At 38.2% G+C, this 144179-nt stretch overlaps 7 protein-coding genes and 4 long non-coding RNA genes across 20 annotated transcripts; 7 read left to right on the top strand and 4 right to left on the bottom strand.

The window, feature by feature from the left end:
• Positions 1 to 12640: 12640 nt before the first annotated feature.
• Positions 12641 to 12970, bottom strand: LOC147543839 (uncharacterized). Its single transcript, XM_086635522.1, has one exon. It carries the CDS (start codon positions 12968 to 12970, stop codon positions 12641 to 12643), a length of 330 nt encoding a protein of 109 aa, XP_086491648.1.
• Positions 12971 to 57037: 44067 nt separating this feature from the next.
• On the bottom strand, positions 57038 to 60081 carry LOC147543838 (uncharacterized). The gene is made up of 4 exons (XM_086638021.1): positions 59653 to 60081; positions 58639 to 58749; positions 57566 to 58544; positions 57038 to 57473 (listed from the first exon to the last, which is right to left on the bottom strand). Exons 1-4 carry the CDS (start codon positions 59866 to 59868, stop codon positions 57244 to 57246), a joined length of 1536 nt encoding a protein of 511 aa, XP_086494147.1. The 5' UTR covers positions 59869 to 60081; the 3' UTR covers positions 57038 to 57243.
• Positions 60082 to 62010: 1929 nt separating this feature from the next.
• LOC147543837 (clavaminate synthase-like protein At3g21360) lies at positions 62011 to 66369 on the top strand. Its single transcript, XM_086635075.1, has 4 exons — positions 62011 to 62038; positions 62084 to 62519; positions 62993 to 63246; positions 65633 to 66369. The coding sequence occupies exons 2-4, from the start codon at positions 62148 to 62150 to the stop codon at positions 65991 to 65993; spliced, it is 987 nt and encodes a 328-aa protein (XP_086491201.1). The 5' UTR covers positions 62011 to 62038; positions 62084 to 62147; the 3' UTR covers positions 65994 to 66369.
• A 21077-nt stretch (positions 66370 to 87446) lies between these two features.
• LOC147543836 (uncharacterized) lies at positions 87447 to 88368 on the top strand. The gene is made up of 2 exons (XR_015223915.1): positions 87447 to 87531; positions 87958 to 88368. It is a non-coding gene; the product is annotated as an uncharacterized LOC147543836 (long non-coding RNA).
• A 2108-nt stretch (positions 88369 to 90476) lies between these two features.
• LOC147543835 (heme-binding-like protein At3g10130, chloroplastic) lies at positions 90477 to 91704 on the bottom strand. Its single transcript, XM_086635057.1, has 5 exons — positions 91677 to 91704; positions 91292 to 91399; positions 91044 to 91179; positions 90859 to 90968; positions 90477 to 90752 (listed from the first exon to the last, which is right to left on the bottom strand). Exons 2-5 carry the CDS (start codon positions 91379 to 91381, stop codon positions 90675 to 90677), a joined length of 414 nt encoding a protein of 137 aa, XP_086491183.1. The 5' UTR covers positions 91382 to 91399; positions 91677 to 91704; the 3' UTR covers positions 90477 to 90674.
• A 1233-nt stretch (positions 91705 to 92937) lies between these two features.
• Positions 92938 to 95209, bottom strand: LOC147543834 (uncharacterized). Its single transcript, XR_015223958.1, has 3 exons — positions 94736 to 95209; positions 93459 to 93605; positions 92938 to 93337 (listed from the first exon to the last, which is right to left on the bottom strand). It is a non-coding gene; the product is annotated as an uncharacterized LOC147543834 (long non-coding RNA).
• A 1484-nt stretch (positions 95210 to 96693) lies between these two features.
• On the top strand, positions 96694 to 120071 carry LOC147543831 (clavaminate synthase-like protein At3g21360). Of its 8 annotated transcripts, none has more exons than XM_086632829.1 (20): positions 101898 to 102434; positions 105890 to 106010; positions 106140 to 106267; positions 106353 to 106478; positions 107912 to 108011; positions 108321 to 108438; positions 108819 to 109028; positions 109845 to 110181; positions 110447 to 110540; positions 110755 to 110863; positions 111043 to 111314; positions 111396 to 111523; positions 111654 to 111888; positions 112559 to 112747; positions 112868 to 113160; positions 113303 to 113484; positions 113954 to 114196; positions 114320 to 114411; positions 114502 to 114663; positions 119336 to 120071. In XM_086632829.1, coding segments are annotated over exons 4-17 (2316 nt in total). In that variant the 5' UTR covers positions 101898 to 102434; positions 105890 to 106010; positions 106140 to 106267; positions 106353 to 106476; the 3' UTR covers positions 114001 to 114196; positions 114320 to 114411; positions 114502 to 114663; positions 119336 to 120071. The 8 variants fall into 8 exon arrangements, with proteins under 8 accessions (XP_086488961.1, XP_086488955.1, XP_086488954.1 ...); XM_086632828.1 differs by lacking the exon at positions 101898 to 102434 and adding exons at positions 103282 to 103383; positions 103438 to 103528 and having other exon boundaries at positions 105894 to 106267; XM_086632831.1 differs by lacking the exons at positions 101898 to 102434; positions 105890 to 106010; positions 106140 to 106267 and adding an exon at positions 116634 to 116887 and having other exon boundaries at positions 110755 to 110913.
• LOC147543833 (uncharacterized) lies at positions 97999 to 98903 on the top strand. The gene is made up of 2 exons (XR_015223146.1): positions 97999 to 98089; positions 98516 to 98903. It is a non-coding gene; the product is annotated as an uncharacterized LOC147543833 (long non-coding RNA).
• On the top strand, positions 103282 to 104540 carry LOC147543832 (uncharacterized). The gene is made up of 3 exons (XR_015223147.1): positions 103282 to 103437; positions 103619 to 103876; positions 104332 to 104540. It is a non-coding gene; the product is annotated as an uncharacterized LOC147543832 (long non-coding RNA).
• Positions 120072 to 124804: 4733 nt separating the features above from the next.
• CB5LP (cytochrome B5-like protein) lies at positions 124805 to 128685 on the top strand. 3 transcript variants are annotated; one of them, XR_015223224.1, is made up of 7 exons: positions 124805 to 125153; positions 125234 to 125347; positions 125438 to 125469; positions 127227 to 127304; positions 127410 to 127501; positions 128324 to 128462; positions 128601 to 128685. XR_015223224.1 is itself a non-coding variant. In XM_086633406.1 (6 exons), the coding sequence occupies exons 2-6, from the start codon at positions 125269 to 125271 to the stop codon at positions 128388 to 128390; spliced, it is 348 nt and encodes a 115-aa protein (XP_086489532.1). In that variant the 5' UTR covers positions 124805 to 125153; positions 125234 to 125268; the 3' UTR covers positions 128391 to 128581. The 3 variants fall into 3 exon arrangements, 2 of the variants coding, with proteins under 2 accessions (XP_086489532.1, XP_086489533.1); XM_086633406.1 differs by lacking the exon at positions 128601 to 128685 and having other exon boundaries at positions 128324 to 128581; XM_086633407.1 differs by lacking the exon at positions 128601 to 128685 and having other exon boundaries at positions 124891 to 125153; positions 125230 to 125347; positions 128324 to 128581.
• A 3784-nt stretch (positions 128686 to 132469) lies between these two features.
• On the top strand, positions 132470 to 135806 carry LOC147543829 (uncharacterized). Its single transcript, XM_086632873.1, has 6 exons — positions 132470 to 132924; positions 133019 to 133629; positions 133891 to 134174; positions 134445 to 134592; positions 135096 to 135161; positions 135509 to 135806. Exons 2-6 carry the CDS (start codon positions 133037 to 133039, stop codon positions 135540 to 135542), a joined length of 1125 nt encoding a protein of 374 aa, XP_086488999.1. The 5' UTR covers positions 132470 to 132924; positions 133019 to 133036; the 3' UTR covers positions 135543 to 135806.
• Positions 135807 to 144179: the final 8373 nt, after the last annotated feature.

Here is a 144179-nt window from a genome sequence, read left to right as displayed (position 1 = left end):
AAAGGAGTTTTACGGAAGAGGCTCAAATTTACAAACTCTCGTTATCGGAAATAAATTAGTTATTTCACCGTCGTCTAAATTTGGTTTAGTATTTAAACGACAGTCCACGGATAATAAAACATTCTGAATAGGTTTGTCAGATACGTGTTCTGATGAATGAAACCCTATTAAGTGTACTTGGAATATTTATTATCATCTCCCTGGTTCAGGTTGTTACATGGACAACAACAACCAATGAAGACTACCACGTAAGGTCGATGGGATAGCGCAGTTTCATGGGCTATAAGAATAGTGTATTCTATTTGACTACGTGGGTGTGTAATAGGGATTATACACTGGATAACCCTCAAATGAGAAGTACATCACTTGTGATGAACGTCAAACTCTTCTCATTAAGACAAGATTGGAGAGATTCCTCAAAACATGAATGCTCTACTCATCTTATTTAAGGAATTTCTGACTTCGGTTCCGTTAAACGCCGCGCTGTAAAAGGAGGTTATGAAGGCGGATACTGGGGAGGACAGGATAGACATGAAGTTAAGTGAGAGTACAAGAATGAATTGTGTCATCATAATCATATTAGGTACAAAGTGTCTCAGGGCAACTTGATGAGTAGCAATTGAAAAATGTGTGGCCACGCTCAAACGGATTGAAAGTTAATCGTTTGTATTTGACAGTTGGGCTCGGATATCAAGAAAGTCTGAATGACGTGACGTATCAGATGAGATACAAATTGACAAGGAAATCGAGCATTGCACTTGTTCTAAGTAGAAGTGGGAGTCTGAAGAAGATGTCCTTCGACCAAGATTGCAATGCGAGCAATTTGTCGGATATGACAATTGATGAAGAAGTTCATCAAGTACGATTGATTTAGGGGTCGTAATGTTTAGCTAGAAACTAACTACGATCGTCGAATTACGAAGTAATTCGCGGCTAACTTCGATCGATTCCTACAATGGGTTACACATAGGAATGGCTATTTTATCCGATGATATGACTAGTGGGAGTGATATATATATAATAATGGGAGTGTCCCATAAATATATCTCATAGGCCTAAAACAAGTTTAGGCAAAGATAGCAAAAAGGCCCGAAAAGGGGGTTTTGGGCCTAAATCGATTGGAGCACTTTTAGGGCTCGGATTGGGTTGATTTTTGGTAGGTCGGTTCCTCTAGTAAGGAACATAAAATATGCCAATTTTGGCTGGGTTTGGACGTCACCTCCTCAAGGAATTAAGAAAATATCAACTAGTTACTATTTTCGGCAATTTCCTTAATCTTATTCTAAAGGGTTTTTTAGGAAACCAAATTAGAGGTGAACTCTTATTAGGGTTCTATATAAAGAATCTTAGGGCAGAAAATAAGGTGTGAAATTTCTCATATAGCTTTCTTACTCTACCACATCAAGTATAGAGGAGAAAGTGAGCTAATTCCAAAAGTTATCAACTAGTCAAGAAGAAGTGTTCTTCGTATCAAACTACCAATAGGGTTCTAGCTGACCTTCAAGCTGGGAGATTAAGGAGTCCATTCGGTGTCCCAAGTAGAGGAGTAACAATTGGAGCTCTTGGTCTTCTAAAGCGATTGGAAAGGTTCAGGGAAAACTAGCGATAGGTAATCTTCTAAGTTTACTTAGTTAATTATTAGTTTATGCATGTGATCCTGGGAAACTAATGATAGACATGAGATGTCTGAGATTCCGCTATAAACATTAGTAGGGACTCAAACCGAACACGAACCATATCCATAATGTCTGCATTTACTATGTCCCAATTTGAATGAAAAAAGAAATGAGGGAAACCGCCAGGCCTTGGAGCCGCTTCTGATTTGAGACTCTTCCCGACGTTTTAATTTCTTCTCTAGAAGTTATAGTGCGGTAAGGGTTATGTTTTGGGAGTCAAAGATCGAAGGGTGAAATAATTGAATGATCTGTGCCGGAGTGGAAGCATTACTTAAGGTAGAGATACTCTGCAGATGAGAAGTGAAGACCTTGGGTAGTTCTCCTTCTGTCGAAATCCAGACTCAATCAATATTTTTGATAGAGTGACTTTTATTATTTTTATTCCTACTATAGGTCGTAGTGTGGAAGTATTTTATACTTCTGTCTCCTAGAGAGGTGAAATTATTTCTTGATTTTTCTTTCCAGATTTGTTCTTGTTGACGGTATAACTCCTTAAGTTTGTTACTAAGAGTACAGTACTAGGATCAGGTAATTGGAGTTTGGAGGAATTCAAATATCATAGCTATCTGATTGTCAATATTAATGAAGCTTGTTTTATTCCACATAGCTAGAATTTAGCCGAGCTTGTTAAGATTGTATTGAATTTGATGTCCCTTCAAAGTGGAATTACTAGCATTTGAATTATGGTAATAAATGGATGACAATCCGGGTGATGTTGGGTTTTGTATGTCTCTAAGACTATTAATCATCTAGTAAGTGTAATCTCAAACATCATATGTTTAACGCTAGCTAACCAGGATCATATGCATGAACTAATAATGAACTAGAAACTGAAAGAAGAATATCTGGATTCCCTTTCCTGAATAAGATTCCAATAACTTTATCTCGAAGAAGATGAGAGCTCCAAATGTAGTTCCTCTACTTGAGACACCCGAGTAAATAACTTGTTCTCCCTTCTTTGTTGTTTGCTAAAACTCCATTGAAGGTTCAAACGAGGAATCATTCTTCTTTTTGACTAAATAGATAAATTGGGAGCTTTTTCACTAAAACCCCTCTCTCTCCACTTAGCTGTATATTGTGAGAGAGAAGTTGTTTTCTCTTGAGAAAAATCTAACCCTTTTTATGAACTCTAATGACCCTTATATATATAAACCCTAATAGGAGCCTCACTCAAATTAGGTTTCAATAAGAGCCCAGAAAAGATAAACTCATCAGAACCCTGTCTGACTGGAAATTAGGGTTTCCCCTAATATTGGTGTGTCCGGACACTTAAGACCATTAATGGGCTTAGCTTGGCCGGCCCACTCCCACACTATGGCCGCTTCAGATCAACCCATTACTAGGCATGATCTGGTCGGCCCATAAGCGGGTTTTCCACTTTTTTGGGCTTCTTTTTCGAGCCCGATTTTTTTAACGTTTGGCACTATGAGACTGGATCATATCCATCTATAGGCAAGCTCCCACTAGTCAACTCTCTCTGATCAAGCCACCACTCTTTGGTGTAACCCTTTGTAGGATCCGGTCTATGTTAGCTGCATATCATTGAAGTGACCCGACGATCGTAAGTGGCTTCTAGCTAAGCATTACGGCCCCTAATTGGACCGGACTAGATGGTCTTCTGGATAAAGTAATCGTTATCCTAACTGACAAATTGAACGCATTGCCACCTTAGTCGAAGGACACTCCTGCGAAAGGACATATCCTTCAGACCGCAAGGATATATCCTTCAGTTTCCCACTTGTACTTAGAACGAGTGCAATGCTCGATTCCCATGTCTATTCGTATCTCATCTGATACCTCATACCTTTCAGACTTTCTTGATCTGGAGATCAACTGTCAAACCAAATGATTAACTATTTATCCATTTAAGTGCGGCCGCTTGTAAATGGTAAAATGTCTACGGGTCGGAAAGTCTGACAGTCAACGGGTCGACGGTCAAAAGTCCTGTCGGGTCGGGTCGGATGCGTCGGGGACCGGCTACGTGTCGAAAAGAACCTACACACAAAAAGAGAGAAGAGATCGTGAAGCCTCTGGGACACCGGGATGGTGCCGGCCTAAGGGGGCTCCGACGGTCAAGTCAGATACTCGATCAAATATAAATAAGAAAGTCAAAGTGGGCAATAGAAGGGTAACCGTCGTCGGAGTGCTTAGGTGTCGCGGCTCGTGAAGTTTTCGGAACAGATCTCCACGGTAGTGATTTACTTACGGTAATTAAGAGGGTGATGGTAATGAAGTATCGTCGTTAACTCGCTGGTCGTAAAGGAGGCTTGCAATAAGGTGCTGGTCGTAAAGGGATCCGCAATAGAGTGCTGATCGTAAAGGGATCCGCAATAGAGTGCTGGTCGTAAGTGGATCGGACGGTGAGGATGAATGAAGATGATACGCCTAGCGTCTTATCGCTAGATGAATGATGCGATAAGGAGGTGGTGGTATTAGGAGGGTGATACAGCCAGCTAGTTACTGCTGGATGGCAGTTACCGTCAGCTCCTTACCGTTGGGAGGGAGATATTTCAGACCAGAGGGCTCTTATGTAACAAGGTGGTGGTCGTATGGTGTTGATACGGTTAGCTAGTTGTCGTTTGATTTGTGACTATCAGACCCCTATCTCCCAATTTCTAAGACAATGAGTCAGAGACTTTGAGAGGATCAGAAGATCTTTGAGATGCTTATGAGAGAGCAAGTGAGTAGAGAGAATGGATTAGGTTACTCGAGTATTGTTGTCGAATATTGGATGCCTTGGTCTGGTTATAGCCTCTTGTATTTATAGCGGTAGAGGAGGGTCGTCTCGATGACGGTCAGCTCGTAACCGACGTTATTATTTTGTGACATTACTCATGGAAGTACGTTAAGAGATAGGGGATCTGACGTATCGACCGTGTCAGATACGCTTAGTGTTAAGCGGGTATGGGTCTGGTGATCATGCTAGCGTCTTGGGCTGTTACCGGGCCTCCCTCTCAAGCCTCGCGGATTTTATCCTTACGAAGCGGTTGTTCACAAATTCTACGGGCACCTCGTGGGGCGGATATTTGCCCATACAATTTGCCCCCCACTCTCTAAGTCCGGATGCGGAGTTAGAGAGTAGTGAGGTATGACCGTGTCAGCGGAGGAGTGCGCGTCTCGATCATATTTTACTAGTGGGAGTGCCACTTTGCATCGAAGCGATGGCTGTTTCGAGGTTAAGTGTCCTGCTCGTATTTCAGATACTTGGTCTGACAAAATCGCGGGAGGATTCGTTTGACGAAAAAGTGGTCGCGAAGAGGGGCGCCATGTGAAAGAATCGGATATATCAAGTGCCGGTAGCGGGTTTGTTGGGCGCAGGGCGCCGGGAGCGCTCGAGGCGCGCAGGGCGCTCGCGGCGCACGGAGCGCTCGGAGCGCACAGGGCGCTCGGAGCGCACAGGTCGCTCGGAGCGCACAGGGGCGCGCCACGTGGCGCGCGCTGGGCTTTGCAATACGCCCAGCGCGCTCCTGTGCGCTTGGCCAGGAGCACACCACATGGGTGCGCGCTGGCCGTTCAACGGCAAGCGATCTCCTGCATATGTACTGGCCGTCCGGACGGCCAGCTCCTTCTTGCGTGCTGGCCGTCCGGACGGCCAGCTCCTTCTTGCGTGCTGGCCGTCCGGACGGCCAGCCCCTTCTTGCGCGCTGCCCGTTTGGACGGCCAGTGGCCTATTGCACCTTGTTTGTACGATCGGATCTTATCGCTTCGTTTTATCCGGGTGTCACCCGCTTGGTTCCCGCGCATGACCCAGATATGTCGTGGGTCCTTGGGACGCCTATGGTCTTCGCGTATCAGTGTTAAAATGTATTTGCGCGAAAGGCCACTTCGCGGGAAGGAGGTGGGGGGTATCTCTTGGGTTGGACCCTATAAAAAGGGGTGTAAGGCCATTGTTTCACTTGCCATTTGGAGCTTGGAGAGAGATTCTTGGGATTCTTCACCTTGATAAGGTATTTTTCTCTTTCCTACTTGATTTTGGTGAGTTCTTTGATTGAATTTTAGTGTTCTTCGATTGTTCTTGATTCGTTCTTGAATGTTTATAGCATTAGATCTTCAAAGTTACTTTCCTTATTTGTTGGCATGTGTTTTTGAGATTCATACCTTGAGTTAGTTATTGCTAGATTAGATACCTTGACCGAGTTGTTGCTATGTTCGATACTTTGACTGAGTTAGTGCTAGGCTTGATACCTTGAGTGAGTTACTACTAGGTTTGATACCTTGAGTGTCTTACTGCTAGGTTTGATACCTTGAGTGGGTTATCACTAAGCTCGATTAACTGACTGCACACACCAAGCTAACTATTGCTCACTTCCTTAGCCTCACTTAGTCGTTGTAGGATCTGAAACCTTGTCCATTTTCCATACAGACTTTGCCTTCTGAGATGAGTCACCGTCAGCACGGTAGTTCCTCTGATCCGACTCATGCGCCAGAACCTTCTGAATTTAGACGGATGTTGGCGCAAAAACGCGCATCCTTGAAGCGCTTATCTGAAAACCCGGCCTCCACTATTACGGAGGAGGGACTTCAGAATGTAAGATTCATGTATAACATTCCCGACTCTATAGAGCTCAGGCTTCCTCAACCCGACGAGCTAATTGACGAAGATCATGGCGGCTGGACCGCGCTGTACACGACTCCTTTCTCCATGGGATTTAGATTCCCCATCCCCCGCTTGGTTCACGGGGTCTTAGATCATTACGAGATAGCTCCCTCGCAGCTCATGCCTGGCGCATGGAGGCTTTTGTTTTGTTTGGAAGTGTTGGCCTACCTACAAAGCGTAGATCTCTTAGCGAACAATGTCCTCCGCTTCTACCACTTGGCGAGTCACTCTAGGGACAAGGGTCGGTATGGCATCAAGCCGCGAAAACCTGGTGTTCTTTTGATCACTGGCTTGCCGGATACCGATCGAAAGTGGAAAACCAATTATTTTCTTGCACGTGGTGACTTGGTGTTCGGTGACCGGGGGATAGGTCAGATTCCTTCCCGTTGGCAAGACGCCCGTAAGTATGTTACCATTTATTTTGAGTACGCCATGTATGTTGTTGCCTAAGGTTGTATCATCTTCTTGACAGATTGTACGTTCAATAATCAGAACGTTGCGAAGCTTCGTGGCTGGAAAGAGAGGATCTCCCAACTGCTCGAACGTCGTGACCCAGAGAGAAGTAGCGCTTTCATCTGTCTCATTCTCTTATTTCAAGTACTCCTCTGTGGGATTTCGTTCCTGGTAGAACATTGATTGGTCAAGTTCCTCCTCCTGCGGCGGCTGTCGAGATACGGAGTGCGCTTCATCATCACCCAGAGGTATTTGGTGCGCCGATCTTATTCCCACCTCCTGCAGCGAGTACAGAGTCTTTTGCGTCGTCAGAAATGGTGGGTTCCGGCTACATCCCTAGTGCTTACGCGGACATCCGGAAGGGCGGCCAGAGGAAGAGGTCCAAGGCAGGCACCGGTTCGAGTTCTCTTCCGCATTCTTCTTCGTCTGCTCCTATTACCAAGGAGGTCCCAGCTACGGAGCTGGTTTACTCGGCGATACCCCTATCTGAGTCTTCTGGTGGGGTTTCTATGTGGAGGCATCATCCTTCTGCTTCTCCCTTTGATGGTTCCACTTTTTTGTCTACTGGAGGGGACCAGCTGCTCTCTTCTGAGGATCATCAGAAGTTCCTTGCTTATGGTCCTTGCGGGGGTGCAGACTGTGGTGTTTCGCACCAATACCAGGTATTTGCCTCTTATTCAAGTTGCAACTATTTTTTGTTATATTTACATGCTCATCTTTGTTTTGGGTCTTGGTAGACTCTCATGGCATCGATCTCCTCCCGTCGTCAGTTGAGCGAGAGCGTTGACCGAGTTGCAGAGTTGACGGGATCATTCTCCAGGTTGCAGACTCGTTACGACAGCCAGATGGTTTCTTTTCAGGAGCAGGGTGACAGGATGCGAGCCCGGGAGAGAGAGTTGGAGGATCTTCGGGGGCGGTACACTGTGCTGGAGCGAGAAGCGGCGTACAACCAACAACTAGTTGATGAATTTCCCCGTGAGAGGGATCAGATTGCGACTGACGCGGCGTTACGGACTCGTGCAGACTTGTTCGTCGAGTACCGCGAGTATGGGCCCGACAGATGGGATATGGATGATAACATAGAGGCCTGGCGGGTTCGTCACGAGGAGCTCTTGGCGGAGCAGCGGGCGGGAGAGATGACGATAGATATGGACGAGGTGATGAGGGGCGATGATGCAACTGGAGGCGGTTCGCCTCATTAGTGCTTTCCTTTGTCTTGACTTGTTTAGAATATTATGTGTGTTGTTGATTTCTTTTCCTTAGTGACGAACTATATGTAGTCGTCGTCGTGTGTCGTTAGGCGCTCAGCTCTTTTGTTCGGACGACACGCGTCGGATATATGTTGTTTGTAGAGTTGACTTCTGGTTTAACTAGACTTCTGGATTTGTATTTTAATGGTTCAAGTGAACCCACTGGATTTCTTTGAGACTCTTCCTTCAAGGATACATTTGCTATTGTTGTTTTTCTCCTTAACTGAGTGGTTATGCTTATGTAGGGAAGACGACTAGCGCCTTATTGCGTTTAGGCGTTGGCCAACAACTTATTGTCTCATCTTGGATGGATTACCAATCCTAATTTATTAAGTGACACGGTCAGCACCTTACTGTGTTCAGGTGACGGCTAGCAGCTTGTTGTCCCAATTTGACTGGATTATGAATCCTAAGTTATACACGGGATACGGCCAGCATCTTACTGTGTTCAGGTGACGACTAGCAGCTTGTCGTCCCCACTTGAATGGATTATAAGTCTTAAGTTATATACGGGATACGGCCATCACCTTACTATGTTCGGGTGTCGGCTAGCAGCTTGTCGTCCCCACTTGAATGGATTATGAATCCTAAATTATTCACGGGATACGGCCAGCACCTTACTGTGTTCAGGTGACGACCAGCTGCTTGTTGTCCCAACTTGAATGAATTATAAATCCTAATTTTCATATAGGATACGGCCAGCACCTTACTGTGTTCAAGTGACGGCTAGCTGCTTGTTGTCCTGTCTTGGATGGGTTACCAATCTTCACTTATAAAAGTGGTACGACCGACACTTTATTGTGTTTTGGGATCGTCTAGCGACCTACTGTTCCTCTCCAGACAAGTAATTAGATGCCCTTGTAGTGAAATGACATCGATATTGATAAAGTTTAAACACAAGTAATTACTGGATAAATACTTGAGATTTTATTTCTAGATTTTTGTTTACATTGGAAGCGATATCTTAGATTTAAAGAACATTACATTGAACTTGAGGAATAAGTGCGGGACTTTGTTCCTTCTAAATCAATTTTGATGAACAGTACGTTGAACTCGTTGTTGTCAAATGAATAGGTGTTCGTCATTCAACTTAGGTGCCTGGTGATTTTAGTTGCCTGTTGGACAGGTGAGGGTTGTTTAACCCGTATTGTTCTTGAGTTTCTTCATAGTCTTCTTATGGTATCCTCATGCCCCCCAGTCGAAGTGCGGAACTCTTCTGGTGGTTTGGACTTCGACTCTGACGTCCAGCCTCTTATTGTTTTTGCTACTTTGTTGTGTCTTGGAGACAGTTCCTGTCATCACACGTAGATAGTGAGGGGTGGTTGTTGGCGTAGCCAACAACCCTCCGACGCCCAAGTCAGTAGGTGATCTTTTGGAAAAAAGGCAAAATAGGAGAAGTTTCAAGGTTAGAAGTAGTACCTTCGTAAGTGAATGGCATTCCAGCTATTGCCAATGTTGAGGCCATCTTTTGATTGAAGTTTGTAAGCTCCTTGTCCCACTACCTTGGTAATGACGTATGGGCCCTCCCAAGTAGGGGCTAATTTGCCAGCTCCTGTTTCCTTAGTATTTTGAAATGTACGAACCCTGACGTTCTTGTTGTAATGTTTGGCTGCTTTTTGTTGGTATGCGGCATTCCTTATTGCCGCCATGTCCCTTACCTCGTCTACCGTATCCAGGTTATGGTTAAGTACTTCCCAATTGCTCTCTTCTGTGGTCCATTGGTATCGGACAGATGGAACTCCTGTTTCAGCTGGTATCACTGCCTCACAACCGTATGCAAGGGAAAATGGGGTTTCCCCAGTTGGGGTCTTTGAAGTGGTTTTGTATGACCACAACACTCCTGGTAGTTCATCTGCCCATGCCCCTTTAGCTTTCTTGAGTCGTTTTTTCAGTGAGTTCATTATCGTTTTGTTTGACGATTCTGCTTGCCCATTGGATTGAGGGTATCTAGGAGTCGAAAAACTTAGTTTGATTCCCCACTCCTTGCAGAAGTCTTGGAAATCAAAGCTGATAAACTGTGAACCATTGTCTGTGACAATCTCCTTGGGAACTCCAAACCTGCAAATGACATGTTTCCAAACAAAACTTTTTACCTCGCGGTCTCTGACTTGGTGGTAGGCTTCAGCTTCCACCCATTTGGTGAAGTAGTCTGTGACAGCAAGCATGTAGACTCTCTGGCCTGGGGTCGTTGGTAGTTTGCCTACTATATCCATCCCCCATTTCATGAAAGGCCATGGGGATAGAATTGAACTTAACTTCTCTGGAGGGAGGTGGGAAGTTTGGGCGAACCTCTGGCAGCTGTCGCAACGTCTAGCATAGTCAGTAGAGTCTGCTCTCATAGTCGGCCAGTAGTAACCTGCAGTCAGTGCTCTGTTGGCCAGGCTGCGACCGCCAGAGTGGTTACCGCATTCCCCCTCATGTAATTCCTTGAGGACATACTTGGATTCCTCTTGGGTGATGCATTTCAAGTAAGGCCCAGAGTATGATCTCTTAAGGAGCTGGCCGTCCACGATGCAAAACCTTGCAGCTTTGACTTTGAGTCTTCTAGCTTCATTTCGGTCCTGTGGCAACTCATCGTTAGTTAAGTACCTGATTATTGGTGTCATCCAGGTCTCTTCTGCATCTGTAACCGCTACCTTTGAAGGCTTTGTTTTCCATACTGCCGGCCACTGAAGTAGCGTTAGGGGGATTGTCTATGCATCCTTGGTTGGAATTGATGACCCTAAATTGGCCAAGGCATCAACGTGCCCATTCTCGAGTCTGGGTACCTGTTCAAAACTAACCTCGGTGAATTGACTTTGTAGTTCTTTTACATGCGACACATAGGCTGCCATCTTCACGTCTTTGGCCTGGTAGGTTCCTTGCAGCTGGTTAACTACGAGTTGGGAGTCTGATTTTATCACAAGTTTCTGGACTCCCATCTCCTTTGCCAGGTTCATTCCTGCGATTAGGGCCTCGTACTCTGTTTCATTGTTGGTGGCTTTGAACCCACACCTTATTGCTTGTTGGATTAGGTCACCTTCTGGGGAAGTGAGAACAACACCAAGTCCTACTCCATTCATGTTGCTGGAACCATCTACTGATAAGGTCCATTTGAGTTGGCTATGTTCCTGTAGATGGAGCAATTCTCCTTGTGCCTGCACTAAGGTGTTAGGTGTAAAATCAGCAATAAAATCAGCCAGTACCTGAGATTTGATCGCTGTCCTTGGCTGGTAGCTGATGTCATGTTCGCTTAACTCCACTGCCCATTTGGTCAATCTCCCAGACAGCTCTGGTTTGTGAAGAATATTCTTCATTGGGAAAGTTGTAACCACCACAATTGGGTGGCATTGAAAGTAAGGTCTCAGCTTTCTGACTGCAGTAACAAGGGCAAGGGCTAGCTTCTCTAGTTGACTGTATCGGGTTTCAGCATCTAGCAATGACTTGCTTGTGTAGTAAACGGGCAGCTGCTTACTGTCTTCTTCACGAACAAGTACTGCACTTACTGCTGTCTCTGCAACAGCAAGGTATATGAACAACTTTTCTCCGTCTTTTGGTTTGGAGAGCAGTGGTGGGGATGTAAGGTATCTCTTCAGCTGTTGTAGAGCTTCTTCACATGCGGGTGACCACTCGAAATTTTTCCCCTTTCGCAGAGTGGTGAAGAACAGATAGCATCTCTCGGAAGATTTAGAAATGAATCGGCTAAATGCCGCCACTCTACCTGCAAGCTTCTGGACGTCCTTGATGCATTTCGGGGAAGGAATACCCATCACCGAATTGATCTGATCTGGGTTAGCTTCGATCCCCCTTTGAGTCACCATATACCCTAAAAATTTTCCAAAGGAGACACCAAAAGAACACTTAGCAGGGTTTAGTTTCATATTATACCTCCTGAGTACCTCAAATGCTTGTTTGAGGTGTTCCAAGTGTTGTTCTGCTACTAAGGACTTGACCAACATATCATCGATGTAGACCTCCATAGTGTCGCCTAGCATGTTGGCGAACATCTTGTTTACGAGCCTCTGGTAAGTGGCACCTGCATTTTTTAGTCCAAAAGGCATGACTTTGTAACAGAATATACCTCTCTCCGTGACGAAGGCAGTTTTCTCCTGGTCGTTTGGATGCATAAGGATCTGATTGTAGCCCGAGAATGCATCCATGAAGCTCAAGAGTTCATGTCCGGCTGTGGCGTCTACTAGCATGTCGATGTGAGGTAGTGGGAAGGAATCCTTCGGGCATGCTTTGTTCAAGTCCGTAAAGTCAATACATACCCGCCACTTACCATTCTTCTTTTTAACGACCACCACATTAGCGAGCCAATCTGGATAGTGCACTTCCCTTACAGACCCGATGTCAAGTAGTTTCTGGATCTCCTCATTGATCACCTTGTTGCGTTCTGGTGCGAATTTCCTTCTTTTCTGTCTGACCGGGGCATGGGAAGGGTCTACTTGTAATTCATGAACTATTATAGAGGGGTCTATCCCTGTCATATCTGCATGAGACCAAGCAAAACAATCAGAATTAATGGTTAGGAATTCAATGAGCTTTTCTCTGAGAGTAGGAGGTAGTTGTGCTCCAATTTGGACTTTGTGCTCTGGGATGTTGGGGTTAATTTGGACTTCGTCTAACTCCTCCATGTTTGGTTGGTTGAGGTTTGAGTTGAGGGGCACTTTGTTCTGTAATTGCTACAAGGGCTTCTTGGGAGCCTTCATTGTGTTCTTGTAGCAGTTCCTGGAAGCTCCTTGGTCTCCTTTGATTTCCCGTACTCCCCAAGGTGTTGGAAACCTCAAAACTTGGTGGTATGTCGATGGTACTGCCCTCATCTCATGGATCCAAGGTCTTCCAAGGATCATGTTATAAGCTGATGGGCAGTCCAGTACCACAAAAGTGATGCTAAGGTTAATTCCTCCTGCATATACCGGCAATACGATTTCTCCCAAGGTATACTTCTGTTCTCCACTAAATCCTATAAGGACAGTAGAACGTCGGCAGATGCTCGATTCTTCTAGTCCCATTCCTAGCAAGGCATGAAGAAACAAGACATTAGTGGAGGATCCGTTATCAATAAGTATACGTTTAACTAACACATTCGCAATAGTGAGAGAGAGGACGAGAGCGTCATGATGAGGGTTGACGAGCCCTGAGACTTCGTTGTCAACGAAGTTGATGGTTTGGTTGGTGAAAGTTAGGGTTGACGCCTCTGTCGAATGGGCAGTTGGATTTGCTACTATTCGTGCACTTCTTTTGGCTGCTGAGTGGCTTACTCCACTCACTTCTGAGCCACCTGTGATCATGTTGCAAGTCAATGTTGGAATCGGCTCCTCTGGCTCTTTGGGTCGGGCATCTGCTTGGGACATGGTTTTCTTGCCTTTATCTGTCAGTAAGTCGGTGAGGTTGATGTGACACGAAAATGTCACATTTAAGGAGCCTAACATAGACTAATTAGTCCTTTTCGAGTGTTTTTTGTAATAGTTTATGTGTTTTTCTTGTTTAGGTACCATATTTGGAATAAAGAACTTAATTCGGAATAAAGGGAGCGGATTATCACTATCATTTCATGTGCCCAAAACGAGAGAAAAAGACTTTAAACAAATCAAATGAGAAGAGGAGTCAAAGACGAGTCCAACGGTGAAAACGGAAGTCAATTCCGAGTTCGGACAGGGAAGTTGTGAAAGAAAGAAGTCAAGGTTCGGTCTTAAAACAAGGATTCCATAAAGGCACTCCTTGGATTTCTAGTTGAGAAGCCCACAACCAAGCCCAAGAGCCCAAAGAAGAATGACAAGGAAATATTATATGTGCACCCTCTCTTTATGGACTCAAGTTTGAGTCAAAGTCAAGTCTTGACCTAGGGTTTGAGTCAAAAAGGAGGGGGTCATCACTATTCATCTTCTTCTTCATTCAAACAATACACAAGCTGAAGAAGAGGCAAGAGAGAGAAGGTGGCTAGGGTTTGAGAGTTCATCAACTTTCTAGGGTTTCAAGGTTTGAAAGGAGGTTTGAAGGCTAGAGAGAGAGTAAGAGAGAAGGACTTGGCCGGCACCACAAGAGCACGGGCTGGACAGCAAGGGAAGACGGACATGGCACCATGGCCGGCACGGGACAGCAGCTCGGGACAGCACACAACAGCAGCCCGAGCTGCATCCTAGAAGGTAGAGCACCGGAGCAGCTCTCGGCACGGGCAGAGACGTGCACAGCAGCAGCTCCGGCACGGCAGGGGCGTGCACAGCAGCAGCTGCGGGCATAGGTAGGGACGTGCACAGCAGCAGCTGCCGGCACAGGCTGAAGCCTTCACGGGACGCGTCCGCAACTTCACGGGACAGCAGCTCTTGGCTCGGGCAGGAACTATTTTGGCCGGATCTTCTTGGTGTTTGGCCGGATTTTTCTTATCTTGGCCGGACTTTTTATGAGTTTTCCGGCAACTTTCTTGAGTCAAAACCATAGGGCTTTTACTCCCCATGTCTTGATCTATCTTCCCATGTAGTTTGATTTGATTTTGGGTGAAAAATCTTTAGAAAGAGAAAGCTTGGTGAAGCTTTAATGGTGGATGTTCTTGAGATGGAGAAGATGATGATGGGTGCTATGGGGAAATCTGATTTTTACTCGGGGACACCCAAAGTTCACTGTTAAAGGGAAATCCAGAAAATTGCTACGGGGAGATCGACTATACTTAGAGACTCATTTTTCTCGACGAACCTAGCCTCGAGCCACATCGAAAAAGGGGGATTTCTCTTATCATCTTCTTTTCATTTATTACTTATTCACCATGTTAGCTAAATCAAGTGTGTCGATTATATGAGATGAAATGTGATGAATTTGTGATTATGTTTAATATGATTTGATGTTTTGATTATGAATTGATGTTCATTTGATTCGATTATCGTTTTGATCGTATTTTCATGTGTCTTGTCAAGCACTTCGCATAGTTAATAGACGAAACGAGGTATTCGATATCGATAGTAGTCTAAGTCACAATTTCATGTGTCTTGTCATGCACTTCACATAGTTAGGCGACTAGACGACACTTTCGATGACTCGGAATTAACCGATTTAGACGTTTGTTTGACTAAGTATGATCTCAGGATATACATAGTACTTAGAGACATCTACTTTAGGAGTCGAATATCGATTGTACCTCGACACATCAAATCGGACTACACATAGTCGTAGGTTTATCATCATGGATTCCCGGACTTTGACACCTCTCTCACTTATTTGTTGCCCGAATCGAGTCTTACCGTCTCCCGACTCTTGTTCCTCCGACTCTTCTCTCGAATCTCTCTTGCCCATTTACATTTATTATTTAGTTAGTTTTACTCGCTTTATTCTTTTTGTTATTCTTTCAATCAAAACCCCTTATTCATCTTTGTTTCCTTTCCTTTTTAGTCTAAGTTAGTTAGTGATACCTAGACCGAGGGACAAGACCCTTCGATATCCAAATCACCTTCCTATCCTTGGATCGACTCCGGTTTTACCGGTTACTACTTGATACCTCCGCTTGGGTGTGCAACCTTTTCGGGTGCATCAAGTTTTTGGCGCCGCTGCCGGGGATAGGTTTAGTAGTTAGGATAGCGTTTGTTGTTTTGTCCATTAGTCTTGTGTTAGTTGCTTTCTTAGACGTTTTCTCTTTATTTATTTTTGTAGTTTTTTTTATCTTCTTTTTAGGTACCGTTTTCGAGAAAAGAGCCAAAAGTGACATAAAGGCGAAGGAAAAGGAAGGAATCGAGAAGCCAAGGAAAAGGCGAACGAAAGGAGAGGAGCACTTGATAGTATCACATTCTATCTCTTCCTTTTTACTTGTGTGTGATTGTTAGTCTATAAGTGTTTGTTCCCATTTTGCGATTGTGTGTTAGTATCCTTGAACATTGTGAGATCATGGCAAGTTGGTCATTTGATGAGAATGACCTTATGCGAACCCTTTCCAACACTAGTCGACCATCTACAAGTCATCAGGACTACTCAAATTTACATAGGAATGTTCCGACTAGTGATAGAAATAGGCGAGTTGAGCCTGACCGACCTAGGATAACCATGGGTGAATATCGACGGATGTATGGAGTCGGTCAGACTTATCCTGAATATGGTTTTAGGGATTATGAGCATGAGGGTAATCAACCCCGTAAGAGTCTTCGAGACTATCGACAAGAATTTGGAATGACCACACCTTCATGTATGAATTTATCATTTGATGAGGACCGTCGTTCTATTAGTATTGATCGACCACGTCGAAGTCTTCGTGACTATCGACAAGCATATATGAACGGTTCACTTAGTGATGACAATTCCCGACTCGATGATTCCACTCAAAGAGTCGAGTCTAGGTATCTACATGAAGGTAGTGAAGAAAGGACCATAGAGACCATTAGCCCGGTGTGTGCTATTTGTGCGAGCTTAGACCATTTGACCGACTATTGTCCCATGACCCGTGTCCCGCGAGAGTCTTCGTCTAGTTATACTCATGTGCCTTATTACGAGGAGATGTCTGAAGACACTCTCCAAGCAATTTTAGAGTACCAAACTAGATTCAATCGAGAAATCAAAGAGATCACGGAATGGATTCTCAATATTGTTGATAGAATTGAGTCGGAGCCTATCATCGACGAGGAAGGGGTTTGCGCACCCCAAACTCAAGAGGAGACTATGAATGACGGTGAGGGTAATACACCTAACTCTAGTCTTAAGTTAAATGTCGATGAAGCTCCTGATAGACCATTTGAGATTGAACAGACCGATGACCCTTGTTGCTCACTCCCTCGACCATTGTCATCTCATCATGATCATACTACATTAGATTGTAATGTTCAGGATGATAGCTCTATGAGCAAGTTTGGGGATCACACGTTATTGAACTTTCCAACTTTTACCACTTGTGATTATTTGGATGGTTTATGTAGAATGGAAGGTGTTATGCCTAACTTTGAGGCTCCCGATGCCTTTAAGGACGTCGATGACGTAGTAGTTAGAGACGTAATGGATAGTTTATCGGACCATTTACCTAAGGAAATTACGGACCTTGACTTGGTCCCCGAGCCTATTGACTTACCCTTAGAGTCTAGTTCGACCTTCCATATGATCTCAGACTCGGTTGTTGACCCCTTATGGGACACTTCGGACGTCTTTCCTAGCATGTCTAGAGACTTAGTGGATGTTCTATCCACTAAGCTTGGGTTTGACTTTTTACCTTCGACCGACTTCCTGACCCTTCAATTGTATGTCGATCCTTTTGACGACTTCTTAGTCGTCGCCCCTAGCATTCATGCTAACTTAGTGGACCGTGTATCCACTAAGTTTGGGGATGGCCTCTTTTCGGTTTTCGTCTCACTTGCACGTTATAGCTTGTATATATTTGTGAGACGATTACCATGTGTATATAGCTTTCTTTGGGTTGATCCCCAAATCTTCCGGCTTTTACTATATGATCGTTAGCCGACTAAGATGGGCCTTGATGTTTGTGGGTAACATCTCTGGAAACCCTCCGCGAGACATGACTCGTGCTCTTGTGTGAAAACAAGAGAATCAAAGGCTAATTGCATAGCTCGATGCAATCGTCTATACCCGCGTTAGTGGTAGACTTTATATGGTCATGTCTTCTTTTGTGCTTCATTCTCATTATATTTTTGGATATTTTAGGAGCATTTATTATATGTTTTACTTCTAAGGCGTGGTTTGTTCCAAGTTTGGGGATGGCGTGAGCTTGGCATCAACTTGGAACCTCGTTATACATGAGTCTTGGTAGTATCATCCTTTATCTCCTTCAATTATGGTAATATCTCTCCACTCTTCTCTTTAAATTGATGTGCCTCTTTATCTTTTGGTGAGTTTATGCTTAGAACATTGAGGACAATGTTAGTTTTAAGTTTGGGGATGCGGGATATGACCATAACCAATGCATGACCATGGGTTTCAAAGACAAAAGGGTTCAAATTAGCCAAAATTTGAAAAATTTTGAACATTTTGAGTAGATTTGCATGTGATTATAGTGATAATTTTAAGAATGTTGATGCATATGTGTCGAGTTGATGAGTTTTGTGATTGCTAATGGTCTTTGCATGAAAGTCGAGTCCTTGAGTGTTTGTGTTATGCTATGGGAGTAACATCTTAGTGAAGAAGAAACAACTCTAAGAGACCTAGAGTAGTCATTAGTGGAGACTTAACCCATGTGAGAGCTCAAAGCCTAAAATGTCCTTCGAGTGTACTCTTCCGCGCTAACTCCGAGTAGAATGAAGAGCTACTCAACCTCGTAACTTATAAAAGAGCTCATTTGATCTTGTGTGCTCAACTTCCTTAGCCATTAGGAGTGACATTAGGATAGCGAATTAACCTTGCCCTTGTAGTCTATGAAACCCAATGAGAATGCTAACTAGAGGAAGGCGGATACTCCATCACCATCTATCATCTTATATCCCGAGAATGAAGACATGAGAAGAAAATAACGAAGAATTTCCAAAGCAAATACGAAAAGAAAGTTGATTGCAAGAATATGGTATTGTGTGAGTTGAAATTGTTTTGTTTTGTGTGATTTTATGTTATGAGAAAAAGAAAAGAAAAAAAAGGAATGAAGAAAAAGAATAAAGAAAAAACAAAGAAGTGAAAAAAAAAAGAAGGAAAAGAGAAAGAAAGAATGAATGAAATAAAGTTGTATATGAGTATGTTTGAGCATGTGTTAGCTCTTATGTGTTGTGATGTGAGTGTATATATGTGTTGGTGTTTGTTTTCATGAATAAGTATTCGAAGCAAGAAACAAATGTGAAGATGCTTGAGAGGTTCATCATGAAGAGGTCGACATTGTCGGGAATCCACCATCTCATCCATCTTTTGTATCCGTCAACCTTTGGAAGGCATCCTTAGAGGGTAGAATAGGTGAGAAGGGCGAGTGAGCTTCCCCACTCTATTTAGTGGTTAATTCCTTTTCGAAGATCATTCGTTCCAAAATGTTGTCCTCACCCCTTTTTATGTGTTGAGTCCATGTTAGTGATCACACTCACACATACGAGCGAACCATTCTTGAGTGATTTCATATTTGGAGTGTATGTCCGTGAGGCCAAAGTCGAGGCGAAATGTACTAAACTAGGGATCAAGGCTTTGTGACTTCGGAACATAGATGTTGCTTATTATGGTTTAACACTTGAACTTTAGGGTAAGATCATTAGTGAAGAGGTCTTTAGCTTTCGCATGAACTTGTTTACTTGATTCATTATGTTTTGACATGCTTAAACCCTTTACTATATGAACCATGCTTATATATGATGTGGTTGTTGGACCCTTGTGTATTTGAAACTCGATGTTTGTGGGTGTCATTTATGGAAACCCTCACGAGACAACACTCGTCCACTAGGGGTAACCTAGGGGTTTAACGGCTTGTTGCATATGCTAAATGCAACCGGGATTCCTCCGAAAGTGAGTTAGGCTTTTATTTTGTTTTGTTTGCTCGAGGACTAGCAAAGTTTAAGTTTGGGGATGTTGATGTGACACGAAAATGTCACATTTAAGGAGCCTAACATAGACTAATTAGCCCTTTTCGAGTGTTTTTTGTAATAGTTTATGTGTTTTTCTTGTTTAGGTACCATATTTGGAATAAAGAACTTAATTCGGAATAAAGGGAGCGGATTATCACTATCATTTCATGTGCCCAAAACGAGAGAAAAAGACTTTAAACAAATCAAATGAGAAGAGGAGTCAAAGACGAGTCCAACGGTGAAAACGGAAGTCAATTCCGAGTTCGGACAGGGAAGTTGTGAAAGAAAGAAGTCAAGGTTCGGTCTTAAAACAAGGATTCCATAAAGGCACTCCTTGGATTTCTAGTTGAGAAGCCCACAACCAAGCCCAAGAGCCCAAAGAAGAATGACAAGGAAATATTATATGTGCACCCTCTCTTTATGGACTCAAGTTTGAGTCAAAGTCAAGTCTTGACCTAGGGTTTGAGTCAAAAAGGAGGGGGTCATCACTATTCATCTTCTTCTTCATTCAAACAATACACAAGTTGAAGAAGAGGCAAGAGAGAGAAGGTGGCTAGGGTTTGAGAGTTCATCAACTTTCTAGGGTTTCAAGGTTTGAAAGGAGGTTTGAAGGCTAGAGAGAGAGCAAGAGAGAAGGACTTGGCCGGCACCACAAGAGCACGGGCTGGACAGCAAGGGAAGACGGACATGGCACCATGGCCGGCACGGGATAGCAGCTCGGGACAGCACACAACAGCAGCCCGAGCTGCATCCTAGAAGGTAGAGCACCGGAGCAGCTCTCGGCACGGGCAGAGACGTGCACAGCAGCAGCTCCGGCACGGCAGGGGCGTGCACAGCAGCAGCTGCGGGCATAGGTAGGGACGTGCACAGCAGCAGCTGCCGGCATAGGCTGAAGCCTTCACGGGACGCGTCCGCAACTTCACGGGACAGCAGCTCTTGGCTCGGGCAGGAACTATTTTGGCCGGATCTTCTTGGTGTTTGGCCGGATTTTTCTTATCTTGGCCGGACTTTTTATGAGTTTTCCGGCAACTTTCTTGAGTCAAAACCATGAGGCTTTTACTCCCCATGTCTTGATCTATCTTCCCATGTAGTTTGATTTGATTTTGGGTGAAAAATCTTTAGAAAGAGAAAGCTTGGTGAAGCTTTAATGGTGGATGTTCTTGAGATGGAGAAGATGATGATGGGTGCTATGGGGAAATCTGATTTTTACTCGGGGACACCCAAAGTTCACTGTTAAAGGGAAATCCAGAAAATTGCTACGGGGAGATCGACTATACTTAGAGACTCATTTTTCTCGACGAACCTAGCCTCGAGCCACATCGAAAAAGGGGGATTTCTCTTATCATCTTCTTTTCATTTATTACTTATTCACCATGTTAGCTAAATCAAGTGTGTCGATTATATGAGATGAAATGTGATGAATTTGTGATTATGTTTAATATGATTTGATGTTTTGATTATGAATTGATGTTCATTTGATTCGATTATCGTTTTGATCGTATTTTCATGTGTCTTGTCAAGCACTTCGCATAGTTAATAGACGAAACGAGGTATTCGATATCGATAGTAGTCTAAGTCACAATTTCATGTGTCTTGTCATGCACTTCACATAGTTAGGCGATTAGACGACACTTTCGATGACTCGGAATTAACCGATTTAGACGTTTGTTTGACTAAGTATGATCTCAGGATATACATAGTACTTAGAGACATCTACTTTAGGAGTCGAATATCGATTGTACCTCGACACATCAAATCGGACTACACATAGTCGTAGGTTTATCATCATGGATTCCCAGACTTTGATACCTCTCTCACTTATTTGTTGCCCGAATCGAGTCTTACAGTCTCCCGACTCTTGTTCCTCCGACTCTTCTCTCGAATCTCTCTTGCCCATTTACATTTATTATTTAGTTAGTTTTACTCGCTTTATTCTTTTTGTTATTCTTTCAATCAAAACCCCTTATTCATCTTTGTTTCCTTTCCTTTTTAGTCTAAGTTAGTTAGTGATACCTAGACCGAGGGACAAGACCCTTCGATATCCAAATCACCTTCCTATCCTTGGATCGACTCCGGTTTTACCGGTTACTACTTGATACCTCCGCTTGGGTGTGCAACCTTTTCGGGTGCATCAGAGGTGACCCCTCTTTAGGAGCTCAGCAACTTCAAGCCTGAGGGCAATGCAATCTGCAGTAGTGTGCCCATGGTCCGAGTGGAACTCACACCACTTGGAAGTATCCCTCTTGTCGCTTGGCGTCTTTATCTTCCCTGGCCACCTTACCGTGTTACCCATCCCCTTCATTACAGCAATCACCTCACTTGGTTCAATGTTGAGGTTGTATTCTGGAATCTTGGTACAGATGGGTCCTTGCGGTTTCTCGTTTTGACGATTAGGTGGAGGGTTGAATGGCCTCCTGTTCTCCCTTGGAATTGGTCGTCTGGTTGGGTACGGATCATTGCTCCTGGCTTCTGACCGTCGTTCGTATCTTCTGGAGTGACGGTCTCTTGACCTATCTTCTTGTGAATAGTATTTGTTCCTGTGGGCTTCGTCTTCTTCCCACCTAATTTCAACCCAAGCTCTGAAAAGGACATCCTCCATTGTTGTGCAATTGAACTTGGTGAGTTCTTTGTACAACTCCCATCTGGCAGTAAACCTTTCCTGAATGCATCAACTGCTGTCTCCTGGTTGCAGTAAGGAATTAACACCTTTTCCCGATTAAATCTTCCCACATACTCTCTGAGTGGTTCACCTCTTCGTTGTTGGATTCGGTAGAGATCACCAGAGAGTTTCTCCAGCTTCTTACTGCTTGCAAATTGCTCGACAAAGGTGTCTGTGAGCTGGGCAAATGAAGCGATTGAGTTATGGGGGAGGTTAGTGTACCATTGCAGAGCTGGGCCAATCAGACTAGACCCAAAACTCTTGCACATACACGCTTCCCGCAAGTCCCTTGGAATCGCAGCAGTAAACATTCTCTATTTGTAAGAGGCTATGTGATCGTCCGGGTCAGAGGTGCCGTCATACATCTTCATGTTGGGAAAAGTGAACTTTCTGGGCATCTCTACCAGAGCAATTGCATCGACGAACGGAGAATCGGCATAGCTTTGAGGAAGGCTCTTCTTGAAGGGGGTCGGGACTCCTGGAATTCTAGTGATCAGAGCCTTCATTTCAGCTAGCCTCTTTGCTAAAGCTTGCTCTAAAGGGGTACCTGTATGTGAAAACAATAAGGGATTAGAAGCCATGGTGGGTTGAGTAGGTATAGGGAAGATAGTAGGCATAGCAATAGTAGAAGATGAGTTAAGAGGAGCAGCCATGGTCTGCTGTGGAGTGAGAGTTTGTTGAAAGGTATGTGTTGGAGCTATGAATGGAGCACTTGCGGATCCTGTCCCTACTTGGCTGGTGGTGAAGCCTGCAGTAGTGTTGTGAGGGGGTGTTGGGCGATTAGATGGTCCTCCTACTTCAGAACCGTTAGGAGGTGGTCGATTGTCCCCTAAACTTTGTCTTCTTGGAACCACCAACTCGGTAATTCTTTCTTGCAGTAGCAAGTTCTCTGCCCGGACAGTAGAGTTCTCCTCCTCCAAAGCTCTCAATCTTTCGGCGTTTTCTTGCATCTGGGCAGTGAGTGCAGCAAGTTGTGATGAAAAATCCACAGAAGCGTTGGACATGTCTCCTTCCATGGTACTTGTCTTTTCGGTAGTTAGTGGCTGGCCCCCTCCTTCTAGCGCCAGATTGTAGACGGTAAAATGTCTACGGGTCGGAAAGTCTGACAGTCAACGGGTCGACGGTCAAAAGTCCTGTCGGGTCGGGTCGGATGCTTCGGGGATCGGCTACGTGTCGAAAAGAACCTGCACACAAAAAGAGAGAAGAGATCGTGAAGCCTCTGGGACACCGGGATGGTGCCGGCCTAAGGGGGCTCCGACGGTCAAGTCAGATACTCGATCAAATATAAATAAGAAAGTCAAAGTGGGCAATAGAAGGGTAACCGTCGTCGGAGTGCTTAGGTGTCGCGGCTCGTGAAATTGTCGGAACAGATCTCCACGGTAGTGATTTACTTACGGTAATTAAGAGGGTGATGGTAATGAAGTATCGTCGTTAACTCGCTGGTCGTAAAGGAGGCTTGCAATAAGGTGCTGGTCGTAAAGGGATCCGCAATAGAGTGCTGATCGTAAAGGGATCCGCAATAGAGTGCTGGTCGTAAGTGGATCGGACGGTGAGGATGAATGAAGATGATACGCCTAGCGTCTTATCGCTAGATGAATGATGCGATAAGGAGGTGGTGGTATTAGGATGGTGATACAGCCAGCTAGTTACTGCTGGATGGGTGTTACCGTCAGCTCCTTACCGTTGGGAAAGAGATATTTCAGACCAGAGGGCTCTTATGCAACAAGGTGGTGGTCGTATGGTGTTGATACGGTTAGCTAATTGTCGTTTGATTTGTGACTATCAGACCCCTATCTCCCAATTTCTAAGACAATGAGTCAGAGACTTTGAGAGGATCAGAAGATCTTTGAGATGCTTATGAGAGAGCAAGTGAGTAGAGAGAATGGATTAGGTTACTCGAGTATTTTTGTCGAATATTGGATGCCTTGGTCTAGTTATAGCCTCTTGTATTTATAATGGTAGAGGAGGGTCGTCTTGATGACGGTCAGCTCGTAACCGACGTTATTATTTTGTGACATTACTCATGGAAGTACGTTAAGAGATAGGGGATCTGACGTATCGACCGTCAGATGAGTATTCGAATCTCTTGGGGGACGGTCAGGATGTTACCGCGTGTGCGATAAGCTACTGGCCGGTAACGCCCGTCTTCAAGTGGAAGATACGGAATATTCACCATTAGTGTGGTTATGGATTGCGCAATAACCTTCTAGCCGTCAGATAGCTTAGTACTGCGAGGTGGTTATCGCGCGACACGTGTCAGATACGCTTAGTGTTAAGCGGGTATGGGTCTGGTGATCATGTTAGCGTCTTGGGCTGTTACCGGGCCTCCCTCTCAAGCCTCGCGGATTTTATCCTTACGAAGCGGTTGTTCACAAATTCTACGGGCACCTCGTGGGGCGGATATTTGCCCATACACCGCTCATTTCAGTTGCTTCTCCTCAAGTGGCCCGGATATACTAATTATAACCTAGTAAGGAGGACATAATCCAGTCTTGTACTCCCGTTTAACTTCATGTCTGTCGTGTCATTCCCGGTAATCCGCTTTTATAACCTCTTTTTAGGCACGACGTTTGGTGGTACCAAAGTTTGGCGGTACCAAAGTTTGGCATTCCTTACATAAGATGAGTGGAGCACTCATGTTTAAGGAACCTCTCAAATCTTGCCTATGAGAGTTCATGACGTTTTCCATCAATTTGAAGAACTTTCATGTTGGGTTATCTAGTGTATGCTCCCAACCATACACAGATGAAATTGACTCGAATTCCCAATTCGTATAGCCGATGAAACTGCGCTATCAGGCAATCTACCATGCTAGTCTTCATAAGTCATTGTTGTTCATGCAATGACCTGGACTAGGGACTAAATAATGAACCTATTCCAAATTCACTTAGTAGGGTTTTATTTATCAGATCACGTATCTGATAATCCTACTTGGAATGTGATGGGCCTAGAAGGTTACCCTAAATAGGTCTACACCCGCAAGTGCACGGGTGTCAAGTTGTAATATTTCCGGTAAGACCGGTTCGTTCCTCAGAGACTAAGTCAATCTATTCTAAGACTTGGAAGTATCACGGTTTTTTTTTGTTTTGGTGATAAAATATTAAAATAAAATAACATGAATGAAAATGAACTCAAATGGGGGAGAAAGCCTAGGGTTTTGGAATCCACACAATAAAATCACTTTTAGAATCAATATCTAATCAATTCTCTTATCCTATAACTCAGAATTTCGGATAATGAACTATCCTAATTCCGGGAGATGTCTTCGTTTAAAACCGATACTGTATAACAATGTTATTGTTTATTTCGAAAAATAAATCTCTAAACTATTGTCTATCAATCAATAAGCATATATCATCAAAGAATCTAACCTAAGCATGATATATCAAATTTAAAAGTATAAACAATGAAAAGAAAATCGATTTGACGAATTAAAACAAATCGAACTTTCAAGCACAATCGAGAGAATCAATCGATCAAAAGTATGTTTCTAAAAAGGTCAAATATGGTTTCATAGTAAAACCCTAGATAGAGAATCTTAGCTAATCATGATTAAAGAGATTAACAATAATAAATATGAAGTATAAGAGGAAAAAGAATTTAACTTTTCTTGCTGCTTTTCAACCAAACAGACCCTAAGGGAAGTGTTTCCTTCTTTTTTACTGTTTCACAGACAAACAGACCCTTAGGGAAATCGATTTTCTCATCTTCTCGGAAACGATTTCCCTGTGGGAAAATAATTTCCTCACCAGTTTTCTCGTCTTCCTCAACTGATTTCTCTCTTTCTCTCTCTACTGTTTTCTCACTTCTTCTTTCTTTTTCTTTTCAATCTCTCTATCTTTCTCAACAGGAACCATAACAACAAGAAGAAGAGGAAGAAAAGAAGATAGATAAATAAAACCGAAAATCAAATGTCTATTGTTTTCTGTTTCTTCTCTCTTTTTCACTTTACAAATCACTTTTTCTCAATTTATAATTTCTTTCTCTCACTAAAAGAATTACAGAATAAGAAGAAGAAGAAAAGAAGTAGATGAAGATAATGGTGTTTTTCTCTCTCTCTCTCTCTAATCTTTCTATTTGGTTGAGCTTAGAGAGAGGATGACTCCCCAAATCCTAGATCTCCCTCCTGTTCAACCTCTCTTTTATCGAAGTCTTCCCTCTTTTGATTCTGAAAATATATTCATCTCTATCTTTCTTTTGTTAGAGATACCCAAAATATCTTTCTCTCTCTAATCTTCTAAACCAGCCAAGAGCTTTCTCTATCCCTTTCCTTCTTTCTAAACTTCTCATCCATGATTTCCTTAATGGAATCATCAATCTCTCTCTCGATCTCTATCCGTCTTCCTCTCTCGGTTGAAAGAAATATACTCTTTCTCTCTCTACTGTATTATATTTCCAAAAGCATAGTTGAGGAGATAAGAGAGAAAGAGGAAGGACGTGAGCTGTTGTGAAGTATATTTGGTGCTTCGCGGCAATATGAGGAGAGATACAACACGTGTTCTCGACTAAGCCACGTTTATGGGTGAAATCTCGGTCGTTTGATTCGACCATATACCCTCCTACACACGGTAATAAATAGCGCTCTGATATACTGGATCTTGCGCTCTTGTAGAGTCACGTAACACACCCATGGTGACTGAAGGTATCCCATGAATGATCCGGGCCATCTAATCTACTTCCCTCTTGCGTGCCTCGTTTGCTTAAAGCTCCATGTTGACTTTTGGCCCAATAGTTTTGACTCCAACTTTGACTTGGACTATCTCCCTGATCCGGACTCCGATTCCAGTTCCGTTTTCGCCGATGGATTCGTATTGGACTCTACTTTCACATGAGCATTAATATTGACTAGAATACCCTTGTCATTAAAATGACCAAAATGCCCCTCAACTATGTCTTTATCACGATGTTTTCGCATCGAACTCCGTAAATGAGACCTGAGAAAGAAAATCAAACAAATCATCAGAGTAACCGCTTGAACTGGACTAACTAACCCGAGTTAAAAGATTCAGATGGGACATTTTCATGTCTCATCAGAATGCTTCACTATTTTTGGACCGTCGGTTAAATACTAAACCATGATTTAATCGACGAAACAAGTAACTTATTTTTGATAATAAGAAATTGTAAATTTGAGCCTTCCCGTGTAACTCCTTAAACCCTCAAGTTTACTAGTCTAATCTTTTCAGGAAAGCTTAATGTCTATGATCCTATTATGACTTTCATACTTAGTCTAAGGTGACAGTTTAGTTATTAGATCTAATCTATGTGGATTTTGCTAGTTATCATCCCGATGATAATATTTAGTTATTCCAATACTAAATTAAATCTTCTCAAGCATTTGACTACTTTCTTTTATTTGTACAGTTTGCAACAGTCTTCGTCTGAAACCCTTCCAGATTACTGTTCTTCCATAGGATTGTCATCTTATTCTGGAGGTTTGCAACATATGACTTTTCAACCGTTTTATTTTCTTACCTAGAATTTATCATAAGTTATTTTCAAAAACATTGTGCGATCCAGATCAGCTTATCTGGATTTAATTGGTGACGACCATAGCACCTCTAAGCGAATGCTAATCATGTCCAACATGACCGATCTTATGCCTTGAGCATAACCATCTTTCTCATGCGTGTTTGCTCATCACAATCCTTCAGATGCTGAATCTTGCTAGGCTGTGTGCCATGATACTTGGGTGGAAATACTCTACTTGAGTCTTTCACATTTAGATTTTTCAAGACCTTTTCTTGAACAATTCTTATCATCTTTCTGATCTATCTCCATAGATCTTTGAGGCCCAAAAGCATTTCACCTATGTGTGTCGTCCTTTTATTGAGACAGTTCTAAACTGTTTTCAACGTCAGAATGTTGTTCTCAGTCTCTAGTATGTCGTCTACATACCGGACCAAAGAAAACTGGGTCACTCCCACTAACCTTCTTGAACTTCCTGAATTCAAGATTTCTCTTCATTCCCAAAGAAACCCACTCTTGATTACTTTGCTGAATCGAAGATTCCTAGTCTTACTTGCCCACTTCAATCCACAGATGGATTTCTGAAACTTGCGATTTTCACCAGTTTTTGGAAGTGTTAACTTCCACCAGGATGTGTCTCGTACACATTCTTTTGCTAGTGATTGATTAGTATGGTCTTCAAGCCTCGTGACATGAGAGATGGTATTTTCGTTGTCTATACCATGAATTCTATGACCTTCTTTCTTAGTCTTGCTCTGCGAAACACCAATGTTTCCATCCTTGTCTGTTTTTCACTATGAAAAATATATTTTTACTTAACAGGAACGATTCCTTAAAGCAAAATAGATCAAGTTCCAAACTTGATTTCAGGCATGGGTTCCATTCTGATCTTATAGCTCTAAGCCATATTTCGGAGTGATTCTGTCATAGTTTCTGTGTAGATAGCTCACTTTCTTCTTCAGCAAGTTTCCAATCCTCTAAGACAGATTTATGAGTCTTCAAGGCCTTTAAGGGGTTTGAACAACTTTGAGACGCTCTCAATTTCTTGAGGGTTCTTCTGCGAATCTAATTCAATTATTAACATTCGTACAGCACTGTCAGTTTTTTACTCAGATCGAATTTCTTCGATATCTTAAAATTCTCCCACTTTTCTTTTTGGAATAACTTTTATTTCAAGCGAGACACCATCTTGAGCAACAGCTACGTTGTTATCTGATTGTTTGTGGAAGAATCCCCAGTATTTTTTGTCGCATAAAGAAATATTTTGTCTGATATGACAATTTGGTTCTTGGTAACCATTTACTTTAGTTTCATATCTCTAAACCTTGAGAAAAGACCTCTTTGCAACCATTCCAAACCCATACTCTTATGTTGTCTTTTCAGCTATTCACAGAATGTGGTTAGGTAGGAAGAACGACCGTATTTGAGAATATATCCCAGAAAGTGTTCGAAAGATGGCCTATACCCATCATTAATCGACTCATATCGAACATGTTCGATGACTCCCACTAGACTCATCACCCATATGATATGTTTGTGGAGCAAGGTGAGAAACTATTTCTCAAACCTTTTGATGGTCATCAAATTTCTAACTTAAATATTCACCATCTCGATCCAATCGAATGACTTATATTTTCTTCAAGTGGATTCTAGATAACTTTAGTTAATGTATTAATAGTTTTACATACATCCGCATGTATGATGACTATTAGTTCACTAGTCATGTCTTCCTTTCGAAAAAGGTGACGTTGTCAAATAGTCCTATTGAACAAATTCACAAGTGTCGTATGATTTTAAATCATTGGACTTAGAAGTCAATACCATCGAATCTTTCTCATGTGTCTATAGTATCATTGTTAACGTTTCAGTTTTCCTAGAACCGACTTTGCTAATTTAGCACTGGTTTAAAACATTTGTTGTTTCTAGAAGAACATAATAACACTTATTAAGTTTTATGCTAGATCAGTGTCTAAAAGAAGACTTTGATCCCTTTCAGCATCCTTAGCAATTACTTGCGTTTGCTCCCTCTTGGATATTTTCTCCTTTTAGTCAAGTATGTAGTTCCCTTGAACTCCCATTAAGTCGCACATCCGGTTTTAAACACCTGATGAAGGGAGTCTACAATACTTGCCAAATTAACTTTGTTAACAAAGATGCAAGAATCGTAATTCAATTTCGTTTCTTTTATCTTCCGGGTACTTAGGGTAGTTTACTTTAATGGCCTAGCCGTTACTTTAGAAACATTTATACAAACACTTTGCCCCATTGAATCATAAGAACTCTTCTTATATTCCCTTGGTTTCTGAATCTCAAGAACTTGTTTCTTAGATTCAAACGTTCTTCAATGTTCTTTTCAGTTATCTTCACAAACCGAAGGATAATCATATCCTGCTATTATCCTCAGTTGAGGTAGCAGCGAATATCAGGAATCGAATATTCTCGGACGTTTTCTTTGTTTCGAATTCAGGAGCGTTTCTCGGATTCCAATCCAATCAAGAAAATAACTTTCGTTTAATTCCTTCTGAAGGAATGAACGGAGGTTGGAAAACTATTTTCTAACAATCATATATCCAATACATTAAAAGAAAAAGCAAAATCCTAAAACTTATTATCATAGCAAAAACACAGTTTTTGCCGCATTATTCAATGAACCTTCCCCGGTTGAATAATGCGATTCCAAGACCCCATTTCTTTGAGGTTAAGCGTACTAGGGCACTACCCATAACCCCGCCGTCCTGGGTGACTAACTCTTTACTGGTCATGCTCCTATGACTCTTGGTTGATGAATAACACGTTTATGTGTTTAATTCATCCTTTGCCTCGAAATCCAAAACCCTTTTGCTAACTCGTTGAGAATAACCATTTAGACATTTAGAACTCTTCATAGGTCTACCCATACTGTTCCGAGGTAAAAGATGGCCCCCTGCGGAGGCAGACCCACCATCGATGAACAAGGGCTCAGTGGGTGTCTTATTCTGGATAGACTTTACTCAAAATTCTTTTTGGGGACTGTTACTTATTTTATAAAAGTATGCGTTACTGTGAACGGTAACATAACCATTCATGACTTAATACGTAAAGTATATGTGAGTTTGCTTAAGGAATTAATTATTTCCTAGTATAGCCCCTAAAAGATCTATTCTTTTAGTTTACTTCTTGTTCGCCTATGGTTCATTTGGACTCCTATCCTTGAACCTTCATTGACTACTCCCACTTAAATCATGATCTCATCATTTGGTTCATCAATGGATTCTATAATCCTATACTCTAAGTATTATTCAGGCACATACTCACTTGTGCTTAGCAACAAGAATCGATAACTTATCTAAAGGCAATACTATTCTACGCATTCACATATACATACATACAAAAATATGGCATTCACAAGATAAAGTATGTATCCTAGATTCGTTTCTAGGTTAGCTATCTTCCATATAGCTATCTTGTGGGGAATTTCGACATCTCTATGTCTAACGGGCTTATAAGTCTATTTTCGTAAAATACCGGACTAATGGCACGTTTCGGTTTTATCCTAAAAGATATCAAAAAATCGTTTTTGGAAAAACTCCGTTTGAGCCTTCAGATGGCCCGGATCAATGTCGGAAAAAATCTAGTCGAAACCGGAAGAAGGTTGGACAAAATCCCACTCGAGTCAACGCCCATGAAGAGCCCGAGTTAAAACCAAAAGACCAAGTCAAACTTGGTCAAATACCCATGGGCCAGACTCGGGTAAGCCTAATTGGGCCCATGGACAATGTTGGGTATCTTTCAGACTAAGGGGCAGCATGTTCCTAACGTGTTGTGACCCTCGGTCCTGACGTGTCTTGGTGTCACAGACGCATTTAGGACGCGTCTTTGTTCCACAGACGCGACCTAGACGCGTCTCGATACCACATACGCATCCCTGATGCGTCTCGATGACTCAGACGCGTCTGACCATCTCTCGAGTGAAAACCATATCAGATTTCAATGTTCGAGATGTTCGAGATGAGCCAGACGCGTCTGGACTCTCTGTCCAAGAACGAGACCAACTGGAACTCCAAAACGCGTCCTGGCCGGACAGAACGTGCAGTTTCCCCAATTTTTGGGAAACTACTATTTCGGGCTTCACCTTCTTCATCCGAGTTGCTATTTTGTGATCTCCATCATCAAAAACTGTTGTTTTGTGATATTCATCATCAAAAACTCATGATTTTGAAACTTGTTTTTCAAAATCATTAATCCATTAAATCCGTTTTCGAAAACCTTTTTCAAAAACTCAAAATCTAATGAGTTTACGCATTGAAACTCTTTCAAATACTAATTGATTAAGTTCAAATTCTATTTAACCTAATCAAGAACGTGTCCGAATCTCTATTCAAACTAATCTATCTAATAAATCAAGTATGAATCTAATTCGTTTCTAGTCAAAACTAGTTACATGAAACCGGCTCGTGATGCCACTGTTGGGTTTTGTACGTCTCAAAGACTACTAATCATCTAACTAACATTGTAAGTGGAATCTCAAACATCATATGTTTAACACTAGCTAACTATGATCATATGCATGAACTAATAATGAACTAGAAACTAAAAGAAGAATACCTGGATTTGCTTTCCCGAATAAGATTCCATTGACTTTATCCCGAAGAAGATGAGAGCTCCAATTGTCCCTCCTCTACTTGAGATGCCCGAGAAAATAACTTGATCTCCCTTCTTTGTTGTCTGCTAGAACTCTATTGAAGGTTGAGAAGAAGAACCATTCTTCTTTTTGACTAAATAGAAGAATGACCCTTATATAGAGAAACCCTAATAGGAGTCTCACTCAAATTAGGTTTCAATATGAGTCCCAGAAAAGATAAACTCATCAAAACCCTATCTGATTAGAAATTAGGGTTTCCCTTAATATTCGTGTGGCCGGCCACTTAAGCCCATTAATGGGCTTGGCCTGGCCGGCCCACTCCCACACTATGGCCGGTTCAGATCAACCCATTACTGGGCTTGATCTGGTCTTCCCATAAGTGGGTTTTCCACATTTTCGGGCTTCTCTTTCGAGTCTGATTCTTTCTATCTTTTGGCATTATTAGACTGGATCATATCTATCTATAGTCAAGCTCCCACTAGTCAACTCTCTTCGATCAAGCCACCACTTTTTGGTGTAACTCGTTGTAGGATCCAGTCTATGTTAGCTGCGAATCACCGAAGTGACCCGACGATCGTAAGCGGCTTCTAGCTAAGCATTACGACCCCTCATTGGACCGGACTAGATGATCTTCTGGATAAAGTCATTGTTATCCTAACTGACAAATTGAACGCATTGCTAGTTTGGTCGAAGGACACTCCTTCAAAAGGACATCTCCTTCAGACCGCAAGGATATATCCTTCAGGTGAGTCGTCAAACTTTGAAGGGTATTGGAGTGGTTGATAAATTTTGAGAAGCAGTAAGAAAAATTGGGACATGATCTGATCCCTCCCCTTCGAGGGAGTTATCTAAGAATTAGGGAATAAGGTGAGCCATTGATCATTAACAAGGCTCTGTCTAGTCTTTCCAGGATGAGGTCTCTCTGGAATTTTTTTTTTCGACTATGTTTATGATGAACCAGTATAGCCTAGGTCGGTAAGCTCCATTTTATTTGTAAAGGTCAGAATTTTGGAAGATAACGAGAGGAGGTCCTCTTTACCTCCCATATTTTCATTAGCATGAAAGATGCAGTTAAGGTTTCCCATTATGGTTCGTGGGTCTGTAATAGTGATGCTCAGCTTTTCTAATAATTTCCAGGGGTGAAGCTTGTGCTGGCTATACAGACAACCATAAAACTCAGTAAGCATGACCTGATGATTATTATGTCTGAAGTGCACTTGGATAGAATCATGTTAGTATCTGTCGATCTTGAGGTGTTTGGTCCCGTACAGAGCAACACCACTTGCTCTATTGATGAGGTCGATAGAATAAAGAGAATAATCTTCGTTGAAGGTATGAAGTTTTTGAAGAGTGTTATTGATACACTTTGTTTAGGAAAGACAAATCATATTCGGTTTTTGCGTGTTGATTAAAGTGAGGAGATGTTTGCGATCGATGTAGTTACCACATTAGCTATAAGTTTAGTTTAATATCTTTGGTAAATACTTTTAAGTGGATGGTATTTTAAAGAGAAATTGTATAATTTATAAGATTTTTTTTTATGGACATATTTAGGGGGGCGGGAGGTTCATGTCTTTTTTCTAATAGCAAACTTGGACTTTTTCTGTTATGAGAATAACCTATAAAAGCACACTTGTAGGCTCCAACACCTAATTTTGGTTTCTTACAATCTGGTTTCCTAACATATGCAAGCCAGCCCCAAATTTTTGAATCTATTAAAATTAGGTTTTCTTCTAAACCAGAGTTCAAAAGGAGTCGCATTTTTATTCTTTAAAGGAATCTTATTCAAAATATAACATGTAGACAATAAAGCTTCACCCTACAAAGAAAACGGTGATCGGAACTTATAAGCATTGCATTGACCATCTCAATCACAGTTCCATTTTTTCTCTCTGCAATTCTATTTTGTTTAGGATCCTAAGGTGCAGTAACTTGGTGAATAATGCCATGAGTCTGCCAGAATTTAATGAATTCATTCGGATAATATTCACCACCTCTGTCAGATCTTAAAATTTAAATTTTAAGACCAAATCGGTTTTCAACTTCAGCTTTAAATATTGTGAATTTTCAAAGACCCCATCTTTACTTTTCATTAGATACACGTAAGTATATAAAGAACAATCGTCAATGAATGTAACATAATATTTGTTGTGACCTTTAGTTATGTGATTTTTAAATTACCCACATCACTATGAATTTAGTCAAGCCAATTTGAATTCTAACAATATATTTATGGTATTCTCGATTAATTTAGCTTGAACACAAACATGGCATTTACTAGTTCAATTCAAATTGCAATTAGAAATTAGACCTAGTTTTTTCATATTTCTAAGAGAACGATAATTAACATGACCTAATATACCACGCCATAAATTAACATAATCAACAATGTAAATCGAAGAATTATTATTTCTTACATTCAATTAAATCATTCTGATACAAGAGTACCCCTGACCAACAAAGGTGACCCTTTTGGACAATACAAAATAATCAGACTCGGAGTAACTTAATAGAAGTCAGAAAGAACCACAACTTTTCTTGCCACCTTGTGAAATTATCTCCATTAAAACTTTCAAAACGTGTGTAGTCTTGATTCGTAACACGTAGAGATTGTGTTGGCATTGTTGATGTTTCCATTTCAAAAAAAGCGAGAAATTATTGTCTAAAAATTGTTGAAAATTATTGTGACTGTTAATTTGAAATGGAAAAAAAATCAGAAAATGATGTTGTACACGAAACTTCAAAGCTCGGTTAATATCGGTTCTTTTGGACTGCGATTCGCCCCCTGTTGGTATAAATTACGAGTACACAACAGGTATGAAATTATGCCTTCAGGATACGATGAAGTCTTTAACAACTATTTTGATTCAAGGTATGCATGCCTTGACCAAAATCGAGAACACTCCAAAGTACAAAAAACTGATAAGGCCAATAGAAATTGACTTCGAATTCGACAAACACAATACAAAAAAAATCAACTTTTCATACTTTAGTATAAAATAGGAAAGTAGAGAAAGACATGAAAAATTCGTTGGATTTTTTGTACCTTTTCAAATGGGTAAAGATGATGATTATTTGTAAGGATCCTATGGGTATCATGTGAACGGATACATCCACAAAATGGGATGTTCCCATTGATTCAAATGCATGACCCCATGTGAAACTCTCTTTTTTTTTTGTTGAAATAGGATGCTATATATAAATTAAATTAAAATATTCTTACAATAATTTTTAATAAGAAAATAAGGCACTTGCTTCCATATCTTTTCTTTTTTTCTTTCTTCTCGCCCACTTCGCCAGTAAATCTGCCTGAGAGTTCAGCGTTCTTTTTGTATATTGGAAGAAAATACACTCAAAGCTTCGTATCATATCCCTAATATTCTGGATATGTATCTTTGATTGCCACTTTATCAAATGCTTCCGATCTTTGATGTGCTTTATGAGGTTATAGCTATCACTTTCGATGATAATGTGCTTGTATTCTCTTTGTATTGCCCATTCCATACCTTTGCAAATAGCTATTGCTTCGCTTTCTTCGTTATTTCTAGCTTTAGTGCAAGCAGCCGCAGCTTCGATGAACGCTGCTTTGTAATCGTGTACAATTAAACCCGTGCCTATAATAGCATCAATCGTCGTAAAAGAGGCATCAACATTTATTTTAAAGTACGGTTCTTTTGGGGGGGACCATTTTTTAGTATCTGTGTTCTTTTCCATGATAATTTCATTACTATTGTCCGGGAAATTTTGTATAGCGTTGATAATGCTAAGTGTCTCGGCTTTGGTTCCTTGAAAACAGCTATTGCATCTTGTTTTCCATATAATCCACAGAATAGTAGCAAAATGTGTTCTTCTTGGATTGTTGCATCTATGAGTAGAGTTTTTCCACGAGAAAATCCAATCTTTAATCGATTCTATATTTCCTGATATGATATTAAAATGGAACCAAATATTTCTGGCAACCGGACAGTGAAGAAGTGCGTGCTCCATAGTCTCTATATCATTGCATATGTGGCAGTTCATATTATTTCCTATGTATTTTCCTATTCTGCCTTCGACCGGTAGCGCCCTCTTGCATATTTTCCAAAGAAAAATCTTGATTCTGGGGATTACGGGTTATGCCCTTTCACTTTTATTCTTAAATATTTGAAAATCTCCAAAACCTTCATGATGTTATGGATATATAGCTGCCCATATTAGGTGCCCATATTAGTTTACTTAATAACTGAGGCAAAGAGTTATTATGAGGTGTATCCCATGCATAATAGCTGGCTGAGTCATGAAGTTTTGCAGCATGAGGTGCCTACAGCATAAGTCATTTCCCCCTAAGTACTCCACCTCATTTGCCAACGTGGTAACTATTTCTTTTGGCTATAAATACATCTTGATTACTTAGTTGTTGTACAAGAATGAAAGTGAAGTGTATACAAAGATAATTAGAAAGAAGTTTTTACATCAAAATCTTGTTACTTAGTATCTCCCCAAGCTATATCATCATATGCAATAATAATAAATACTACACCTTGATCACTATTAATCGACGGCTAATAGCATATATTTGTAAAACTTTATCAGCACGATTGTTTTTACAAGCGGGTAAAGAGATTCAGTTATAGACGAAGGATTGTCTTAAAGGCTATCTGAAGATCAAAGTAAGTTGTGTTATTTACTTTTCAAATGTCAAATCTAACTAATATAAATTTTGCAGTTCTTGACCTAACAAGAAAGAACTATATTAATTAGGCTCTTGATGTTGAATCTCAATTACAGGAAAGAAATCTAAAGAAAACCATAGCAGAGGCTAATAATGAAACTTCTTAGAATCGTGCGGCTGCACTGAACTTTATCCGACACCATTTATGTGAAGATCTAAAGTCAGAATATTTAAATATGAGAAACCCTTTATTACTACGGATCGATTTAAAGAAACGTTTTGACCATTTAAAAAGAGTTATCCTTCCTAAGCCTTTAAATGATTTGTTGCATCTGAGACTGTAGGATTATAAAACTGTTTCTGAATAAAGTTCTATTCTGTCTAAAATAACGACAAAATTGGCACATTGTGGTTTTCCTGTTAATGAAGAACAAATGTTAGAGAAAACATTTTCTACTTTTCATGTATCTAACATGAGCCTGCAAGAACAGTACAGAAATATAAATTTTAAATTCCACTCTGATTTAATTTCTTGTCTACTTGTTGCGGAACAAATTCGGGAAGTCATTATGAAAAATCAAAAGGCTCGTCCATATACAGGTTATTCAGAAGTATCTGAAACCTATGTGACATCTTATGGATGAGGTGGTCGTGGCAACGATCACAACAGAAATAATAGAGGTGGTGGACTACTCTAGAGGGTGTGGTCGTGGTAACGATCACCAAATAGATACTGGAGACTGTGGCTACCACTCTGGAGGATGCGGACGTGGGAATAGTCAAAGTTGGAATAACGGAGATGGTGGCTACCACTCTGGTGGGCGTGGTCGTGGTCGTGGTTACGACCGTAGTCGTCGAGGACGTTATAATAACTCGAGTACTAGACCTCATCCAGTTGGTCGACAAGACAAAGGAAAAATGGCATTAAATGAACCATCCGAAATGCAAACAAAGTCATGTTATAGATGTGGCATGGCAGGTCATTGAAAAAGACATGTAAAACTGCAAAACATCTGGTAGATCTTTACCAAGCGTCGTTAATGAAATCAACAACCAATACAGAAATGAACCAAATGGAGATAGGTGGTTCCTCCCATAACACTGGATTAGATGTGTCTGATTTTTTAGTTGATGACGTGGAAGTTTATCATACTGAATCACAAACCGAATTATCTCTCGTTGACTACATCGGTAATCTTGAAACTCCAAAAGATTGTGTCCCAGCAGTTGAAGAATATATATACGGTGATAGATTGATCATCTATCTTCTGCTGAATTTGACAAACTACTTGACGAAGAATTTGACAAAGTTTTTTATCAAATTTGATGTTTTCCAGAATAGTGTTATATTTGTACATATTATTTTGTTTGTTAAATAATGAATGTAATATTATCATGTTCATATAATACAAATATGTTATAATTCTCTTATTTATTTATTTTGTGCACAAGGTATGGATTGCAGAAAGACAATAACGAAAGACGATGAGAATATATGTGTAGTTGATAGCGGAACTACTAACTCTATCTTCCGAAACAATAAGTATTTTGAGACTTTGAGGTTATACAAGGCTAATGCGATAAATATCGTTAGTTCATCTAGTCTCATTGAGGGCTCTAGTAGAGCTACTATATTATTACCGCATGGTACAAAATTAACCATTGATGACACATTGTTTTCAACCAAGTCTTTGAAAAATTTATTAAGTTTTAAATCCATTCGTCAAAAAGGTTACCACATTGAGACTAGAGATAAAAATAATGAAGAATATTTATATATCACTTCCAATGTTTCTGGCGAGAAGCATAATTTAGAAAGACTGCCGACTCTTTCTTATGAATTGTATCTTGTAAGGATTAAAATGATTGAATCATATATTGTCGTAAACCAGAAGCTTTACAAACCTAGTGTGGTGACACTTTGGCATGATCGTTTGGGACATCCTGGATCTACCATGATGAGTAGCATATTCCAAAATTCTCAAGGACAACCATTACAAAAGCAGAAGTTTCTGATAAGTAAGGATTTTACTTGTATACCCTACTCTCTGGGTAAATTTATTGTAAAACCATCTTTCACAAAAGTTCATATAGAATCTCCTAAATTTTTGGAAGGGATTCAAGGAGATATTTGTGTTCCTATTCACCCATCATTTGGACCATTTAGATATTTTATGGTACTAATTGATGCATCTACGAAATGGTCTCATGTTAATCTTTTATCTACTCGTACTAATGCATTTGCACGGTTACTAGCTCAAATTATTAGACTGCGTGCTCATTTTCCTCATTTTTCCTATCAAAATGATACGTCTTGATGGGGCAGATAAATTTACATCAAAGGCTTTTGATGCTTATTGTCAAGCAGGTGGTATTGATGTTGAACATCCTGTAGCCTATGTTCATATCTAGAATGGTCTAGCAGAATCATTCATAAAATATCTACACTAATTGCAAGACCAATGTTGATGAAAACTAAGTTGTCTGTTTTGGCATGGGGATCTGCAATATTACATGTTGCAGCTTTAATCCGCCTTCGGCCCAGAGCAAATGGTTATTAGCCGTTACAACATGTTTTGGGTCATCAACCAAATATTACACATTTACGTGTTTTTGGGCATGCGGTGCATATCCCCATTTCACCTCCAAAACGTATTAAATTTAGACCTCAACGACGGCTGGGTATATAAGTTGGTTTTGATTCATCATGTATTATAAGATATCTCGAACCTATGACAAGTGATACTTTTACTGCACGGTTTGTGGATTGTCATTTCAATGAGACAGTTTTTCCACCATTAGGGGGAAAATCCGTCTATGTCGGATAGTAAACAAAATTTACAAGACATCGCAAATAAACTACCAGTTGCATACACAAAGTTTGTCTCATCTAGATACTTGCACTAATCAGTCAAAACTAGATGTACAGAGCATAATACATTTGCAAGACATTGCAAATAAACTACCAGTTGCATTTAATGATAGAACAAGGGTAACAAAATCATATATACCTGTTTCTAGTGCTCATGCACGAATTAATATTCCTGAAGGATAGGGAGAAATTTCTATAGCAAATGAGTCGTCTAAGGCACGTACGAAACGTGGACGACCAATTAGTTCTAAAGATACTATCCCTAGAAAGAGGAAAAATTAGTAACAAAATAAAAGTTCTCTAGAAGAGTCTATTATTGATGCACCCACACTTTCTGAACAAATACCCCTTGAAGAGGGTGAAACCCTTGATGAGGCAGAAATACCTAACAATGAGGAAATCTCTATAAATTATGAATGTTTGAAAGAAGTGTAGGAGCGAAATGAAACAGTTGTCCATGAGGTATTCTCTACGATGGCAACCTCAATTCTAAGAGAGAATGATGATTATGAACCACGCTCTATTGAGGAATGTCGACAAAGATCTGACTGCTCGAAATGAAAAGACGCAATTCAGACATAACTAGATTCACTCAATAAGCATAGTGTTTTTGGACTAGTGGTCCTTACACCTAAGATTGTAAATCAAGTTGGATTCAAATGGGTTTTTGTGAGAAAACGCAATGAAAATAATGAAATTGTTCGCTACAAAGCACGACTTGTGGCACAGGGTTTTCTACAAAAACTTGGGATAGATTATGAGGAAACATATTCTCTTCTTATGGATAGCATTACATTTAGATATTTAATCAATTTGGCAGCTCAAGAAGAACTCGATATGCATCTACTAGATGTCGCTACTGCGTATCTATATATGGCAATCTACATACTGATATTTATATGAAAGTCCTTGAAGAGTTCAAATTGAAGGAGATGTCCTTCGACCAAAGATGCAATCCGAGCAATTTGTCGGATAGGACAATTGATGAAGAAGATCATCAAGTCCGGTTGATTTAGGGGGCATAGTGTTTAGCTAAAAACCAACTACGATCGTCGAATTACGAAGTAATTCGCGGCTCACTTCGTCTGGATCCTACAACGGGTTACACATAAGAATGGATATTTAATAGGATGATATGACTAGTGGGAGTGAGATATATAATCATGGGAGAGCCTCATAAATATGTCTGATAGGCCTAAAACAAGTTTAGGCAAAGATAGCACAAAAGGCCCAAAAGAGGGGTTTTGGGCCTAGAATCAAAAAGGAACTTTTTGGGCTCGGATTGGGATGAAAATTGGTGGGTCGGTTACCCTAATAGGGAAGGTAAGATCTGAAAATTTTGGCCTGGTTTGGACGTCCCCTCGTCAAGGAATTGAGAAAATATCAACTAGTTTCTATTTTCGACTATTTTCTTAATCTTATTCAAAAGGGTCTTTTAGGAAACTAAATTTGAGTAGGACTCTTATTAGGGTTCTATATAATGACCCTTAGGGCAGTGAATAAGGTGTGGAATTTCTCTAAGAGCTTTCTTACTCTACATCATCAAGTAGAGAGGAGAAAGTGAGCTAATTCCCAAAAGCTATCAACTAGTCAAATTAAGAAGAAGTAGTTCTTCTTATTATCAAACTACCATTGGAGTTCCAGCTAGCTTACAAGGAGGGAGATTAAGTAGACCATTCGGTGTCCCAAGTAGAGGAGTGACAATTGGAGCTCTTGGTCTTCTCAAAGCGATTGACAAGGTTCGAGGGAAAACTAGCAATTAAGGTAATCTCTAAACTCTTAGTGGATTATTAGTTTATGCATGTGATCCTGGATACTAATGTTAGATATGTGATGTCTGAGATTCCGCTAACGACATTAGTAGACACCACCAATTACCATCAATGGCGTCAGAGCGTCTTGCAAATAACTAATTTTTGCTAAGTTTCAGACTAATCTATGATTGATTAGTTTGATAGTCTTTCTAAAAGTGTTTTAGATATTCAATTTGAATGTGATTTAAAGATTTTCAAATTGATTTTCAAGATTGATGATTGAAAAGTGTTTTCAAAAGATTCGATTTTGATTGATTTCGGTATTGAAAAGTGTTTTCAAAACTTTGTTTTTCATTGATTTTGATTGATTGAATGATAATCAATTTTCTAAAAGTTGGAATTTGATGTTTGAGAAGCAAAAGAAAAAAAAACGAAGAGTTTTAGTTTTAGAAGTTTCCATAAGGTGCTGGCCAGGACGCATGCTGGACGCGTCTTGACCAGACGCGTCTGTCTGTCGTCAAGACGCGTCTGTCTGTCTCGGTCAGCAAATCGAGACAGAAGCTTCTCGGGTCAAGGGCGAGTCTGGGACGCGCCCCAAGGGCAGCCCAGAGCGTCACAGACACATCTCGAGTTAAGGGCGCGTCTAGGACGCGCCCCGGGTAACTCGAATGCGTCTCGGATTGTCCGAGACGCAAGGAAGCTTCCACCAGACGCGTCCTTGACGCGTCTGGAGTGCTACGGGCATCTCGAACTAGGTCCGAGATGGACCAGCAGCTGCGTCTGGGACGGCCTAGGGGTCTCGGACTTGGTCCGAGACAAACCCTAAGGTCCGGCCTTAGGCCAGACGCGTCTAGGATGCAGTTGGGCTTAAGCTGACACTCTGGCCTAGTGCCAGGACGTTTACTATACCTGGGCCGAGATCAGGGATGCGTCTGGCTCGGGCTAAGACGCACATAGTCTCGGCCCAAACCGTGCTTGGCACGGCACGAGCACTGGCCTTGGGCTGAATGGTGCATGGGCCGGACCTATGCACTTCCTAGGGCTCTTTAGCCCGGACCACCTTGTTGGGCCTTGACCAAGGGTTGTCCCGAGCCTTTTAGAATTTGACTCAGGTCCACGGGCTAAAATTTTACGAGTCTTGACCCGAGTAGGAGTTTTTCCGACAAAAGTCAAAATTTTCTCTCGATTCCACCCAAATTTTACCGAAATAGTCTGGGGCCACCCCAAGGCCCGAAACGGGTTTTTCTTAAAATTGATTTGGGAAATCATTAGGAATCAAACCAATTTTTTTCCGAAAATGACCAGGGCTTTCAACAACCCAAAATGAAGTTTTTCTTAAAATTGATTTTAATAATCATAAAAGGTAAACCCGGAACGCACCATTAGTCGAAGTCTTTGAATTTAGACTTAAGGTACGTAATGTGACATGGGATGTCAACAAAAGTATCTCTAGGATTATCATGCATATCTAATTCTTAGCCTTTAAATATTATATGAATGCATGTGATGTGAATGCGGGAAACAAGTATGGTCATAGAAATTATTTCTTTTATTCTTGTTTTAAGCACGGATGGGTGCAAATCTGTAATTAATTTTAATTTCAAGTTTATACAATCTGCGTATCGTTAGAGTCTTGTAATTAGAGTTCAGGTTCTATCAATCCATTGAAGAAGCTCGAGGATGAGATCCAAAGGCGAGTGGGAGAAATCAATGGAGGTTCAAAGATGGCGATCTAAGGCGAACCAAAGATGAAACAAGAAGAAACCAAAGGAGATTAGATCTTCTAGGTTATGGGCCATACTAGGATCCATGTCTGCTTGATTAACTTTCTTGCACGCATTTACTTACTTATATACGCTTTATGTCGTGGATGTTAGTTAGGCTAAGTAGTTCACTATGACACATGCTAAGACTAGCGTAAAAGTCCCTAAAAGTAATTTTGAGTGAAGTGCCTATCCATATTAAGACACTCGTTGCGCCCTTGTTCGTGATGGTGGGTCGGCCTTCGCAGAGTACCATCTTTACCTCGGGACAATACGGGTAGGCCTATGGCAAAGACCTACATGTCTAAATGGTTCCACTCAACGAGATCAGGAAAAGAGTTTTGGATACTCGAGGCAAAAGGATAGATTAGTCATTCATCAATGAAATCTATCAACCGAGAGTCATAAGGGTATGATCAGTGAAGTAGTTCGCTCACCTGGAACGACGGAGTCGAGGGAAGGGCCTTAGTCCGTTTTACTCCGAAGAACTGGGATCTTGGAATCACGTTATTCAATCGGGGACGGTTTTATATTGAATAATGTCGAAAACTGAATTTTCCAAAAACGATAACGAGTTTAAAACTTTGCAATTCTTTTATGTAGTTTTAAGATGACGAAAGAGAATTTTAACTTCCGCGTACTTCTCCACAAGGAGAAGCTGAATGAGCACAACTTCCTTGAATGGGAGAGGAATTTGGGAATAATTCTCAGGATGGAAGGCAAGTTGAATGTGTTAGAAACTCCAATTCCAATATTGGATGCTACTTCGACTCATGAAGAAAAGGAGCATGAAAAGAATGTTCAGAAGAGGGCAGAGCTAGTTACGTGCTTGATGTTGGCAACCATGGAACCTAATCTTCAAAAGCAGTTCATAGACATGGATGCTTACTCTATGATTCGACAACTTCGGGAAATGTTCTAGAAACAGTCGAGATTGGAGAGGTTTGAAACCTCTAGAGCACTTCTGGACATCCACCTTAAGAAAGGAAAACCAATTGGGCCTCATGTTCGTCAGATGATCAGGCTCATTGGCAAGCTGGCTCAACTGGGCTTTTCTTATAGCCAATAGGCGACTACCGACACTATCCTTCACTCCCTTCATAGTGGTTTCAATCAGTTTAAGATGAACTACAACATGAATGGATGGGATAAAACGTTGGAGGAACTTCATGCGATGCTTCATGCAGCCGTACAGGACGTAGCAATAGTGGAACATAAGAAGGATGTTCTTATGATACAAAAGGACAAAGGGTTTAAGAAAGGTAGAAAGCAGAAGAAGAAACATCCGTCAAAAGGAAAAGGAAAACGAGCTGCCAAACCCAAAGACAAAGGGACTCCTCCTCACACCAAGTGTTTCTACTGTAATGGGAAGGACCATTGGAAGAGAAACTGCCCTAAGCTCTTGGAGGACAAGAAAAACGGAATAGTAGTTTCTGGTTCAGGTATTAACAGTTAATTTAACAAATACTGAAAATTTCTAAATTTTGGTATAAGATACCTAAAATGCCCTATCATTGTGAATGTACAGGAGCAGTTGGGAACTGAATATTTGGCTAAAGGAGATAAGATCCAAGAGCGAGCAGAAGCCTAGACTGCTAAGGACGCTGAAAAGGATCGAGTCTTCTTTAGGCACTAATCTAGATTAAGTATTTTTCTAGTTTAACATCATCTTTGTTCTAAGTATTATGGAGAATTAATAAAGAAGTTCATTTCTATATTGAGATGTTATAAAAGTGCCAAATTAACAAATTATACCGAAAGATTCTAAACTTGGTAAAATCTGCAAAGAGACATGAGACTTTCATAACAGACTCATCCCAATGGAAAAGGGATGTCCAATATAACCAAGAATGCTTAAGAAAGCGTTGAATTGACTGACAAGAAAGAAGCTCTGGAGTCAGAAACAGAGGTTGATCGTCGTCATATTTCTAACCTATCCAATTTGGAGTATCCAAAAGGATAAAAATGAAAAAGACGAGTGAAACCCTTTCCTCCAAAATCCACTTAGTCTAGGCACAGCTTCCCACATATTACCAAAAATCCGTCTAAAAGCTAAGCATGTGTAAAAATATTTTACAAGGATACAAGAAATAGGTAAAAGTCTGACGCAATTTCTTTAGAAATTTGGGTTTTTTCCACAATCGATCAGAGAACAAAGTGTTTGTTGCTTGATGTGACACGAAAATGTCACATTTGGAGAGCCTAACTTAGACTAATTAGTCCTTTTCGAGTGTTATCAATAACATTTTATGTGTTTTTCTTGTTTAGGTACCATATTTGGAATAAAGAACTTAATTCGGAATAAAGGGAGCGAATTATCACTATCATTTCATGTGCCCAAAACGAGAGAAAAAGACTTCAAGCAAATCAAATGAGAAGAGGAGTCAAAGACGAGTCCAACGGTGAAAACGGAAGTCCATTCTGAGTTCGGACGGGAAAGTTGTGAAAGAAAGAAGTCGAGGTTCCGTCTTAAAACAAAGATTCTATGAAGGCATCCCCCTTGATATCCAAGTGAAGATTAAAGCCCAAGTCTAAAACCCAAGAGCCTAGATATGAAGGAACAGAACCCAAGCCCAAAGAAGATGAAAGAAGGAAGAGATTTTGGAGGCACCCTCTTTATGGACTCAAGTTTGAGTCAAAGTCAAGTCTTGACTAAGCTAGGGTTTGAGTCAAAAGAGAGGGCCAAGACACTATTCATCTTCTTCTTGGATTCTAACAATCTTCTAGCTTGGGAAAGGAGGAAGAGAGAGAAAGTTAGGGTTTTCTTGGTTCTTCATCACTTAGTAGAGTTTGAGAGAGAGCAAAAGAGAAGAAGGAGAAGGAGGATCCGGCCAAAGCATAGGCCGGCCAGCTCACTAGGCCGGCCTAGCTTTGGCCGGCCGAGCAGCAGCTCGGGCTGCACACGAGCTGCTGCTCGGGAGAGCTGCATGGGAGCACGGGACAGTAGCCTTCACGAGACGCGCACAGAAGCTCCGGACGAGCAAGGACGCGACTTGCTGCTCAGAACAGCAGCCCGAGCTGCTCCAAGGACGCAGTTGTTGCACACTCGGGCCTTCAAGGCATAGCTCGGTTGGCTTGGGAACGTACTCGGGTTGCTCGGACATCGCATGGAAGGGGTCGACAGTGTGCACATGGCCGGATCTAGGGTCGGCCGGAACTAGGGTTTCTTTGACCGGATTTTTCGAGGGTTTCCGACAACTTTCTTGATTCGAAACCATAGGGCTTTTACTCCCCATGTCTTGATCTATCTTCCCATGTAGTTTGATTTGATTTTGGGTAAGAAATCTTTAGAGAGAGAAAGCTTGATGAAGCTTTAATGGAGTTTGTGTTCTAAATGGAGAAGATGATGGTGGGTGCTATGGGGAATCTGATTTTTACTCGGGGACACCCAAAGTTCACTATTAAAGGGAAATCCAGAAAATTGCTACGGGGAGATCGACTACACTTAGAGACTCATTTTTCTCGACGAATCTAGCCTCGAGCCACATCGAAAAAGGGGGATTTCTCATCATCTTCTTTTCATTTATTATTCAATCACCATGTTAGCTAAATCAAGTGTGTCGAATATATGAGATGAAATGTGATGAATTCGTGATTATGTTTAATATGATTTGATGTTTTGATTATGAGTTGATGTTCATTTGATTCGATTATCGTTTTGATCATAATTTCATGTGTCTTGTCATGCACTTCACATAGTTAGGCGACTAGACGACACTTTCGACGACTCGGGATTAACGTATTTAGGACGTTTGTTTGACTAAGTATGATCTCCGGATATACGTAGTACTTATAGACATCACATTAGGAGTCGAACATTGATTGTATTTGACACATTACATCGGACAATACGTAGTTGTAGGTTTATCATTATAGATTCCCGGATTTCGATACATGAACTCTCGTATTCGGATACTCTTGGAGTATGATTTGAATGTGATGATTGACTTATTATTTGTTTACATGTGAGTTTAATTGACTTCGTCTAGTTGTATAAACTAGAAGCCTCGACCGTAATCGTCCATTGACACAAAGTTTGATAATGCGTACTTAGTTTGATAATCGATACTTAGTGACGTTTGATCGGTTATACTTAGTTTGACGTATTATACTTATTAGTGTCATACTTGTTCATTTTCAATTCATTAGATAATGTGTGTAAGTTTGATAGTCGATGCTTAGTGACGTTTGATCGGTTATGCTTAGTTAGACACATGATGCTTAGGATTGTCAATGTGAGTGAAGTTAGTTATATTTTCATGCGAATAGATACATAGTATTTATCATAGTCGATCTTGTGGATCGAAGTATCCGTCTCAATTAACTTTTGTCGAAATCAACTCTTACCGTCTCCCGACTCTTGTTCCTCCGACTCTTCTCTCGAATCTCTCTCACCTGTTTACTTTTGATTATTAGTTAGTTTATTTGCTTTATTCTTTTGTTTCTCAATCAATCATCACCATGTTATCTTGTTTCTTTTCCGTTTTTGTCTAAGTAAGCTTTTAATATCTAGACCGAGGGATAAGACCCTTCGGTATCCAAGCTACCTTCCTATCCTTGGATCGATCCCGGCTTTGCCGGACTACTACTTGATACCTCCGCTTGGGTGTGCAACCTTTTCGGGTGCATCATTGCTCATGATGGTATTCTTGTAGTAGTTAGCGTAACTAGGTACTAATTATTACAAGAATAAGTGGGAGAAAAGTACAAGTCGATTTAATTCGACCATGAGAAAAGTCATGAGAAGTCATGAGGAACAATCATGCAAATTGTACAGGCCGAATAAGTTCGACCAAGAGCAACAAAATTATTAAAAGACAGTAAACCGCGGTTCCTGATGCACCCGAAAAGGTTGCACACCCAAGCGGAGGTATCAAGTAGTAATCCGGCAAAGCCTGGATCGATCCAAGGATAGGAAGGTAGCTTGGATGTCGAAGGGTCTTATCCTCCGGTCTAGATATCAAATGCTAACTTAGACTAAATAGGAAAGGAAACAAAGATAAATGGGGGTTTTAGATTGAATAAGTAATAAGAGAAGAAAACGAGTAAAACTAAACTAAACAATCATTGTAAACGGGCGAGAGAGATTCGAGAGAAGAGTTCGGAGGAAACAAGAGTCGGGAGGCAACAAGAGTCGGGAGATAAAGAAGTGAGAGAGGTATCGAATCGAGAATCCGATAATGATAAACCTACGACTACGTGTAGTCCGATCTAATGTTTCAAAGTATAATCGTTGTTCGACTCCTAAAGTAGATGTCTCTAAGTACTACGTATATCCGGAGATCATACTTAGTCAAGCAAACGTCTAAATCGGTTGATCCCGAGTCAACGAAAGTGTTGTCTAGTCGCCTAACTATGTGAAGTGCATGACAAGACACATGAAAATATGACTTAGACTACGATCGAAATCGAATACTTCGTTTCGCCTATTAACTATGTGAAGTGCTTGACAAGACACATGAAAATACGATCAAAACGATAATCGAAATAAATGAACATCAATTTATAATCAAAACATCAAATCATATTAAACATAATCACAAATTCATCACATTTCATCTCATATAATCGACATACTAAAGTTAGCTAAATATGGTGATTGAATAAGAAATGAAAAGAAAATGATGAGAGAATCCCCCTTTTTCGATGTGGTTCGAGGCTAAGATCGTCGGAAAATATGAGTTTTTAGTTGCAACCGATCTCCCATTAGCAATTTTCTAGGTTCCCCATAGCGATCACCATCATCTTCTCCATTTAGAACACAACCTCCATTAAAGCTAAACCCTAGCTTTTTCTCTCTAGAAATTTTAGCTCAAAATCAAATCAAACCATATGGGAAGCAAGCCAAGATGATAGGGAGTAAAAGCCCTACGGTTTCGGATCAAGAAGGTTGCCGGAACACCATGAAAAGTCCAACCAAAGAAGCAAGAAATCCGGCCAAAAAACTTGAAAATCCGGCTAAAGCTTGTTGTCCCGGCCGTCCGCGCTGCAGGAGCTCTGGCCCTTGCTGCAGACCGCGTCCCCAAGCTTGCATCCCGTAGCCGCATCCTTGAAGTCCCGGCCGAGCTTGTGAAGCAGATCCGAGCAGCAGCTTCCTTGCTGCCTAGTTGTTGTCCGTCCGTGCTAAGCTCCTGCAGAGGCGCCGGAGCAGCAACTTGCGTCCCGCGACTCGAGCTGCTCTTATCTCCTTGGCCCGAGCCGGCCAAGCTTTGGCCGGCCTTAGTGATGGCCGGCCTAGCTTGGCCGGCACCTCTTCTCTCTCTTTCTCTTCTCCTCCTTCAAGCCCTCTAACTCAAGAACACCAAAACCCTAAAGTTCTAGCCTCTTTTCTTCTCTCTCTACTTTGTTTCTTTTCCAAGGTAGAAGATGATGAATAGTAAACTCTAACTTGTGTTTACTACTCAAACCCTAAGGTCCCTTGACTTAGTCAACTTCTTTAGACTATGTTGACTTGGATCCAAAAAGAGAGGATGCCCATATAATTCTTGCTTGTCATTCTTCCTTGGGCTTTTGGGCTTTGATTTAGAAACCAAGAGAGTGCCTCCATCTTTGTCTCTACATCTTCATATTCTCACAAAGGACTAAAATACCCTCGGACTTCTTTCTTTCATATCTTCCCCGTCCGAACTCTGAATTGAATATCGTTTTCACCGTCGGACTCGTCATTGACTATACTTGTCATTTGATTTGCTTGAAGTCTTTTTCTCTCATTTTCGGCACATGAAATGATAGTGATAATTCGTCTCTTTATTCCAAATTACATGTTTAACTCCAAAATAGGTACCAAACATGAAAAACACATAAAATATTATTGATAACACTCGAAAAGGACTAATTAGTCTAAGTTAGGCGCTCCAAATGTGACATTTTCGTGTCACATCAGTTCTTCACAAAAGGAAACAAAAGGTAAAGATGGAATCTAAAAACCTACCCGCACATTGCAAATGTGATTCGTATGAGAACTCTCAAGTAGTTGCTCAAAATCCCTTAAGGTCAAAAGTTCATCTCAAAAACTCAGAAGATTAAGTTCTTTCTGAAGAGATAAAAGACCTGCACAGAGACGGAAACTGACTCTAGCTTTTTGGCCAGAAGCCGGAAAATATGGAATCCATATCTTATCAAGCCAGGAAGCTTGATAATTTAGTCAACGAAAGACTTAAATTATTTTTCCATGATAAGAAAACTGAGAAGGGTGGAAACCTTAGAGTTTCCCAAAACTAGACAAGACGAATAAGATTCTTCTAAGTCCAGTTATATCCATACACATGCTTCAGGAATCCATCAACGGATTGAAGCACGCAAGAGTTGGAATCTTCGATTCATAGAAGTAATCAAAGTAGTTTGATTCCTAAGGAATGAAGAAAGTCTTGAAACACGAAATTTCAAGAAGGTAAGTGGGAGTAACAAACTTTCCAAGTCCGTATGCAGAGTACATACAAAAGATTGAGTACAAAATAGAAATGTTGATAAAATAGTCTGGAACTGACTCAATAAAGGACCACACACAAAAGGATAAATTGTCATTTTGGGCATCAAAGGTCTATAAGCATAGATTGATTAGATAATAGGATTAAGAATCCTTGGTACGTTAAAGATTCTTGCAGTCCAAACTCGAAAGGTCCATGACTCAGAAAAGTCTATGAGAACGTCGACCCAAAAACTCATGACAGAGAGTGTTGCAAGACTCGGAGTCTTGAAGACACCGATGACCAAGCACGCATGAGAGAGACATTTATGTACAAAACATACAGTCGGTCATGTAGGACATGATTAGCATTTCGACATCCAGAGCACTGATGCCAAATATCCAAATTCGGATTGAAGAATCTGAAACACTACTTAAGAGCATCCTAGAAGGTTGTAGGATGAAGTAGTACTAAAGTTGAACAAGTCATCGTAGCAAACTTCCAGACATGGAAGGAAAGTAGGCTGAGAGTGTTTCTAGTTGGGAACTGCTGTAAATTCACAAAAGAAATAAAGCCTTAATACTAGTAAAGATTGCTAGAAATTATCAAGGTTGAAGAGAGCGATCTTCAAATTAATTGATAATTAGCAAAGTTTAAACGGACTACATCCGTAGTCAATCTAAACTGTCACCTAAGACAAAGTATGAGACTCATACACAAGTCTAAGACATGAGGTATATTTTGAATAAACATTGACAAGTAAATTGAGTGGGTAAAAGGAGTTTTACGGAAGAGGTTCAAATTTACAAACTCTCGTTATCGGAAATAAATTAGTTATTTCATCGTCGTCTAAATTTAGTTTAGTATTTAAACGATAGTCCACGGATAACCAAACATTCCGAATAGGTTTGTCAGATACGTGATCTGGTGAATGAAACCCTATTAAGTGAACTTGGAATATTTATTATCATCTCCCTAGTCCAGGTCATCGCATGGACAACAACGACTAAGGAAGACTAGCACGTGAGGTAGATGAGATAACGCAGTTTCATGGGTTATAGGAATAGGAATATCGACTCGACTAAGTAGGTGTGTAATAGGGATTATACACTGGATAACCCTCAAATGAGAAGTACATCACTCGTGATGAACGTTAAACACTTCTCATTGACAAAATTGGAGAGATTCCTCAAAACATGAATGTTCCACTCATCTTATGTAAGGAATGTCCGATTTTGGTTCCGTTAATCGCCGAGCAGTAAAAGGAGGTTAAAAAGGCGGATACTGAGAACGACATGATAGACATGAAGTTGAGTGGGAGTACAAGAACAGATTGTGTCCTCCTAATTCTATTAGGAAAAGTATCTCAAGGCCGCTTGATGAGTAGCAACTGAAAATGCGTGTCCACGCTCGAACGGATTGAAAGTTAATTGTTTGTCTTTAACTGTTGTGCTCGGTATCAAGAAATTCTGAAAGATCTGATGTATCAGATGAGATACAAATTGACACAGGAATCGAGCATTGCACTTGTTCTAAGTACAAGTGAGAGTCTGAAGGAGATGTCCTTCGACCAAAGATGCAATGCAAGCAATTTGTCGAGTATGACAATTGATGAAGAATATCATCAAGTTCGGTTGATTTAGGGGTCGTAGTGTTTAGCTAGAAACCAACTATGATCGTTGAACTACGAAGTAATTTGCGGCTTAACTTCGACCGGATCCTAAAACGAGTTACACATAAGAATGGCTATTTAATCGGATGATATGACTAGTGGGAGTGAGATATATAATCATGGAAGATCCCCATAAATATGTCTCATAGGCCTAAAACAAGTTTAGGCAAAGATAGCACAAAAAGCCCAAAAGAGAGATTTTGGGCCTAGAGCCAAAAAGGGACTTTTTGGGCTCGGATTGGGCTGAAAATTGGAGGGTCGGTTCCCCTAATAGGGAAGGTTAGATCTGCCAATTTTGCCCTGGTCGGTGACGTCCCCTCGTCAAGGAATTGAGAAAATAGCAACTAGTTTCTATTTTCGACTATTTCCTTAATCTTATGCAAAAGGGTTTTTTAGGAAACTAAATTTGAGTAGGAATCTTATTAGGGTTCTATATAATGACCCTTAGGGAAGTAAATAAGGTGTGGAATTTCTCTAAGAGCTTTCATACTCTACATCATCAAGTAGAGAGGAGAAAGTGAGCTAATTCCCAAAAGCTATCAACTAGTCAAATTAAGAAGAAGTAGTTATTCTTATTATCAAACTACCTTTGGAGTTCTAGCTAGCTTACAAGGTGGGAGATTAAGTAGACCATTCGGTGTCCCAAGTAGAGGAGCGACAATTGGAGCTTTTGTTCTTCTCATAGTGATTGGAAAGGTTCGAGGAAAAAATAGCGACTAAGGTAATCTCTAAACTCTTAGTTGATTATTAGTTTATGCATGTGATCCTGGGATACTAATGTTAAACATGTGATTTCTGAGATTCCGCTAACGACATTAGTAGACACCACCAATTACCAACATAAATTACCTGAGGGAAACTCGCGTGTCAAGTATTCACTTAAAATTAATAGAGCTTTATATGGTTTAAAACAATCAGGACCAATGTGGTACAAATGGAATTCTTGTCCATCGATATTTATATACTGAAAATGTTTTGAAAAGATTTCACATTGACACTGCATACCCTCTTAGTACTCCAATGGTTGTCTGATATTTAGATACTGTAAAAGATCTGTATCGTCCTAAAAAAGATAATGAAGCTCTACTTGGTCCTGAAGTACCATATTTAAGTGAAATCAGTGCTTTATAATATTTGGCTCAATGTACTAGACCTGACATTTTTTTGCAGTAAATTTATTAGTCAGACTCAGTTCAGCACCAACAAAGCAACATTGAATGGGATTAAAGCATATTTTTTGATATCTTCGAAGAACTACTGATATGGGATTATTTTATTCGAAAAATTCATCCAATGGTTCACAAGTAACAGAATACACTGATGCTGGATATCTCTTTGACCCACATAAAGGTATTTCAGAAACTAGTTATGTCTTTTACCAGTAGAGGCACAACTTTCTCATGGAGATCAAGTAAACAAAGTATGCAAGCTACATACTCTAATCATTCAGAGATTATTTCTCTTCATGAAGCTACTAGAGAATGTATTTGGTTACGGTCTATTATTTGTCACATTAGAAAGTCATGTGATTTATCTTCAATCACGAAAACACCCACTATTATATGTGAAGATAATGCGGTTTGCATTGTTCAAATCAAGAAAGGGTACATCAAAGGTGATAGAACAAAACATATTTCTCCCAAATTATTTTTCTCGCACCATCTACAGAAGAATGGAGAAAATGATATTTAGAAGATACAATCATGTGAAAATTGTGCAGATTTATTTACAAAATCTCTCCTTACAACAATTTTCAGAAAATTGGTTTATAAGATCAGAATGCGAGATATAAATAATCAGAAGATATAGAGATCTTCATCAAGGGGGATAATATCGTAAAGTGAACTTTTACGTGTTGTACTCTTTTTGTCTCATTGAGTTTTTCTGACAATGTTTTAACGAGGCATCGAATGTTCCTACATAATTCTCCTTTCGTTATAATATGGACATCAATGGTCATCCAAGGGGGGAGGGGTGTTATGGATATATGGCGGCCCATATTAGTTTACTTTTTTTTTTTTAAAAGACCATATTAGTTTAGTTCAACAAAAAAAAAAGACCATATTAGTTTACTTAATAACTAAGGCAAAGAGTTACCATGAGGTGTATCCCATGCATAATAGCTGGTTGAGTCATGAGGTTTTTGAGCATGAGGTGCCTAGAGTTACCATGAGGTGTATCCCATGCATAATAGTTTACTTTTGCCAACGTGGTAACCATTTGTTTTGGCTATAAATACATCTTGGTTCCCTTTTTTTTTTTTTTTTTTTTTTGTTGAAAGTACATCTTGGTTCCTTAGTTGTTGTATAAGAATGAAAGTGAAGTGTATACGGAGATAAATAGAAAGAAGTTTTTACATCAAAGTCTTGTTACTTAATATCTCTCCAAGCTATATCATCATATGCAATAATAATAAATCCTACACCTTGATGGCTATTAATCAATGGTGAGTAGCATATATTTGTAAAAGATGGTAATTTATCTTTGATGTAATTTACAAAATTAAAAACCTAAGGTTTCACCACCGCCATAGCAGCTCTTTATCTCGCTCGAACGTTACCCTTTGTTCCTCTCTCTAGTTTTTGTTTCTCTCTGGTTCTTTGATCTTTTTAATCGATTTCATAACGTTTAAAAAGAACAAAAAATATTAGCTAAGACCTTTATTTATTTTAAATAAATATTTGAATACTATTCAAATTGGTGTTTGCGTTACTATTTTATATCCACAAGTTCGAATAGATAATACTATTAAAATATATATCAAAGTTGATGTATAATTTATGTAGTTTGAGTAAAAGGATATAATAGGAAGTTTACAAAAATCTACAATCCTATGCCTATTTGGACCAAACACCAAGTTAGGAATCGAATTTCTATTCCTGGTCAAACCAAACATCAAACTACCCTAATATGATTCCAATGAACCAGGAATCACATTCAATTCTCGCATGTCAAACGCGGCCTAAGGATCTTTTGTGATGGTAGTTATAAGACTCATCCAATTCGTCTATTTATTCATGACGTATCCATGTCATATTGAACATAATGATTTTTGGGGTCTATGTAAGCAAAAAAATGGTAAAAGTTAAAATCTTCTCGAGATTATATATCAAATCTATTTCCAAAATAACAACAAATTTTCCACTTTAACATCCTTGGTTCCTCGTATAAAATGAAATAAATTTGCTAAAAAAAAGCTTAGAGTTGTCATCAAAACTACTTTATTTTTATAAATAAGTTTTTATAATCATAACCATCATTATATATTAATTTTTTTTTTAAGATAGTGACATCAATATGTTTTAATTAAAGAAAAAGAAGAAAACATCTAAGTCCCACTAAACAATCATGGAACCATAACAAATGTTTTCTTTTAGTTCTTAAAGGATTGATAAGATCACTAAAGTCATATGAAATGACATAAATTGTTAAAAGAATTGATCCTCTTGATTTAGATCAAAATTCACAGTTATTGTTTGGTTGAAACTATATTTTTTTCTAATTTAATACATACTTATGTGGCTATAGCAGCCTACAAACCAACATGCCTAGGTGACACAATTTTTGACTATAATGAAAAAAGTAGACCTAAAAGCAAATGTGTTTAATTAAGTTATATATAAAAACAACTAATTGATTTTTTTTTTATAAACTAGAGAAAAAGATGAAAATGAAAAGATGGAAGTCAAAGATTAAACCTCTGTGAACCAACACCTCTGTTGTTTTTTTTTTCTTTTTTGGAAGTCGACTACGATCTACGTTAGTCGTTACATTTGACATTGATATATCAAAGATGTGATAAGCTTAATAACTGCCCATTCAAACTGAAACAAGACCGGACTTATAGCCCAACAAGACAATGGACTAAATCCCAACTACATTATTTATACCCTAATAATCCCAAATCAAATAACCAAAGATTTCCACCTTCTCTGGGATTCGAACATGAGACCTCCAGGACTTTCTGGAGTTTATGTTAACACCTTGGAACCACTTGGACTACCAACTGTTGACAACTAACATCTCTGTTGTATTCAGGAACTAAGTGAAATTAATTGTTTTTCATATCCATACACGTTTGACTTCTAAGACCCTGCTCTCTCGGATTGTCCTAGTCTGATTGCTCTCGGATGGGTTCCAGTCCGAGACCCTGCTTAGGCTCTCTGATTGAACAGTTTAAGACCTTTCTTAAGGTTCTCAGACTGGTTCAAGTCCGAATACACTCAAATCTTTCAGACTTGAGAGTATTGACCACTCGAAATCAATTTAATACAGATGATAAAAGCTTTTCAATGATTTAATCCCTTCAAAACCGTTTTAAACAGTAGAGTAAAAGATAAAATCACAAAAGAAAAAAAAAAAAATTAGGATTTTAGAAACGGTTTCTAATAAGAAATTGAGATTTTTGAGGCCTTTCCTTAGTCTCTTTCTTCAAAGAAAGGACTATAGATGATAGCTATAAAAAAAATCAGGAAATCTAGAAGTTTTGGTTAGGATTTTGAAGAAAAATCGAGATGGAAATGGAAGAAGAAGAAGAAGAGAAAAAAAAAATCAAGGAGTGCTTGGGGCGCCTACAGATAAAACATGTGAAAAGTTGGTAATAGAATGGCGGGCCTAGAGAAAAACTAGGGTGCCTATAAAGGTACACTACTCGGACTTTCACTTTTATTTTGAGTTAGTCTTTCACTTTGGCATTGACTTTAACTCCCATATGTAGTGTTAGTACAAATGCACAAGAGAGGAAAAACCAAGAAAAAAGATATGGTTTCGGAACTCAACCACTACGGCAAGATCTATATATGATCCATTAATGCAAGTTTTACGTTTTACAAGCTGTAATGATACAAAATTCCGGATTAGGTTAACAGATATAACCATAATGCAAGATCTACAGATTCAATATGATGATTTATAAGCCCCGTATTAAGGTATCCAAAATCGTAAATTTGTGAGGACCTGTACCTAAAATTATAACTCACAAGAAGCCTCATCGAGTCTATCGAGAAACCCTTTTGTTGCTGTCTCTTGGAAAACAGAGACATCCAAACATATCCCATTAGAAGATGCTGCTTCAAATCTAGTCCAGAGCTCCCTCTTCAATGTGTTCTCGCCCAGACACTTACCTGTACGAATCATACTTTCAGGCTCCTTCCATATAGGAGTACTTTCAACAAGTGTTGTGTTTGCACCAAGAAATTCTGACAAAAACAGAAAGGAAGAAGATGAGATCAAGTATGTTTTAGTTGAACTAATATAAGTAGGACAAAAGAAAAGGAAGATATCGAAATACCTTGATTCCAGTTTTTTGTTGCTGATTGAAGTTCCTTCTTTCTCATGTCGGTCGGAGATGTCGGGTTCTTAGTTAACACAGGCTCAGTATTGGATAAATCTTCCTCGATAGGAACGTTGATTGAGAACTTATCATTAGGTGGCTCCATCACAATACAAGATTTAGGAGGTGACATGAACAAATCCATCGATGTTTCTATTTGTTTTCTCCTATTTCCCATCTTTTCTATCTGCTTTATCCCAAAAAGCTCTGGGTACTTCAGAGCTAGACTTTCAGAAATAGAACTGCTTGAAGGTTCAGAAATCTCTGATGGACTAAAAGTTTGATTTCTAATAGGAAATGGGGTTGATTTACGGATGTTATTGAAGTCTTGGTGAGAGGGCTCTGAGATAGGTTCTAGCAAAACACAAGACTTCGGTGGTGACATTTTCAGACGAGGAGTCATAAGAAAGACTGAATGGTTTCCATTCGAAAACTTGGGTGGAGAAACAAATTCGCAAGATTTTACAGTACTTTCTATCTCCGTAACAGAATTCAATATTTTCTTTGGTGTTGGTTTTATATTTAAACCTTCCAGCAAATCATCGTTGGTATTGACTGAAATAGTCATTAATGATGGTACTCCTGAAGTAGTTTTACGAGGGTAATCAGTACGAGTTATTCTTTCAAAACCAGATTTGGACGGGTTTTGATGTTTGGAAGAAAAAGCTCTTGATTTCGGCAACGGTGTGAGCAAAAATAGTTGTCTTCCGTTCTCGGCATTACGATCAGTGCACCAAGACACAAGGGGAGAAGGAGAGACTAATGATTCAAAGTCAAGTTGTTCTGGACTATCAGAAACATGACTTACTTCTTTTTGTTGAGTAGGAGAAGTTTTGCTTGGTGGAGATTTTGCTAATTGATTTGGAAACTCTAGAGGTTGATTCTCAGTTTCTATAGGTGGACTAGCCATTACATTTTGAAATCTTGGAACCCATTCCTAACCCAGAAAAGAAACACCAACTCAGTCTGGGAGTAAAGTACAAAGAACTACTATGAAAAAGAACAACACCATCTCAGGCGAGTAGATTTACCTTTAAAGAGGAGTGCATATCAGATAAGACATTCGTAAAGTATTCAACTTCTTCCCTTTCTTTTCTGCTTTTAAGTTTCACCTTGAAGGCTTGCACAACCAGTTTGTCAATCTGCCAAGCAGACCAACTGTCAGATACTTAGGTTTATTCAGTTAAATACAAATTTAAAGAACGCAAAGTATCTAAAACAGCAAATCATAAGTCGGACTCAAAGCAAGAGTTCGATAGAAGTCACAATTAAGCGAACAAATAAGATGGAGGTAAAGAACTTTTTTTAAGCACAATCTACCCAAAATTACAATACTTTTCATTGGCATACTCGTTCCTCGTATGTTGATCAACGACCGTGACTAAAGTCATTACGACAGTATTACTCACTTTATTGAACTGCAACTAGGTCTAAATTGATATTATCAAAACGAAAGAAATAGAATGCAAAACAACAAGTGAGTAGCCCTACATATTGTTCAAGTGATGAACGACAAATTTTATCTTTTCGTACAAATCTATACCCGCACCACCTAAAGGGTGAAATCGACATTGAGATAACGTCAAAGAGTTTAAGATGGTAAGGAGTTGAACAACTATTGGAGTTCAATGTGTGTGAAAATTATAACAATTATCCCAAGAAAGTGGTTAAATTTGAAACTTAACCCCTAAATAAAGAAGAGAAAGACATCAGCTTTCTGACTGATTGAACTCTAAACTTTAAACAAGCAATGACTTCCTTTAACAAAACTGAGAAATCTCACGAAATCATGACAAAGAATTCACCATTACCAACAATAAGATATTGTTCAAGAAACAATCGAGTATCCAAATCCCAAAAGAAGGCATGATTAATAATACAACTTTCAAATAAAAATTCACCAAAATCTAGACGTTTAAATCTAGGGTTTGTTAAGTACAGATCAAGGATCAGCGAAATCTCAGGGTAAGAAATAAAGAAATTAAATCTAGGGTATGTAGCTTAGTATGGAATTCAGGAGTCCTCTGATTTCATTTATCTATTACCTGATGAATTAAATTTGAGAGATCCGAATGGGCAAGAAGAAGACGGTCAAGAACGCCCTCATCGTCATTAACTACTACTTCTTCTTTTTCTTCTGGCGTAAGTTTCTTCTTATTGATTACTGAATATGGTTTTGAAGATCGACTACCATTATTGGTGATTTCTCGTAATGGTTTTCTTGTTGATTTTACTCTGCTATTGTGAGTGTTCTTCGGCATACTTGATCTGGTTTATTAGGAACCTGAACTGGAGGAGGGAATTCGAAAGGGTTTGGAAAAGATTCAAGAATGGAAGACGATTGTGTGGAGAAATGGGGGAACTATAGAAATTGAAATGCAGTGGGTTGAATTATAGCCGTTGGAGAAACCCTAAGCTCTTCTTAGACAATTTGAACGCTTGATTCCGTTTTCCCTATGCACACACACTTCAAATGAGGGTGAACAATACCATCAACACATTTAAACAACAAAATTGGTCTTGGGGTCTCTGTAGAGAGATTAACCATGGTCAATTTCCATTGATTCAAGATACCTATAGGCGGCCTTCTCGGACTGACCAATCTGAGGCCCAAAGTGATGATACATAAATGGTTAACCGTTGATTGACGTTAAGAAGTCAAGAATAGACCGGAACCCAAAGGGCAACCTATCTCGAGGCAACAGAACTGCTAAGTCCGAAAAGATCCGTCACTTAAGTCTAGAACTGGGAGATCGCCCAAATCGTCTAAGGAGCTTCAACCCTGTTCCGCCTAAAACACAACCAGGTTTGTCCAGGGATTTGAAAAAGTATAAAGGGGTCCACTTAAGTAAGGTCGATGCCTTACACGCTACACATGGGAAGGTAGAAGCGCACCGCACGCTTAACGACTTAAATCCTGAATCTTCCTAAAGATCTCAGTCGACTACGATCCTAAATGTTTAACATACTTATGCTTCAAGAGTCTCAAAAGAAGAAACATCTTCTGCAATATCTATCAACTCGGCAAGTTATCTACGAAGTATCCTTCAACAGAGGAACTTCTATTATTCCAGATACGAAATAAACTCAAAAGGAAACCCTAAATCTCCTAACTAACGAAGAGCAGTCTTAATTCCGAACGGTGGATCAAAAATGCTTCATCTACATTGTCTATCACAGTTGGTCCTAAGCAGCCTATACAAAGGCATCACGTCACCTTCACCAAGGTAAGTTGATTATGTTCACAAGGATCACTCAATACACATCCTTTAACTGCAAAAGGCAATCTAACTGGTCTTGAGCGTCAGAGAGGTTTCCGAACTTTTTACAGATTTTCCTCCTAGGTTTCTAGTAGCAAGGAGCAGGAATTAGTGGTAGCAGTATCCATTCAGACGGAGCATCAATTAATTAGACGATCCAGCATCAAGGTCTTTATTTCCTGACTGATAACAGAGATTGATTTTTTATGACATCAACACAAAGTATGGCAACAAGAGGACTCTTTTACCAAACCCTTCAAGCTAGGTCTTGCACCCTTGCATCTAATCCTTCAAGCTAGGTCTTGGACCCTTGCATCGAACCCTTCGCTGTAAAAAAGAAGAAGAAACAAAACAAAAGCAGTAAATCTAGGTCGCAAATCCATAAGTAAGCTCGAATCTTCTAGTTCCAAAGCCCCTGGTTTTTCTCATGAGATCTTTGAAGATAGAGAACGAAGAAACACGAAGAAGACTCGAGGGGGTGCGCTCCGTGGCCCCAAAAGCAATTTTGGACTTGTAGGAGGGTTGTTTAAAGGCGGAGGCCCCAAGAGCAATTTTGGTGTGCATCTACATGAAATCTAATCGGATTAGTTTGAATTTGATTTTGTAAGACTCGTAAATGATACTCCCTCCGTCTCATAATCATAGTCCACCATCGAAACTCACCCGATTTATTTTCGTTTTGTGTGTACCCATATTGTCCTTATTAAATATAAATGCTAGCATTTATTGTTAATTCAATCCAGTGAATTTTATTGGAGAGAAGTAGGACATGCATTATCTTTCTTAATAAATGCACTTCATATTGATAGAATTAAAGAGGAACATATTTGTCAAAATATTGAATATTATAGGCTATGTATTGCACGGTAGTTTCATTTTTGGACAACCCAAAAAGGAATAATCGACTATTATTTTGAGACGGAGGGAGTATGAAAAACGATCTTTACATGATGCAGAAAATTGGAAGAAAAAATTTCGATCAATGTAACCAAAATAAATTTCGATCGCTATGAGAGTCTAAAGTTTAACACTTAAGAAAATAGTCCAAACAGCAAATTTCCCTTAAATCATACGAAGACATTTTTTTTAAATGTCCCGAATCCCATTACCATATAATTTGTCCTCATATTAAAAGACCCGTAAAAAGTTTAAAGGGCTAAAATGGAGGTTGGTCATTACTCATCTAGAGAGCTGGTTGGGTCCATTATGGAATTAGCCCATCTTCTATTCTTGATTCTTATACCTCCCTCCATCACCCATCTGAACCTGGACGCCAAACAATGTCAAGGGAAGAAAAATTAAGCTTCACTGAAATCAAATTACCTTATCAAAAACCTATCAATGGCAATCTTTTCCCTTCCATCATCACTTCAAACCCATCTCCCATATTTGATCTCTCTCTATTCATAAACACCATAAAACAGGAAAAAACATGGCTAGAATCCCTTCTTCACTCAACTGGAGCTGTTCTATTGAGAGGGTTTCCTGTAAATACTGCTTCAGATTTCAATGAAGTTGTTGAAGCTTTTGGTTATGAAGAGTTTCCTTATGTTGGTGGAGCTGCTCCTAGGACTAATATTGTGGGGAGGGTTTTCACTGCTAATGAATCTCCACCTGATCAGAAAATCCCTTTTCACCATGAGATGGCTCAGGTAAAATTCTTATCTGGTTTTTAGTACACATGGGTTCTGTTTGATTTTGTGAAATTCAGACTGATTACTTGATATTAGTCGTAGAAAGTAATTAATTTTAGTTATAGAGCTCAATGAGAATCTAATAAGAATGAAAACTTGTTTATTCATGGGTTAAGTGTTTCAAAGATTTTACTTTAGTTAGATTTAGTTTTTCATGATTGAAGAATTAGAATTGCTACTTAATTGAAGTGTAATAGCACAAGTTAGAGTGTGATCTTTTCACTTGAAGATGCCATAGATGCATTACTCATTTGTAAGTTAAAATTCCAAGTATGTAATATCATGATCCACTCATAGAGTGAGAAACCATTTATTGAGTTTATGATTTTTTATGAGTTTAGGGAAGTTTGAATTCGGTCTGTGACCTGTCTATTACTTACTTCGTGAAATACAATTTGGGTTTCGGTAATTCACTTAACAAGTTTTAACAGGTTCCAGAGTTCCCAGCGAAATTGTTTTTCTTCTGTGAGGAAGAGCCAGGAAGTGGAGGAGAGACTCCTATAGTTCTTAGCCATGTCATCTATGAAAAGATGAAAGAGAGATTTCCAGAGTTTGTTGAGAAGCTAGAGCAGCATGGTTTGATTTATACGAGGATATTAGGGGCTGGAGATGACCCGTCATCTCCTATTGGCCGGGGATGGCAGTCGACATTCTTAACTAAAGATAAAAGCACAGCTGAAGAAAGGTTTTGTATCTCATTTTTTGAGTTTGATATTACATATTCTTAACGTGTCTGCCATCTTTTATAGTTTTTTTATTTATAGTTTTATTGTGAATTGGTCGTTTTGAATTTACAATCTTTAGGTCAAGAGCAATGTAGTTCTTTAAGTTGGGAAGGATTCCATTATCAAGCTCTTCACAACTTTATAGTATGGTGCTGGAGTAACTTGGATAGTGCTCGCGGAAGACTCAGCTAGGCTCAGGCTCATGCTTGTGCCCGATTCCAGCCAAGCCACGAGCCCACGACCTAGTCTCAAATTTCCTTTCTCACAAAAGGCTTATCTGGCCTTAGACTTAAGCTCAATCCCAACTGATCCAGCACCTAGTCACGAACCTAACTACTTAGTTCCTCAGTTTGTGTGTTAGGAAAATGGCTTTCAGAGTCATATCTTATAGTCCCACATGATAAAGAAGTTTAACTCTTATGATGTGACGCCGGTGAGAACTCCCTATGATCCTAGCATACATCTTAAGAAGAATAAAAATGTTAGTATTTCACGAACGATTGTGCTAAGTCATAGGAAGTGTGATATTTTTAATGAACTACACTCGACCTGATATAGCATATGCAGTTAGCAGACTCAGACGTTATACTTATAACCCTAGTAAGGAACACTGGAATGCACTTCAGCAATTTGCTCAAGTATCTTAGAGGTACTATTTATTTGAGTTCGCATTGTGGTAAATTTGCTCTATGTTAGAAGGATACCGTGATGCCAATTGGGTTTCTGATAACGATGAAGTTAGCTCTACAAGTGGTTATGTTTTTATTCTCGGTGGAGGAGTCGTGTTTTGGAAGTCTTCAAACAGACTTGCATAACACGCTTCAACATGGAATCTGAATACATTGCTCTTGAGTTGGCAAGGCAAGAGGTTGAGTGGATGATGAGTCTTTTCCCAGACGTACCTCAGTGGGGGCAGGGAAGTGACACAAATTTCCCTTCATCGTGATTTATAGGCGGCTATTATGATAGAAAGAACAATGTGCACAATGGAAAGAGGTGACCCATTCATATGAGACATCGTGCGGTGAAACACATATTGAAGAATGGTTTGACAGCCTTAGAATATGTGGGATCTGAAGGGCTTATCCAAGAAATTAATTTTGGAAACGTCGAGGGGGATGGGGCTAAAACCCAATTGTTGAGGTAATATTGTGGATATCTTTTCGTTGTAAGACAAAGCCATATGAGCCCTCGGGATGGCCACCGCTCAATCTCCATGGTGTGCGGTGGTGCAATACACGAGGTTGAGCTTTTGCTCTGTATGAGTTCATAGCTCTATGAGGTGGTCCTATCGAGACGAACTTGATGGACTCAGCATCTAATAATGAGAGGTTGAGCATACGGGCTCCTAATGAATCCCTAGCCCACTATGGTGGTCTTAGTGAGACGGGCATGATGGATTCGATGACCTTTATTATGGTTGAACCTGTAAGGCTCGTAATGATTTCAAGACCCATGTGGGGGTCGGTCTATAGTGAGAGATGCCCGAGAAATTCACCTACGTGTGTGAGAAGGTGCAGGCCGCTTGTTATAGAAGACGTGGGTTTTCTTTTTAGAGCACTAATGGCATGTAAGTCACTGTTGTATCAAGCAATTTGCTAAACCAACGGGTATGGGATATGTTGTTGGAGCCCAGCTTGAAATAATCAAGTTCAAGAGCAATTCACTTGATATGTTTTGTTTAGTTTCCTCACTTGACTACGTGGACATTCAAATTGAAAGATATGGACACTCTACCCACTTTTGCTTAGGGTTCTTTGTTAGCCATCTGCGGGAGATTGTTAAGGAAATGGCTTTAAAAGCCAAATCTTATATTTCCGCATTGGTAAAGCATCAAAAGGAGGGAGACTTAATAATTACTTGGCTTCCGATATATTGTAAAGTCCCTTGCAGAGTAAGTGGAGTGTGTCCAACACAGACACGTGCATGTGCCCAACCCAGGCTTGGGCCATGGGAATTTAAAATAAAATAGAACTCCTTTTACTACCAGGTTTATTTTATTTTGCTGTGTTTATCCGCTAAAATCACCGCCCCACTTCTCCTTTCCTAGTGGTTAACAATTCCGGGTCTGTAAATACGAACTATTAATAGAGAGACATTGTCACAATATGAAACCCTACTCCTGAGCATTACGTTTTTCTTTCGAACTCCATTTCTGTGTTAAATCTTTGGAGAGTGACCGAAAAATCAATTTGCACCCCGGTTGAGCTGAAATCGCTTTCAAATCAGTGGTTCTCACCATGACACAGCTTTCTCTTTACTCCATTGATCTATTGTTATTCCCAACAATGTGTTACTGTATGATGCTTATTCCTGTCATTGACTTTCTTGCTGGATTCTGTACAGAGCTGCTCGATTGGGAATGAAGTTGGAATGGACGGAGGATGGAGTGAAAACAATCATGGGTCCAATTCCCGCTATTAAATATGACAAGACGAGGGGACGAGAGATCTGGTTTAATAGCATGGTAGCTGCTTATACAGGGTGGAAGGATGCTCGAAATGATCCAGTGAAAGCAGTCACATTTGGCGATGGTACACCATTACCAGCCGATGTCATCTACGAGTGCTTGAAAGTATTGGAAGAGGAATGTGTTGCCATTCCTTGGGAGAAAGGAGATGTGCTACTTATTGATAACTGGGCCGTTCTACATTCTCGAAGACCATTCAACCCCCCTCGCCGTATATTGGCTTCCCTGTGCAAGTAATATAAGGTACATTCTCTCTCTTCTTCTGTCTCCTTCCTTACGAGTATTATAACAGGAGTCAAAGTGGTCTAGTCAGAAGATGGGTGGCTAAGCTTCGTCGAGAGGGAAACGGCCCAGATCACTAGGTAACACCCCTAATGATCTCTCAGTGACAGGACGTAGAGAGGCAGAGACATGCAAGATTTATATATACGTTCACCTGCCATATTGCAAAATTGTATAATTTGTATTCACTCAATAAAGGAGTTAACTCCATAGTCAACTTTCATACGATAAAAGAATGACAATACATTATTCCAGTGTTCTTTTATAATCGGAAATCTGTAAGTGGAGTCATTATATAGTATATGATGCTGAGGTAATCGTCTTTTCATTATCGCCTCATTCTTTTTATCTTTCTGTTATTATTTTTTCGTGATGTTAGTCTCTTTGTTCTTTTTAAGTTATCACTTTCTAGGTCTTTAAAATATTGCTGTATTTGTGTCTCTTTTACTCCGGGATCGATCATCTTGAAGCAATTTACATACTAATTATTCTACGATGTAGGTGACATAAATCATCTTTAACTATCTTTTCTACGATGTAGCGTGTCAATTTGAAATTGTCTCCTTACAAACTGGTTTCAATAGTTCTTAAAATTGAAAAACTTCCTCGCTTTTGCATTTCTTGTGGTCTAACGGGACATACTATAAAGTTCTGTCCTACTATGCTTGCTTTTGGGGACTTGCTTAAACACCAATTAACCCCGGATCAGATCAAATTAGTCCATAAAGAGATGACCCCGAAATATGATGAGCATTTTAAAGTCCCATTCACTAGAAATGCCCACAAGGAACTGGGATCTTATGGAATGGATAGACCTTTTGCTAACCATGGTTTGCCTACAAACGATAATTTAGAAGAGGAGGTTGAAAATATTCCTCTAAATAACTCTGTCAATTCTAACTTTGGAGATCTGTTAACTAATTTATGCCAGGCGAAAAAAAGCAAAATTCAAACTTCGGCGGGAGTAACTTCAAAGAATCAAATGGGCTGGATAAGTCAACAAGATGAACTTCCTCGAAAAGAACCTAATTCATCGCACTCAATTGGAGAGCAATCTACTGTCCCGGAATTATCTAGCGAAACTCGTTCAAAGAAACATTACAAGCGGACAGCCAGGCTTATGTCTACGGATCAAACTACTGAAGGGGTACCGACAACCCAAATGTCGGAGTCATCATGAGTATCTTTGCGTGGAATTGTCGGGGTTTAGGGAACACCCCGACAAAAGAAACTCTTAACCAGTTCCTAGGAGGGATTAAACCATCGTTGGTTTTTCTCTCTGAAACTCGTTTATCTACTTATGTATCTTTATCTTGTTTCAATAAAAATAATCTTAGTACTTTTCATTATGTTCCTATAGGTCGAAGTGGAGGTTTAATTCTTCATTGGTTACCTTCTATCGATGTGACTATCCACTCTTCATCCCAGAACCTTATTCATATTACGGTGGTCTCTCCCTTGTGGGGAGAACCATGGGACATTTTTTGTATTTATGGGCCTCCTAGGGTCCAAGACAGACTTCCGTTCTGGACCGACTTATTGACCACTTTGCAGGGAATCACAAACCCATACTGCTGTATAGGGGACTTAAATGCCATCTCATCACCTTCAGACAAATGGGGTGGGAGCACTAATATTCCTTTCATGTCTAATTTTCAGAACTTCATACATGAAGCAAATTTGCTGGATTTGGGATTTAATGGGTCGGGATACACATGGACAAATAATAAAGCAATTCACCACCTTACAAAGGAAAGATTGGACAGGGTTCTCTGTGACCCAACTTGGCTACTAAAGTTTCCTGAGGCAGGCGTCTTTCACCTGCCACGCTATAACAGTGATCATGCACCAATATTGTTAAAATTACAAGTGGAGGGTCAAGTATTAAAAACCGTAACTAAATTTGAAGTACACTGGACTCACCATGAAGATTATCAGTCAAAGTTTCAACAAAATTGGGAACAGTCAGTTGGTAATTTTACAGAAAAGTTAAGTCAAGTTCGAGATTCTACAAAACAGTGGAGTAAAAAAGCCTTTGGAATGATAAAAAACAGACTGGCGAGTTTACGGAAAAGATTATCCGAATTCCAAGTTATGTCACCAAATGAGGAAGTTTTACAAATAGAAAGCAAAATTCAGGAGGAAATCCTATCCTTAGAAAATATACAGTGTACCAAGGCAGAGCAGTGGGCTAAATCAAAATGGGTTAAAAATGGGGATAGAAATACTAAAGCATTTCATGTGGCTATGTCGATGAGAAGACAAAAAAACAAAATCCATCAACTGACTCTAAGCAATGGTCAAACATCCAGAAATATTGAAGAGATATCAGAGGAATTGATCCAGTATTTTCAGAATTTATTTCGATGTGAAACGATTTAATCACCTCCAACCGAAATTTTAAATGCATTTAGAGTTTTCTCAGCCGAACAAATGAGCTACGCCTCAAGAGTTCCAACATCAGAGGAAATAAAGGCTGTCGTAATGGAGATGGGGTCAACTAAAAGCCCTAGTCCAGATGGACTTCCTTGTTTCTTTTTCCAAAACAACTGGGACGTAATAGGGAGTGAGCTTATCAATTATATTCAGGCAGCATTTGTTTCAGGTTTAATTGACCCATCTCTTAATTTTACGACCATCGCCTTAATTCCAAAGAAGAGAAACCCGAGTATGGCTTCGGAATTCAGACCTATTTCTCTTTGCAATTCGGTGTATAAATTCATCACGAAATTAATAGCAAATAGGATCCGACCATTTTTGGAGGATAGCATCATGTGGACTCAGAATGCATTTGTCCCAAACAGACAAATCATGGAATATAGTGATAACTCAGGAACTTCTGCATTCTATGAAAAAATCGAAAGCTAGAAAAGGTATTTTTTCACTCAAAATGGACATGGCAAAAGCCTATGACCGTGTTGAGTGGAATTTTCTAGAGATAGTCCTTAAGGCCTCGGGTTTTAGTGACCCAATACTTAGACTCATTATGTCCTATATCACTACGGCCAGATTTAATGTTCAAGTCAATGGCAAATTGATAGGAGATTTTACGGCCTCTAGAGGCCTTCGACAAGGATGCCCCTTGTCACCTTACCTGTTTATACTAACCTCGCAGTCCTTCTCTCTCTTGATTTCTCATTATGAACATCAGGGAAAATATACAGGATACAAGATTAATCAGGCGAGTCCCAGCATCTCACACTTACTTTTCGCTGACGACCTGAATTTGTTTGGGAAAGCAACAATACAAAACTTAAAGACAATAGTATAAATGATGGACCATTATGCTAGCTTCTCCGGACAGCAGGTAAACTTCTCCAAATCTTCTTTAATCTTTAGCAAAGGGGTTCCGACCAATGTAAAATCAGACTTCATTAAAGTGCTTAAAGCGCCGCTTATGACTGACCAGGCGAAATACTTAGGTTCCCTTATCCTCAAACCCGGAAACAGAATTCAAAGTCACACATGGTTAGTGGATAAATTCAAAAATACTCTTGCTGGGTGGAAAAATAAATTCATAACCCAATCAGGGAAACAGTCCTCATTAAGTCTGTTTTAGGGTCTTTCTGCACATACCCATGTAGCTACCAAAAGTTACCTACGAATGTGATAACCCAACTAGAAAGAATAGAGAAAAATTTTTGGTGGGATCATACTTCGGCTGATAAGAAAATGCACTTTCTGAAATGGGAGCTTATTACGAGTCCTAAACACAAAGGGGGATTAGGTATTAGGTCGATCCAGGAGGTAAACCAATCTCTCATAGCTAAAATGACCTGGAGATTCATCACCCAACCCCAAGCAATTTGGGTGAAACTCCTTAAATCCAAATACATTAAACAAGAGGATTACTGGTCAACAGACACAAAACAATCATCTTCCACTTTCTGGCAGGCTATGAATAAAACTGAACAGACCATTCGACAAAATGTTTTGTGGATTATTGGTGATGGTACTTCGATCAAAATCAGATCGGATCCCTGGATACCAACATTACCTAACCATATCCCTAACATGATTGATAATCTACCTTCAAATGTATTTTGGGTATCAGATCTGATATTGCAGGATACAAACAGCTGGAATATAAATCATATTTCAACATACTTTGATGCTACAACCACACAGGCTATTGTAAGTATTCAACTCCCACAGACTTATCAAAGAGATAGAATGATTTGGAAACAAACACCAACAGGAAAATTCACAACCAAGTCTTATTATGAGGAAATTAAAATTAACCCAGAACTCCCAGAAGCCATTCAAAATTTTCCATGGAAAAAGTTTTGGAAACAAAGAAAGATGATACCTCGGATTCAAACCTTTATTTAGAAGATCATTCATGATGGATTACCAACACTCAACAATATTGGAAAAAGAGTTATGAATATACCTCAAAATTGTCTACTGTGTGAAGAAGGAGAAATCGAAACAATTCATCATTTGTTTTCAGATTGCCCAAAATTTCAAGAGTTAGTGAGATTATCTGGAATAATAGAGGTAGCAGAGATTAAAATGGATCCTAAAATATACCTTAAGAAGATCTTATTGGATGAAACAAACAACAACAAAGTCTGGTTTGAGCTTACTCACCTGATGTGGGAATGGTGGAAAGAAAGAAATGAAAAATACTTTCGCAACAATAACCCGGATCTCAATCGATGCTGGTGGCGTATGAAGCAAACCATGAGGTATCTCCCAAATTTTAATGAACTCCAACCTTCTAACAATTTCATGCAGGTACAACAATGGTGTCCTCCTTCAACAGGAGAGATAAAGATAAATTTCGACGACTCGTTTAAACCAGAGGAAGCATCATGCGGTGCCATTGCAAGAGACTCTAATGGAGTCATTTTAGGAACAAAATCGAGAAGAATACAGCCGATTTCTGCCCTAAACAGCGAGATTAACTACGATCGTCGAATTACGAAGTAATTCGCGGCTAACTTCGATCGGATCCTACAACGGGTTACACATAAGAGTGACAAATTAATCTAGGATATGACTAGTGGGAGTGAGTTATAATCATGGGAGTGTCCCATAAACATATCTCATAGGCCTAAAAAGGAATTAGGCAAAGATAGTACAAAAAGGCCAAAAACAGGGTTTTTGGGCCTAGACCGGTTCGGGTACTTCTAGGACTCGGATTGGGCTGAATTTTGGAGGGTTAGTTTCTGATATAATAAACATTATATCTGACAATTTTCGTGGTGTTTGCACACCTCCTCCTTAGGGAATTGAGAAAATACCAATAGTTGCTATTTTCGACTATTTCCCTAAATCTTATTCTAAAGGGTGTTTTAGGAAACCTAAAAGGAGGTGGATTCTTATTAGGGTTCTATATAAACACTCTTAGGGCAGAGAATAAGGTGTGGAATTTCTCTCTAAGCTTTCTTACTCTACCACATCAAGTAGAGAGGAGAAAGTGAGCTAATTCCCATTAACTATCAATCTAGTCAAAGAAGAAGGTGTTCTTCTTTTCCAACCACCATTGGTGTGCTAGCTATACAACAAGGTGGGAGATCAAATTGATTGCTCGTGTCCCAAGTAGAGGAGCTACACTTGAAGCTCTTGGTCTTCTTCAATCAATTCAACTAGTTCGAGGGAAAAGCGATTAAGGTAATCTACTATCTCCATTAGATTAATTACTAGTTTTGCATGTGATCCTGGGAATACTAGTGTAGACATTAGATGTCATATTTCCGCTATAAACACTAGTAGAAGGGTGTAAATCCCTACAGTGGCGTCAGAGCCTCTTGCCATTAACTAATTTTTGCTAAGAATCGAACTAATTAATATGCTTAATAGTTTGAAAATTGAGTTTATAAAAGTATTTTAAAAGATGTTTTTAAAAGTATTTTAAACTCATAATTTGATGGGATTCAATAAATTTTCAAATTGAGAATCAAATTGATGATTAAAAGTGTTTTAAAAGACTCAATTTCATTGAATTTCAAACTAATCCATGCTTGATTATGTTGATAGTTATATTTAAAAAGGTTTTAAACATAAAATTTGATTAATTATGAATTGGATTCAAAGATTTTTCAAAATTGATTTCAAAATTGTTCTTTGAAAAATTTCAAAAACCCAGATTTTGATCCAAAATTGGTTTGATTAAGAGTTGTTTTTAAGTTTTGGAAACTTTTGAAAAACAAAATTTTGGAATTTTAGAATTTTAGAAGTGTTCTAAAAAGAGTAGTTTTGACTTTAGGAAGCTCTCAAAACAAATTTGGAAAAATTTAAAAGTTTATAAAAGGAATTTCAAAAATTTAAGAAAAGTTTTAAAATTGGAAAATAGCAACTTAGAGTTGCATAAGAAAAAAAAAATTTCTTTTTGGAAACTAGGGTTTTGAAAAACCCTAGTGTCCGGCCAGGAAGCCTCCTGGCCGGACCAGAAGCTCCTGGATGCGTCCTCTGGACGCGTCTTTGAGACGCGTCCAGAGCAGCTACTAAGGACGCGTCTTGAAGACGCGTCCAGAGCACTCGACCAGACACGTCTTGGAGACGCGTCTGAGAGGTTCTGGGTGTCTCGGACTAGTCCGAGACACCTAGTGCTGGTCCGGTCCAGTACCAGACACGTCTAGGACGCGTCTGGTACATGGACTAGCGTCCTGGCTCCGGCCAGGACGAGACCAGGCCTTGATAGGCCTCGGCCAGGACATGCCGGCCCTATGGGCCGTGCTATGTCCGGACCTTGTCCGAGCCCTTTTTGGGCTTGGGCCGGGACTTGTCTAGGACTTGTCCCGGGCTTTTTCGAGGCTTTTCGGACCACGAAAAGGGACCATCATTCGAGTGGGAGTTTTTGCCAAAATTTTTTCCGATTCCAACCAAATAATTCCAAAATCAATCCGGGCCATCCAATAGCCCAAAACGGATTTCTCTTTAAATTGATTTATGAAATCATTAAGAATCGAACCAATATTTTTTCCGAAATTGACCCGGGCTTTCTCGAGCCCAAAACGGAGTTTTTCTTAAAGATGATTTTAGAAATCATAAAAGATAAAACCGGAAAGCACCACTAGTAGAATTCTTCGAATTTAGACTTAAGGTCCGTAATGTGACATGTGATGTCAACAAAAGTATCTCCCAAGATAATCATGCATATATAATTCTTAGCCTTGATATATTATATGATTGCATGTGATGTGAATGCGGGAAACTAGTATGGCCATAGATTTATTTCTTTATTCTTGTTTTAAGCACGGATGGGTGCATGCTTTGTAATTAATTTTAATTTCAAGTTTATACGATCTGCGAATCGTTAGAGTCTTGTAATTAGAGTTTAGGGTCTATGAGTCCATTGAAGAAACTCGAGGATGAAATCCAAAGGCGAGTGGGAGAAATCAATGGAGGTTCAAAGATGGCGATCTAAGACGAACCAAAAGGCGAAACAAGAAGAAAACCAAGGGTGATTAGATCTTCTAGGTTAGGGGCCATACTAGGATCCATGTCTGCTTGATTTACTTTCTCGCGCGCATTTACTTACTTATTTACGCTTTATGTCGTGGATGTTAGTTAGGCTAAATAGTTCACTATAACAAACGCCAGACTAGCGTATAAGTCCCCAAAAGTAATCTTGAGTAATCGCCTATCCAGATTAAGACACTCGTTGCGCCCTTGTTCGAGGAAGGTGGGTCGGCCTTCGCAGAGTACCTCCTCTACCTTGGGACAATGCGGGTAGGTCTATAGAAGAGGCCTACACGTCTAAATGGTTCTACTCAACGAGATCAGCAAGAGAGTCTTGGATACTCGAGGCAAAAGGATAGATTAGTCATTCATTAATGAAATCTATTAACCAAGAGTCATAAGGTATGATCAGTGAAGGAATTCACTCACCCGGAACGACGGAGTCAAAGGGTAGGGCCTTCGTCCGCTTTACTTCGAAGAACTGGGGTCTTGGAATCACTTATTCAATCGGGGACGATTTTTATTGAATAATGTGGGAAAACTAATGTTTTTCAAAAACGATAATGAGTTTTAAAACTTTGCCATTTCTTTATGTAGTTTTAAGATGACACAAACGATTTCAACATTGAATCACACCTAAGGGAGGTGCTGATCCACTTCCTAGAATGGAAGAATGAATCCGAGAATAATTCTCAGATTCAAAAGGAAGGTCACTAGAATACCCAATCCCAATGTTGACTCATACAAGAGAAGGTCAAAAGCCATTTGCAAGCAATCGTATAACATTCTCTTTGGAAGAATAATGAATGCTAGCATAACCATTAAGACAAACTGAGGAAGAATTTCCCACATAACTCATAAATGGAGAGGTACGAGACCTCCAAGGCAATCTGAAAGTCATCCTAACGGAAGACAACAGAATACATCTATCACTCAATTCAATATTGATTGAACAAAGATAGATAAGACCTTAGATGAGTCACTCAGGTTGTTACAAACAAACTGAGCAGAACATACGGGAATATCCAGTCTAAGAAAGGTTCTTGAGATTTGGTACAAAGAATCTAAGAAATAGATTCAAAAGGGCAAGAGGATCAGTCAAGTGAGACAAACATTTGATCAAAGAAAAGCAGCTACCGAGTACATGATCAAGAGTATTTCTCATTACTGTGAATGTTTCTGAACAATGGCTAGACCATTTAAAAGGAAACTACCTTTAGCACCTGGAGGACAAAAGGAATGGAATTATGAATTCCGATTCCGTATCCTTGTTAACAAAGTTAAAAACAAGTATCGTAAAATTCCTTCATCAGGTATTTAAGACCAGATGAGCGGCTCAGTGGGAGCTCAAGGAAATCACATACTTGACTAAAAGAAGTAAAGATCCAAGAGGGAGCAGAAGCAGTAATGCTAGGGATGCTGAAAGGGATCGAAGTCTTCTTTTAGACACTGATCTAGCTTAGAACTTAATAGTGATTATTTTGTTCTTCTAGAAACGTCTGATGTTTTAAACCAGTGATAAAATTAACTGAAGGTTAACATTGATAATGGCTAAAATCAAGAGATTCAAACTCATTAAACTTCAGCATTGTCAATTGGGTCTTAAAGACTAATTGACAAAGTCACCCTTTTCAAAAGGCATAAAGACTAGTAATCTATTAGGACTCATACGGTGTTATGCAGACCTATAAGTTTACTTGCAGAAGCTAACGAGAGAAACTTCAAATACGTACTCTGACAACTTCATGAAGTATGGAAACGTACAAATCATAAAGTATAAGTCAGAATGTTTGAAAGGTTCAAACAAAGTACAAACCGAAGTAAAGAATCACTTTGACAAGATAGTGAAAACTTGAGTCAAACACTTGATAACCATCAAAGGAGTTGAGAAACAGTTTCCCAACTCTGCTCCATGGAACACATCCGACGGATGGTGGATTCAGTGGGAGCAATCGAACATTGCTATGCATAATTCGATCAAAGATGGGTTTAAGCCAGTCTTCCGAATATTTTGGGACATATTCTATAAACGATTGTTTTCACACTTACCAAAATTCCGTCTAAAGCTAAATTTGTAAAAGCATTACAAAACTAGCTAATATCTGACGCAATTTCTTTTTTAAAAAAAGAAATTTGGGCTTCTTCCATAACCAATCAAGAGAACAAAGTGTTTGTTGCTCATGATAGTATTCTTCTAATAATTAGCACACCTAGTAGTCTGGGAGAAAACACTAATTATTACAAGAATAAGTGGGAGAAAAGTACAAGTCGATTTAATTCGATCATGAGAAAAATCATGGAGGGTCATGAAGAACAATCATGAAACTTGTACAAGTCGATTAAATTCGACCAAGAGCAACAAACTGCGACTCCTTGGAAAAGGAAAGGTTAAAGATATAATCTTATAAACCCACCGCACAAAAGCGAATGTCATTCGCCGGAGAACTCTCAAAACAAGTGAAAGTGTCTCTAAAGGAATATCTCAAAGTAGTTGAGAAAATTCTAAATTGTTGTTCAAAAGCCCTAAAAGGTCAAATCTCAAAGACACAGAAAATAAAGGTTTTTTCTGAAGAGATAAAAGACCTGCGCAGAAACGAAAACTGACTCTAGATTTTGGCTAGAAGCCAAAATCATCGTGGAATTCATATCTCGTCAAGACATGAAGCTTGATAATTTAAGTCAACAGAAGACCTAAATTGGTTTTCCAAAGTAGAAAACTGAGAAGGATGGAAACATTCATGTTTCCCGAAACTAGACAAGAAGAATAAGATTCTTTCAATCAAGTTATGTCCACAAGCATGCTTCAGAAATCTATCGACGGATTAAAAGCACGCAAGAGTTAGAATCTTCGATTCAAAAGGCAATCAGAGAAATTTGATTCCTGGAGAATGAAGAAAATCTTGAATCACGAGTTTCAAGAAGGTAAGTGGGAGTAAACAAACCTTCCGGGTCCGTATGCAGAGTACATACAAAAGATTGAGTACGACATAAGGTGTTGTATAACAGTAACGAACTGACTCAATAAAGGACCACACACAAAAGGATAAAATGCCATTTTGGGCATCTGAAGATCTATAAGCATAGATCAAAAGGATGATAGGATTAGAGAGACTCAGTACGCTGAGATGCTTGAGATCCGAAACAGAAAATCTAAGACTCGGAAAGTCTAAAAGACTTTCGACCCAAAAACTCATGACAGAGGGCGTTGCAAAACTCGGAGTCTAAAAGACACCGATGAGCTAGCACGCATGAGAGAGACATTTATGTTCGAAAACATAAAGTCAATCATGTTGGACATGATTAGCATTTAAACATCCGAATTCGGATTGGAAAACCGAAACACTACTTAGTACATCCTAGAAGGCTAAAGGATGAAGTAGTACAAAGTTGAACATGTCATCGTAGCAAACTTCCAGACATGGAAGGAAAGTAGGCTAAAAGTGTTTTAAGCCGGGAACTGTTGCAAATACTACACAAAGAATTAAAGGCCTTAACTCTAGTAAATATTACTAGATATTATCAAGGTTGAAGATAGTAATCTTCAAATTAATTGATAATAAGCAAAGTTTAAAACCGACTACCACGGTAGTCAAACTAAACTGTCACCTTAGACATAGTATGAGATTCATACACAGTCTAAGGCATGAGGTATAATTTTAAACCTCGACAAGTAAAACTGAGTGGGTAAAAGGAGTTTTACGGAAGAGGCTCAGATTTACAACTCTCGTTATCAGAAATAATAAGAATTATTTCACCAGTCGTCTAAACTTGGTTTAGTGTTTAAACGACAGTCCATCGATAATAAAACGTTCCGAATAGGTTTGTCAGATACGTGATCTGATGAATGAAACCCTATTAAGTGAACTTAGAATATTTATTATCAAAAATCCCTGGTCCAGGTCATTGCATGGACAACAATGACTCACGAAGACTAGCACGGGAGTCGATGGGATAGCGCAGTTTCATGGGCTATATGAATAGTATATTATATTCGACTACGTGGGTGTGTAAAAGGTTTATACACTGGATAACCCTCAAATGAGAAGTACATCACTCGTGATGAACGTCAATACTTCTCATAAAGACAATTGGAGAGATTCCTCAAAACATGAGTGCTCCACTCATCTTATGTAAGGAATGCCCGACTTTGGTTCCGTTAAACGCTGCGCCGTAAAAGGAGGTTATAAAGACGGATACTGGGAAGGACAGGATAGACATGAAGTTAAGTGGGAGCGCAAGAATGGATTGTGTCACCCTAATCACATTAGGTACAAAGTGTCTCAAGGCCACTTGATGAGTAGCAACTGAAAATGCGTGGCCGCGCTCAAACGGATTAAAAGTTAATCGTTTGTCTTTTACAGTTGTACTCGGATATCAAGAAAGTCTGAATGATGTGACGTATCAGATGGGATACTAAATTGACACGGGAATCGAGGCATTGCACTTGATCTAAGTCCAAGTGGGAGTCTGAAGGAGTTGAAGGAGATGTCCTTCGACCAAGGTGACAATGCGAACAATTTGTCGGATAGGACAATTGATGTGGAAGATCATCAAGTCCGATTGATTTAGGGATCGTAGAGTTGTAGCTAGAGACCAACTACGATCGTCGAATTACGAAGTAATTCGCGGCTAACTTCGATCGGATCCTACAACGGGTTACACATAAGAGTGACAAATTGATCTAGGATATGACTAGTGGGAGTGAGATATAATCATGGGAGTGTCCCATAAACATATCTCATAGGCCTAAAAAGGAATTAGGCAAAGATAGTACAAAAAGGCCAAAAACAGGGTTTTTGGGCCTAGACCGGTTCGGGTACTTCTAGGACTCGGATTGGGCTGAATTTTGGAGGGTTAGTTGCTGATATAATAAAAATTATATCTGCCAATTTTCGTGGTGTTTTGACACCTCCTCCTTAGGGAATTGAGAAAATACCAATAGTTGCTATTTTCGACTATTTCCCTAAATCTTATTCTAAAGGGTGTTTTAGGAAACCAAAAAGGAGGTGGATTCTTATTAGGGTTCTATATAAACACTCTTAGGGCAGAGAATAAGGTGTGGAATTTCTCTCTAAGCTTTCTTACTCTACCACATCAAGTAGAGAGGAGAAAGTGAGCTAATTCCCATTAACTATCAATCTAGTCAAAGAAGAAGGTGTTCTTCTTTTCCAACCACCATTGGTGTGCTAGCTATACAACAAGGTGGGAGATCAAATTGATTGCTCGTGTCCCAAGTAGAGGAGCTACACTTGAAGCTCTTGGTCTTCTTCAATCAATTCAACTAGTTCGAGGGAAAAGCGATTAAGGTAATCTACTATCTCCATTAGATTAATTACTAGTTTTGCATGTGATCCTGGGAATACTAGTGTAGACATTAGATGTCATATTTCCGCTATAAACACTAGTAGAAGGGTGTAAATTCCTACACAACACAACCATCTTCTCTTGACGGTTCCGCACAACCAACACTTTTGAAGCAATCTACGTCGTTGTACGAAGAAAATGTTATTGATGATAAGAAGGAAGAGGATGATTCGTTGATGGGGGATTCGATAAAAATATCCCACGAACGAGCTCTCAAATCGTTTGACACTTTGGACAAAGTATTCTCTTCAAAAACACCACAATCTCTTCAATTACAAGCGACTATTCTTCGAGATATGGGATATGATATTGTCGTACAAGAGGACGATTCCGATGAAGAAGAAGAGAAAGCCGAAGATACGTTCAATGAAGCAAAATCAGGTTATTTTAAAGAGGATCACAATGAATATTACAACCCTAATTTTCAACCTATAAACCTTCTTCAACAACAACAATATGTCCAGAGAAATATTACTGACGAAATTCACGACAACAAAACTCTTCCCATAACGGAGGAAGAAGAAGAAATTGGTATGGAAACCCTTACTGAAGCAATTGATTCCTCCTCCCACACAACCAGTCTTGCTCCGACCAGTCATGTACTTTACTCCAATCGTTCGGCGGTGCACGCTTCAATTCATCACTGTAGTGAAGCCCTAGTTGATGCACAAAAGACAGTGGAATTTAAACTGGGCGGGTCTAAAGGTTTTAATCGTCTCAAGGCTACTCATGTAGGTCTAAGTGATTACGAGGAAGTTGTTCATGCATCTACGAAAGGTTTTAAAAATAACTTGAATAATGAAACCCAAAAATCTGGTTTAGTTGATACCCACTCTTCTTTTTCTGCACTCTCTCATCGTCGTATTCGTAGTGTGAGTTGTTTGATCAAGGTGGTTGCTCCATAAGCAGTTTTGAAGTACGTGGATTTAGACGGAGAAATCGGATGCATGGTGAATGGAATAGGGATTGGAATTGGGGATATCCAGAAGTGGCAAAGCTTGACTCGTCTCAACTTAATAGTTGAACATGAAGATGGGTTCGATAACCAGGTTGTTATCTCTCCGGTAGCAGAGAATTCTTGGGGTAGTACTGTAGTTTTAATGATGCTCGATAAGGTATTACTTTTGGGTTCCGATGCGATAGTTAATGTGGTCAACCTTTTACCAGGGAGGCGACGGAAACGATATCAAAGAAAAATCCATTATCTTGGAAAAGGAATATATATATTGCTCGTTTTGGTTTGCGCAAAATAACCCTTCACGTTGGTGATGCGTTACAGCATCAATTAGGAGTTAAGAGCAGAGTTGTTTTGTCGTTCTTCATAAGGTTTAATATCCCAAAAGTCACCATAAACCCAATACCACGTAAATACGAACACGTGGAGTCAATTCCTGATGAAGTTGCTGGTTTGAGAAGCTTAAAATCGTCCCTGAACTTGTCCCCCAATTTTTTGAAGGAATCTATACCGTTAGAACTAAGTAAGATGAATATAGTTTTAGCTATTGTTATTTCTCCAAACAAACTAAAGGCTGAAAAATCAGCGCAACTTGGAAACTGCATTGCCCTCAAATATCTTTATTTGTTGACGAATCTTCTACGAACATCTTTGAACATAAGTGGCTCGAGGAGATTGGGACATGTTTGTGAAGGAGTTCTTGGAGATGTTTCAACAGTTGTTGTCCAAATATTGGATTCCAAGATTAAATTAGGGATTTCAAGGGGTTTCAAAAGAGAGTGTCAAGTACTAAAAGGGACTAGTCAGCTATATCCGGGAAAAGGCAAGGGTTTGAGTGACTATTGCAATTTGTGTTTGGCTCTTGATGACAATTTTTGGGGATTGGCTACAATTATTTCGACTTCACACTTGCTAAAATTCCTTCACACGTTCTTGAAGATTATCAAGTGGTTGAGTCTACCTTGGGAAGATGGCGAGATGAATGTTGTTAATTCACTTGGGTTAGTTTGGCGAGACTCATTGCAATCTGAGAATGAGGTTGGTGATTTCTTCCAAATTGGTATCCTTCACATTCACTGCAAAATTCGTTCGAAGTGGGAATTACGGATCGCCATGGCAGTATTCGTCGTATGCAGGTGCATCAAATTAATTTCTTCGTCAAAACGGTTCGGGACGAACCTCGTAAGAGAAGGGGATTCTGATGCAGGGGCACCCGGCGTGGACGCTTTTGCCATGGCCCTACCGGCCGCATAGGCCGTTCGGCCATGATGAGTAGATTTAGGAAAGTCCTTATTTTAGTATGATTCATATAGAATCTAGGTTTAGGAAATTATATTGTTTCCAATAATTGGAATAGTCTAAGTTTGAGTCTATCTATTTAGGAAGTTGCAGTATTTCAGTATTTTCATTATTTAGGAAAGCCCAGTTTGAGTCTAACTAGGAAAGTATAGTCTCCTATAAAAGGAGGTCCAGTCTATCTTTTATTTTCATGTTGAAGAGAAAAACCAATTGAGTTTAATCAAGTTTATAGTTATTTCGAGTTATTTATTCAATCTTTTATTGTTCTTCGTTTACTTTTATTATCTTTATTTAATTCCGCTGCGTTCTACATCAGATTCCTTCCTTATGAGGAATCCCAAGCAGATTATCATTCTGATAAATTTTATGTTTTAGATAAGATCAATTTTTGGTCATTTTAGAAATCCTATTTTGTTAAAAGTGTCCTGAATATGGGTTCATATCCAATCCGGTTTGCGATTTGCTAACTAAATTTTGGACCCCTTAGCAGGGCTGATCTCCGAAGCATGAGTTATGTTAAGGAGGTTATTAATGTTAGGGGTATCCGTCTGTATTTCTGAAACTAGAAAGAGAGAGTTTGGGAGACGGTGGGATTAGGATTTCAGTGGCTATACAAACTGAAATCCTAGGGATATATTATTGATTCTCTCATGAATTCCTCGTGTAACTGGTTTTCTTATCACAGTGGAAATCATCGTGCCGCTGTTCGCCGTTGAGTAGGTCTCACCAACCGAACCACGTAATCTTACTGTCCTGTGTGATTTTTTACTTTCTAATCGCTTTAGTTGGGTTACTTGATTACGCCACTACATATTTCAAATAGAATTTTGACTTTGGAAGTCTCTAAAAAAGGACATCATTATAATACAAACTATAATACAAACAGGTGTGAAAATTTCTTATAAGTTTTTTGTCTCTCTAGCTACATCAAGCAAAAGATAGAAAAGAGAATAATTTGAAGCTATCTATCTAGGTTAAAAAAGAAGTCATTCTTCATCTTCACTGCTATACGAAGATTAAGAAGAGTCTTGTATTCGGTTCTAGCTAACTTAAATAGCGGAAAATCAGGTGGACTGTTCGGATGTCTCATGTAAAGAAGTTCGGAAATAGTGAAAAAATCTGCTGGGGGAAAAAGCGGTATTGAAATTTTAGTTTTGATGGAAGATGGAAGTTGATGAAGATGCACTGAAATGAAGAATGTGAGAGATTAGTTAAAATCTTTAGAATAGCTTCTCCCTAATAGTATTTTGTTCTTTCAAGATTTCCAGGATTTTGTGTAAGAAAACTTTTATCTATATATGGACGGCCTATTGCATTGAGACAAATCCAACTAGCAAAACAACAAAAAAAAAAAAACTAGCAAAACAACAAAGAAATTATAATCTCAAACAGTTACTCATCAGAAAAAAGAAAATCTCAAACAGTTAAAATAAGAAAAAGATGAAATTGATAGAATTTGTACAGTACACTTTGCACGGGTATAGTGGCAGAGAGTAATAACTTGGGTTGAGTTACTTTGGATTATTCTTTTGGTAGTATATGATGGGCTGTAAAACCCCCCTTAACTTTACTGATTCATTAAAAGCCACAAAGCAAAGATAGAGAGAGAACACTAGTAGTAGTATGTTACTTGACTTACTTTCTCTCTTTCTCATAAATTGTCTTTTCTGGGGTTTGGTTTTTGAGCTGGGGCCTTCAAAACTTTAAGGGATTCACCCTCATTTTGAATCTCTGCACAAAACTAGTCAGAAACAATCACTCAAGGATTTTTTTTCAATTTTCTTTTTCTGTTTTTTCTCCCAGAAACAATTGGATAACGTGGCAAAACTAAGAGCGAAGTAGAATAATTCCAATTAAACTATGTCTTCTTCATCGAATGGGAGATTTTTAATTGGTGAAAATTTTCTTACATTAATCTCTTAGAACTCAAAATTCCAAATGAATGAAGAGAGAAATTACTAACTTGGATTTTTTGTTTTTTTACTTTTCTGTTTAAACAAGTCGACAAGTTACTTGCTTTTGTGGTGTGCAACCAGAGTTATGGTCGACATATTAGGGGCTAGTGTCAAATTTCAATCACAAACTTGTAGTAAGAAATATATCAGGCCTAATTTTTATTTTTACAACGAAATAATACACAAAAACTTCAAAATTTATAAGTACAAAAAAGATATTAGATCATTGATGAATGAATCCAAGTTTATATGATTGACTTAACATTTTTCATAGTATAAAACTTTTAATTTTGGAGCTCGAGAGAAGAAAAATCTCGGATAAAATATTTTTTCGGCCACACGAAAAAATTAGATATAAAATCCGATTTTTTCATGAAAACAAAACTTTTGATGAGATAGCGAATTATCAATATTTGGTGAATTGCTAGGAAAATTAACTCCTTTAATCGCAACATACAAAAAGAACTAAAATTTTGACACACGAGAGAAAGGGAGAGAGAAACAGAGACAGACAGAGGACTTTTTCATTTTCAGTATGACTACATGGACCGCCTGTTGGGACACCCAAATGAACTCAGAGAAACATGAGTTTCTCTCTTGGGCGGTTCAATTGGGTGTCCCAACAGGCGGTTTCAGAAGACTTTTTCATTAGAATACACCATAATAGCTAAGTTATTAGACAGTCAAAATACTAGTATTTCAATTGACTTATTAGACTAATTAAATTAAACAACAAAAATAAACACAATATAGAAAATTTTGAAGCAACCTAGGAAGTGAGTGTTTTGATCTTTTCAAGGGTTATGTGTGTCGCTTGCCGCTGAAGTACTTTAAGTTTCTTCGTGTACATTTCAATTTTTGAGAATGGCCTTTGTTGTATTTGATAATACATGTAAAAGCATTGTTGGAGAATCAAAGGTCATCCGATGTCGATCAATAGACGAAAGCGAATGGATGGCACTTTTGTGGGCAGTTCGATGGGCCATCGATAAAGGACAACGAAAGATGCTTTTTTGTAGAGACTCCAAGAATGTTATTAGCATGTTATTAACGTCTACACTAGGCAACGGTTCATGTTTTGGATAATACTAAGAGTCTTACTAATATTTTTGTGAGTTAATTCCTATTTGGCCCCCTATTTTGTGACCAGCTTCCTTCTTGTCCCCCTATTTCTTGTAAATTCAAATTTGACCCCTTTTTTTAAGATAAATTTCTTAACTACCCCTCCTACAAATTATATGTTTCAAAATAAAAATAAAAAATCCTCCACCTCACCTCACTCTCTCTCCACCTCACCTCTTTCTCTCTCCCACCTCAACATTTCTCTCTCTCTCCCACTTCTCCCTCACCTCTCCCTCTGTCTCCTCCGACCAGGTCGCCGGCCGGAAAATTTTCCGGCCGGCGTGTGGAAAGTTAAAAAAAATTCCACTCTCTCTCTAAAAACTCCGGCGAAGGGGTTTCCCTTCGCCTGAGTCGTGAACAGACCAGATCTGGTCTGTTTACGAACCGACCGACTCCGGCGAAGGGAAACTCCTTCGCCGATGTTTTTAGAGAGAGAGAGATGAGAGGTTTTTTTCCGACTGGCGACCTTCGTCAGAGAAGATAAAGATGAGTTGAAGAAAGAGAGAGAGTAGTGAGTTGGAGAGAGAGAGGTCAGTTGGAGAATTAGTGGTAGCAGTATCCATTCAGACGGTGCATCAATTAATTAGACGATCCAGGATCAAGGTCTCTATTTCCTGACTGATAATAGAGATAGATTTTTTGTGACATCAACACAAAGTATGGCAACAAGAAGACTCTTTTACCAAAACCTTCAAGCTAGGTCTCGCACTCTTTCATCAAACACTTCAAGCTAGGTATTAAACCCTTGCATCAAACCCTTGCTTCAAGCCCTTGCATCTAACCCTTCAAGCTAGATCTTGGACCCTTGCATCGAACCCTTTGCTGTAAAAAAGAAGAAGAAACAAAACAAAAGCAGTAAATCTAGGTCGCAGATCCATAAGTAAGCTCGAATTTTCTAGTTCCAAAGCCCCTAGTTTTTGTCACGAGATCTTTGAAGATAGAGAACGAAGAAACACGAAGAAGAGTCGAGGGGGTGCGCTCCGTGGCCCCAAAAGCAATTTTGGACTTGTAGGAGGGTTGTTTAAAGACAGCGGCCCCAAGAGCAATTTTGGTGTGCGTCTACATATACACCCCTTTACTAAACTAGGTGGTGCTTGTTTCTAGACAAATTCATACATGAAGTCTAATCGGATTAGTTTGAATTTGATTTTGTAAGACTCGTAAATGATACTCCCTCTGTCTCCTAATCATAGTTTACTATCGAAACTCACCCGATTTATTTTTGTTTTGTGTGTACCCATATTGTCCTTATTAAATATAAAAGCTAGCATTTATTGTTATTCAATCCAGTGAATTTTATTGGAGAGAAGTAGTACATGCATTATCTTTCTTAATAAATGCACTTCATATTGATAGAATTAAGGAAGGACATATTTGTCAAAATATTGAATATTATAGGCTATGTATGACACGGTACTTTCATTTTCGGACAACCCAAAAAAGAATAATCGACTATTATTTTGAGACGGAGGGAGTATGAAAAACGATCTTTACAAGATGCAGAAAATTGGAAGAGAAAATTTCGATCAATGTAATCAAAATAAATTTCGATCTCTATGAGAGTCCAAAGTTTAACAATGAAGAAAAGAGTCCAAACAGCAAATTTCCCTTAAATCATACGAAGACATTATTTTAAGAATTTTTGAGTTTATAGCCCAAAAAATGGGCCCTAATAAGACATTTAGTCCTCTCTAATCCTACAAAAGGTTTCAAAACCAATAAAATAGTACAAATGGATATCTAGTCCATTTGGTGTCATCTAGAGAGAAAACACAAATCCCTATAATACATATTAATTTATAATACCTATACTAACCTTCTTTATATATAAAATCTTATTTACATTCTAAAATCCAAAATATCTTTTTCCATTTTTATCTCCCACCTTTCTCTCTCCAATCACGTTTCTAAACAAAGTAACCGTGATCTTCATTATCTTTAGTAACCGAAACTTGCTTATTTTCTCTCTCTCTAAACAAAGTAACCGTTTACTAATCATCCATTAATCTCAAAAATCTTGTTTCTTCTTCATTAGACCAACTGAAATCGTCTTCTTCATCGTTTATCAAGTAAAACACATTACAAAAGTCATTTTTCATTCCATTGAAGCAGATTCTGAATCAGATCTAATATTGTTTTTCAGGTAATGTTAAAGGTTTTAGTTTCTTCTTTTCTGTTTTAATGTTTTTCATCTTCATCTTTATCTTTGTTCATGAATTTCATTATAATCAAATTTCTCTCTGTATCATCTAATCAAATCTTTATCATTATTTAGTATTTTCTCTCTCTAAGATTCATAACCGATTTTATGATGTTAATGTTAAATCCGTCTTTACAATTCATTTCATTCGATTAAAAAGTGTTTGTCTCTATGTATTTTGTTACTTTTTAGTAGTTTTAGGTTACAGATTTTGATTTTTAGATCATTTTTTCAAATCTTCATCAAGGTTTCCGTACAATTTTTGATGCAGTGAAGATATCGAACGATTTGTTATAACTGAATGCAAACGATATATAATTTAAAATAAATTACGGATCGTTTACAATAAATTACATAACATTTTTTATCCAGAGAAGATCTAGTACGATTTGGTTGTAACAGAATGTAAACGATATATAATTTACACGACATTACATAATGTTTACTGAACATAACACATACATCACGCAAACATGTTTTGTACGATATTTTTATAACAAAATGTAAAATATATGTCTTTTGTTACAAATTATACATATTTTATAAATAATATCAAAAACATCTTATAAATCTGCATAAATTATATATAATTTATTCAACATTACGCGTACTTTTCCCCCAAAACAGTTGTTGTTTATAGTACAATAAATGTTCCAAAAATTATATGTAATTGATTGCACATTATACATATATTTTCACATAACAGTGACCTTGTGATTCAAACTAAAGTTATGTTTCTCTCCTAACACATTATGAAGTTTAACAAACAGTATGCATAATTTATTTCATTATACATGTCGTTTCTAGTAAATTATATGTTTTATTGACAAATGTATATGTTTTCTTTTTGTAGTTTTGCTGTTACTTATCGAATTTCCTACTGAAGTTGGTCATTTATTTCTTGGTGGTGCAAAAGCATTTGGATATGCTCTTCGACATGATAGTGTAAATGTTGTTTGTCCTGCTCAAGACTACATATGCTCTACGACAATATAGTGTATACGATTTTTTTGTAACAGAATGTAAACGATGTGTAATGTAAAAGAAATTATGTGTAATTTATTGAACATGACACACGTACAGTTGATAAATTATCTAGCAGCCCTTGATATATGGTAGAGGACCTACTCCTGCTGGGATGGCAATGATGCCCATGCTGTTGCCCAACGGACAGATTGGATATGTATTGTAAGCTCGATACATTCTTTTATTTTTTACTTCCAGTTTTCAAATTGCTCGCACATCTACAATTCTTTCTCAGAGAATTATAATGCTTTCCAATAAATTATAATGTTAGATAGTTTGCTTTTGTGAGAAAAATCCCATTGGAACGTGAGAAATTAATAGATTGATTTGAAGTTCGATTCCAAGAATGTGAAACTCTTGGTCCGAAGTTCTAAACCACTAATAAATGCTCATTTGATTCAAAATTGTTTTGACCTTCCTGTTTTTGTCGCATCATGTACGTACGATTGGTTACTACTTGCTCAAAAGTTTTTCTCAATCAATAACTGATTCCACCATGAAACTTCATTGAAAAGAGTTTAACTGGTTGTAAGCTCTGAAAAAGTAATCTCACCAGCAAGCGTACTATGATTTCTCCTTGTTTATTAGGCAGCAGCCAGGAGTTCATCCATTCACACCTCTCCCACAGCAGAGGGATGATCGCAGTAGCAGAGGCAGTGGTAGCGGTGGTGGCAGTAGCAGAGGCGGTGGTGGCAGTACCAGAAGCGGTGGTGGCAGTGGAGGTGGTAGCCATGGGCGAAGACATGACAGTGGTGATAATAGCCGTGGGGGAAGATATCGACCATATTGACCAGTTCTATATCTGTGACGCGACTATCCAGAGTAGAGAAAAATGTTGGGCTTTTGATGTTTTTACCATTACAAGGATGATGCTTTTTATATTTTCATTCCCCTTCGGAGGTAGAAATATTTGGTCTGGGGGTTTTCTAGTAGTCCTAATTAATACTAGCAATCGATCATAGTGTGTTTGCAGACATACTCCTAAGAAATTGTTCATCCAAAGTTTGGTCCTTCGACTACCTCGAGAGTAACACAAAATTGATCAACATGGTTGATGTTGAACAAACTTGCTTGGGTCCAAACTAGCCAACCGTTGAGGAAGTCTAGAATCAAGTATAAACTAATTCAAGGTTGCATATCTGAAACCCAATTATCTAATTCAAGAAGGGCACATACGAAGCTAGATCATGGTTACTTGTAGGAATGTGAATCGCCTAGATCAAATGAACCAAAAGTGAAAACAAATCTCAACCACATAGACAAAGTTATGTCCTATAATTTTTCAGACAACATAGACATTTTGACATTTGATTCGAGTAAATTCTGATCTAAAGTCAGATTTCAGATCTGATATAGAATAGAGAAATGTTAAGTGTACAAAGAATCTTTGACAAGATTGTTGACAAAATTCTAAAAGAACGGTCCAGATTGAAGTCAAATTTTGGTTGACAAAATTCTAAAAGAACGGTCCGGATTGAAGTCAAATTTTGATCGACTTTTGTCTTTTAATGAAAATGAGTCATTAAGTCGATAATTTTGTCAAACACTTTGTACATGTAGCACTCCCGAAATAGAATAAAACACTACCCAAACCTAATAGATGGGCAGGGCACAAATCGGGTCAGGATCGCCGGGTAACTTGCTACCTACGGCTACTAGTGCATCGGTACGTCGTGTGCCACGCCGCAATTTAGAGCGCGCAATTCGGCTTCCCGTCTTCTTCCTCCGCGAGCCCTAAAATTCTCTTTCTCTCTCTCATTTCTTCACCATCGAGAACTGATAATGGCGGACGAAGAACAACAAGAGAATCAAACACCACCACAACCAACAAACTGGATCGAAAGGGCTGAAAAAAGATACCTAGAAATCAAAGAACACGCTGAGACGTATCCATACGTTTGGGCATCGTATATAGTCGTATACGGAGGACTCGCTTTATGGACTGGTTATAGATGGAGGAAACTCCGTAAAACTGAAAATAGGGTTCGAGCCCTTCAAGAAAGACTCAAGAAACTGGTTGATGCTGAAGAATCAGCAGCTTCGTCTTCTTCTTCAATATAAGTTGGTAAACTACCTAACACAATGGAGAAGAAACCCTAAATCCAGATAGCTAATTTGGGTCAGTTCAATTTTTTTTCCTCAATTTACTGTTTGATCTTTACTTGTTTCAAATTGATGAGAAAAATAAACAGTTCCCCTCAAAAGTTGTTCGATGGAAAATTAGACATCAAGAAGAAATTGAGGGGTTTAGGGTGCGGCTTCCTTCTCTGTTTTATTTTTTTTTGTTATATGAGGTTAATTGTGTTTTCCAATTAGGTTACTGAAGTTGAAAATGTTCTTTGATGAGTCTATATTTGTACTCATTGTGAAGGATCTCACTTTTCTCTGAAATTGTTAATTAAATAGATGCTGTATGTTGTTTATCTTCCTTTTAAGTTCCAATTTGTTTTTTTTTGTCATAGAGATTTGTGCACTTCCCATCCATTTCGACCATATTTCTTTCTATGTGAGCTATTTGATTTTTGATTTGGTGTCCACATTGGATTTATAGTCGTGAGAGTGTCACTTTACTATTTCTCTCACTCTGTGGATGTGTGTGATTTTCATAATTCAGGTGTTTCTGTACAATATTATCTGTATACGCAAGTGATCTGTATACGCAAGTGAATGTCGTGGGTAAGCCAAATATAGGCGTATGGCCGCCAGATATAGGCTTGTGGCCGCCAGATATAAACGTGTGGCCGCCAGATACAGGCGTCTGGCCAATTGGCCATCACAACCACTTTCGAGCGTAAAGAGTGGACTTAGTGCGGTTTACGTAGATGCGATCTAATTGCTAAACCGTTGACTAATAGTGGTCTTTGGTCCTTCGTCATTGCTTCATTAACATAGTTTCATTTTCTTCATGATCCAATAAGTTTTAGAATGAATTACGGGTTATTGAAGTATATAATTTCATCGTCATTAGCCCATCCCTTGAATCACTCGACTTCGAATTGCTTAACCTTGAAGTGGATTTTGAAGAAAGAGAGGAGAGTATAGATGATAGTTTTCGTGATTGTATATGCTTGTGGATTGAGTTGAAATTCTTTGATTGAGAAAGATATTAATGTCGACAAGTTTCAATCTACATAATGTATTTCTTACTGACTAGAATCACAAGTATGATCAAGTATATTGAAGTAACGAGCTAATTACATACAATTTCTCTATTTGTTGGGTGCATATATAGGCTAAAACTGAACTGCAATATGTTCATATGCAAGTTTATATGACTGAATCATTTGGATTCCCAATGTTAGTAGCTAAGCTTCCTGTCTCCTTTCGACTTCCAGTGCGATCTCGTTACGTCGGGCAAATGGGAGCGTAAATGGTGGATTATACTGCAAGTGTATGAACAGACTGCATTTTAGTTATCTCTCACATGCATGGTCTCTCTATGTATATTTTTAAATACATAAAATATCAAATTGTTGTTAAGTCTATAACCTGTGCAATTTCTACTTCAGTGCTTTCTTTTACTTTGAATTGCCTGTCAAGTTTTAATGCTTCCCGTAGTGTTGATTCACGGCGTTTAACTTCATCATCTGTTACAAACCCTAAAATGGAAATTTGGGTAAAAATTCAGCGACCTTCTCTTCAATGGTATTTGGTTGGGAAGGAGGATGGCAAACCTGAGAAGGCAGATACTGCGACAAGTTTCCTTGGCACTTCTACGATCCTCACAGAGGGATCTTTTGGTGAAGGTAAATTGCCACCATATTTTGAGGGCATAACGAACGACATACGCCAACTATCCTCACTTCCCAACTTAATATCCAAACAAATACCCAAATTTAGATCGACATTTAAATACCTAATCTAGAATCCAGATGGCAAAAACAAGACCCTTGTTCAATTTATGAGATAGATTGTAGATTACCCGTTTCGTGATCACAGGTGTTGTCATGTTCATCTTCTCTCCTTTATCTGGTTGAGCTTTTCGAGTAATAACAGGAGTCGTCATCTCCATTTTGTCGCTCGTTGTGTTCTAAGACCATTTCAACAAACTTAATGATGCAGTAAGGGAAGGCAGTGTTTGTTTCTTTCTCAAAGTCAGATATGAAATGTAACTCGAGTTCTGGTTAAGTCAGATTTCACATATTAGTTTGTTTTCGTCAGACTCGTGACGACTGATTCATATGAATGGTTGATTCGGGTTGTTTTTGGTCCATTTGATCCAGACAATTCAAATTCAGGCGACGTACTTGTAAGGTAAATAAATCAAAATAGTTGATAAGTTGTTAAAAAAGAAGTAGGTAATATACCTTACCAAAGAGATACTCAGCCAAGACATTAAAACTGAATGCAAACCAATACTCAGCTTCTTATTTCTACTTCCTATGAGCATAATTGGTGTTAGGAGCCCCCAACCCAAATGACAAATTAGTGAAGATATCGAACGATTTTGATTGATGGGTATTGTAAGTTAAGTCAAGTGGATCATTTTTAGTAGTTTTAGGTTACAGATTTTGATTTTTAGATCATTTTTTCAAATCTTCATCAAGGTTTCCGTACAATTTTTGATGCAGTGAAGATATCGAACGATTTGTTATAACTGAATGCAAACGATATATAATTTAAAATAAATTACGGATCGTTTACAATAAATTACATAACATTTTTTATCCAGAGAAGATCTAGTACGATTTGGTTGTAACAGAATGTAAACGATATATAATTTACACGACATTACATAATGTTTACTGAACATAACACATACATCACGCAAACATGTTTTGTACGATATTTTTATAACAAAATGTAAAATATATGTCTTTTGTTACAAATTATACATATTTTATAAATAATATCAAAAACATCTTATAAATCTGCATAAATTATATAGAGGTAATTACTTGAAAGGTCAAAATAATATTGAAAATGAGTAGAAAAGCACAAAACATTTGAAAATTATTATTCAGGTCAAAAAGTGTGCAAATACTATAATACCCTACCCTTTTTTGTCACTTTGTGTAACTAAATTCTTTTATTTTTCTTTAAACTTTAAATCGATATAACTTTTGTTTGACATGTCGGATTTCTATAAAAAATATATATTTAGAAATGATTTTTCATTAGCTTTCTAACAAGATCCACTTTCAATACTTTCTTTCAACAAAAAAAACCAGAAAAAATGGCGTTTTTTTCCTCTACGTTTTTATGCAAACGTGTTTGCAAAAATCTGTTACGCAAACGTGCTTGCAAAAATCTGTTACGCAAACGTGCTTGCAAAAATCTGTTATGCAAACGTGTGTTTGCAAAAATCTGTTATGCAAACGTGTGTTTGCAAAAATCTGTTATGCAAACGTGTTTGCAAAAATCTGTTATGCAAACGTGTGTTTGCATAGTGTAAACTGCAAACATGGTTTGCGACAAACTATTCTGCAAACATGTGTATGCAAATATCATGGTCTTGGGCCAGTTGAGACATGACCAAAATTTTCAGTTGGTCATGTACTCAGGCTAAAAAGGAATCAACTCAATTATCATGTAAAGTATTCTGAACACATAAATTACAGTATAAAAGAACTCAAAAATCAAATGGAATGGTATTGAATTGGTGAATATGTGTTGTAGTTTACAGCTCGAAAGAGAGAAGAAAATTATTTTTAACAGCCACTCATTCTAACTGAGGCAATCTTTAATGTAATATCATATATACAAACAAGTTCACGTCGTTTATAGAATCAATCTAAACTTAATTGTTAACTCAGACTTGGTAGCTTTTGTTCCTAATAGAGTTGCATTAAATATAAATGTTGCTTTCTTCAGTAATTCTTTCTATCCCCAACTGCGCCTTTCATAGAAAATATTCCACTTCCAAAGTCCTCAAATTTTACAAACTACATAAACAGTATTTCTTCAATTACCCACTTTCTCTGTCTCTTTTCCTCTGAAGAGAAGGTTTAAGAGAACTTGGGAAAACCTAAAAAAGATATACAAGACATGTCAACAATCACACCCTTGAAACTTCAGAAAAAATGCATAGATTATAGGCGTTGAGTGTATTTACTATTCACCAATTTTGAATTCGTCGAAAAACATACCTTGGAAGAAAATCATATTTCTTGACTCAATTGTGTAGCTATGTGAACTTCAACAATCTTGATTTTAGGTGAGGGGGCAGAAAGTTGTTCATCCCTGAAAGGAAGTAGGTATCCCAAATGCAAGCTGTTTATAATCCAGCTTGCTGGCTGCATAAACATCAAGAAAATTAATTGAATAGTCACCAGAACATGAAGAAAGCATAACCTAGTGAGCACGACCAGGACATATTGAAATGATTAGAAACCAAAGTTGCAGTTCCGCTTGGTAGTTACTGAAACTCAAGCAAATAATAGAAAGTGTAGTTTCAGACACTAAAGTTCTAAAATGTAACCCAGATTTTCACAAATCTCCTAGTTTTAAAAATTTAATTTGGATCACCAACCAAATTCGGACCCAAAGTTGTAGATAAGGAAGAGAAAAGTTGTACTACCCATCACATCTATGTTTTGTTCAGAGGCACAGTGTCTCAAGAGACGTGATGCCCTACCATCATCTTCGACAACAATAACACATACAGAAAATTCCCATCATCTTCTTTGCACGAGCACTATTCCTGCTCCAGGAAACAACAACGCAAGGAAATACTGCTTATGGTCAAACTGAAAGTATTCAGTTCTAAAGTTTGGGGGAGTTTTGCACCCTTACTGTTGATCAAACATCAGAGTTGATAGTAATACAAGGTGAAACATCCAAACTTACTTCCGAGGTGGTAATAAATAACAAGCCGTGATTGAATCTGTAAGCCGGTTAACTGCAACCCCTAGTTTGCAAAATGTAAACTGCAAACCATAGTTTGCAAAATGTACACGACAAACTAGGTTTGCAAGATAAAATTGCAAACGAGAATTTTATGTATCGTAAGCTATTTTTTGCTTTTGATTCCAGTGAAACATTTCAATTCTCTCCAACTTTTCATCAATAAGTAATTGACTTTTGATTTTGATCAAGTTATAACATCTACTAACTACTTGACCCATGGTTTCAAATTTTTGATTTTGATCAAGTTGTAGGACGAACCTTCAACAACACAACATGTAGAACAAAAATCCAAACACAAAATAATACTTAAATTTATATCTATAACCAGAGACAATTCACCATCATCATCAAAATTAAAATTTTAGTTTTTTCTAGGGTTTGTCATCATCATGATATGAAGAATACGAAACTGAATTTAGGTTTAGTCAAAATATCATGTGACCGAAACCTAACACGATAATGGTAGTTTTCTCGGGGAAAAAAATAATGTCTTAGGCACTGAAATCTAACAACTAACCTTGAATAATGTTCTAATGGATGAGAACTTTGATTTTGATGATTCATCATATGGTGAAGGAATGATGAAGTCAGTGAGTGACTGTTTTTGGGCGTACCTTTCATGTGTGGATCTTGAAAACCTACTACAAAACTTAAACTTCACCTTTCTTTCTTCATGTAAGAACAAATCAAATCCAGACCTGAAAATATCTAAATAAACTTTTTTTTCATATAAACTTCATTATAAGTTTGGTGTTTGCTTTGTTCATCTTCATACGAATCGAAGAGGCAAAAGAAGAATAACCGAAGAAGAAGAAGAATCAAAGATGACGAACCAGAAAGAAGACGAATTGGAGAAACGAAGAAGAAGAATTTGAGATGATGTAGAACGAAGGAAAAAACCCTAAAAGTTTTTGGGATTTTTTTAGAGAAAAATAAACTTTTGCGGGTAAGGGTATTTTTGGAACCAAAATATCAAAAAATGACCTGATTTACAATTTCTCATATTATTTTTAACCTTATATATCAATACTCATTATATTTGGACAACTTTTAGCTAATAGAAAAAATTACTTGTTTTTTTAGTTATTATGAATAATATTTTGACCTAAATAATCATTTTCTAAATTATATAAAATTTATTCAACATTACGCGTACTTTTCCCCCAAAACAGTTGTTGTTTATAGTACAATAAATTTTCCAAAAATTATATGTAATTGATTGCACATTATACATATATTTTCACATAACAGTGACCTTGTGATTCAAACTAAAGTTATGTTTCTCTCCTAACACATTATGAAGTTTAACAAACAGTATGCATAATTTATTTCATTATACATGTCGTTTTTAGTAAATTATATGTTTTATTGACAAATGTATATGTTTTCTTTTTGTAGTTTTGCTGTTACTTATCGAATTTCCTACTGAAGTTGGTCATTTATTTCTTGGTGGTGCAAAAGCATTTGGATATGCTCTTCGACATGATAGTGTAAATGTTGTTTGTCCTGCTCAAGACTACATATGCCCTACGACAATATAGTGTATACGATTTTTTTGTAACAGAATGTAAACGATGTGTAATGTAAAAGAAATTATGTGTAATTTATTGAACATGACACACGTACAGTTGATAAATTACGTTGTATACATGACAAATGTTGGTTTCCTCGTCATAAATAACAAATAATTTACGTATTTGTTTCATAATTTGTATTCGATGTGTATTTATGTATGAGTAAAAACAGAAATAAGTGTTGTTGTAATGTTCCCAGAAAAATATACTATTTCCAAATCTGAAAATTAAGCGAGAGAAAGTGATATATAAGTTTTGTATATTAACCCCCAAATCACGCTAAATTGATCTAAGAAAATATACTCTTTCCAAATCTGAAAGTTTAGAGAGAGAAAATAAATTTAATTTACAAATCTGTTTAGAGGAGAGAGAAATTATGATTTGTTTCCATCCGTTTTTTGCTAATAAATTCCCCAAATCACTCCCAAATTTGATTTCCTTCTTTTCAACGTTTGATTAGTTTCAAGTAATGGCGTTTCGAAGATTTAGGTTAGGATTTATGGAAACGTTTCGTTTTGGGAAAGTTTCGATTTTGTTTCCTATAATTTATCCCAAATTCACGGTTAATTAAGTTGTTGGAATTTTCGGTCGGACCCCACAATTTAAAATCCCGTGAAAATGGTTTGGGACACGAATGGAATTGTTTTATAGATAGTATGGGTTTTTAGACCCAAGAGCAAAAGGACTAAAAATCCATTTTTTGACAAGATTGGACCCTAAACCCTTTTTGAACATTATTTTGGTCTATATACCCACGGACCCTTTTTTTAAATGTCCCCAATCCCATGACCATATAATTTGTCCTCATATTAAAAGACCCGTAAAAAGTTTAAATGGAGGTTGATCATGACACATCTAGAGAGCTGGTTGGGTCCATGATGGAATTAGCCCATCTTGTATTCTTGATTCTTATACCTCCCTCCATCACCCATCTGAACCTGGACGCCAAACAATGTCATGGGAAGAAAAATTAAGCTTCACTGAAATCAAATTACCTTATCAAAAACCTATCAATGGCAATCTTTTCCCTTCCATCATCACTTCAAACCCATCTCCCATATTTGATCTCTCTCTATTCATAAACACCATAAAACAGGAAAAAACATGGCTAGAATCCCTTCTTCACTCAAATGGAGCTGTTCTATTGAGAGGGTTTCCTGTAAATACTGCTTCAGATTTCAATGAAGTTGTTGAAGCTTTTGGTTATGAAGAGTTTCCTTATGTTGGTGGAGCTGCTCCTAGGACTAATATTGTGGGGAGGGTTTTCACTGCTAATGAATCTCCACCTGATCAGAAAATCCCTTTTCACCATGAAATGGCTCAGGTAAAATTCTTATCTGGTTTTTAGTACACATGGGTTCTGTTTTGATTTTGTGAAATTCAGACTGATTACTTGATATTAGTTGTAGAAAGGGTCCCCTATGAGCACCCATGGCTATTCTGATGGGGGTGTGCTTAGACAAGTCCACCCAAGGTTTCATTTTATCGTGTTTATAAGGGCTTCCGTAGAAGCCTGTTAGGTGAAAATTGTAATTATAGGTCAGGTGGATGTCTCTAGTGTGAATCATATTGGGTGTGGCCTCTAAAATGTCTAAATGAATATCAGAGTTCCAAAAGAGGGTCGGCGACATTTTGCCGGCGACTTATGAGGTTGTTTGGTTTTAGTTTTTTGAGTTTTCCACTGTCTTCCACGGAAACTTTTCTGCTTGCCCCAAAATGGTGGCCTTTTTTAGACTCAAATAACCAAAATCTACAATTACACATAATATTATGACAATCTTTAGTTGATTAAAAAAAGTCATTGTTTTTTCAACTATTATGTATAATATTTTTACTCTTTCAACCATTTTCTACTACAGTTTAAGATTGAACTGACTGTAAGGTATCGAAAAAAATGTAAGGTCTCGTTCTAATAAGTTTAAACCTAAACAGCTAGACACATTTGGAATTTGACCCAATCTTCACGTCAAAGGAATGTATTGCCATTTTATTGAAAAGTTATTAGAACTGCAAATTGTTATTAGCAATTTAGCACCATTGGTTTATCCCTTCTGTGCTTTGTTCCACTGGTATTCTCTTATCGTTTCTGATATTGAGTTGTTTATGTTTATCTAGCAGCCCTTGATATATGGTAGAGGACCTACTCCTGCTGGGATGGCAATGATGCCCATGCTGTTGCCCAACGGACAGTTGTTTATGTTTATCTAGCAGCCCTTGATATATGGTAGAGGACCTACTCCTGCTGGGATGGCAATGATGCCCATGCTGTTGCCCAACGGACAGATTGGATATGTATTGTAAGCTCGATACATTCTTTTATTTTTTACTTCCAGTTTTCAAATTGCTCGCACATCTACAATTCTTTCTCAGAGAATTATAATGCTTTCCAATAAATTATAATGTTAGATAGTTTGCTTTTGTGAGAAAAATCGCATTGGAACGTGAGAAGTTAATAGATTGATTTGAAGTTCGATTCCAAGAATGTGAAACTCTTAGTCCGAAGTTCTAAACCACTAATAAATGCTCATTTGATTCAAAATTGTTTTGACCTTCCTGTTTTTGTCGCATCATGTACGTACGATTGGTTACTACTTGCTCAAAAGTTTTTCTCAATCAATAACTGATTCCACCATGAAACTTCATTGAAAAGAGTTTAACTGGTTGTAAGCTCTGAAAAAGTAATCTCACCAGCAAGCGTACTATGATTTCTCCTTGTTTATTAGGCAGCAGCCAGGAGTTCATCCATTCACACCTCCCCCACAGCAGAGGGATGATCGCAGTAGCAGAGGCAGTGGTAGCGGTGGTGGCAGTAGCAGAGGCGGTGGTGGCAGTACCAGAAGCGGTGGTGGCAGTGGAGGTGGTAGCCATGGGCGAAGACATGACAGTGGTGATAATAGCCGTGGGGGAAGATATCGACCATATTGACCAGTTCTATATCTGTGACGCGACTATCCAGAGTAGAGAAAAATGTTGGGCTTTTGATGTTTTTACCATTACAAGGATGATGCTTTTTATATTTTCATTCCCCTTCGGAGGTAGAAATATTTGGTCTGGGGGTTTTCTAGTAGTCCTAATTAATACTAGCAATCGATCATAGTGTGTTTGCAGACATACTCCTAAGAAATTGTTCATCCAAAGTTTGGTCCTTCGACTACCTCGAGAGTAACACAAAATTGATCAACATGGTTGATGTTGAACAAACTTGCTTGGGTCCAAACTAGCCAACCGTTGAGGAAGTCTAGAATCAAGTATAAACTAATTCAAGGTTGCATATCTGAAACCCAATTATCTAATTCAAGAAGGGCACTTACGAAGCTAGATCATGTTTACTTGTAGGAATGTGAATCGCCTAGATCAAATGAACCAAAAGTGAAAACAAATCTCAACCACATAGACAAAGTTATGTCCTATAATTTTTCAGACAACATAGACATTTTGACATTTGATTCGAGTAAATTCTGATCTAAAGTCAGATTTCAGATCTGATATAGAATAGAGAAATGCTAAGTGTACAAAGAATCTTTGACAAGATTGTTGACAAAATTCTAAAAGAACGGTCCGGATTGAAGTCAAATTTTGGTTGACAAAATTCTAAAAGAACGGTCCGGATTGAAGTCAAATTTTGGTTGACAAAATTCTAAAAGAACGGTCCGGATTGAAGTCAAATTTTGATCGACTTTTGTCTTTTAATGAAAATGAGTCATTAAGTCGATAATTTTGTCAAACACTTTGTACATGTAGCACTCCCGAAATAGAATAAAACACTACCCAAACCTAATAGATGGGCAGGGCACAAATCGGGTCAGGATCGCCGGGTAACTTGCTACCTACGGCTACTAGTGCATCGGTACGTCGTGTGCCACGCCGCAATTTAGAGCGCGTAATTCGGCTTCCCGTCTTCTAGAGGTGCTCAAAAGGCCGGGCCGGCCCGGGTTGGGCCCGGGACCGGCCCGTTCCGTACAGGCCTGGCCCGTTAGGAAAACGAGCCAGGTCAACCCGGGTTCTGTTCCGGGCCGGCCTGGGCCTCTATTTTGGGCCCGACGGGCTAGGCCTGACCCGGCCCGGAAAAGCCTGGATTGAGCCCGGCAACGTTTTTTTTTTTCCCTTTTTCTTTCTTTCTTTAAATATTTCTATTCCTCCAAATCATTTATATCCTATTTAGAAAATATAGCAAACTTTTTTTTTTTGTTGAAAGAAAATATAGCAAACTTATGTTGGAGAAGAAATTTTTGGTAAGCTTTAAAAAATCTTATCTAAAAATAAATTTAGGTAAGTTGTTGAGTTAGAAAGAAATATTTATATTTATGTTAAGGATTCATATCCTTATGTAAGTTTAGGGGGGGGGGGGGGGGGGGGTAGTGGAGCAAGACTTTCGCGGACTCTTGAGAGTCCGCGAAAGTCTGAGGCATTCAAATCCAAACATTTGAGAGTCCACGAAAGTCTGAGGCATTCAAATCCAGACATTTGAGAGTCCACGAAAGTCTGAGGCATTCAAATCCAGACATTTGAGAGTCTGTGAAAGTCCGAGGCATTCGATTGTAGACAAAATATGTCCCAGACTTTGGTGGACTTCATAGTTTGATGAATTTGTGAAGGATTTGGGACAAATTTGGAAGCCAAAATGTCTTTCAAAAAACAAGAGACATTTGAAGTCCATCATGTGATCAAACAACAATAATAATATTAAAATAATAAATGTCTACCAAATGTCCATCAATGTCCACAAATATTCACAGATGTTTACGAAAGTCGAAAAATATATTTTTGAAATGTTAGTATAAATATATTATTTCATGTGATTAAACAATAATAATAATATTAAAATAATAAATGTCTACCAAATGTCCATCAATGTCCACAAATATTCACAGATGTCTACGAAAGTCGAAAAATATATTTTTGAAATGTTAGTATAAACATATTATTTCATGTGATTAAACAATAATAATAATATTAAAATAGTAAATGTCTACCAAATGTCCATCAATGTCCACAATATTTACAGATGTCTACGAAAGTCGAAAAATATATTTTTGAAATGTTAGTATAAATATATTATTTCATGTAATTAAAAAATAATAATAATAATATTAAAATAATAAATATCTACCAAATGTCCATCAATGTCCACAAATATTCACAGATGTTTACGAAAGTCGAAAAATATATTTTTGAAATGTTAGTATTAATATATTATTTCATGTGATTAAATAATAATAATAATATTAAAATAATAAATGTCTACCAAATGTCCATCAATGTCCACAAATATTCACAGATGTCTACAAAAGTCGAAAAATATATTTTTGATTAGCACAAATATAATATGCATTACACATTTTGTTAATGGACTCAAGATCTTAAATGTCCCCAGGACATTTTGTCTATGGATCAAATGTCTTGAAATGTCTATAAAGACATTTTGTCTACAAACTCTCAATGTCTTGAAAATGTCTATGAACACATGTTGTCTATAATAACTCATCCGAAATGTCTTGAAATGTCTACGGGACATTTTGTCTATGAAAGTCTGTGAAAGTCTGTAAAAAGAATATAGGTAAGTTTCATTAAACCATTTTTGTGTAAGTTTTAGAAAATCTTTTCTTTTCGAGTAAGAGAAGAAATTTTTAGTAAATACTATAAATTTTTTAAGTAAGTTCCATTTTGTTTTAATTTACTTTAGGTAAGTTCGATTTGTTTAGGTAAATAGTCATTACTTTAATACTACGTGATAAGTTTTATTTTCTTTTAAGTAAGTTCTATTACAAATAGTTTTATATCTGTAATATTACTTTTTAATTTAATTTTAGGATTAGTTAAGTTTTAATTGAGTTTCATATTAAAAAATAGGAAAAAAAAAAAAAAAAAAAACAGATTAGTCTGGTCAAACCCGGGTTTGGCCCGGCCTGGCCCGGATAGGCCTGGCCTGGGTCTAGTCACGGTCCCGGGCTGGGCCATAGGTTTAGCCAACCCGGGACCGACCCGGCCCGGGGCTATTCCAGCCCGGGTTGCTTGGGCCCGGCCCGCAACCCGGCCTGGACCGTTCTATAAAGTAGTAAATATATCTCTACGGTCTACATGGTCAAAGGGCCTTTTATTACGACTACTGCTACCAAAGGGTCTGAATTCGCGGTTCTTCAATTTCCCAACAAAAGATCCTTTCTTCATTCTCTTTCACTCTGATTTCTTCTCCACTTAAACCCTAGAAATTCTATCTTTTGAGCACCACTACCGTCTTCTTCCTCCGCGAGCCCTAAAATTCTCTTTCTCTCTCTCATTTCTTCACCATCGAGAACTGATAATGGCGGACGAAGAACAACAAGAGAATCAAACACCACCACAACCAACAAACTGGATCGAAAGGGCTGAAAAAAGATACCTAGAAATCAAAGAACACGCTGAGACGTATCCATACGTTTGGGCATCGTATATAGTCGTATACGGAGGATTCGCTTTATGGACTGGTTATAGATGGAGGAAACTCCGTAAAACTGAAAATAGGGTTCGAGCCCTTCAAGAAAGACTCAAGAAACTGGTTGATGCTGAAGAATCAGCAGCTTCGTCTTCTTCTTCAATATCAGTTGGTAAACTACCTAACACAATGGAGAAGAAACCCTAAATCCAGATAGCTAATTTGGGTCAGTTCAATTTGTTTTCCTCAATTTACTGTTTGATCTTTACTTGTTTCAAATTGATGAGAAAAATAAACAGTTCCCCTCAAAAGTTGTTCGATGGAAAATTAGACATCAAGAAGAAATTGAGGGGTTTAGGGTGCGGCTTCCTTCTCTGTTTTATTTTTTTTTGTTATATGAGGTTAATTGTGTTTTCCAATTAGGTTACTCAAGTTGAAAATGTTCTTTGATGAGTCTATATTTGTACTCATTGTGAAGGATCTCACTTTTCTCTGAAATTGTTAATTAAATAGATGCTGTATGTTGTTTATCTTCCTTTTAAGTTCCAATTTGTTTTTTTTTTTGTCATAGAGATTTGTGCACTTCCCATCCATTTCGACCATATTTCTTTCTATGTGAGCTATTTGATTTTTGATTTGGTGTCCACATTGGATTTATAGTCGTGAGAGTGTCACTTTACTATTTCTCTCACTCTGTGGATGTGTGTGATTTTCATAATTCAGGTGTTTCTGTACAATATTATCTGTATACGCAAGTGATCTGTATACGCAAGTGAATGTCGTGGGTAAGCCAAATATAGGCGTATGGCCGCCAGATATAGGCGTGTGGCCGCCAGATATAAACGTGTGGCCGCCAGATATAGGCGTCTGGCCAATTGGCCATCACAACCACTTTCGAGCGTAAAGAGTGGACTTAGTGCGGTTTACGTAGATGCGATCTAATTGCTAAACCGTTGACTAATAGTGGTCTTTGGTCCTTCGTCATTGCTTCATTAACATAGTTTCATTTTCTTCATGATCCAATAAGTTTTAGAATGAATTACGGGTTATTGAAGTATATAATTTCATCGTCATTAGCCCATCCCTTGAATCACTCGACTTCGAATTGCTTAACCTTGAAGTGGATTTTGAAGAAAGAGAGGAGAGTATAGATGATAGTTTGATTTTGTGGTTTTCACTGCTAATGAATCTCCACCTGATCAGAAAATCCCTTTTCACCATGAAATGGCTCAGGTAAAATTCTTATCTGGTTTTTAGTACACATGGGTTCTGTTTGATTTTGTGAAATTCAGACTGATCAACCATTCATATGAATCAGTCGCCTGCTTTCTCATGCTTGATTGCATTTAGATTTGAGTTACCATTTCACTAAAGATTTATCGCTCTATCATGTGAATGATTTGAGTAATAACAGGAGTCGTCATCTCCATTTTGTCGCTCGTTGTGTTCTAAGACCATTTCAACAAACTTAATGATGCAGTAAGGGAAGGCAGTGTTTGTTTCTTTCTCAAAGTCAGACATGAAATGTAACTCGAGTTCTGGTTAAGTCAGATTTCACATATTAGTTTGTTTTCGTCAGACTCGTGACGACTGATTCATATGAATGGTTGATTCGGGTTGTTTTTGGTCCATTTGATCCAGACAATTCAAATTCAGGCGACGTACTTGTAAGGTAAATAAATTCAGACTGATCAACCATTCATAGTTCCCAGTTACTGCCTTGCTTTCTCATGCTTTGTATAGCCAATTATTGCCTACATTAATTTGGTAGCATATGAATGTTCGAAATACATTGCTTCTCAGAGTGATGTGTTTATACAATACATGTGATTTGCATGGGGGTTGTTGCCGGGTTATTGAAAGGAGATGCCTAGTCCTTACTGATAGAGAAGTCCAAACAATTACTATAAATTTTACCCTGAAGTACCAAGCAAGTCTGAGAACCGCACATGACATATGTCATTGCACATATCTACCCTTTTCTTAGACATTGTCACATAAGTAATCTTTTAGTTGTGAACCTTGTTATATTCTTCCAGAATAATATTTGGCGGCTCCTTAGCAACTAAGTACCACCAACTATATGTTTGGATACTCTTTAAGAAAACTTTCTGTTCTTATTTGCAGGAGGACGAAGCTATGGTTGCCCAGATAATAACGGTGCTGCTGGGACCCTTTATGATAAAGTTATTGAAAGCGTAACCGTTAGCAACCACAACCTGTCAACGGAGACAGATACACTTCTTCTAGAATTTCCCAATCAGCCACGTTGGAGAAATGTTTATGTCCATGATCATGCTAAGGCTTCTGTTCCTTTGCTCTGGAGTCGTGTGCAAGTTTGTTTGTAGGTGATAGTACTCGAGTCAGGGTAACTAAGGAATTTTGAGGGTTGCATTTTTATTTCTGTGCTAACCAGCTCCCTGATCCATAGCTGGTGTAGGTCTTCCCTGGGTTCACTCCAGTTACTAGGTACAATTTGTAAGGAAGAGTGTCAAGACTTTCATTATTGGAATAAAGTTAAATGAGAAAGCAAACTGGTAAGGTCCTTCAGAGGCACCTGAAAGTTTGGTTCCTGACCCTTCTTTCTCTATGTGGGTATCTCTGTGTGCATTGTGTGGGTGGTGGGGGGTGTAACTTTTTCTCCTGCCTCATATAAGTTCAGTCTTCAAAACAAAAAGAAAAGAAATGGGTAATTTGTAGGGTGTAAACATTTGCCTGACCCTTCCTGCCTAGTGGCTAAGCAAGGCTGATGGTAGAAAACTGGTTTCACCTTCCATGAATAAGCACACAATGTTAGCATACAGTCTATATCATCTCACTTCGTGATTGTTTATTGTTGTTTCTTCTTCATATGGCAATGCGTGGTGTAGATCCGTGGACAGCTCAGTATACTGCGTGGTGGAGTTTTGGTCTTTGGGTTAGCACATTTTTCTTTATCTGAGTTTGAGCTCGTGGCAGATGAGCTTCTAATGAGCGACTCCAAGATTGAGGTTAGTTGTAGCAACACCTCTTGCTCTTTTGACACTTAAAGAAATGGCACAGTAGAGTTTGCAGCCTTCCTACTGTGATTTCTTCATTCATATCTAGCATCTCTTTGAGCACTTGAATCTTACATGTATAAGTTTCTATCAAGTGAATATAGTTGGTTAAACAGAAGAACAATACAGCAGATGGCTAGCTTCTAGAAAGAAAAAGCTCTGGCTAATAATAGAAGGGTACAAAAATGCCAAAATACAATGATAAGAACTGTATATGACATCTTAATAACTTAATGTAAAAACTTCAAATTCTGATCCTTCTACACTCAGCGCTCCAGCTGGAAACTTTCCATCCTCACAATCAGCACTCTGAAAAGGTCTTCTCCAAAGAGAACGGTCAGATGTAATGATGCAAATAATGGAGACACCTCAGACTCTAGCCTCGGCAGAAAAGAGAAATTGGGCCATGCAAAAGAAATAAGACATTCCTTGGAAACCCAAGGAGAACCCAGTAGAGGAAGAAAGAAACTCGACACCTTGAAAGAAACACTACCATGTAATACTTAAAAAAGGTTTAACTTGGAGAGGGATTCTTAGGGTTCGCTGCAGTGTCGAAATAGACAACCGGTTATGTATCGTCCCACCACCCTATGTTGTAGTGCTTATGGGGCCGGTATAGCTCCGTCCCGCACTGTAGACGGGCCAAGCCAGCCTGGGTTATCTTCCAGTCCTGCGCTGGAATTGGTCTTAAGCATGGCGGTTCAGCCTGGCCCGGACCGGCAGGAAGCCGGGGTTGGGGGCAAATCCTGCCGGTTGAAGCCCTGACCGGTAAGCACCATTAACCCTATGTAATTATTACTTTGTCCTAATAGATTATTGCCGCTCGTGCTGTTTCTTTGTCCCTGTTGGATGTCATTATTGGTCAAGACTTTTGCATCTACTTATTTGAAGCTGCAGAGTGGTACTCTTTGTACAATTTTGAAGTTGCAAAATTACTTTGGAAGTCGAAACTGTTGACTAATGGTGGTCGAGATGCCGCAGTTGCAACATCTCTGCTAGAGGCTAGTAACGTGGTTGTTCTCAGGGTATTACAGCGACTACATACTAATTATTTTCCTGAGTCTTGGCTACTACTCCACGCGGACATGATCAGTCATATTTTATACTCAGGGATCATCTATGATACACTCGAATGCAAATTTGGGAGTTCATGGACAAGGCTTACTGAATTTATCTGGACCAGGAGATCTGATTGAAGCACAACGTCTCGTTCTGTCACTATTTTACGGCATTCATGTAAGATGAAGCATCTCTCTCTAATATGTCTTTATCTTTCCTTTTATTATGATTAATCATTTCTGTGGTATTCACACGCTCAACTTCATATCATTTTTCCTTATCCAAAGTTGTAAACATTCTCTGGCACATTTGTAGTGAGTTCTGTAGTTAATTTATTTTAGTTTGATATTTACGAAGATACTTCTCTTCCTTGCTCAAGTAGCACTAGTTGATCCTTAAATACGTGTGGAAAGGTCAAATTTGGGCGAACGAAACAAGGATAACTCCCACTCTCCCCTCTTTTAACAGTACCTCACTAAAATTGTCAAAGACCAAGGAGGGGAGTTGACAAGTCTTTCTAGTAGCAAATCCATGCCATATACCTATGGACATGAATTTAAAGACTTTTTCTATACCAATAATCCTTCTATCCATAGAAATGTAGGAAACATGAAACCACAGGAAATGATAGAAAAATATTTAGAGGAAAAATATTTTAGGTGCTGGCCTCTGTCCTTGTCACATTCGAGTATATTTTCAAATAAGCCATATGTATCATAAGAATTGTTCTTCAAGACAGGGAAGAATTACATGTAATTAGGTATACCTAAGTATGACAAGACTTGCTGGGTTTGTTCCGTCGTTTTTTGTAGATACTCTTTTCCCTTTTGCCTCGTTAGATACTTGTCGCAGACTCTGGCTTGCTTTAGTGGGTATAGTGTGAGACTTTTGTTTGTCCATCTTGTCTGTATTTGCAGACAATCGTGGTAGGACTTGTTACAACTTACCATAAAATATTGCTCCAAATTACATTCCTGTGTATACTGATCACTGCATCCATGGTTGGTTCAAAAGTAAAAAAATTGTTAGTGAAAATAAAGGACCTAATAAAGACAAGAGAGTATATGTGCAAGGCAGTTCCAGTTAGACATCATTTAGGTAATTGAAAGATGAATACCTGGTCAGGCTACCAGTACATTTCTTAGCTCAAGATGTTGAATCAGAAATATCAAATACCAACTTTGACATATTGGTAGTTTAGGCTTAAAAGAACTTATATAACACCAAATTTCACACCCAGTTGTGTGTTATCACAGCTCGGGTTGATGTTCTTCTGAAAACATATGGTAGACCTTCTATATATTACTTGGAGGCTACATAAATTTGTAGGCTATCCTGAGAAATGTCTTATTTGGTTTATTTTTTTGGTTACTGTTTTTCTCAGTTTGCTCATTAATCAACTAATCATGTTCCCTTACTTATCTAAAATCATCTTTCCCCTCTCTGCTTGACTTGAAAGTCGGACCAGGATCCGTTCTACGAGGCCCCTTGAAAAATGCAACTGCTAATGACATGTAAATACTGTATCTTTCGATTAGTGCAATTTTATCTGCATCTGGTTTCAAACCCAATGATAAGATATTCGTCTTATATGTTTTGCTAAACTATAGGACACCAAGGCTCTATTGTGAACGTGAAGATTGCCCCATAGAGTTAATCCATCCGCCTGAAGACTGCAATCTGAACTCTTCACTACCATTCACTTTTCAGGTATTTGCTTTTAGCATTTACTCTAAAAAAAAAAAGTTCTAGTTTTGCTTCAGTATTCCTTATTTTTCTTATCTATGTGTTAGTAAATTATTGGGAAGTGGATATATCTAACCTTATTTCCCTATGGTGTTTTCATTTCTACTCTGCTTTCCTTATAGTTAATACACCACTTTTAACGCATATTTGTTCTAGTAACTTTCAGCTTCTTTTATCTCACTTGAGATAATCTCTAATATGATTTCTTTGTTAAATCTTTTTGATACATGTGTTGTTATGATATTTTTGAAAGCTTCACTTATTTTATTGCAGATCTGCCGAGTTGAAGATGTGGTTATTGAAGGCCTCATAAAAGGAAGTGTTATTCATTTCCACTGGGTGAAAACTGTAGTTGTCCTGCCTTCAGGAGAAATAAGTGCTTCTGGACTGGGTATGGTTTGTCTTCTAGTTTTTGCTATTATGAGTACCTACAATTCGTTTTTTTCAATGCCTCACAATTTGCAACCAATGAGGGAATATCCATGTTGTAGTTGCTTGCATGTTGAACACGTTGTTACTCAGATAATTTAGTTCCATCAATCCATTACATTGGGTGGCTTAAATCTGTGTAACTAAACTTAACGTAACACATTTTGTGGATGTTTTGTGATCATCTGGTGGTAACTACATGCATGCCACATAATCTTTCTTTTAATATGGATTTTACTGCATGAAGCACTATATCTTGTAACTTGTTGAACAAAAATATGTTTCTCCGTCTCTGATAAGTATGTTAATTGAATGAATTAAGTTAATCTGAGTGTTTTGCAGGTTGCACTGGTGGCGTGGGTCGCGGAAATGTGTTAGACACTGGGGTCGGTGGTGGTGGTGGGCATGGTGGCAAAGGTGGTGATGGATATTTTGATGGCAGTTTTGCAAAAGGGGGCGTTACTTATGGAAATGCTCATTTGCCATGTGAGCTTGGTAGTGGAAGTGGAAATGACGGCTTGAATAGTTCTACCAGTGGTGGTGGTATCATTGGTAAGCATATGCACGTGTTTATTCCTGAGACGTTAACTCACAAGAATGAAGCATGGTTTCATATTTTTTATTTGAAAAGTAGTTTCTCCCTCTTCTCTGTCCAAGATCATCACTATTTAGAATGTTATGTCTATTAGTCTGTATGAAAACTGTATTGGCCTGAAATACGACCAAGGATTTCATATAATTCTCATATCATATTACATTATTACTCAAATTCATTACACCATCAAAAGATGGCGTGAGAACTAATAATTAAATGGAATCCAATGTCTGCAGTGTTAGAAGCCATAAGTGAGGATGATCTACATTACGAAGACATCACCTTCCCAAATAAAAATCAGTCCTTGGATCTTCTCCAGCCTCTATGTGGACACACCATATATATGTACCCAACTACCCACACGCACATCTACACACACAGACATACACATAAACGCCTTAATTATTGGAGGAAACGAGAAGAAGAAGAAGAATTAGATAAACTGATAAATACATACAAATAATCTGGACAGATAATCGACCTATCCAGTTTCCTCGAAAGATCTGCCCACCCTCTCGAGTCCAGTGGATTGTCAAGTAAAAGTTAATGATGCCACTATCCATTGGCATGATAGTTCTCGTGTGATCTAAAATTCTGATGCAAGTAAATTGACACACTTATTGTTGTTGGGATACACTGTGTCTGAAATTTTCTCGCTCTTGCTGTTCAACAACATTTTGTGGTTTCTTATTCCTTCGCTTATGAGCGTAAGATAGTTGACCTTGTTTCCTTTTGTAACTTAAAATAATTCAGTCTTGCCTTCTCTTGAACAGTTATGGGTTCATTATGGCATCCACTTTCAAATTTGTCACTGTATGGTTCAGTCAGAGCGGATGGTGAACACTTTGGTCAAAATGACAGAAATCAAGATTATGGGATCGTTGATAGCTCAAATGGAGGTGTTGGGGGTGGTTCTGGCGGAACTATTCTATTGTTTTTGCATGCACTCACACTCAATGATGCTGCTGTTGTATCCAGTGCTGGAGGGCATGGTAGTCATAACAGTGGTGGTGGTGGAGATGGGGGAAGGATTCATTTTCATTGGTCTGACATTCCTTCTGGAGATGAATACCAGCCGCTAGCAATGGTTAGTGGGACTATACAAACTAGGTAAGGGATCTTCTTGAACATACCGCTGTTCCAATCTTCCACTTGTATACTGGTTTTGTACTTTTGTCTACTTATTGTTTCTCTTAAAGTTTCATGGTTTTGTGATTTCTTAATTGGTAATAGCCAGACATTTTCTTATAATGCCTTGTGAAGTGACCCGTGAATGGGTTGTCTTTCAATTTTTGTTTTAGGACTGTGACGATTCTGCATGAGATTGCTGGTGTTTAACTATAATTTGGAATTTGAGGTATTGTTCATGTGACAGGGGAGGATCAGGTAAAGATAGTGGCGCTCATGGGGAAAATGGAACTATTACTGGAAAGGCTTGCCCGAAAGGACTATATGGGACCTTTTGTGAGGTTGCTAATTGCTATGCACTAATCATATTATCAGCTCAGTACATTGTGCACTTTTTGCGTAAAGCATTTTACGCACACGATCTTCTCTCTCTCTCTCATTTTTGTAATTCCTTCTAAAATTTTAATTTTGATTTTTTTTCCTTTACTCTTTTCTGAATACTGCTTCATGGCAAGACCTATATTCTAATATAGGTGGTGGATTGCATTATTGCAGGCATGCCCTACTGGCACCTTTAAGAATGTCACTGGATCAGATGTAAGCCTTTGTCAACAATGCCCACCTTATGATCTTCCACGTCGTGCCGTGTACAGAGATATTCGAGGTATCTCAGCTGCAACAGATTGTGTTTGACTCTACAAGAGTTAAAAACTAGTAAGCATTTACTAAGTGGTGCTAGTATTTATCTGCTTCTCCGTCTACTCAATCGAAATTGATCCTTTCATTTTATTCTTTTATCATTGGACTTATGAAATTATACCTGAGCTTTCTCCTATCTAACAGGTGGTGTTGCTGAAACTCCTTGTCCTTACAAATGTGTTTCTGACAGATACCATATGCCGCACTGTTATACATCTGTTGAAGAATTGGTACATACTTTTGGTGGGCCATGGCTATTTGGTCTCCTTCTCTCAGGTCTCCTCATCCTGTTAGCACTAGTTCTTAGTGTGGCACGGTTGAAATTTGTTGGTGCTGATGAATTACCAGGACCAGCCCCAACCCAGCATGGCTCTCAGATAGACCACTCCTTCCCTTTCCTTGAATCCCTGAATGAGGTTACCATCTTACTGTTGGCATTTCGGTTCTCGTTTCTATATTTAATATTCTTAGTGAAAGATGTCTGTTCATTTTTACAGGTTCTGGAGACCAATAGAGCTGAAGAATCGCAGAGTCACGTGCATAGGATTTACTTTATGGGGCCTAATACTTTCAGCGAACCATGGCATCTTCCCCACTCTCCCCCTGAACAGATAAAAGATATTGTGTAATTGACATATCATCCCGTTACTGTTATTTTCATTCTCTTTATCTTGCAACATAGATATGTTAGAATATCTGATGATAATTACGTCACGAGGAAAATTAAAATTTCCTTTTCTTCATTTGCATAACAGATATGAGGATGCATACAACAGATTTGTTGACGAGATTAATGCTTTGGCTGCTTATCAGTGGTGGGAAGGATCTGTCCATGGTATCCTTTCTATTCTTGCATATCCATTAGCATGGTCATGGCAAGAATGGTGCCACAGAAAGAAATTCCAACTATTGCGTGAATTTGTTCGATCAGAATATGATCACTCTTGCTTGCGATCCTGTCGCTCACGTGCTCTCTACGAAGGACTTAAGGTTCACATATTTCTTGTTTCTATTAGAAGTATGCTATTTATTTCCAAGAATATGCATTATTTAGTTGCAAATTTGGTACGAACACTATAGTTGTTGTTTTATTGAATTAATTGTATAGGATTTTATTTTTCAGAATCAATAAGTAATAAGTACCGATCATTATGAAATTCAAGCTGCCTTTTGATTCTCTAGATGCACAGTAGGTGGAACCAGCACAATAATTTGGCACAAATTTTATATTTTAGGGGTAACAAGTATTTTTTTTCATCTTTGATATTCCGATGCAAGTTGTACCGTTTAAGAGCAAAAGCATTTGCTACCTTTTATCCATGATAAAAGTGAATGCACCATAACTGTAAACATAAGGATGGTAATAATATGTTTAGAACCCAGACATCATATATTGTTCATTAGTTCTTGGGTAAGATACTTCGTGACATTTATGTTATTTAATAAGTAGATGATTTGTTTTGATACAAGAAGAATAGTTGTTAATGAGAGAAGAAGAAAATGTTGGCACTATCAGTTTATCTTTTCTTTTTTACTTATGGTCTGAACTTCTGATACTTAATCTGTCAATTATGTTTTTCTTTTACCTAATTCAGGGTTTATCTTGTTATTATCCTTGAAAATACACTAGCTGATATCATGATAATATGGGTTTATGCAGCTGGCTGCTACTTCTGATTTAATGCTAGCATATGTCGATTTTTTTCTCGGGGGAGATGAAAAGAGATCAGATCTTCCTCCTCGTCTCCATCAAAGATTTCCGATGTGTTTAGTTTTTGGAGGAAATGGAAGTTACATGACTCCTTTCTCACTTCATAGCGATAATGTTCTCACTAGTCTTATGAGTCAGGTTATTATTGATCTCTTTTAGTCGTAGTCTCATATTAAACCAACATCGTCTTATGTTACTTCTATCATCTCATGATACTAGCAGCAATTTGAAAAATCTTATTTCTTTACTAATCTGAAGGCTGTCCCACCAACAATCTGGTATCGTCTAGTAGCTGGAATAAACGCACAGTTGCGTTTAGTTCGCCGTGGAAACCTGAAGCAGTCTTTTCTGCCAGTCCTCAACTGGCTTGAAACCCACGCAAATCCTGCTTTAAGCATCCGAGGATTGCATGTTGATCTTGCCTGGTTTCAAGCTACAGCTTGTGGTTATTGCCAGTACGGACTTGCAGTTTTTGCTCTTGAAGAGGGACCCGATCCTACTACATCTGTTGACGGTGCATCTGGAACCACAAGAACCGACCAGCAACTGGGGTAATCATTTTAATTTTATGTTGATAATCATCCAATACAAGCTTTGCTTCTGGGCGCTTCATGTGTAACATAGCTTAATTGTTCATGTAAAAAAAAAGAAAATGTATAATATTGCTAAATTGTTCTTCTATGCTGCTTGTAGTTCACATCGTAATCAAAAAGATAACACACCAAGCCATTTAAGAAGCAACAAAAATATTTTGATGCGTGAAAGGATATGTGGAGGGATTTTAGATGCTTATAATCTAAGGATGCTTGAAGATAAGAAAGATATGTCTTCCAATCTCATTTATGCTTCAGAATGCCAAACCTGTTCGCCATCAGGTATTTCTGTTGCCTAATTTACATTGTTGTTAGGGGTGGAATGCGGACAGGGGAGTCTAAAATCAATTGGGTGGTTGGAGTCAAGTTTGACGCCCTCATTGTTTAAATATATAGGGTTGTATCTTTTTCCATATTATAAGAATGTTTCAATCTAATACAGCAATATACACGGTACATCTTAAATTAGTCAATTAAATCAACAGATTAATGATATATACTAGTATATTAAACTTATTTGATGGACCAAAAATCAAAATTTACTGTTGTCACTCAAAAAGGCAGTAAACAGCGAGATGTGGCAGCAATAATATAATAATCTTTTACTGCCGTAGTGGAGCCATTGTGTCCTCTCCAACAGCAGCTAACTTGCAATAGTTCATGAACCGATTGTAAATCTTGATAAAATTTACCCACAATTCGATCTTTTGTATTTAATTTGAAGCTCTTTGGGGTTATCTCATTGTTGCAGGATCTTGTTGGTTTGCTCATATCAATACTACTTTTAGGAGATTTTAGCTTAGTGTTGCTGACTTTGCTCCAGCTATATTCTATTTCACTGCTAGACTTGTTTCTAGTTTTATCTGTACTTCCTCTTGGCATTCTATCTCCATTCCCTGCTGGAATCAACGCGCTATTTAGCCACGGACCAAGACGTCCAGCAGGTCATGCACGTGTATATGCTTTGTGGAATGTTACTTCCTTGATTAACGTTGTAAGTTCACCGTTCTTCATAATCATTTAAATTAACATGCCTTCATTGAATTTTTATGGCTTAAGTTCGATAATTGACTTCGTTCTTATTTTCTTGTCATGTGTATCTTCTCTTTCAACTCAGATGGTGGCTTTCATCTGTGGATATATTCATTACAGAACCCATTCTTCGTCGAGTAGTAGTCATCCAAGCTTTCAGCCATGGAATTTTAACATGTGAGAAAGAAATTCGTTCTTTGTGATTGAATTCATAATAGCATCATTTCAGAGTTGATTTCATTGTTGGATGGTTTCTTCTGAGTGCAGGGATGAAAGTGGATGGTGGATGTTTCCAACAGGACTACTAGTATTTAAATTTGTTCAGGCTCGACTAATTAATTGGCACGTCGCTAATCTGGAAATTCAAGATCACTCCTTGTATAGTAACGATCCAATTCTTTTTTGGCGTTCGTGATATTCATTGACCAGGTATCGTCATCTGACTCCTCCATACGATGCATTTAACTACTATTCTTTTCTGTTGTAGCTCCTTTTAGGGTGTGAATAAAAGAGGTGCAGATATACAAAAATTTGTTTTGGAGAGGTTTCCTTATACTTATTTCTTATCAAAATCTTACTGAATGTATGAGGTTATAATTGTAAATACAATGTGGGATGAGGTTATTTCTCAGATTTATAGCTGACCTTTGCATAACATTAACTATAAAACCTATCAATATTCCAACTGTGGTTGTCTGCCTTCAAAAAGGCTAGCGACGGCATTTGACCTGCTGACGGAAATAGTCTTGCACCAATTTTTTGGGTGAAAACATTTGCGCGAAGAAGAATTTCGTAGTAGGAATGATGAAAATTTTATCTACTGCTGGCAAATTTTATTAGGCTACGCATTTTACCAAAAATTCCTTTGGCATGCTGTCACGAATCTTGACTATTCCCAATTGTATTGTCGTATGCCGTCGGTAGTAGCTGTATTAATGACATAAGAATACCATTGGCTACAATCTTTCATCAAATATCTTCATTTTTTAGTCCAAGTTGTAACTAATAGATTATTCTGTTAGTATTTCGCTTTCTAAACTTCTAACTGCGACCTCTTCTCTCTCTATAACAAACTCTCTGGCGCTTGATGGTGGTAATCATGTTTGATCAAATGTATTGAAAGTTTGAAACATCGATAGAAAGCCAAGTCCAGAAGCCAAGAAGACAAAAAGGAAGTTCCGACATTTATCATGATGTTTGTGTTTTTCGTGTGCGGATTCAACAATAGATCAGTTAATCTTGTTGAGTCACTAAGCCGAGTTACCAGAGTACTAGTCCTGACTTTGTGTTTCTAGCTAGTAACGTTTGTTATCCAGAATAGAAGATTCATAGTCGAATTTCGTTACTGATTTAAGATTTGAAAGAGGAGACATATCTTCTGTGTCTTTTCATTCAAAAGGTTAAATCAAGTGATTTCTAATTAGGTTTTATTAACTTTACCCCTCCCCCAATAACTAGTGATTGAATTTTTCCGAATGAACTTACTGTTTTTTGCAAATTCTAGGGTCAATAAAAGAATTGGAAAAATAATTAAATAATCTACGGATAAAATAAGACTTTAAGATTCATATTCTTGACTGAATCCAAGATTAAAGTAAGGCATACAGTAACTAAAAGCACACTACCCGAATATTATCTTGGCAGTTACATATTTCTCGGAACGTCAAACATTGCTTTAGTGTGTTCTTAACAAAAGTAGTAAGTGGGAGTAAACAAGTAAACTCAAAAAGACCCTTCTAATTAAGTAGCAGAAACTAAAACTAAAATAAAAATTGGAAGATTAGAGAAAGAAAATGACTTATTTAATTGAGGCGACGGCCCTTATTTCCCTAGGATAATTAGACACCATGTACAGCTGTTGCAATTGGCTCATAGGATAGAGCGATAAATCTTTAGTGAAATGGTAACTCAAATCTAAATGCAATCAAGCTAGAAAGTAAACTACCTTCTGTCTTGACACTAAACGAAGTACACTTATGGCGGTTGTACACTTATGGCGTTGTGTTCTAAGACCATTTCAACAAACTAAAATAATTGGCTATACAAAACATGGGTTCTGTTTGATTTTGTGAAATTCAGACTGATTACTTGATATTAGTTGTAGAAAGTAATTAATTTTAGTTTTAGTTTTTCATGATTGAAGAATTAGAATTGCTACTTAGTTGAAGTGTAATAGCACAAGTTAGAGTGAGATCTTTTCACTTGAAGATGCCATAGATGCATTACTCATTAGTAAGTTAAAATTCCAAGTATGTAATATCATGATTAACTCATAGAGTGAAAAATCATTTATTGAGTTTATGAATTTTTATGAGTTTAGGGAAGTTTGAATTGGGTCTGTTATTTACTTAGTGAAATACAATTTGGGTTTCGGTAATTCACTTAACAAGTTTTAATAGGTTCCAGAGTTCCCAGCGAAATTGTTTTTCTTTTGTGAGGAAGAGCCAGGAAGTGGAGGAGAGACTCCTATAGTTCTTAGCCATGTCATCTATGAAAAGATGAAAGAGAGATTTCCAGAGCTCGTTGAGAAGCTAGAGCAGCATGGTTTGATTTATACGAGAATATTAGGGGCTGGAGATGACCCGTCATCTCCTATTGGCCGGGGATGGCAGTCGACATTCTTAACTAAAGATAAAAGCACAGCTGAAGAAAGGTTTTGTATCTCATTTTTTGAGTTTGATATTACATATTCTTAACGTGTCTTCCATGTTTTATAGTTTTTTATTGAATAGTTTTGTTGTGAATAGGTGGTTTTGAGTTTACAATCTTTAGGTCAAGAGCAATGTGGTTCTTTAAGTTGGGAAGGATTCCATTATCAAGCTCTTCACAGCTTTATAGTATGGCGCCGGAGTAACTTGGATAGTACTCGCGGAAGTCTCAGCTAGGCTCGGGCTCATGCCCGATCCCACCCAAGCCACAGCCTAGTCTCAAATTTCCTTTCTCATGAAAGGCTTATCTGGGCTTAGACTTAAGCTCAATCCCAACTGACCCAGGACCTAGTCACGAAACTAACTACTTAGTTCCTCAGTTTATGTGTGCTAGGAAAATGGGTTTCAGAGCTAGGTTTTATAGTCCCATATTGGAAAACCAGCACGTTGAACAAATGATAAAGAAGTTTAACTCTTATGATGTGACGCCTGTGAGAACTACCTGTGATCTTAGCATACATCTTAACTCTTAAGAAGAATAAAAATGTTAGTATTTCACAAGCGATTATGCTAAAGTCATAGGAAGTGTGATATTTTTAATGAACTACACTCGATCTGATATAGCATATGCAGTTAGCAGACTCGGACATTATACTTGTAACCCTAGTAAGGAACACTGGAATGAACTTCATTAATTTGCTCAAGTATCTTAGAGGTACTATTTATTTGAGTTCGCATTATGGTAGATTTCCTCCATGTTAGAACTTAGAAGGATACCGTGATGCCAATTGGGGTTCTGATAACGATGAAGTTAGCTCTACCAGTGGTTATGTTTCTATTCTGGGTGGAGGAGTCGTCTTTTGGAAGTCTTCAATACAGACTTGCATAACACGCTTCAACATGGAATCTGAATACATCGCTCTTGAGTTGGCAAGGCAAGAGGTTGAGTGGATGATGAGTCTTTTCCCAGACGTACCTCAGTGGGGGCAGGGAAGTGACACAAATTTCCCTTCATCGTGATTTATAGGCGGCTATTGTGATAGAAAGAACAATGTGCACAATGGAAAGAGGTGACCCATTCATATGAGACATCGTGCGGTGAAACACATGTTGAAGAATGGTTTGACAGCCTTAGAATATGTGGGATCTGAAAGCAATCTAGCATATCAACTTACGAAGGGCTTATCCAAGAAATTAATTTTGGAAACGTCGAGGGGGATGGGGCTAAAACCCAATTGTTGAGGTAATATGGTGGATATCTATTCGTTGTAAGACAAAGCCGTATGAGCCCTCCGGATGCCCACCGTTCAATCTCCATGGTGTGCGGTAGTGCAATACATGAGGTTGAGCTTTTGCTCTGTATGAGTTCATAGCTCTATGAGGTGGTCCAATTGAGACGAACTTGATGGACTCAACATCTAAAAATGAGAGGTTGAGCATACGGGCTCTTAATGAATCCCTAGCCCACTATGGTGGTCCTAGTGAGACGGGCATGATGCATTCGATGACCTTTATTGAGGTTGAACCTCTAAGGCTCTTAATGATTTCAAGACCCATGTGGGGGTTGGTCTATAGTGAGAGAGACCCGAGAAATTCACCTACGTGTGTGAGAAGGTGCGGGCCGCTTGTTATAGAAGACGTGGGTTTTCTTTTTAGAGCACTAATGGCGTGTAAGTCACTGTTGTATCGCGCAATTTGCTAAACCAACGGGTATGGGATATGTTGTTGGGGTCTCAGCTTGAAATAATCAAGTTCAAGAGCAATTCACTTGATGTGTTTTGTTTAGTTTCCTCACTTGACTACGTGGAAATTCAAATTGAAAGATATGGACACTCTACCCACATTTGCTTAGGAATTAGTGCTCTTTGTTAGCCATCTGTGGGAGATTGTTAAGGAAATGACTTCAAAAGCCGAATCTTATATTTCCGCATTGGTAAAGCATCAAAAGGAGGGAGACTTAATAATTACTTGGCTTCCGATATATTGTGAAGTCCCTTGCAGAGTAAGTGGAGTGTGTCCAACACAGACACGCGCATGTGCCCAACCCAGGCTTGGGGCTTGGGAATTGAAAATAAAATAAAACTCCCTTTACTACCAGGTTTATTTTATTTTGGTGTGTTTATCCGCTAAAATCACCGCCCCACTTCTCCTTTCCTAGTGGTTAACAATTCCGGGTCTGTAAATACGAACTATTAATAGAGAGACATTGTCACAATATGAAATCCTACTCCTGAGCATTACGTTTTCTTTCGAACTCCATTTCTGTGTTAAATCTTTGAAGAGTGACCGAAAAATCAATTTGCACCCCGGTTGAGCTGAAATCGCTTGCAAATCAGTGGTTCTCACCATGACACAGCTCTCTCTTTACTCCATTGATCTATTTTTATTCCCAACAATGTGTTACTGTATGATGTTTATTCTTGTCATTGACTTTCTTGCTGGATTCTGTACAGAGCTGCTCGATTGGGAATGAAGTTGGAATGGACGAAGGATGGAGTGAAAACAATCATGGGTCCAATTCCCGCTATTAAATATGACAAGACGAGGGGACGAAAGATCTGGTTTAATAGCATGGTAGCTGCTTATACAGGGTGGAAGGATGCTCGAAATGATCCAGTGAAAGCAGTCACATTTGGCGATGGTACACCATTGCCAGCCGATGTCATCTACGAGTGCTTGAAAGTATTGGAAGAGGAATGTGTTGCCATTCCTTGGCAGAAAGGAGATGTGCTACTTATTGATAACTGGGCCGTTCTACATTCTCGAAGACCATTCAACCCCCCTCGCCGTATATTGGCTTCCCTGTGCAAGTAATATAAGGTACATTCTCTCTCTTCTTCTGTCTCCTTTCTTTCGAGTATTATAACAGGAGTCAAAGTGGTCTAGTCAGAAGATGGGTGGCTAAGCTTCGTCGAGAGGGAAACGGCCCAGATCACTAGGTAACACCGCTAATGATCTCTCAGTGACAGAGGACGTGGAGAGGCAGAGACATGCAAGATTTATATATACGTTCACCTGCCATATTGCAAAATTGTGTAATTTGTATTCACTCAATAAAGGAGTTAACTCCATAGTCAACTTTCATACGATAAAAGAATGACAATACATTATTCCAGTGTTCTTTTTATAATCGGAAATCTGTAAGTGGAGTCATTATATATTATATGATGCTGAGGTAATCGTCTTTTCGTTATCGCCTCATTCTGTTTATCTTTCTGTTATTATTTTTTCGTGATGTTAGTCTCTTTGTTCTTTTTAAGTTATCACTTTCTAGGTCTTTAAAATATTGCTGTATTTGTGTCTCTTTTACTCCGGGATCGATCATCTTGAAGCAATTTACATACTAATTATTCTACGCTGTAGGGGACATAAATCATCTTTAACTGTGATGAAGTTGTTCTCTATTTGACGAGTCCGATGAAATTTCAAATTTTGACTGAGGTATCATATTTTTTGCGGCCCCGTATAGATAACCAACTCCCCAAAATAATCCCCTAAAGATGACATATTTCCATAGTAGTAGCTCCTTAAACAACTCTTTTGTCAGGTTTTCTGATATCATCTTACAATAATTCCAAATCTACAGTTCTTTATATTTTATCAGATCTGGAGTCTTTGCCAATGTATAAAAGAGAGGAAATGGTTCTTAAAGGAAAAAAGAAAAAAAGAAAGGGATGACATATTTGCGTCATTGTTCTACCCGGTCTTGGTAATATCGGAAAGTGACTTCCCAGAAATTGTTCGAAAATCGTCCTTGTCACATTCGATTCAATTGTATCTAGCTAAGTGCTATGATCCCTAAAGAGACTAAATGATTTTCATCTTGTTTTCCTTTCTCATTACTTAATCGCATTGTCACCTTAATCGAAAGACAACTTCTTCTCTCAGGTGACAGAGTTCTTTCCGGTCCACCGCTCTATTGGTTCTTTTGAAGTTTCTCTCATGCGCATTCGGAGTACTAAGCCACTAAACATTGATGTTGAATAGAAAAAAAATCTACGAACAATAGCTAAAATGTTGTATTTAGGTCAGAAATTGTTACTGAAAATCATCTATGAACAAAACATTCACATTAACCGTAGTTAATGAGCAAAACATCCACATTAACAGTAACTAATGAACAAACTAAGAACAAGAAACCCAATTTCTAATAAATCAGGAAGTTATGATAAACCTTAGCTAAAATCAAAATGGTAAAATCAAAAGAAGAAAATGCTAAACCATCTAATGTTACTGATCTTACATGAGAGAAAGGATTAAAATCGTAAGAGAGAAAATGATTGAATTGTCGGTGGTTTCAGTGAGAGAAAGAGGGAATCGTGGGTTTAGAGAGAGAAAAAGTGTCATTTCTTGATTTTTGTTTAATAAAATTTAATTTCTTAGACCAGGGTTAAGTTGGTCTTTCACTGAAATAAAAAATTACGTAATTGCCATAGGAAGGTGGAGCCTAGAAAAGTTCGATGAATCTTTATTAAGCAAAGTCATAATTTCTTAGGGAGTTTTGGTCAAATTCTCGTTTAAAAAAGTAACTATATATATCGTTATAAAAATTATAATGCCACGTAAATAAACAAAACAACTTTAGAGATTAGCATTGAGGTCTGGCACCTCAACAAAAAAAAAAAAAAAAAAAAAAAGCATTGAGGTCTGGCTAAAGGCCCTGACCAAATTGTTATTTGCCGGGAGAAGAGATTGACCATAGTCAATCTCATTTGACCCAAATACCTATTGGCACTCGGGTATAAAATGTTAAATTTATTTAAACTCAATTTTATTGAGTAGATTAATTTTATTAGTTAAGTAATTAGAGAGTTAATTTTGGTGGAGTTAATGTACTAGTTAGAGGGATTAATGGATGAGTTAGTGGGATCATGTAAGTAGTGGTCATAGTTAGTGGGTAGAATTTGGTTCTATAAATAGACCAGTCTTTGTAGTTAATTTAATCAAATCAAGTCAAGTAATTCAATTCAGTTAAATATCTTCTTCATTCTTCTTTGTTTGTGCAAGTTATAGTTTCCTTTATCATTCGAAAATTAAACACTTTTAATTTCTAACATTTGGTATCCGAGCTAGGAATATTTTGTGATTACTAACTGAATTGCAAAATGAACGGGTCAATCCAACCTCAACTTTCGCGATTTATTGAGAATTTTTTTAATTAATGGTGTATCCAAATGAAAGCATTATTTGGCTTCCAGGAAATTTGAGAGGTTGTCGAATTTGGGTATGAAGAACCAGTTGATCTGGTAGCTAGTGAAGCTCTCTCTCAGATCTAAAAAGATAGTTTGAGAGAGAATATAAGTAGGATAAGAAGGCATTGTTCTTTCTCTATCAAACTGTTGATGAGATTGTCTTCGAGAAAATCTCAAGAACTGAAACAGCTAAAGAAGTGTGGGATTTGTTGCAAAGATCCTACAAGCGCGATGAGAAGGTAAAAAATGTAAGGTTGCAGACTTTACGAGGTGAATTTGAATCTCCGAATATAATAACTCTGAAAATATTTCTGATTATTTTTCTAGAGTTCAATCTATTGTTAATCAATTGCGGGTTAATGGTGGACAGTTAACTGATCTACGTGTTATTAAAAAAATCATGAGATCATTGACAGGTCGTTTTGACTATGTTGTCGCTGCAATTGAGGAAGGAAATGGCCTCTCAACTATGTCAGTTGAAGGTTTGATGAGTTCATTATGGTCTCATAAACATTGGATGAACCAGAGAGCTGCTGCAGGGCCTATAGAACAAGTTTTTCAAAGCAAAGTGACTTTTTTTGGAAAAGGTGGTTCTAGTGGTGAAACACCTGCCGACAAAGGTGAAGAAAGCCATGGTAAAGAACCCAAAAAAAATAAAAGGTATGACAAATCTAAAGTTAGATGTTTTCGTTGCAAAAAATTACGTCATTATAAGTCAGAGTGTAGAGTTTTCAAGAAATATTTAGAGTATGCTAACTTTGCTGAAGATGATGTAAAAGAGGGAGAAACTCTTTTATTAGCTTGCAAAATGAATGAAGATTCAGATGAAGGTTCGGATGAAGATTTAGATAATTATTCGGTAGAAACTGATGAAGATGGAGTTTGAGACTATTCTGTTAAAGAAGGTCATCAAATAAAAATTGATATTGATAATGAGACAGTAGCCTCAGAATCTCAAGTAATTGAGATTACACCTATTTCTCTGAATATTCATAATAATTCAAATCCAGAATTATGTGTCAATTAAACTTGTATTCAAGTTATGTCGTTAGGGGTTGATGCGTTTTAAGCAATGATAATGATGATTCTGACGAAGATTTTGCAAGTTTTGCATTTTTTGTAGATTGTGATCCTATCACTTTTGAAGAAGCAGTAGAAAATGTGGGGTGGATTTCAGCTATGATGAAATTCATTCAATTGAAAAAAGTGATACTGGGGAGTTAAATTCTCTTTCTGCAGAAAAGAAGACATTTGGGTTGAAATGGTTTTTCAAAACCAAGTACAAACTAGATGATGGTCTAGTAGACAAATTAGTTGTGAAAAGAGTACGATAAAAAATCAGATTGATATGAAGTTCAAAATTAAAGAACAAATGGCTAATATTTTATTAAGCCATTGAAAGTCCATTAACCTTTCAAGTTCAAAATTATGATGGACGTTGTGCCGTTTGAGTTTAAGGGAGGGTGTTAAATTTATTTAAACTCAACTTTATTGAGTAGATTAATTTTATTAGTTAAGAGAGTAGAGAGTTAATTTTAGTAGAGTTAATGTACTAGTTAGTGGGATTAATGGATGAGTTAGTGGGACCATGTCAATAGTGGTCATAGTTAGTGGGTAGAATTTGGATCTATAAATAGACCAGTCTTTGTAGTTAATTTAATCAAATCAAGTCAAGTAATTCAATTCAGTTAAATATCTTCTTCATTCTTCTTTGTTTGTGCAAGTTATAGTTTCCTTTATTATTCGGAAATTAAACACTTTTAATTTCCAACATAAAACACACGAATTGACCAATCCAAGAGCCAAAGCAAGACATCAGACTAGCGAGTCCGCGATGAGTCTCATGGTATTTTAATGGTGGTTTTGAAATCTTAGATTTCGAGAAGAGAATGAGAGTTTGGAATCAAAGTTCTTTCCATGATGATTTTACTCTCTTTCTCTCTCTCCAAAACAAAATTCTATCTATCTCCAACTATTCGTGTATTTATGATGATAGAAATACACAAAGAAGAAGAAGGAGAAAAAATGATGGTCAAAGGGGGGAGGGCCCTTGGGCGCCTCTTCCAATTTGTACCGGTGTGAATCGTCACTCGATGCCAATAACAATTGGCCACCGGTTTGGGAAAGTAGAAAAGTTTCCGGGAGAGACGGTTGAAAACAAAAAAACCTCAAACCAAACGCACCTTATCTCTCTTCTCCGGGCGACCCTCTCTCTCCGACCACTGCTGGCCGACTCTGTCTCTCTCCTCTCTCTATCTCTCTCTTCTCAGTCTCTCTCTCTCTTCACTCTCTCTTCTCAGTCTTTCTCTCTCTCTCTTCTCAGTCTCTCATTCTTCTCTCCCTCATCTCTGTATCTCTCTCTCTAAGTTCCGACGAAGGGAATGGTCCCTTCGCCGGGTATCCTTTGTCTGGATCTGGAGTCTAGATCCAGACGAGCTTCGACTGGTTCTACCAGACGAGGGTTCCGGCGAACAGACTCCCCTTTGCCGGTACTATGAAAAAAAAAGGAAAGAGAGAGAAAATAGAGAGAGAGAGATAACAAAGAGAGAGAAGATAAAAGAGAGGGATGAAGAGAGAGAGGGAGATAGATGACCGGAGTTGTTGTCGCCGAAAATAATGACCGTCGGAGTTGATGTTGGTGACAAGGAAGATGGTGGAAGAAGAAAATCAAAACATAAGAAGTGGGTATTATTTGGAGGAAATAAAAAACATTTGTTTCCACCCAAAACCGTCTTCTCCGAAAAATATCTTTATTTCCCCGAAACATGGACCTAACAATTTCATCAAGTAGCTTTAGCTGGACCCGTAGCACTAATACATACAAAAGTTGATGGATCTATATTTTCCAGCATAGATAAGACAAACTCGATTGAAACTGATGGAGAGGACTTCTCTTTTTTGAGTTTTGCTTTGGAGATGCTCTTTACTATATATCCCCCTTATTCCTAATTGAGGAGGCACTATTAGGGTTTCTTCTTGTATTCCACCTTAATTCTTTCACTCCGATCGAAAATTCAAGGCATTTTCTTCTAAACCACAGATTTGTTAGACCCCTAACATTTCGATCTATGTTCTTTAGGTAAACTTTCTTCTCCACTTAACGTTTAAGTTTCATAGAACCTCAAAATGCTCATTACTTTTTGAATTTGCTGAAGGAAGATAGTACTCAGATCAAAGAGCTCCATTTTTAAGAGATGATGATAATCATAGCAACATTGTTTTTGGGTGTCTTATTGGGAGCTTTTCTTTTGATCTCAAGAACTCGTAAACCTGGTAATACTATTCATACTTTCTGTATATTAATTAGATCAGTAATCTAGTACAACCCAGATGTTTGATTCACTTTAACCTAATTTGGTACAGGTAAAGCTGAAGTTGCTAAGTCAAATACTAAGGTAAATTTTTTTTTTTTAACAATCTTGATCTTTTCAATTTTGCATCACAATGTGGTCTGATTTAATTTTGTGGGTTGTTTTACTTTGTCTGTTAATGTTGACAAACAATTATTCTTACCTTACCTTACCATTCATTACCAACATTTCATGGAGATGCACATCTTGAAATCTCTAGATAGTGAATGCAATTGTAGGATAACCAAAAGGGTCAAGTAGAGGGGTTAGTCTAGCTCTACTGTCGTTAAAATTGTGAATGGTTTAGGTGTAAAATGTAGTGGAAAAATGGAAAAAGGTTTTGGATATGGAAGTAGTAAGGCTATGTGGGCGAGAATTCATAAATTTGGGTTCCTAGTAGATGTTCGTAGTTTCAGATAAATAGTAATACCCAAAAAGATATCAACGACGTGGACAAGAAGGAACTTCAGTAAAAAAAAATTAAAAATTATAATACCTCAGAAAGTTGTAGGCCTAGAGCACCTTTGAACAAAACGAGCCATGAGAATAGACAACGAAATAAGAAGAGAGAAAAGATGGATTTTGAATGATACTCTAAGCAGTTTTATTCCCCTAGGCTCTTTTTGAGTATGGAAAAACAATCTAACTTCTACCTTTTAGAAAGTTGCTATTTTTATACAGTTATAATTACCCGAGTGAAGAATATAGGTTCGAAGGAGTTTATTAGACTAGTAATAGTAGTTTGACCGAGTCCTTGATAGCTTTAGAGTTTATAGAACTTTCTGCGCAGCAAGGATTCTTTCATAATGCTGAAGAATTGATGGAGTTGTTAATGACCCGGGAAATGTGACACACCTTTACTGGACTGATTGGTTTTATGGACATACGAGATGGAATAGATTTCACATCACGTCAAAATGCATTTTTGTTGGATATATTGTCATTTTTGTTCATTTGATAACCAAAATCAGGATATTTTTTCAGCTGATGAAGGATAAATGCCCAAATACAGTTACAATGATCTGCTTTTTTTCTAGATTTTACCCCCATATACAATTCTTTGATGTTTTGGTTTATGATACATGAAGCTGTCCACTTCGTTACTATTGTATCTTGTAAATAAAGAAGGGATTCGCATTAGCTGCTCTTCCTTCGAATTAATTTATCTTAATTGTTAGTAACTTGTTCACTTTCTTGTTGAAGGTGATTTATTTAAAGGAATACTTTTTGCATTCTTTTTATATAGGCCTGTTTATTCATTTTTAAAGAATTTGGACTTAATGAATTCATTTTCTTAAAATGGGTCCTAAGAGAAGTCTCTGAGACAAAATAATCAATGTGATATATAATTGATTCCTAGATTTTTGCTCACTAATCAGAGCTCCTTGCAATATGGCTGCTCATTTATCATTCCAGATTTTCCAAAGAAGGCACATAAAAAATGTAAGGTATAATGTTGCTGTCTTGCATAAACAGTTAAGAAGGAAGAGTGATTGGCTTACCGGGCAAATGTTGACCCACTTATTCCTTTATCTTCTATTTGCTTCCAATCCAAGTCTTAATAGATACCGTTCCCCGTCTGTTTCTTTGGTCACAAATCATTATAAGTCAAGTGGAAAGGCAGGTGTAATCCAAGAAAGCTTTGTTACTTTCTCTCATGGTGTTTCGATTTTCACAAACATTAACATGACTTGCATTGTAAACGTACAATTTTTCTGAGGCTCTCCTATAAACTTAGCGTGAAATTCTTGATTTCCAAATCTGATGTTGTGACCTTTCTTTTGTACATGACTAACATCTAGGAATCCAAACTATACACCAGAGCTGAAATCTCTTTGCACAACAAGAGGACCGATTGTTGGATTATCATCAAAGACAAGGTATAATGAAATTCTCCTATTCAGTATAAATCTGAATTCTGCCTATCTTCATGTGTGGGGTCAGATGACATAACTATTGCTTTTATTTTTTTGGTTTCCTTGTAGGTGTTCGATGTTACTCCATATGTAGAGGAACACCCGGGAGGTGATGCCATCCTTGTACATGCTGGGGGCGACTCTACTGAAGGATTTTTTGGGTAGGCAATCTTTGATTTACATCCTTTAAAAATGATTTCCGTAGGTATTGATCGTTTCAATGAAATCTTGCTTTATTGCAAGGCAAATTTGAAGTCTTAAGCATACAAGAAAATACTTCATTTTCAGATCATGTGTTCTACCTACCTTCTAGGCTTCTAGCTTGACTACTAGCTTTATATTCTGGTCTAGCTATGTAGGTATCAGAAAACATGGGTGCAATATAAAGTTCTCATGATATTGTAACTGAATGGTGTCTTTTGCATAAGGTGGTATTTTTTTTCTCATTGCTTGGATCTGATTTGTCTACTCAAGAGCACAATAGTCGTTTCAAGTTATTTCAGACAACACCTCTTACTTCAGAGTTATTTTAAGTCTTGGCTCAAGTGAACTTACATAAGCCCGAGTCCACCATTCAGACGAGTCATACATCATTGAGTCAGGCAAAAACAAACATTCTGATATCCGATTTGAACCAATCGTATCTCGAGTCAGATTTCATTTCTGATGTAGGTGCTGTTTGTTTTTTGGAAGGTCTAATTCTGAATCTGAGTTTAATTTATGTGTAATTTACTAGTATAATTTGAGTTCTTATATGCATTTACTTCTTTAGTAAAATCAGACTTGTTTTTATAGCTGAACAGTATTGCGTACAAAGACTTGTTTAAATATCTAACTCCATTAGAATTATAAAGTGATGCAAAACAACCCAAGTTTAACTCAGATTTCAGACTATAAAAAATATCGCTTTAGTGAAAAAACCAAACACCACCTCAGTAATTGAACCAGATTGTTCAAAGCTTTACTAAGTGTTTGTGTTGTAGGCCGCAGCATGGTACCAGGGTTTTTGACATGATCGATGATTTCTACGTTGGAGATTTGCAGCAGTAAAATATCGAGCCCGTCCAGGTTCTTATACTTAGCAAGAAGAAATCTATTGTCGAAGTCATGGGTGTCTTGCTTGTATGATTTACCATTCTCCCCGATTACATTTTTCAGAGTTTGTAATTGATTCTTGATGAAGTTTCATCACTATTTGAACTTTCAGTAGTAATTTCATCAGTCTGAGGAATGTTTCAGTCTCAATGGCTTTGATTGCAGAAGTCATTTTGTAACTCAGTAAGAGCTTTGAGGAGTCCATTGCTTCTCCAAGGGAGTTGGTGCAACCATGGTAACCATTCTGCCATTGATGCTTAGCATGAAACAAAGTAAGATTTAAAACTTAAACCCAACCTTCTCGTTGATGGGTCGAATCTTAGCAGGTACCGACGTGCTTAAGTCGTGAAGTTGGTAGGTATACACGAGGGGGTGTGAGTATAGTCCCACATGAGAATGGTTTGGATGACTACGAATTTAACAATATTCAATATGATTAGGGCTTGGACATCAAATTTATGACATGTGAACAAATTTATTCATCTAAACGAGCTAACACAAGCTTGCTTTTTGCAAATACCTTTTCTTCTTTAACACTTCACTGCCGAAATTATTGACTTCCAAGCTCAGACAAAAACAACTTTTTTCTTTGCGCACTCAGCTAAGTCACCACCCAACAATGTTTGCAAGTTGGTGACAAGGATCTCTCATTAGTATATGATAACTCGACAATTTGAGATAACAATGAACAAGATTGGATCAATATTTTGATGGCTTACTTAATATTGGGTTTTGTGTATTCAGAAATATTACTGAAGGAAGGGTAGTGGGTCATTGTTTAATTAGCCTAGTCGTAATAAATTACTGATTCGTGTATACTGGTGTGTGGATATCTTTTGGGGTACTAGTACAAGTAGTAAATAAAGACATTAGTTCAGATTTGAGATGTTAATCGGATATATCTAAAAGAATCATATACACATTCGAACAATGCAATAGTCGTAATAAATTACTGATTCGTGTTTATGACAATATATACTGGTGTGTGGATATCTTTTGGGGTACTAGTACAAGTAGTAAATAAAGACATTCGTTCAGATTTGAGATGTTAATCGGATATATCTAAAAGAATCATATACACATTCGAACAATGCAAAAAGGATTTAATATATTCGTTCAGATTTGAGATATTAATCGGATATATCTAAAAGAATCATATACACATTCGAACAATGCAAAAAGGATTTAATATATTATTTAATGTGTGCTTCTCTATAAATATAATTAAAAGTCTATTTTCCACAAAAGGTTCAACAATTCTTCCTCAATAGGGATTTAAGAAGAAGAAAATACATATTATAGAGGTTTGAAATACACTGCTATTTCAAGGTATAAATTGAGTCCCCCACCCACAAAAAAAATTCAGAACGATGGGGCTCCTGAATTGGCCAAGCGGGTCCTTTAAGACTTCTCAAATAAATATGGCATCTGTTTAGAAGTTCATGTCCTTATACACCACAACAAAATAGAAGGAAAAAAAGAAAATACATAATACATAGGTTGGAAATACACTACTATTTTTCGGATGGTCTTTTGCTATCCCCAGATGATATAACTAGCCTGTGTGCCTATTTAAATTCAGATTGGGCATGTTGCCCTGATACAGATCGGTCAACCAGTGACTATAATGTATTTTTGGGTAGCTCCTTAATATCATGGTGCTCTAAGAAGCACTCTACTGTTGCAAGATCTTCCACATAGGTTGAACACAAAGCTCTTTCAGTTGCTGCATCTGAATTGTTATGGATTTCGTACTTATTTTTTGAATTGGGAAATTCATTATTATCTGGGTGCTTCACTCTCTAACGTGATAATTTGGGCGGTCAGAGTATTGTCTTTAATCATGTCTTTCATGCTATAACAAAGCATATTAAGGTCTATTATCATTTTGTCAGGAACTTAGTGACTTCGAATACCATACAACTTCCACATATTAACACCACCTACCAGTCGCCTGCTGATTTACTTACCAAAGGGCTCTCAAAGGTCAATTTCTCTTTATGAGTTAGCTGTCGTGCCTTCTTGCCCCAAAATTTGAGGGGGCATGTTAGAATGAAGCCTAGAGCTAGGCGTGGGAATTGGGCGGGTATGGACGCCCATGGGCACTTGAAGCATCGGGCTGGGCGGGTCGGACACAAAACTTCAATGGCTATTAGGGTAAGCGGGTTAATCGGGCGGGTAATTTTGAAATTTGCCTTGTCCATTACCCGCCCAAGCCCATTAAGAAGCTCGGGTAATTCGGGTATGGGCGGGCGGGTAGCGGGCAATCTCATGACTTGAAAAAATTCACTTTTTCCACTCCTTTTATATAATCTCCAAACACCTTTCCTGATTCTAAAGAGACAATGTGAGATTAAAACTAGACATTATTTGTATTGTTCCTTTTAGGAATTTAATCTCACATTGAAAACTAATGAAGAATTATCATGAGATATAATCAAACTTATCCCACTCTTTGTTCCCTCAAAGCCAAAGACTACTTCAGTATTCAACTAGGAATTCTCTTGGGCCACTGGAAATGCATTGGGTTCGTGTGATTGCCCTTAAACATGTTGTTTACCATCTCAACTAAGCCTAGCAACATGGACGGTTGGGCTTCATCAACCCATAAAGTTAATGTTATTTGGTTGGTTATCATTGGGTGAGCTTAAGTGGGTGCGGGCATGGGCGGGTGCGCGAGTAGAGGTTTTAACCCATGCCCGCCCACCAAAATTTGGCGGGCTGGGCGGGTTGTGCCCGAGACGGGCGCGGGCGTCCATGGTCCTCGTTGGGCTCGGATGCCTGTGGGCGGGTTCGGGCTTATGGGCAAAATTCCCACCCCTACCTAGAGCTAATGAAGAAGATGATGTAAAGGAGGTGTAAGTGATGAATGTATGAGGCTACTATGGTAAAATACGTTATCAAGAAGTATTTAGAAACTGTTTAGTCTGTTCACAATGTGATGAATGTATGTTTATGCTCAGGGGAGACAATGAGACAAGGAGGAGTATGAGACCTACATTTTTCTTCAGGGCTATCTATCCACATGTACAGACTACATGGTACTCTAGGGATATTCATTTATAACCTTTTCAGAGTAATGAGGTGTTTCTGTAATTTTCAAAGAAAATACAGCTATCACTGCTAACACACAGTACATGTCTCTTTCATTCTCTACATTTAGACCAACCAATGTAGAAAAGTGAAGTAAAAAAAAATACCAACTTGATTAAAGTTTTGGTTAACTTTCTCTCCCTAAAAATGTATCTCCTTCAAGGGTACTTCTTCTAAACTCTTCTTGTCCTTTTACTCTTACACCACCCTTCTCTTGGCATTCCCAGTGGATCACAAACGGAGGAGTTCGAGGCCCACGGATTAGGTCAATCGGAGGGCCCTTGGACTGACTAGAGCCTATATTATTTAAGACTTTAAGTCCAACACAGATTAGGTCCAGTCCGAGTGTCTTCGAACTACCCTAATCTGTAAAGCTAAGGGCAAATCCAGTGTATGGAGGCTGGGCTCTCAAAATTTGAATTTTGAGAGCCCAGCCTCCATACAAAGGCGCCCAACCCGGGAGCCCCGGGTCTGGGCTTCTAGTGGGGCTGGAAGCCCCAGACTTCGGGCTCCCAACCCCAATTGTTACCGTTGGGGGTTTCCCAAGGGTAACAAATGGGGGCGGATCCTCTTTTTAGAGGATCCAAAAACTTAAATTTAATTTTTTTTAATCTTTCTTAAAATGTTTGAGCTAATTTGTAATCTTATTTTATAGAATCACATTTTTATTTATAGTCGAAATCTAAAATCAAACTTTTGCACACGTACTTCGCGCACGTACATTATTTGGGAGCTTCTGTTGAGAGCCTGACGTTGAATTGAGACAAAATCCCGGGCCTTTCAAAATTCAGGGGCTCTCTAAATTGGGAGCCCGAGTCCCACATTGGATTTGCCCTAAGAGTGAAGGAGATGGGGAAGAGTAAAAAAAGGGCGTCTATAGACCCGCCCCTGCTTCATTTTACTGAATCAGATTAAAAGTCTTCTTTAAACTTTAACTGGTTATTTTAAGTCTTTAAAGTTTGGTAATTTTTGGTGTTTACTTTGGCAATAATACTATAAGGAGTATGATAGAGCATTCACGCTTCCTCTGAGAACAGAAGAAGAAACAACACATTTTGTTGCAAACAGAAACTTGTTGCGTGAACAGGGGTTCTTATTCTATATCTGTTGGTTTGGAGTAAAGGAATCTCTCTGGGTTTCCATCCTTTTTTAACATCTTTTCATCAACCTCAACCCTTAGTTTTGAATCACAACCTCAAATTGTGAGAGACTCCAAAAACTTTACTTGTTTGTGAAAGAAACTGCTAGACCAACTCTTTCTCTCTCTCTCTCTCCTTCTCTCTGTATTTGGGACTGAGTTGGGTTTTTTCTATCTGGGTATTTGAGATTTAGGTGAAAACAAGTCATTTTAAGGATTTTAGGTGTTGGGTTTGGACGATTTTGAGCTTTCTTTGAGGTATGAAATCTGGGTTTTCTCTCCCTTGTTTATCTCTTTTGTTTTGTTCATACTTTTAAATCATTTTTTGTGTTTATGTTTTCTTGTTTTGCAGTTAAGATTATTTAACTTAATGGAATCATCAGGAGGTTCAAGAACTGGAGAGATCCATCATCATTTGCTTGATTTAATACCCAACAAAACAGATTGGGTTATGAATAGTGGTGAAGGAAGAGATTTTGGGGAAGGAGATGAGAGAAAACTTGAACTAAAACTAGGGCCACCAGGAGAAGAAGACTGGTTCATGAACAAAAATAACAATAAAGAAATAGGTAATGATTCTTCTATCTCAGTTGGATGTTTTTCTCCCATGGGTTCCAAAAATCACAGTACAAAGAGAGGATTTCAAAATACTATGGGTAAGGAAGAAAATGAAAACCAAAACCAAAACCAACATCAAAACCAGAAACTTTCATCCTTTGAAAAACCAATTGGTAGTAGTACTATTTTCTCATCTCCATGGTCTTGTTCTTCATCTCCACAATCACCAAAACTTGGGTTCCCATCAAACCCACAAAACTTGCCTGTTTTAACAAAAGATTCAACTCAGATTGTTAACAAAAGAGTACTAGAGTTGCAGAAACCAGAGAAGAAGGTGTCTTCTCAAGCTTCTCCCACTAGTCCTGCAACTAATGCAGCATCTGTTCATAACACCTCCCAAAAAAGGTATTCAGCTTTCTTTCATTTTTCTTCATAAATGATCTCTACCCATGTTATTTTTATATATTGTGATTCATGTTGGTTAGTTAGGTTTTTCATTTATTACCTATTATTTTGAAACATTTGACATTTATTAGCACTTTGGGGTATGATAACTTTCCTTTTTGTTGTGCTAAAGGGTGAGATATATAGAAACTTGTCATGGTGATCTTGGTTGTTTTCTAACCCTATAGAGTGGATTTGTATGTTTTTTTTTTCTCAAAACAGAACAGCTCCTGCTGCTGTTGTGGGATGGCCTCCAGTTAGATCATTTAGAAAGAATCTTGCAAGCGGTAGTTCTATAAAACCAGGTTCTGATCAATCACAAAATAGAGGTCCTTCAACAAAAGAAAACAATATCACTACAAAATCTGAAAGTTGTCAAAAAGGTTTGTTTGTAAAGATCAACATGGATGGAGTTCCAATTGGAAGAAAAGTAGATTTGAGTGCTTATGATAGCTATGAAAAACTTTCCTCTGCTGTGGATGAACTCTTCAGAGGTCTTCTTGCAGGTTACATATCTTCCCTTTTTATTGACTCAAATCGTTTTACATGTTTAAGACAGAATTTACTAGTCGAATTTTCTATATCTAGAATCAAAGGGAGAGATAGAGATAGAGAAATCATTTATGCATCTATTAATATGTGATAATCACTTAGTTAGACCATAGGAGTAATTTTGTTCATGGGTTTTCTTCTCTCATGTTGTTTTGTTTCGAAAGTAGTCAGGATGTTAATATGGTTGTCGTATTTGATAAATCTTTGTGTTTGTTATTGGGTAGCTCAAAGAGATTCTTCTGCTGATCTAAGTTGTCCTCATCTTGAGGATGTAAAGGCGATAACGGGTTTATTAGACGGAACTGGAGAATATACTCTTGTTTACGAGGATAACGAAGGCGACAGGATGTTAGTTGGGGATGTTCCATGGAAGTAAGCATCTTCCTCAACATAATCTTTGTTTTTTTATGATCCATATTTATTGAAGGAACTCAATTTGAACCTTATAAAATAATACGACCATTATAGTTGATAAGTGGCCTAGTTTAATTTCTTTTCGCCGATCGAGATTCCTAACTTGTTAATCCTATTATTAAATTCGTTTCGGATTTGTTTATTTGTTCTTTTGTTTCCTTAATCATTTCATACAACCAATTTGGAGACAAAGCATGCTAAAAAAAACTCAATAGTGTATAAAGTATAATATTTTCTTACTCACTCCCACTAACTCCATTACATTAAGTATTCGAATTATTTAATTTAACACACCTAGTAGCCGAAAGAAAGTGGGTTTGTTTCATAATTCTAAAGTTCCACGCATAAACTGCAAACTGCATGAATGATATTATAATAACAAGACTAGATAGACCAATGATCACGTAAAAAAAAAATCTCTTAAGTTTATTAGGGTAGATCTGATATTGAATGTTCTGCAGGATGTTTACTTCGACGGTAAAAAGGCTTCGTGTGTTGAAAAGCTCTGAACTTTCAGCTTTTACATCGTAAGTTTATTTAAAATTCTCAATAATTTCGATTCTTTTTTGCCTTACCAATGATTCTATTGATACAATGAACTTACTTTTGTTCCAAACTAGAATCTTTTTGTTTCAATGAGTTGGTGTTTAGTCCCACATCGGTTGTGGGAGGGGGTGTGGTTACTTTATTAGTGTGACGGAAAGCATTAGCTCTTGGCCTCGCTTTTCGGTTAGATAGGCTCAAGACCACTTGGTTGGGAACTAAGGATCATGGACCACACCCACAAAATGTTCTAGTCATGTTGTACCAATAGTTTTTGTTGCTTTACATTTGAAGCTTTTTCTTACTTTTTATATGTTGGGTTCATATTCAGTTGGAAACAGCGAGCAAGGAAAGAGACAAGTTGAGGGTGAAGTTAAATGAAGAGGAGAGAAAGAAACTGGATTTGGCTTTTGTTGATGGATAACATCTGAGTTTTGGATTTGGAATTTGCTTCTTCTTACCTTTTCTGTTTTTATTGAAGATTTGTGGCTTATAAAAAAACAGCTTTAACACCCAGTTCTTATTCTTTCTTTTCATGGAGGGGGATTGGTGAGCTTGTATAATCAATGGGTTTTTGTAGAAAGAAATCGAACGAATATATTATATATGAGTGCAGGATTTTTGCAAAAGCATATATAACAGAACTAACTATTAATATTTTGGAGTTATCTCTGGTAACTCGTGTAAGGTTTCTAGCCTGCCATTCTATCCTACTACCGTTTGTTTTGTATTTCGAAAGAAAATCAACTGTTTGATTGACCTCACAGAAGACATGTTAGACGTGACATGACTCAAAATGCATCTAACATGACTCAAAATTCCATATTGAAGTTTAACTCCACGCATTTCGGTAAATGAAACATTATATTGACAAACTAAGCAAGCCTTACATACACATAAAAGAGCATACAGATACATTGTGGTGGTGTAGACACCCACTCACCCTCCAACAGTCTCCAGGATCCACGATTAGCAAGAACATGGGAGATTGACGACAACGAAAAAAATAACAAAACTGCATGGAGCAAAAGACTGCATGCCCATGTATCAACTGTACAATATACATCGAGTCAGTTTCGACCAAGTCGGAGAAGTACCAAAACTTTAAGACTAAATGCAAATTCATCACCTATCAATACCAGGTTTAATTCTAATCTAGACTGAAATACAGTAGGGACTGTTCTGACACTTTGTACAAAAACTATTATAACTCCTAACTCGGAACTTCGATTAATACACCGTTTGAACTACTAGAAAGTATACGAACAGACATTTCCAACCATATAAGAAACACACCAAGATTCATCATCTATCAATACCAGATTCAATTTTAATCTAGACCGAAATACTAGGGACTGTTCTGACATCTTGTACGAAAATTATTATAACTCCTCACTCGGAACTCCGATTAATGCACCGTTTCAACTGCTAGAAAGTAGACAACGGACCTTTCCAACCATGTATGAATTACATCGAGATGCATCATCTATCAATACCAGATTCAGTTTTAATCTAGACCGAAATGTTGTCCTCTATATATGTTTTATGGAATTCTAGATAAAACTAATATCTAAACTATTTAATTTCTTTATAGAAATTATGTGATTAACAATACTAAACCTATCTTGGACTAAATTGAAAGAGCCTACAAAAGAATTAGGAGATAGTAAATCTACCTCTTTTCGCCTCAGACGCCTTTAAGACCACAATCATGTATTGTTATCTCTCTACAAAACTCTATCTCTATCTCTTTTCTTCTTTGTTCATCTTTCATTCACTAAGGAGCGGCTGCACCATATCTCTTTTCTATATGTTTTATTCAAAAGTGAAGAGGATTAGGGTTTTTAAACCCACTAGTATTTCATTCAAACAAAACTGACCTAAAGTTTTGTTATTTCCACCCAATTTGATATCTAAAAAAAATAGGGGTGTTACAGATGATCACAACCCACACCCCCTATAACTACACCGCCTGCCACAGAGGAGGAATTATTTAAGTTTAACCAAACGAAACACCGGTGGAGTCCAATGGACCAGAATAACATGAGAAGAAGATGTGGATGCATGTTGAGGAATAGCAAACCCAAACTTCAATGCCTCAACTGAAATGTCTGTAGGAGCACAAAGGGTGATGTAGATTGTTGCGGAAGCGTAAAAGTAATGGAATCCACCATTGTTATTAAACTAAACTAATGAAATAAAGCTGATGAAATAAAGATAAAAGCGATAAAACGATAAACTTGATTAATAATAAACGATAAACTTGATTAACAATAGACTTGATTCATAATATTCTCTGATCAGAGTAACAAGGACAGATCTGACTTCCTTTTATAGGAATTTATAAACTTCTAGATAGACTCAAATTAGAATTCCTAAATATCAAAGATACTCAAACATAGAAACTTCTAAACCTAGACTTAGTAAGAAATACTAAAACATGGAAACTCCTAAACTCTAACCCTAATGGGCTCGGCCATGAGGCCCTCTAACTAGTTCGGCCGTGAGGCCCATCTTGATGGTCTCCATCATACTCCCCGACCGAGAACGAACTTGCCCTCAAGTGAGACTCAACAATGCAATCCTTAATTCCCACTTCGAGCGAACAGTGCATTGGGGTTGAAGGACACCCACTTGGACGAAATCACAAGCTTCAATCTCATAGTGCAAAGAATCTTGCAAAAATAAATGTAGGAAAGAAACTTCCAACAAATTGCAACATCTCCCGCCATCTTTTAATTTGATGAAGAAGACCACAAACACCACATTATACTTTATGGAAAAATCAACCTTGAATTTCTTCACTTGAACAATCTTCCCACGTTCATATTCGTGTTGCTTATAAACCAAACTCGAATATGGCTTAATCAAATCTAAACTAAAATGAACTGACCTTTTCAAGCTAAAAGAGGATAATTCACTTTGTTCTTCTTTTTCCTCCGTCATTGAGAAAATTTTATTCTTTTTGTCAAGAACTTCTTCTTCAATACCATCGAACACGGTGACCGAAATAACATTCGAGAACTGTCTACTGGATTCAATCTTTGTCTCCACATATGAAAAATATTCATCTAAAGGAAGAAAAACATACCTAAAGATGTTTTTCAATGTAGTCCAATCGTCGACGAATTTTTTCCCTTGATTAATGAGTCTCCATTGCATTGCATTGAACTTTTCATAGACTCTTTTAGACAAGTGTTGTTCGATGACAAAAACCTTATCTTCGTCATGGACTTCTTGGTTTATAAACCAATCCTCCATCTGTTGAATTCCAAAAATCTATATGATATTGATAATCAAACATAGGAATTTTGGAATCGACATTAATTTTGTTTTGATCTTTTCGATCAACATAGAGTTGTTGTGCATCTCTAAAAGGATCCCAACCTAAACGCGGAAGATTATTCCAACATTCAAGATGAGTAGTATTTAAAAAATTATCTGTTCCCAGATTCTTAAAGCTCTGAATACCAGCTGATGTAGATTGTTGCGGAAGCGTAAAAGTAATGGAATCCACCATTGTTATTAAACTAAACTAATGAAATAAAGCTGATGAAATAAAGATAAAAGCGATAAAACGATAAACTTGATTAATAATAAATGATAAACTTGATTAACAATAAACTTGATTCATAATATTCTCTGATCAGAGTAACAAGGACAGACCTGACTTCCTTTTATAGGAAGGGGAATTTGGTCAAAACTCCCTAAGAAATTATGACTTTGGTTAAAAAAGATTCATCAAAGTTTTTTAGGCTTCACCTCCCTGATGGCAATTATGTAAATTTCAATTTCAGTAAAAAGACCAACCTAACCCCAGTCTAAGAAAATACCTTGCAAACACCTTGCACTGCCTTGCAAACACTTTGCAGAGCCTTGCAAACACCTTGCAGAGCCTTGCAAACACCTTGCATGGTTTGCAAACACTTTGCACTGCCTTGCAAAGCCTTGCAAACACCTTACAGAGCCTTGCAAACACCTTGCATGGTTTTTGCGAACACCTTGCATGGTTTTTGCAAACAAATTGCAAAGCCTTGCGAACACCTTGCAGAGCCTTGCAAAAACTTTGCAGAGCCTTGCGAACACCTTGCATGACTTTTGCAAATACCTTGCACAACCTTGCGAACACCTTGCAGAGCCTTGCAAAGCTTTGCAAATACCTTGCAGAGCCTTGCAAATACCTTGCAGAGCCTTGCAAACACCTTGCAATGCCATGCAAATGGTTTGCAAATTAGTTTTTGAATTGATTTAACATGAAATTTGTTCAAATTATTATATATTGTCTAATAGAATGTTGTATCGAAAAACTAGCTAAAACCCCTACAAATTCATAATAGTCATTTTATAAGCTCTAGCACCATCATTTTACATTTCTTCGAAAAACTTCCAAAGCTTTCATGAAATTCTCAATTTGAACATAAATACCAATCATGATTGTCCAAGAAAAAGTATTTCTCATAGGCATTTCATCTAGCAACTTTATAGCTATTTCAACCTACCTAAGTCTTGTATAACCAATTAACGTTGCATTCCAAGCAACAACATCTCTTTCAAGCATTTTATCAAACACATTGCATGCATCAACTATACTTTCACAACTTCCATGTAAATCCAACAAATAAGTTTGAACATAAACATCAAAACTAACAAATTGTCATCCATCATTCATAACTCAATGAAAATAAAGCAATGAAGAAGTTGGATTATACCCTACACTATCAAATTCTCCTTCTATTGAAAGTATATAAAACTTTCTCTCTCTAGAATTTAGAACCAAAAACTAAATCAAACCCCTTAAAAACCTCTTCAAACAACAAGCAAATAGATTAAATTACCAAAACCTAAAAACATCAACCTATCTTATAGCCAAAATCAATTCAAACCCCAGAAATTCTAATCGGCGTCGACAATCCAACTTGGTTCGTTCATGAGAAAAACTCAAGTTCCTAATTTTTTAGTTAGATTATTACTAGGTATTTCTAATTGAATGAAGGGTATTTTTGACTCTTAAAAAGTTGGTGCTTTTAAAAATGTCCTTCAAGCCTATTTTTATAACTTACTTGGGGCCTAGCTAGTAAAAAAGATGGTTTGTCTTTTTAACAAAAAAATACAAGAAATTGGGCCTCCGGCCCAATTTCCTGTTATAGGAATTTATAAACTTCTAGATAGACTCAAATTAGAATTCCTAAATATCAAAGATACTCAAACATAGAAACTTCTAAACCTAGACTTAGTAGGAAATACTAAAACATGAAAACTCCTAAACTCTAACCCTAATGGGCTCGGCCATGAGGCCCTCTAACTAGTTCGGCCGTGAGGCCCATCTTGATGGTCTCCATCAAAGGGACTGGAAAATTGCGTAGATTGAAAAACAAAAGATTACAGTGCAACCAAATAAACCAAAGAAAATACGATGGTAGGCCAGGAAAAGACAAAAAACACAGGTAACCATGAAAGGTTCAGTAGCCAATCCATAAAGACTGAACCAAGAGTCCAAGAGGACAAGTAAAATTGAAAATAGGCTCCAAGACACCCATAATTGATAAACCACCGAACTATCCATGAACAAATGGTGAATAGTTTCAATCTCAGCGGAACATAACCAACATCAAAGATCACAACAAATATTATGTTTAGATAGGTTGAAGAGAACTGAGGGTTCATGTTTAACATGAAACTATGAAAACATCTGAATTTAAGGATAACAAGTTTCCTAGATGTTTCCAACAAGGTGCATGCAGTAGGACATAAAGGAGAACGGTGACATAGGTCCCAATAACATTGTTGGACCGTGGCGGCACCAAAAGCATCATGGGTCCAAATTAAACGGTCTGCAAAGGAGGCAACAAAAGGGATAGGAATAGAACGAATATGATCAAGAAAAGAAGGAAGTATAGGGACCAAGGACTTATACACGGTGCAAAAATACAAGATGAAGGGAAAGATATTTGAAAATGTATTATGCACAGATTGATGCACTGTGCAGAATACTAAATTGAGGGAAGGACATTTGAAAATGTACATTGCATCTGACAAATATGTAATTTCACACTATACGTTATGTGATGTATAAGAAGAAATATCTTACTCTACAATTTTTTATGTACTAGAAAAGACATTTACTTTTGGTGCAAAAGTTCATCGACATCACATATTTTGGTTAGTCCAAACCTGATTTATTAGACCCGTCTCTTAATCTTTTTCTTACTCGAATTTCTCCCTTATTAACCCTATTTTTTGGACCCTTTGCCCGATCGCCATTTTGGCAAAAGCGAAAAACAAATAAAATCGACAAAAAATTTGTGTACAAAATTTCTTGTTGATTTCTTAGCTATTTCTACGAAATTTGAGGAGAATTTGTTGCCTTTTGCCACGAAATTTCAACTGGATTTGTTGGTTTGGGCACAAGTTTTCGAGTAGATTTCTTAACTTTTGCCACAGAATGCAACCAGACATTGTTTTCATATATTCTTTTACATAAATTTAAAGAAACAAAATGTAATTTAGCAAATATTTCATTTTGATCATATCATAAAGAAGTAATATTCCAGATGAATTTTCGAAAAGTAATACCATCGTCATGTCTTGGAAGGAGAAACTAACCTTACTTTCTGACGTTTGATCTTTCTAGAAAATAAAATAAGGAATAAAAGAGGTCTCTAATGATATAAGAATGAATTGTGACGAAAAACTGAAAGAAATGTCTCTTGATCAACATGTTAATGCGCTCTATTTGTTGGATAAGACAAATGATTAAGATCATCAAGTCCGGACGTTTTAGGGATCGTAACGTTTAGCTAGAAATCAATTACAATCTGCGGCTCACTCGGATGAACCGCAACTAACGACGATGGAATCCTACTACGAGTTACACAAAAGAGTGTCGACTCGGTCCAAGGAAATAACTAGAGGGAATGGGACAAAGGCAAGGATTGGATATAGGTTAAGGAGATGTCCAAATGGGTCGGTTAGGAGCCAAGTCAGACGCTTGGGTCAAGCCTAAGGCCGACCTAGTGGGTCGGGCCACAAGGATTTTCCAATCAAGTAATCCCATTGGGAACGGGATATGTAAGTGGGATTCCTTCCTTATGAGGAATCCCAAGCAGATTATCATTCTGATAAATTTTATGTTTTAGATAAGACCAATTTTTGGTCATTTTAAAAATCCTATTTTGTTAAAAGTGTCCTAAATATGGATTTATATCCAATCCGGTTTGCGATTTGCTAACTAAATTTTGGACCCCTTAGAAGGGCTGATCTCCGAAGCATGAGTTATGTTAAGGAGGTTATTAATGTTAGCGGTATCCGTCTGTATTTCTGAAACTAGAAAGAGAGAGTTTGGGAGACGGTGAGATTAGGGTTTCAGTGGCTATACAAACTGAAATTCTAGGGATATATTATTGATTCTCTCATGAATTCCTCGTGTAACTGGTTTTCTTATCACAGTGGAAATCATCGTGCCGCTGTTCGCCGTTGAGTAGGTCTCACCAACCGAACCACGTAAATCTTACTGTCCTGTGTGATTTTTTTTACTTTCTAATCGCTTTAGTTGGGTTACCTGATTACGCCACTACATATTTCAAATAGAATTTTGAGTTTGGAAGTCTCTACAAAAGGACATCATTATAATACAAATAGGTGTGAAAATTTCTTGTAAGTTTTTTGTCTCTCTAGCTACATCAAGCAAAAGATAGAAAAGAGAAAAATTTGAAGCTATCTATCTAGGTTAAAAAAGAATTCATTCTTCACCTTCACCGCTATACGAAGATTAAGAAGAGTCTTGTATTCGGTTCTAGCTAACTTAAATAGCGGAAAATCAAGTGGACTGTTAGGATGTCTCATGTAAAAAAGTTTTGAAATAGTGAAAATATCTGCTGGGGAAAAAGCGGTATTGAAATTTTAATTTTGATTGAAGATGAAAGTTGATGAAGATGAAGTGAAATGAAGAATGTGAGAGATTAGTTAAAATCTTTAGAATAGCTTCTCCCTAATTGTATTTTGTTCTTTCAAGATTTTTGAATTCTTTAAGATTTCCATTTAGGATTTTGTGTAAGAAAACTTTTATCTATATATGGACGGCCCACTGCATTGAGACAACTCCAACTAGCAAAACAACAAAGAAATTATAATCTCAAACAGTTACTCATCAGAAAAAAGAAAATCTCAAACAGTTAAAATAAGAAAAAGATGAAATTGATAGAATTTGTACAGTACACTTTGCACGGGTATAGTGGCAGAGAGTAATAACTTGGGTTGAGTTACTTTGGATTATTCTTTTGGTAGTATATGATGGGCTGTAAAACCCCCCTTAACTTTACTGATTCATTAAAAGCCACAAAGCAAAGATAGAGAGAACACTAGTAGTAGTATGTTACTTGACTTGCTTTCTCTCTCTTTCTCATAAATTGTCTTTTCTAGGGTTTGGTTTTTAAGCCGGGGCCTTCAAAACTTTAAGGGCAACTCTAATGTGGGGCTCGGGCTCCCAATTTTGGGAGCCCCGGGGCTTTTCTCGATTCCAGCGTCGGGCTCCCAACCGGGACTCCCAAATCAAAATAATATACGTGTGCGAAGTACGTGTGCGAAATTTTGATTTTAAATTTCGACTATAAATTATTAGATTTCGATTATGAATTAAAATGTGATATTATTCCGTCGAGATAAAAACCAAAAGATAAACACAAAAAAAATAAAAAATTAGAAAAAAAATACTTAAAAAAGAAGTACTTAAAATAATAACAAAATAAAAAAAAACAATTTAAAAAAAAATTAAAAAAAATAAAACAAAGTGGGGTGGATTCCCTAATTTTTTAGGGAATCCACCCCAAATGTGACAGTTGGGAACACCCCAACGGTCACATTAGGGGCTGGGAGCCCCCCAGCCCAGGCTCCCATTTGGGAGTTCGGGCTGAGGGGCTCCCAGCCCCACCGGGAGCCCAGCCCCGGGGCTCCCGGGTTGGAGTTATGGGGCTGGGGCTCCCAAATTTGAATTTTGGAGCCCCAGC

Source organism: Eschscholzia californica, unplaced genomic scaffold, assembly GCF_041429995.1.
Source record: "Eschscholzia californica isolate CP2 unplaced genomic scaffold, dmEscCali1.0.p SCAF_4, whole genome shotgun sequence".
NCBI lineage: Eukaryota > Viridiplantae > Streptophyta > Magnoliopsida > Ranunculales > Papaveraceae > Eschscholzia > Eschscholzia californica.
The sequence above is the reverse complement of the archived record's forward strand: the minus strand, read 5'-3'. Positions and strand labels throughout refer to the sequence as shown.

Bases quoted from the DNA above. Each gene is read 5' to 3' on its own strand.
- CB5LP (XM_086633406.1), top strand. From the start codon at position 125,269: ATGATGATAATCATAGCAACATTGTTTTTGGGTGTCTTATTGGGAGCT. The intron at 125,470-127,226 runs GTAAATTTTTTT...ACTAACATCTAG, and splicing joins TTGCTAAGTCAAATACTAAG to GAATCCAAACTATACACCAG. The intron at 127,305-127,409 runs GTATAATGAAAT...GTTTCCTTGTAG, and splicing joins GGATTATCATCAAAGACAAG to GTGTTCGATGTTACTCCATA.
- LOC147543831 (XM_086632829.1), top strand. The intron at 108,439-108,818 runs GTATGGTTTGTC...AGTGTTTTGCAG, and splicing joins AATAAGTGCTTCTGGACTGG to GTTGCACTGGTGGCGTGGGT. The intron at 110,182-110,446 runs GTAAGGGATCTT...TTCATGTGACAG, and splicing joins AGTGGGACTATACAAACTAG to GGGAGGATCAGGTAAAGATA.
- LOC147543829 (XM_086632873.1), top strand. From the start codon at position 133,037: ATGGAATCATCAGGAGGTTCAAGAACTGGAGAGATCCATCATCATTTG. The intron at 134,175-134,444 runs GTTACATATCTT...GTTATTGGGTAG, and splicing joins CTTCAGAGGTCTTCTTGCAG to CTCAAAGAGATTCTTCTGCT. The intron at 135,162-135,508 runs GTAAGTTTATTT...GTTCATATTCAG, and splicing joins GAACTTTCAGCTTTTACATC to TTGGAAACAGCGAGCAAGGA.
- LOC147543838 (XM_086638021.1), bottom strand. From the start codon at position 59,868: ATGCCGAAGAACACTCACAATAGCAGAGTAAAATCAACAAGAAAACCA. The intron at 58,750-59,652 runs GTAATAGATAAA...TCTGCTTGGCAG, and splicing joins TCTCAAATTTAATTCATCAG to ATTGACAAACTGGTTGTGCA. The intron at 58,545-58,638 runs GTAAATCTACTC...TTTCTGGGTTAG, and splicing joins ATATGCACTCCTCTTTAAAG to GAATGGGTTCCAAGATTTCA.
- LOC147543837 (XM_086635075.1), top strand. From the start codon at position 62,148: ATGTCAAGGGAAGAAAAATTAAGCTTCACTGAAATCAAATTACCTTAT. The intron at 62,520-62,992 runs GTAAAATTCTTA...AAGTTTTAACAG, and splicing joins TTCACCATGAGATGGCTCAG to GTTCCAGAGTTCCCAGCGAA. The intron at 63,247-65,632 runs GTTTTGTATCTC...GATTCTGTACAG, and splicing joins AAAAGCACAGCTGAAGAAAG to AGCTGCTCGATTGGGAATGA.
- LOC147543839 (XM_086635522.1), bottom strand. From the start codon at position 12,970: ATGGGACTAGAAGAATCGAGCATCTGCCGACGTTCTACTGTCCTTATA.
- LOC147543835 (XM_086635057.1), bottom strand. From the start codon at position 91,381: ATGGAGATGACGACTCCTGTTATTACTCGAAAAGCTCAACCAGATAAA. The intron at 91,180-91,291 runs GTAATCTACAAT...TTGGATATTAAG, and splicing joins CACCTGTGATCACGAAACGG to TTGGGAAGTGAGGATAGTTG. The intron at 90,969-91,043 runs GTTTGCCATCCT...TTTCCATTTTAG, and splicing joins CGCAGTATCTGCCTTCTCAG to GGTTTGTAACAGATGATGAA.